Consider the following 144179-nt stretch of genomic DNA (forward strand, 5'->3'; position numbering starts at 1 on the left):
TATGTGTATTAAAGTTGGAGAATCTCTTTGTCTCCTAGTAAAAATGCTTAAGGGCTGAAAAACTAAAATAATGTATTTTGTTAGGGGAATGTTCCGTTGCATATCTTAACACCAAAACCATTTTTTCTCTGCCTCTCTCACTAATTCATTTAACAAATATCTCCTGAGTGTTTACTCTATATGAGGTGTTATACAAACATAAAGGGAAAGTTCTTGCCCTCCTGGAGCTCACACTTCACAGGGAAGTCAAAGCTCCTTCCTCTTTTCCTGCATCCTCCTTTCTCCCTCTGTGCCCTCCTTTTGCTCTTTACCTTCCCAACCTCCTCTCACTTCCTATTGTAATAATTCCTGACTAGGATCTCATTTCTGAAGTCGTTGGTTTAAGAGCAAAGCATTTTATTCATTTGAAATTCCAATTTCAGAATAGTGATTTAAAATGTTGGAAAAATTTGACTTGGCTCATTTCCAAGCAGCTTACATTATAATATCAGCATGACCCTAAAACCGTGTATAAAGAAGACTAAAGCACTCTGAACACTTTGTGGGGAATTCTCTATGAATACAGTACAGGTTAGTCATACACTTTAGTTTTAATTTTTTTCTAATTAAGTCTTTTCTCTAGGAAGATACAAGGTTGGAAAGCTGAGATACTGGAAAGCTGAGATACAATGAAGAGATTTTTTTTTCCTGAAATATTTAGCCAGCACATCTGCATGTATAATAAAACGTTTATTTTCTCATCGAGAAGGAAAGGAAAAATGTTAAATATCAACAGATTATTTTCATTCAAGAATCTTGTATGAAACACAGACAAACAGAAATCTAGTAAGTTAACTTTTTTTTTTATTAAAATAATGCCAGATGCAAAGCTAACTATTTTCTGGTGAGTAATGCAGGATGGAGTCTTTGCAATAAACAGCTGGACCACAAGTCATGGTGATGTGATGCTGCTCAGTTTCGCTGAGGCTTAGACGCCTGGCATTTTAACTTCGACTGTTTGAAAGTATTACACCTTTCTTTTTTCGCACTCTCTCACAGTTCTAAAAAGCTCTGAACTCATTTCATTCTTCTTTTCTTCCCTTGTCTTCTCTCTCTTCAAAGATATTTCATGATGATTCTGCTTTTCAAAATCAAGACTGCTTGAACTTTAGCTGAGAGTAATGAAATATCAATCTTTTGCACAATGGCAACTACATCCCTTTTCTGCTTTCTTGGGATAGTCAGAATAGCAACTGCCCAGAGTGAACAATGGGACTACTTCTCAGTTCTGAGGGATTGGCTGTTGCTGAACAGCAGTGCATAGAAATAATCCTTGGCAATCCCATGGGTGACATTTCTCATTCCTTATCACCCATGCTGCACACAGCCGGAACTTGATAAGACACCCAGAAAGAAGATAATGGCTGCTATCAAGCTGTCTAGGTAGAAATAATAATAATAATCTGTTTATGGAAGAGCAGCTGTCCTATTGTTTTGCATTTCATGAAATCTCAGAGTCAGAACCCTCTCTCCCATGCCAGCCCCATCCCCATTTCTCATGCCAATCCAATCACTTTGGGATTTTAATGATGGGCATTTTATTCCCTGATCTTTTGATACAATAGACAAGGATGCATGTAAATCTCCCATAATCATATCCAGTCACAGGATGTGCTTAAAAGACTAGAGAAGAGACATTGTATTGGAAGATTTGAAAGCTGGGAGGACTTTGTAATGAATATAGGCAAGACTGGTATTCCTTTTTAAAATATGCACAAAATCCAGAATTACTGCAAATGAATAGTTCAGTTGTCATTCCAGTCTGTAAGCTTAACCCCCCAGGGTTAAGGTAGGTAGGTCTCAATTTCTCAAAGTGAAGCCCCAAAGAATTGTGACACTGTGGTTGCCAACAAGGCGGGTCACAGCTATGTTCACTGCTTTTTATTTGTACTGAACAGAATAGCCAAAGGCTTAGGAGCAGCCTGGGAGTAATGTCATTGTTCTCCTTTCTTTTGAGCCAGATTGCTCTCCTGGCTAGGGAAATATGCGGTCACTTTATTTACCAGTGTTCAGATCACGCATTCCCTTCATCACTGTCACCTTCACAGAGGGCAGTCTGTGGATGTTACTTTCCTGTCTTTATCTGTCCACCTATCTCTGGAGAAAAAAATTAGGCAGCCATGCCCCTCAGGGTGAAACAAACAATTGAAAAGGAGCAAATATGTCAGTTTCTTTTTGCCTCCATTCAATACTCAACCACAGCCAAACTTACATTTTCGTTTCTAGAGAGGCTAGACACCTTCATTCCTAAAACAGTTATCCCACAAGGGTCCCACCATTGCAGAGAGCAGCAGGCCCGTGTTGTCTTTGTTTCTCTTTACTGAGGCTTCCTAGAAGTCATCACAACCTCCAATTTACCCGGGCTGAGCTCACTTTCTCCCTGTGACTCCTTTGAGTTAGGCATGGAAATAGCTAAAGGAGAACAAAGAGGAAAAATATATGGGCTTGGTCAGTGGAGAAACAGCCTTGAAGAACTTCCCACTAACTAGCTACAGATGTCTCCTTTGCACCTGAACAAGTCTACATCTTGTCCTACAAAACAAAGTCACACCCAGCTGAAGTCTCTCTCTCCCTCCCTCCCAATATACCTCCCTCCCTCTCTCTCTCTTTCTCCTCTGCAGCCCCTACCTTTCCTCTCTCTGCTGAGTGAATATCCCACACCCCAGAGGCATAGTTCGACCACGACTTGCCCTATGAGGCCTTCTTCTATCCTCTCCCACTTCTCCCACCCCATAAGAGAATGAGTTAATCATGGTATTTTGTATATAGCTATATTATAGCCTTTTATGTTCTGCATCATATGCCTTTCTCGCCAACCAGAATGAATTCCAATAAAGTAGGTAAATGCCTTTGTATCATGTTATTCATCTTTGGGAAGGCAATTTAACAAAGTGAATAAGGAATTGGGTTTTGCATCAGACAGATCTGAACGCGAATCCTAGCTCTGACATTAACTAGCTGCATGCCCTTGAGTTTTCTGGAACTCGATTTACTAATGTATAAAATGGGGCTATTTCATAAAGGTTTTTAGGTAACTGAAATATATGTATGTAAAGTATTTGGCATAATGTTGATATGCAATATGTTCATAATTAATGGTAGCTATTATTATAATTAATTATAATTAACTTGATATTATCAGCCTCTCATAATAAATTATCAATAAATACATATTGAAGGATATGGTAAAAGAACAAATGAAATACACATACTATATATACATATGCATATATACACATACTGTATATACATACACATGACAGTGCATATACATAATCATCCTTCCGTGACAAATTGCATTGCTCTCTGCTTCTCTGAGCTCTCAAAATGCAATCAGTGGACCTACAGAGGGTATATGAGAGAAGGGAAGAAACTGATCACAAAAGAGTTTGCAGGCAATGCTCTTTTAGTGGTTGTACTGTAAGCAATGACCTCATGAAGCACATAGGTTTCCCTCTTGCGTGCCAAATTTGCCACCCTCCTTCTGACACCTGGGCAAAAACAGAAAAACATCATCCAACCCTTGGATGATGATGTTGATAATGATGATGATGATGACGATGATAGCTAACATTTACTGACCAGCTTCTATGTGTCAGTCCCTCTCTACTCTCCCACAATAGCCATGGGTTAGGTAACATTGTTTTAATTTTACAAATAATGCAAATGTGACCTCAAGAAATTAAGAAATTATTTTAGTTTATTCTGAAAATGGGTAGATGTTTCAGGATCCAAACCACCACAAGAAGGTAGCAAGAGCTGGGTGCTTCTCATCCATGACCAGGCAGGCTAACAAAGGGAAAAGCAGAGGTGATCAGGTCTGTGTCCGCTTGCCGGAATGAATCATGGCAGAATTCAGGAAGCAAGGAGATGTGGCCTTTGACTTGCACTTCCTTCTCCCAGTAGTCGTTTTTTTTTGTTTTTTTTTGTTTTTTTTTTGCGCAAGTCATTATAAATCACCTGGTCTCACACCATGAAGGACTGTAAAGTCCTGGAAATGTCTGGATTCAGACTTGGCATTTTCCCTCCTAAGACACCAAAGGGGTTAATGTCTGGCCAGTAATCAAAGTCTGGCAGCTTCTACTCCACACATAATAGGCATTGTTGCTCCTCAGAGTTTGTCTGTTTTTTCTGGCAGGCGTTACTGTGTGGAACCAATTCTAAAACAGAAAAGGAAAGAGTCAATCTGCATTTTTTATGCACACATGCAACAAAACATAAGGCTGGTCATAGAACTGTTGTTTTGCTAGATTTCCAGGAAAGTTTTTGGCTTACTATTGAGAGATGACTTATTGACTTAAAATTCATCTATTTCTACCCCTAAAGGGAATTCATTTATGTATGTAAGTGAGACACACATAATATCCTAAGGTGCTGCCTTCTCTCAGATATGAAGCAACACATTACAACTGTATTAGCTGATAAGTGAACTGTGGCTGGCCCATCCATCTGCATAAAATCCATTTGTGTGACGTTATTAATGTGCATGCTCATCAACCTTCCCAGGTCACTTGCAGTCTCAGGATATGTTTGTCACTCCCACCTGATGGGCCCCCAGATGTTTCCATCTGAAGCCACGTGAATATGTCTTACTAAGTCACCAATACAACAAAATCCCATTACAAAACACCCACCTCTATTCCAGTGGAAAAGGCCAGGTTTTCTTTTTCTTAAATTTCCAATCTGTCACGAATCAACACTTTTGTATAAACCAAAATCATGCACTTAGATGTCAAAATAAAACACTTAAGATGTCAGCAGCATTCTTAAATTGTTATAAAAGTTTCTAAATAGTTACTCATAATTTCTGTACTCACCTTGTCATGAACCAGTAACAAGTGGTTTGCAGGTCAAACTCGTCCATGAACCACACTTTGCTAGACCACTTTCTAGATAAAAGTTTCCAAACTTTTTCTATCAAGGATGAGAGGGCAAATATTTTAGGATTTGCAAGGCATGACTCAATTCTGCTGTTGTAATATAAAAGCAGCCAGAGACAATAAGAAAATTAATGCACTGTGTTCAATAAAACTTTATTTATAAAAGTATACCACATGCCAGATTTGGCCCACCAGCTATAGTTCACCAACCCTTGGATGATGATGTTGATAATGATGATGATGTTGATAATGATGATGATGATGACGATGATAGCTAACATTTACTGACAAACTTCTATGTGTCAGTCCCTCTCTGTTCTCCCATTATAGCCCTGGGTAAGGAAACATTGTTTTAATTTTACTAATAATGAAAATGTGACATCAAGAAATTAAGAAATAATTTTAGTGTATTCTGAAAATAGGTGGATGTTTCAGGACCCAAACCACTGTCCATAGGCTCATACTATACCACACATATATAATGAGTGGGGCATCTTTTTCACAATTAATGAAAAAGTTTACAAATATTAGTATAATCTTGGTCATCTTCTTCCCTTTATCTCCCCACCCATCATCCACCTCAACAGTACTAAGGTCTTAGTGAACAATCATTTCAAAGAGTCTGTATATGGAGCCAGAGGCAGGCATGAATACAGTCTAAAACAAACACACTCATTCAAACATACATTTGTTCATTCAACAAATATGTGTTGGGTGCTTACTCTGTATCAGGCATGAATCCAAGCAATGGGGCTATAAAAGTGAACAAAACACACAAGAACCTGTCCTTAAAAAGCTTACATTCTAGTATGAGGAAGTAGACAATAAGCAAATAAATATATTATGTTGGGTGTTAGGAGTCAGGGTTCGAAGAAAAATAAAGCAGAGTAAATAAGAGAATAGAGAGTGACAAGGTGCTTCTTTTTAATCTAACTCTTTTAATATCTCTTCTTCACCAACTAAGATATGTACACTCCCAGCAGAGCTGTACTTTCAAGTGTATCTACTAGGTATAAGCACATATTTATAAGATGTTTTTGTACCTTATTTGTACCAGTTATTTTCACCATAATTGTATAGAAAAAGACACTGAGAAAGAAACTATTTCATTAATTCATGCTGCAAATATTTATTGAGCACCTATGTTGGGCCAGGTGATATTTTTAAAACAGGGAATCCAACAGTGAGCAAAATGGATACAGCTGCTTGCTCTCATGGACTTCTGTCATAGGCAGGAGAGTGGGAAAATGAACAAAAAACATAATAAACACACATTAGAAGGTGATATGTAAAATGGAGAAAAGAAACGCACAGCAAGATAAGGAGATCAGGAGTACAGAGGAGAAACGAACAGGTTATAATTTAAAATAGTTTAACAACTTTCCCTTGATCAGGTAGTATGCAACTAAAATAACCCCCATTTGAAAATCAAGCCCTGGTTTTTAGTTCACTCATTCCTACAGTCAGTGTGTCATCAACTAAAAGAAAACACAGGATGTTTTGTGTTGAATGTTCTATTTAAGTCCATAGAAAGAAATGTTATTCTTTCAAAGTCATTTTTGCCCTTCCCTTTCCCTTGCTTCAGAAAAAAATATTAGGGAGCTGGCAGCTGAAACAATGTAGGGATGGGAGAGGGGAAAGGAAGGAAAAACTAAAGGCCAACATTCACGCCGGGTGACTGTTTTAACAAGGATGTAGCTGTGGTCCAGCCCTCCTGGATCCCAGGACGACCTTGCTAAGAAGCCCACAAAAGCAGTGAGGACAGACAGTGAGCATTTTCCATTAAATGTGGCATTCACTTTTTTCAAAAAGTAATGAGATGTTAATATAGATTTGAATTTTACTCAGATTTAATCTGGGAACAGAGTATTTTTCTGCAAATGTGAAATTTTTCTAGGCTTTTAGGAATATGTCATCCGTATAAAGGCTAACTACTGTTTTACATATAAAACTGCCATTCTTCATTGGTTTTTCAGGAAAGAAAACATCTGATGATACAATGAAATATTATTGCAAAGATTTCTTACTTTCTTGTGAACATTAATGGTTTCTGAGGGTATTTTAAAAATCAAACTAAGAAGAATGCTTATAAGCTTAAGGCAAGGATTACGGAATTTCAGTTAATAAATCAAGAAAACAGACATAGCAAATCTATTTCTTGATAATGGTAATAATTTAAGAGATCTCAACAAATTCTTAAAAATATCATGTAGACTTAGTGCTAGAAATTCCAATAGCAGTAATTCTGCCTCAAATCAAAAGGCGTTCAAAGTTAAGACTGCATACCCAGAAAAAAATAGTTAGTAACTACCACACTCTGCTGCCAGCAATAACAATACTATTATCTCAGATGTATTGTGTTGACAGCTACTGTACATCAGGCATTTTTCTTAAATCCTTTTACAGACTGTAAAATAAATACTTCAGCAAACCCTTACCATAGCCATGTGAGAGCGATATTGTTCCCATTTAACAGATGACAACCTTGGTTTAGAAATGTGAAATAACTGCCCAAAGACATACAACAACTAATACTGAAATCTAATCCACATGTGTCTGATTCTGAAAGCAGCACCTTGGCCCATATTTTCTCCCTTCTTTTTTTTTTCCTCTGCATTACTTTTTCCCCATATAGTCTTCCAAAACTATGTGCTTATTTTACAATTTAAAAAAATTTGGAGAATATAATTTTTACATATTTACTACATCTACTTGATTCACCAATCAATGTATTCTGTAAACCTCAGGAAAGAAGTCCTCTGGGTTGTTACAGGGCGGGCTGGATCCTGGGAGTCACTATTATCTCTCTTGGTTAAATCAAGCTGTTTTCTACATGACTAGTTTATCTAACAATTCGTTGGTCAGACATCAGATAGGAACGCTCCCGCATCCTCAATCCACTTCCTACCCACCCCCCACACCTAGAATTCTCTAAAGGCCACTAAAAATAAAAAAGACAACATCAGAATTAGCATTTGGCGGAAATTAGGAGACTAGCAACAGAATTCCCTAAACCTCCTTTGTTCAAGTCTGACTTTCGTATTCCTTAGAGAAAACAAAGGCAAAACCCCTTAAAATTGTGTTTGGGGGATGGACCTTTCCTGCAAGCTTGATATTTTCCTTCTGTGCATATATTTGGATGTCTTAGCATGTGTTTATAACATATAATCCCATTATTAAATATACAGAATAATAAGAAAATATATTGGAAAGAGGGAAAACTATTTACTCAAAGGATTTTTTTACATTAAAATATAAATCTCTACTGCATTCTTTTGCAAAGTAAATTGCTAGGAACTGTGAGATACCCATTTTTCTTTCTAACTCAGACCCGACAGGCAGACTGGGAAACTAAGCAACCTATGGCAAAGGCAGAAGGAAGGTGTGCAATGAGGAAATTGGGTAGCCCAGCTGTTATTCTAATGGGCTCTCCTCAAAACCATTGGCCCAAAATGTCTTAAGTGGATTTCCATTTACAAAAATTAAATGTTCCCATTTTTAAACTCACATATATAACCTATAGAAAGATCTGCCTAGGTAGTAAACTTGAATATGTGTATCAATGAATGAGAACATTGGTCTATGGATGTCAAGTCTGGTATGTATCAGAAGCTCTTGGAGTGGTTTTTAACTTAGATAATTTGGGCACTACAGCTGAAAATTCTGATTTAGTGGATCTGGGAGGAATTCAGGCATGGGCATTTTAACAAGTCCTTCCCAATCCACCCATATCCAACCACCACGTACATACATACAAGTGATTCTGAAACACACCTAATTATAGGCTATTTAATGGAAAATGGTGGATAGTTCCTCTATGTTGAGGGAGACAAAGAAGATATTCCACAGCACAACTTGGAAGAAAGGAATCATTCCTGACTTGTCCAAGATGGTAACTAAATGTATATGCAATCTTTATAAGGAGAAACCGATGTCTACAGCTCCTTAACATAATGCATTTGGTTTATAAAGTGTATTTGATTTAAAATTTTAAAGGCTACTGAAATTCATCTCTTGAAACTGTCTCTCGCTTACATAACCTTAGCCCTGTTCTTACACTACCTAGCCCATTATCTTTATTTCTATTATTGTAGTTTCTGACATAATTTCAGATGAAGATCAATAGATGCTTCTAAGGGGAAAAATGAAAAACATTAGCTCTTCTCAATGCTCATTAAATTCATATGCAATATCAAATGCACTATCTTGGTCAGCTGGGGCTGCCATCACAAAATACCATAGACTGGGTGGCTTGAACAACAGACATTTATTTCTCAGGGTTCTTGAGGCTGAGAAATCCAAGATCAAGATACTGGCCAATTTGGTTTCTCAGTGAGGGCTCTCTTCCTATATTGTGGACAGTCATCTTCCCACTGTATCTTCACATAGTCGGAGGTCTGGAGGCAGGGCTCAGAGGGGAGGGGGGGAGAGAGAGAGAGAGAGAGAGAGAGAGAGAGAGAGAGAGAAAGAGAGAGCAAGCACTCTGATCTTTGTTTCCTCTTCTTACAAGGACACTAATTCCATCATGAGAGCTCCACCCTCAAGACTCCTAAATCTAATTACCTAAAGGCTGCATATCCAAATACCATTACCCTGGGAATTAGGGCTTCAACATATACATTTCAGAAGGATACAAACAGTCTATAACATGTACAAGGATAAACATTATATTCTTCAGAGAAGAGGCCATAAGCACCAGCCTATACATTGATATGCCAGGCCATTGTTCTCCCTCAAATGAATCATTCCCAGTGAGAATGTTAACTTATTTGGAAGAATGTGAATCAATCTTATTTTCAAAAGAAAGATGCCAATGTCAGTTTCCACTATATCAATAATCAAGTATTTGTAGAAACAGAATGCTAACAAAGAATAAAATTCAAAAATCCAGCATCCAAGTTATTAACTTGGTGACAGTTGCTTAGTTGGTGACATCAACTGTTCAAAGGGAAGCAGGGAAAAATGACTGAAGTTATTCAACCATCTCTGAAATCTGTAATTCTGTCTATGAATTAGCCACTCTACTTCATGCTTCATTGCATACTTTTTGGAGATAGGTAATCTTTCTGATTTAATTTATTTCTCTGAGTTTAGATACTCTTTAGAACATATTTTATGGAAGTACTATAAAGGCAAGTAAACTTAAAAGACGTTTCTATTTATACATGCCAAGGGTAGAACAGTTTTCTTCTCCCCCTATATTTCCATTAGCTAATACTTCAAAAAGTCTGTGAAATAGCATATATTCTGTCATTTTATTATCTGCTTGCTCCCCTCCAACCATCATGGGAAAGATTTTAAGTACAGACATGCTATCAGATCTCCACTCCTGGAAATAAGGAGTTTCTGCAGTGAATAGCAGTTACATTCTAATTATATTAATTCAGGCTGCAATTTCTTTGAAATATAAAGGACCTGCTGTCGGGGTGGTGTGGACAATGGAGGCTGAACATGTCAATGACATGACAAATTCCTCGAGCAGAGTGCCAGATGTATTGTTGCCCAGGATTCTTTTCTGAGAGCAAATTCAGTAAGCACTATCAGTGTCAACTCTGGAGTAAGGAATTGGTTCATTTGTTATCTTTCCAAGTTGCAGGTACATCTGCCAGAAGAGTCTGCCAACAGATGAATTGGTAATTAAAATCATTTCCGTGGTTCTAGGGAGTGATGCAGAAATTGTCTCGCTTTTATTTCTTTCTTTTCCTGTGCAGAGGAAAAAATACTTTGGTGAATATTGATATGAATTTACCATGGGCAGTACTAGAATTATGTGATTCATGAGTGCCTCACTATCCACATTCGTACATGATCACCTTTGCTGGGATTTTTTCATTTAAGCTTTTCTTATAGAATTTTAAATTTCCATTCTTTGCCAGTTCTGTATGTTAGAAGAGTACTTCATCTTATAAGTTCTTTGCAGATATAGCAATACCTAATACAGGTCAAATACACCTAATAATAGCACTCAATTTAAGAAAAGGTAATATTGTATCCCTTCCCTATTCTAGCTACTATGCCAAAATAAATAATAAATAATAATGTTGATAAATTAAAAATGTTGATAATTTAACTAAAATTAAAAATATATTAGAGAATACAAAGCAGGTGCTAGTGTAGTACCTGCTCATAGTAGTCACCTAACAAATATCATTTTGCCCTTCTTTTTTGTCCAGAAAGATACTGCTTTGCCATCTGCATATCGATACCACATCATCATCATCATCATCACAATAATGAAAACAAAATAAACTAACATTTATTGACCATTTCCTATGAGCAATCTAAGCATTTTATATGTATTCATTTATTTTATCCTTACAAAATTCTGCTTTGTATCCTTGTTGTACTATTGAGGAGGATCAGCCAAAGAGAAGTAACTTGCCCACACTGACACCACTAGGAAGTATCAGACCTAGAGATTTGACCCAAGCAGTCTGAATCTCAAGCACTCAAGCTTAACTACTTTCCAATAATGTCACACAAGACCATATAAATAAATTAACTACAATAATTTTCCCAAATTGTGCAATAGCCATTAATTAACTGACTTGTCTTTTAATACTCATTTGCTTACTCTTTTTTTCTTTACTTCCTCTTTTCTTTCTCCCCTTCCTTCTTGTTCTTTTGTGTGTGTGTGTGTATAAAGATATATATATATATAAAGATATATATATATGTAGAGAGAGAGAGAGCTGCTTCTCTTTTTTAGCAACAAAGCAAGGTTTTCTACCATCCTCAGAGACTCAGAGGAGTCTCTATGAGAACTACTAAATAGAAAATACCGTTCTAAAATTAAATTTTTAATTGTTTTATGGATTACTTTGTTTAAAACTAGACAACAAAGTAGATTTATAAACATTGGTGACCTATGAGTTTACCATCAAGTTATTAGGATATGTGTGTAAACATATATGGATATGTGTATGTATGTACAGACACATATATAGCTGTATATATACACACATATAATAGAGCATTGGAACACATCAAATATGTTTAAATATGTGAGTTCTTAGTGGTCTTAACAGAAACAACAACTAATGTTTATTTAGAGGAGAAAACCAACTCATTATTCTGCAAACTGGTAGATGAGGTAAAGAACAAAACATTGATCCTGGGTTTTGTTACTTTAGATACAAATAGGAAATGGGGAGGGGGAGAAGTTTCTCCTTACAGAAATACCCCAGAGAATAAATGAAGAATGAATCGTTAGTGGATACATGTTATTTTGTATTTGTCAAAACCTATGGAATGTATAACATCAAGCGTGAACCCAAAGAAAGGATGGACTTTGGGTGATAATAATGTATACACCCATCAATTGTAAACAGCTTACCACTCTAGTGAGGAATATCAATAATGAAGGAAGCTATGCATGGGTGGGAGCTGGGGGTATATGGGAATTTTGCATATTTTCCACTCAACTTTGCTGCAAACCTAAAACTGCTCTAAAAAATAAAGTCAATATTTTAAAATCATAAAATGAAGATATTACCACTTTGCAATAGTTACCAAATTGATTAATCCAGGCAAAAATCTTCAATTGTTGTTAACATTTCACACATACACATTTCCACTTATGGAAATATATGCCACTATTTGTGAAGTGGCCAAAACCATGGAAGCAGAATCTGATCTCTAGCCATCACTGTGAATTTACAAGAAGTACGTCGTACAAGATGATGAATATGTTTGAGAACACATTAGCGATGGAATCAAGAAAATTCAAATTATTAGAAAATCTTCAGTTAAAACAATCTCATTTCTCCAATGAGACCAAGAAAAAGGAAAAAAAGGGATCAAGAAAACAAAGCAGAGATGAAGATGGAGCCTAAGGTTAAAACAGACCCTAGAAATATATCAGATAATAATAAATTATGAACCTTGTTTATATCTGGATTTGGCTGTTAAAAAACTAGATGATAAGATAATTGGAGATATGTGTATACTGACTGCATATTTATTGATATTAGTAATTAATGTTTTTAGGTATAATAATGATATTTTGTTTTAAAGAATCCCTATCTCTTAGAGACCCAAACTGAAAGATATATAGATAAAAAGAAATTAATGCTTAGAGCTTTGCCTCAAAATAATGGGAAAAAGACCCAACTATATGCTGCATACAAGAAATTCATCTTATCTGTAAAGGGTTACACAGGTTGAAAGTGAACGAGTAGAAAAAGATATTGCAAGTAAATGGAAACCAAAAGGAAGCAGGAGCAGCTATACTTATATCAGACAAAATAGACTTCTAGTCAAAAGCTGTAAAAAGAGACAAGCAAGAATGTTACATAATAACAAAAGAATTAATTCAGCAAGACAATAAAACAATTGTAAATATATATGCACCCCACACTGGAGCACCCAGATATATAAAGCAAATATTATTAGACCTGAACAAAGAAATAAATCCCAATACAATAGTTGGGGACTTCAACAATTCACTTAGCATTGGGCAGATCATCTAGACAGAAAATCAACAAAAAACATCAGATTTAAACTGCGCCATAAATCAGATGGACCTGACAGACATTTACAAAACATATCATCCAACAGTTACAGAATACACATTCTTTTCATCAGTACATGGAATTCTCCTGTAGTGCCTATATATTAAGACTCAAAACAAGTCTCAAAAAATATTTTTTAAATTAAATTATACCAAGTATCTTATCTGACCATAACAGAATGCAACTAGAAATCAGTAACAAGAGGAACACTTGAAACTGTATGAATGCATGGAAATTAAACAACCTACTCTTAACTAATAGATGAAGGAAGAAATTAAAAATGAAATTAGAAAATTCCTTGAAACAAATGAAAATTGAAATACAACATCCCAAAACCTATGCAACACAGCAAAAGCAGTTTTAAGACAAGTTTATACAATAAATACCTACCTCAAAAAATTAGAAACATTTCAAATAAATAACCTAATGATGCATCTCAAGAAACTAGAAAAGCAAGAACAAGTCAAACCTAAAATTAGTAGAAGGAAATTATAAAGATCAGAACAGAAATTAATAAAATTGAGACTAAGAAAACACAATTTTAAAAATCAACCACAAAAAAAGTTGACTTTTCAAAAAGGTAAACAAAAGTCTCCCAACAACAACAACAACTCCAGGACCGGATGATTCCACTGCTGAATTCTACCAAAGTCTTACAGAAGAATTAATACCAATTCTCTCAAACTTTTCAAAAAAATTGATGCAAAGGGAGTTCTTTCTTACTCATTTCATGAGACCAGCATAACCCTGATACCAAAACCAAACAGGAACACATACACAAAAAGAAAATTACAAGCCAATATCCCTGATGAACAGAGACATAAAAATCTGCAACAAAATATGATAAACAGAATTCAACAATACATCAAAAAGATAATACACCATGATCAAATGGGATTAATCCCAGGGATGCAAGGATGGTTCAACATATGCAAATTAATAAAAATGATACATCCTATTAACAGAATGAAGGACAAAAACCATATGATCATTGCAATAGATGCAGAAAAAACATTTGAAAAAACTCAACACCCCTTCATAATAAAAACTCTCAATAATTAGGTATAGAAGGAAGGTACCTCCAAACAATAAAGACCACATGTGACCAACTCACAGCTAACATCAAATTGAGTGGGGAATAGCTGAAAGTAAGAACTGGAACAGGAAAAAGAGGCCCATTTTCATTACTCTTATGTGATATGGTACTGGAAATCCTAGCCAGAACAATTAGGGTAGAGAAAGAAATAAAGGGAATCCAAATAAGAAAGAAGAAATTCAAATTGTCCCTGTTTCCACAAGACATGATCTTACATATAGAAAAACCTAGACTCCACCAAAAAACTCTTAGAACTGATAAACAAATTCAGTAAAGTTACAGGATACAAAATCAATATGTGAAAATCAGTAGCATTTCTATACACAAACAATGAATTAGAAATCAAGAAGGCAATCCCATCTACAACAGCTACAAAATAAAATTAAATACTTATGAATAAATTTAACCAAGGAGGTAAAAAGTCTCTACAAGGAAAACTGCAACACACTAATGAAAGAAATTGAAGAGAATACAAACAAATTGAAAAACATCCCATGTTCACAGATGGGAAGAATTAATATTGTTGAAATGACCAAACTACCCAAAGCAATCTACACATTTAACACAATCCCTATCAAAATACCAATAACATTCTTCATGAAAACAGAAAAAACAATCCTAAATATTGTATGGAACCACACAAGACCTCAACCAAAACAATCGTAAGCAAAAAAAAAAAAAAAAAAAAAAAAACCTGGAGACACCAGACTTTAAAATATACAGTAGATTACAAAGCTGTAGTAAAAAAGCAACATGATAATCACATACGTAGACCAGTGGAGCAGAATAGGGAACCCAAAATTAATCCATATATCTACAGTCAACTGATTCCTGACAAAGGTGTCAAGGACATACACTGGAGAAAGGACAGTCACTTCCACAAATGGTGATGGAAAAACTAGGTACCCATATACAAGAGAATGAAATTAGACCCCCATATATCATCCTACACAAAAATCAACTCAAAATGGATCAAAGACTTAAATGTAAGACCTGAAATTATAAAACTACTAGAAGAAGACATAGGAGAAACACTTCAAGACATTGTTTTGGGAAAATAATTTTTTTTTTTTTTTTTTTTTTTTTTTTTTTTTGTAGAGACGAGGTTTCACCATGTTGCCCAAGCTGGCCTTGAACTCCTGGACTCAAGTGCTAAGATTACAGACATGAGCCGCTGTGCCCAGCCTGGAAACGATTTTATAAATAAGACCTCAAAAGCACACACAACAAAAGCAAAAACAAAATGAGATTATAACTAAAAAGCTTCTGCATAGCAAAGAAAATAATCAATAGAGTGAAAAGATAACCCCCAGAATAGTAGAAAATATTTGCAAACTACTCATCCAAAGGGTATTAATATCTAGAATATACAAGAATCTCAAACATCTCAACAGAAAATAAAAAATCTGATTTTAAAATGGACAAATGATCTGAACAGACATTTCTCAAAAGAAGACACACGAATGGCCAAAAAATGCATGAAAAAATACCCAACATCACTAACCACTAGGGAAATGCAAATCAAAACCACAATGAGGTATCATCTCGCCCCAATTAAGATGGTTGTTATCAAAAAGACAAAAAATAACAAATGCTGGTGAAGCTGCAAAACTAAGGAAACTCTTTTTTTTTTTTTTTTTTTGAGACGGAGTCTTGCTCTGTCGCCCAGGGTGGAGTGCAGGAAACTCTTATACACTGTTGGTGGGAATGTAAACTAGTACAGCCACTGTAGAGAAATGCATGAACTTTCCTCAAAAATCTACAAATAGAACTATCATTTGATCCAGCTATCCCCCTACTGGCAATCATACAAAGGAAAGAAAATCAGTGTATCCAAGAGACATCTGCACCCCCAGAAGCACTATTCTCAATAACGAAGATATGGAATCAATTTAAGTGTCTAACAACAGATGAATGGATGAAGAGAATGTGGTAGGCTGGGCTCAGTGGCTCAAGCCTATAATCCTAACACTTTGGGAGACTGAGGTGAAAGGATTACATTAGGCCAGGATTTCAAAACCAGCCTAGGCAGCATAGAAAGACCCCATCCGTACAGAAGAAAAAAAAAAAGCCAGTCATGATGGTCCAGTCTACTGTAGTCCCAGCTACTCAAGAGGCTGAGGAAGGAGGATTGCTTAAATCCAGGAGCTGGAGGCTTCAGAAAGCCATGATCATGCCACTGCACTCCAGCCTTGGTAACAGGGAAAGACCCTGTCTCAAAAAGTAAAAGAATAGAAAGGAAATGTGGTATATATACATAATGGAATACGATTCAGCCTTTAAAAACAATGAACTCTTTTCATTCATGGCAACATGGATGAAACTGGAAGACATTATTTTAAGTGAAATTAGCCAGGAACAGAAAGTTAAACACCACATGTTCTCACTCAAATGTGGAAGCTAAAAAAAGGCTGATCTCATAGAAGTGAAAAATAGAATAGAGGATGATAGAGGCTGGGAAGAGAAAGGGGAAGAAGGAGGATAGGGAGAAATTTGTATAGCTAAGTACTAAGTAGACAGCTAAGTAGACAGAATAAGTTCTAGTATTCTGTGGCACTGTCGGATGTCAGTTGCCAACAATAACATATTATATAGTTTAAACAGCTAGAAGAAAGGCACTGAAGGCTTCCAATGAAATGAAATGATAAATGTTTGAGATGATGAATGTGCTAATTACCCCGATAGGATCACTATATGTTATACATATCACAGCACCACTATGTACCCCATACATTATTATGTGTCAATTTTTGAAATATTTAAGTAAAAAGTAAAAATAAATAAAAAAATAATGGGGGGAGTAGATGGTGACTGACAAAATTGACCCTGAACAAGTGAAATAAGCATGGATGTTCATTTATTCATCTTCTCTTGTATATATTTGAAATCTTTTACAATAAAAGTTTATATGTAACTTGTAAATTTACTTAACCTGCCAAAGCCTGTTTGCTCATTTATTAAACAGAAATAACAATATCTACCGTAGAGATAATATCTCCTTATAGGTTTTTCTGAAATTTTAAATAGTATATTTAAATCACAAGACACACGGTGGCTGTTAGATAATTTGTGGGGACTCAGTTTGACCTACTTATTGCTGAATTGACTGGTCTGAAATGAGAGAGTTTTTGCACTATTCCTACAGCATAGCAATGCTGGGATGGTGGGCAAGGGACAAAGAGAACCTATGTCCACAGGAGTCACCCTTTCAGGCACCACAAAGATGCTGGTGGAAGATTTTGGATTTTTTGTTTTTAAAAAAGAAAAAAATGTTCAATCTGCAAATGAGTTACTATTTTTGGATTTGTGAACCCTGGAATATGCTAGTGCTGGTAGACACACTGGATTGGCTAAGTGTTTATCAGTCCCAGGCAACTCCAGGTCCAGGTAGAGAAGGTGCAAATATATCTTATCTTCCAAAGTCATTTACTCTGGCTCCACCCTCACTTCCACAGGCAGTTTTCTTTTATGAAATACCAAAAATATCAGATTATCTTCAAAACTAAATAATTCTAAACCTCCCAGTTTCCCCAACTCATTCCAATTCTCCCTGATTATTTTCTTTTTGCTTTGCATTCCTGTACTACTTAGCCTTACCCTAGTTCGCCAAAGACCAAAGTGTAAAGTAAAAAAATTAAAGAGTGAAGTACAGAGGCCCCAAGGCCAGAAAAGATTAGATTGCTCTCAGGCACAGTCTGGTCTCCAAGATGATAAGCCCTGAGTAGTTCTTCTGGTTAGTTTTTCAATGACTAGTTTTCTTGGCTCTCTGGATACTGCTGGAGACTTCAGTTTGTTAAGAGCTGAACCTGGACTTTCTCCAGTTCCTGCCTGCATGTCAATTCATCTTATTTCTAATAAAGCCAATTCTTATTTTTCTAACTTGTTTCCAGTTCTCAAATGTAACTCCAAAGAAAACAGAAAGTAATTAAAATGTCAACACTCTCCTGAAAAAGAACATAAACTCTCTTTGGATTTTCTTCCCACTGGAAATGTTACGTTTCTCCAAGGTGCCTGGCCCCCGTGTGTGGCAACCAGCTGTCACCTGCAGCAGAACCAACCCCTCAGGCAATGCACATAAATCCCCTCTGTTCATTACTCTTGTTTGCATTTCTTCTTCTCCCTTACCGTTTTCCAAACGGAGAGATCCTATCAATGAAGTATTTACGCCTGTCTCTTATAATAGACTAATATCTACGCCAATGTAATATATCCAAATTGTATGCAATATGAAATAAGCTCCAGCAGCAATAAGCTATTTAATCTAACGTGGAAAAAGCAATGTGGAGCCTAACAGCTTAATATTTAGTGCAGTGCAATAAATTAACTGAGAACCATTTTGAATAATAAGAGCTGATTATTCCTTCATTTGGATTGGTTTGGATGGATTATGACTCTCTTCAGAGTTAATCAGGTTTACATGAAACGACTTCTTTTTTAAATGTATTCCATTAAAGAATGAAATAAGGAAGAGCGAACATGTGCCACCATTTTGCGATTTGTGTTTTTGAGGTTAGTCTTTCAGAAGAAAATTCCCCGTTAACAGGCAAACATTGTGACCGTTGTCCCAGGAACTCTTTAATTGGAAAGAAGCCAATATTCGTCTCCCATCTCACCGTTTTTCTACTTTTCCCTGTAGATTCCTGCCATTCCCTTGACTCAATTTTTCAAAGCACTTTTAGTAAAACACTTGGTTTCTTCTTTCCAGTATCACTCCAACCGTGGCCTCTCTCCTCCCCACACCCAATTACTTAGCACTTTGGGGCACATATCAGACTGACCAGCACCACTGGTCAGTGAGTGAAGCAGCTCTATCTAGTGTTACAGCCAGACCTCCCACCAAAGGTCTCCAAAATGCATCAAGAAGTATTAAAACACATGTCAACAACAATGGCTGCAGCAAATCATCATAACTAGCATTTTAGAGAGCTGAGCATGATGCAAGCGCCTTAAAGAGGCATCTGATAGCAACCCCATAAGATAGACATCATCATCATCACCTCTATTTTACAAGTGGAAATTGTGTATGATCAAGATTAACTATCTTGCCAAATTTGCATGGCAAATGAGGGTTTGATTCTGAATAGCATAAAAATCTGTGTAACATGTTATATTATCTGCTGGGGGAAAATTAAAAAACATGTTAGCAAAATAGTGCCTCTCTGTGTCTGCATTACTGTCCAGGGAAAAACAATTCAAAGCGGGTGCCCTACATGCCGTGAGGCCAAACGTTCATAATCACTTAGATGAAGTTATGTGCACAGTACATAGGATACATGTAGGGTCTACCACCTCTGCCCTTTTTAGCGATTTGCATTCCTTTTCTGGATTTATAAACTGCTTGTGGTTAGGACATGTATTTTCTACATAATAGGACATGAGTGTGGTATAATGTCTGAGTCAGAAAATCCTAGGTTTTTGCGTTTTCTTGTTTGTTTGTTTGCTTTTGAGACAGGGCCTCACTCTGTCCCCCAGGCTGGAGTGCAGTGGTACAATCAGTTCACTGCAGCTTTGACATCCTGGGCTCAAGCAATCCTCCCACCTCAGCCTCCTGAGTAGCTGGGACTACGTGAATGCACCATCGCGCACAGATGGTTTTCTAATTTTTTCGTAGAGTCAAGATCTAACTATGTTGCCCAGGCTGGTCTCAAACTTCTGGGATCAAGTGATCCATCCGCCTCGGCCTCCCAAATTCCTGAGATTACAGGCATGGCCCGCTGCACCTGATTGAAAACTCCAGGTTTGAATTTTGGCTCTATTTACCACTAACTGTAGCAAGCTCTGGTTTGCTTAAAATAAAAGTAGGTAAATATACTTCACAGAGCTGTTAAAGAGAGTAAATGAAATAACATGAACACATAGCACAGGTGATAACATCAATAAACTCTAGTTCTCTCTCTCTCCATACTCATTCCTCCCCTAGTATCTAAGCATCAGTTCTCCACACATCGAAATATTCCATGAAAGTGTCAAGGACACTAAAGTGTGAATGAAAGCCCGACTGAAACTCTTTCTTTGCATCATTTTCTCCTAACAATATTGTCACATATTTACCCGTCCCACCAAAATGATATTTTTTAAAAATGATGTTAATTCTACAACTTTTAATCCTACAACAATTCATAAAATGAATGAAGGTAACTGTCATTCACATCTAATATCCCTTTTCTCTAACTTCTCCTTCTCTATTGCTTCATTTCTCTTCTCCAAGTTGTGACAGTAAGTGCCACTGATTATCTAAGGAAGCTTTGGATCAAGGTCAAGGACATCTAATTTTAAACTTTTATCTCCTCAGTCTTTTGACATGAAACTTTCCTTTCACTTTAGGAGAAAAAAAAAAAAGCTAAGAAGAACAGCAAAAGACAAATCTGAAGTCTTTCAAAACTTTAAGGAGAAATTCAAGAAGTCAAATTGTGATGTCATACACGCACAGGAAAAATTATATGGCAAATTTTATTTAACATTATTCATGGCTTCAAGTTTTAAAGATGCAAAAGGGGAAACATTATTCTTTGGAAATATTTATACACTGTTGGGTTCTGAACGATATGGTTCATAACAAAAGAATTATGGACAGTCTTCTTCAATGAATGACAAGTTGTTTCATCTTGGTTTATGACATCTTTTCCTTTAGAGAAATCGAACTGTTTATATTTTCTTTGAGTTAAAAGAAGAACATTATTTGATGGAATTTGAGTTGATAAAATGACAGCTCAGAGAGGTTAAGTAAAATATACAGAGTCACACAGCAAATTATTGTCCAAAATTTAAAATTTTTGAATTGAGAGTGGGAAAGCTTTAAAACAAACAAACAAACAAAAACAAACAAACAAACAAACAAAACAAGATAAATGCTGGGCAGAGCAGCTTACTTGAGAATTAAAATTTTGTTCTTGAGTCTCCCTCTCAATGCCCTGAAGGAATGCACAACCTAATTGAATGTGGGAGGCAGTGGGGGCATATATGAGATGAAACTGCCTAGAAATCTGGGAACAGGGGGAAAAGTGATGCTTAAGGTTGAGCCTTCCAGAATGAGTTGGACTTCCCAAGATCAACACTGTGAAGTAAGACTGGTGGATTGTGGAGGGGAAGGCATTCCAGGTAGATGGCAGGCTGTGCTTGGCACAAAAACATGGGTATAAACAGGTTATGTTGTGAACAACGAAGGGGCTAGAAGCTAGATCATGATTAGGTTTGCCTTTTGGAAAGATGAACATGACAAAAATAAAGGGTAGAGCTAAAATTTGCACTAAAGGGACCAGCTAAGGTGCTCTTATCATTGTCAAGGGTGTTGGCAGGGGTCGGGGGTCCACTCTGTAACACTTATTTAATTGAGTTGAGCAATCTGAATCACCCATCAAAGCTGGTCCTCATGCTGCACATCCTACTCTCCTCACATATAAATCACATTGCATCTCAGCAGATTACAAAGAATGTCATGTATCTCTGGGATGGCTCTAAATGACAAATCTGTTCAAGCCATGGTTGAAAAGAAAGAAAGCTGAGGACAGGATCCTGGAGGACATGGGTCAATAAATTGCTGAAAGAGCAGAGAAATCCATGAAGGCTCCCTGGAGGAAGGAAATCCCAGAGAGCTAAAAGGTGTAAGGAACCAGAGAAGCTAATCAGACACAGGGAAAGGAAGAACATGGGAGGGGGCCAAGTGAGAAAGGGCAGACCCACAGAACACAGCCTGTAAAAGCAGAGTTTCAGGGTCACTGATGGCTCCTGAGAGAACAATTTGCATGGAATAAGAGTACAGAGATCCTATATTACAAGTAAATTCAGTCAGGGGTAGAAATGGCTGGTATGGAGCATTTTTTTTTTTTTCTTTTTTGGAGAGGGAGTTTCACTCTTGTGGCCCAGGCTGGAATGCTATGGTGTGATCTCGGCTCACCGCAACCTCCACCTTCCAGGTTTAAACAATTCTTCTGCCTCAGCCTCCTGAGTAGCTAGGATTACAGGCATGCACCACCACACCCGGCTAATTTTTTGTATTTTTAGTGGAAACAGGGTTTCTCCATGTTGTTCAGCTGGTCTCGAACTCCCGACCTCAGGTGATGCACCCCCCCTCGGCCTCCCAAAGTGCTGGGATTACAGGCGTGAGCCACCGCGCCCGGCCTGGAGCATCTTTTTAAGAAGTTTAGCTATGACAGGAAGGAAAGAGAGTGGCTATAGCCAGAGGGACATGTGGAATGAAGGTGGGAACTTTTTTTATTTCTTTTTTTAAATGGTACAGAGCTTTGGGCAAGTTTAAAGATAGTAATAAAGCTAGAAAATGAATATAACCTGGGAATATTATGACCAGCAGAAACACAGATGTTAGAAATGAATGCTTTGGGTGGGGAAGGATACGGTTATCTGTGAGTTAAGAAAGGAGAATTTCATCAAAAGGAAGAAAGACAATCCTGGTTTCTGATGATCATATATAAAATGGCACAGTGGAAAGAACACTTTAGACTAGGAGTCCTCAGCCCCCAGTCCCAGTCCACGGCCTGTTAGGAACCAGGCCACACAGCAGGAGGTGAGCAGCAGGTGAGCACAGGAAGCTCCTTCTGTATTTACAGATGCTTTCAATTGCCGCATTACCGCCGGAGCGCCTCCTCCTATCACGTCAGTGGCAGCATTAGATTCTAATAGGAGTGTGAACCCTATTGTGAGCTGCGCATGCGAAGGGTCTAGGTTGCGCGCACCTTATGAGAATTTAACGCCGGATGATCTGCCATTGTTTCCCATCACCTCCAGATGGGACCGTCTAGTTGCAGGAAAGCAAGGTGTCAGGGCTCCCGCTGATTCTACATTATGGTGAGTTGTATAATTATTAATATTTCATTATATGTTACAATGTAATACTAATAGAAATAAAGTGCACAATAAATGTAGTGTGCTTGAATCATCCCAAAACCATCTCCCACCCCGGTCCATGGAAAAACTCCCATGAAATCGGTCCCTGATGCCGAAAAGTTTGGGGGCTGCTGCTTTAGACCCTAAGGAGTCACACACTTTCAAAGTCAAATCCCAGCCTTATCCCTAATTAGCAGCGTCCCCCTTGACCAACACTTGACCTCTCTAAAACTCAGTTTTTTCATCCACAAATAGTGATAAATACACCCACCTTAATGAATGATGTGAGGATTTCGGTGATTCCCTGCTGACATTTGCTGTTCTCTTCCCAGCTTTACTTTTCCCCGTAGCACTTGTAACTTTCTAACATACTCAGTATTTTAGTGATTTATCTTGGTTATTATCTATCTCTCGTAACAGAATGCAGACCAAACAAGAGTAAGAAACAAGATTTCCTATTTTGTTCACTGCTATATCCTCAGCATTACAGTGCCTAGCACCTAGTACGTTCTCAATTTTTTTTTGAAAAAAGTGAGATAAATAAATTAATGATTAGGATACTACATGTAGGATACTACATGATTAGGATGTTTAGCAACATCCCTGGCCTCTAACCACTAGAGGCCAATGGCACCCCACCCCCAGCCATGATGAGCAAAATTGTGCGCAGACATTGCCAGTTGCTCACGGAGGGACAGGATCATTCTGAATTGAGAGCCTCTGCAACACAGTAAGTGCTAAAGATGGTGGCTTTTAATATTATTATAATAGGGGAAGAAATGCAAAGTAAAGGAACATTTGATCATCAAATTCTCCTCCAACCTGCTTAATTTGAGGTGGAGAAAAATACTGCTGCTGTGATGGTGTTGACTTCACAGCAAACTGATATTTTACCAAGAAACATGTTTAGAAGAAAACAGCTCCATCAATTAAAAAAGTGCCATCTAAGCTTCTTGTGTGTTAGTCGAATGTGAGAGATTTTCTTTTTTTGTCACCTCTCTGAACAAACAATAACAGCAAAAGTAATCATCCCCATCCATACAGTCTTATAACATCAAAGCTAATAATGTACGGTAGATAACTCATGGGCCAACACTTTAAAAATAATAACATCTTAGCCTCTATATTCTAATTAATAAAGGATTATAAGCTGCCAGAAGACACAGCTGCGGGTTTCCTTTTTAGGATTATCTTTCCCTTCAAATTTTCTGTTTTTACCAGTCCATTCCTTTGCTTCAAAGAGAAACCATTATCTTGTATTAAAATGGCTAATATTGATCTTTCAGAAACATGAGGATCTCACAAAATGGAGACTCTTCCAAAAATTGCTTTTGGGAGCATGGAAAAAAATACCAGAAATGACTTGGCTCCAGCTTCTCCCCTCAAATATAGACACCACTAACTAGGGAGTAGTCATTTGATCAGCAGAGAGTTCATGGTTAGGACCACCATATGACTGGGTTTGTCTGAAACATTCCCAGTTCACGCCAGCTGTCCCAGTACACTAATTAATAGCAAGCCATTTTGTTCTCAAAAATGTCTGGATTTGGACAGTAAAATTATATGGTCACCTTTTTCAGAGTTCATCAGCATTTGACTGTCCCCACAAAAGAGAGGTGAGCAGAGAGGGATTTGGTGCCAACTGGCTTTGTGCTTTCCCGTCTCTGAACCTCGGGCACATCTCAGACTTTTCTCAGCACCCTATGGCAGGCCTAGCTACAAGCATAGTCCTTTCTGTAGCACAAGCTCAAAGGTAAACTATCTGTAAGTCAATAAATGAATCAGTCTTCCACATAGCTTGTTGATCAATATATCATTTCTCTTTCCACTTTCAAGAAAAGTGAAATGGAAATTAGGTTATCATGTGACAGAGTCTGGTTTGCCTTGGCCTTCCAGAAGGCATTGGGATTCAGAGAGGCAAGTAGTGTGAGATTTGCTTCTGGACGAGGGTGGCCTCTGATGGCTGGGCCTGCCGAAAAGGCCTTCCAGACTGCAAGGTGCTAGCCAGAAGAATCCCCTGATCAAAGCCTCCTTGCCCCCTAGCCTCATACTCCTCAGAGTAAAGTAGAGATGATATTTAAAGGCAGCCAACTGATCAAGAATATCTAGCCTTCTTATGAGGAAGATAAGCCTTTCTCTTTCAGGACCAAGAACACAACTCAGGAGATTGTACAAGAATCAGGAGTTAGCAACACAGCTATATGCCAGCTCAGATCAGGAGTCCAGGGGGCAGCAGCATGGTGGGGCTCTTATTCCAAAGCCAGGCTGAGGAGGACAGAGACCAAGAACTCTAAATAGCTAAAAGGTAACCTGAGATTGGACAATCCCTACTCCGTGAGTCCCACACCTTTCATGATTCAGCAGTCCCATCTGTAATATAGCTAATGTATTATTGATGATGATGATGATTTCATTGGGATTTAGCAGTCCCAAGTAATATAATGACATTCGCTACTATTTATCAAGCACCAAATGTGTGCATTATCTAATTTAATCGTTATAGTAACTTTGCAAGCAAAGTGCATGATACGTGGTTTTACCACATACAGGTAACACGGATAACAGGGTGCTAGAAATAGTTCATGCTCTATAAACAATAATAATAGCCACCATTATTGTATTACTCAATTGTCACCACGTGTCTCTTTAAATACCAGAATGAACCGCTTTTGGTTCTCTCGTTTCCTAGTCCATCTCATCTTAGTACCTTCACACATGTAGTTTCTTAGAACACACTCCAACCTCAAATTCCCATTTATTTACCCCTCGGCTCTCAGCACAGATATGATTTCTTGCAGGGAATCCTCCCTGAACTTCCAAATTGAAATGAGTGGCCCCTCCTAAAACCTTCACTCTCTATTGCCTGCTGTCAAAAGTCTCATTTTACTTCATTATAGTTGTTAGTTTATTTATCTGTAACTCCTCCTAAATTACAACCCCTTTGAAGTTAGGAACTGTGTCTCATTCCTTATTCCTCATTTTTCCCCTTCGTAATACACACACAACACCTGATACATAGCAGGTACTCAAGAAACATGCGTTGAATGATTACATGAATAAATGACCCATTTCACTCTGGTGGTGAGAACTGTGGAGGCGAATGGCAAGAACAATGACACCTGACAATTAAATAAGTACACACTTACTCAGAAGACATTCCCAGTAACAGAGAGCACACACTATTTCCATCGCCCTGTTATTTATGTTACCTGTATGTGGTGAAACCATGTACCGTGCACTTTGCCTGCAAAGTTACTATAGAGATTAAATTAGGTAATGCATGTATTTGGTGTTTAATAAATAGTAGTTAATATTTATTAGTTAATATTTATAGTTATTACATGACTTAAGCCTCACTACAACCCTGTGATGTAAGTATTGCTATCTGCCTTTTGCCATATGAGGAAACTGAGCCTCAGAGAGGCGAAAGTATTTCACAGAAAATGGCAAAGTCAAGATTCTAAATGATAACTGCCTGACTCGAACCCAAGCTCTTTCACTATAGCAGCCCGACTCGATGCAAAGTGAATGGAAGAATGAAAGAAGGCAGGAAGGTATAAAGGCAGGAAGGAAAAGTGGAAGGAAAGAGGGAGGGAGGAAATGAGGGAGGAATAAAAGGAAGGAGGAAATAAAACAGGAAGAAAGAAAGGAAGATTGTGATTTTTTTTTCATCTGTACCCTAATCCTTGCAAAATTCTTCAAACAAGTATCATTGTATTGATCTTCATATAGCATTCATGCTTCACCTGTTACAGGTATGATTTGCAAGGGAACATTATAAAGACAATTGACTGTGCACAGTGGCTTGAGCCTGTAATACCAGCAGTTTGGGAGGCCAAGGCAGGAGGATCACTTGAGCCCAGGAGTTCAAGACCAGCCTGGGCAACATAGTGAAACCCTGCCTCTACAAAAAATACACAAAAATTAGCCAGGTGTGGTGGCATGCATCTGTAGTCCCAGCTACCCAGGAGGCTGAGGTGGAAGAATCAACTGAGCTAGGGAGGTGAAGGCTGCAGTGAGCCGTGATCGCATCACTACACTCCAGCCTGGATGACAGAGACCCTGTCTCAAAAAATAAAAATAATCAAAACCTCCCATCTAAACGAGCTGCCACATCATTCAGCCATGATACCTCAGCTTGTAGCAACCACAGCTCTGTCCACACTGTCCCTTCTTGCCAGTATGGCCTCGGTTGGCACATCCAGCATCCATGAGTTTTGTCCTGATTGTGGCCTTGCTCTGGATTGTCGATGTGAGCCTTTGCGGAGGATGATGAGTCAGGATGCTTGATCAAGGACATCAACAAAATGAGGTTAAGGATCAATATGGAGAGTCATAATAGTTTGCAAGGAGGTGGTGAAGGAGGCATCCCAAATTGGCTGCTTGAGGCTGGTTTACAAACAACCTTTGTCTACAGACAGCAAATAGCAAAACTTCTGCAAAAACAGCTAAGAACGTGCTTCCTCATCAGTGGTATATTCCAGATAACAGAAAGCCTGCACATGACTCACACATGTTCTTTATGGAAATTTTCTTGGATGATTTCAAGATGATACATGTCATCAGGTGTAGAACCATTCCAGTCAGTCTACTCAACCAAATTTCCTTTCCTTTTTTATAATTCCAACTCTTATTTTAGATGCAGGGGTTATGTGTGCAGATTTGTTTCCTGGGAATATTATGTGATGCTGAGGTTTGGAGTACAATTGATCTCATCACCCAGGTAGTCAGCATAGTACCCAACAGGTAGTTTTTCAACTCCTGCCCACCTTCCTCCCCTCTCTTGTAGCCCCCGGTGTCCATTGTGGCCATCTTTATGTCCATAAGTACCTAATGTTTAGCTCTGACTTATAACTGAGAATACATGTTATTTGGTTTTCTGTTTCTGTGTTCATTAGTTCAGGATGACAGCCTCCAGCTGCGTCCATGTTGCTGCAAAGGGCATGATTTTGTTTCTTCTTTATGGCTGCATAGTATTCCATGGTATATATGTACCACAATTTCTTTTCAATTCACTGTTGATGGGCAGCTAGGTTGACTCCATGTCTTTGCTATTGTGAACAGTGCTGTGATCAACATATGGGTGCCTGTGTCTTTTGGGTACAACTATTTATTTTCATTTGGATATGCATCTAGTAATGGGATTACTGGGTTGAATGGCAGTTCTATTTTAAGTTCTTTGAGAAATCTCCAAACTGCTTTCCACAGTGGCGGAACTAATTTACATTCCCACTAACAGTGTGTAAGTACTCCCTTTTTCCCACAGCCTCGCCAGCATCTGCTGTTTTTTGATTTTTTAGTAATAGCCACTCTGACTGGTGTGAGATGGTGTCTCATTGTGGTTTTAATTTGCATTTCTCTGATAATGAGTGCTGTTGAGCATTTTTTCATGTCTGTTGGCCACTTATATGACATTTTTGAAAAGCGTCCATGTCTTTTGCCCATTTCGATAGGGTTATTTATTTTTTGCTTATTGAGTTATATAAATTCCTTATAGATTCTGGATATTACACTTTTGTCAGATATGTAGTTTACAAATATTTTCTCCCATTCGGTAGGTTGCCTGTTAACTCTGTTAATAGTTTATTTTGCTGTCCAAAAGTTAGTTTAATTAGGTCCGACTTGTCAATTTTTGTTTTTGTGGCAATTGCTTTTGAGGACTTAGTCATAAATTCTTCCCCAAGGCCCATATCCAGAATGTTGTTTCCTGGATTTTCTTCTGTAATTCTTTTTTTATTTTATGTATGTATGTATGTATGTATGTATGTATGTATGTATGTATTTATTATTATTATTTTTTGAGATGGAGTCTCACTCTGTCACCCAGGCTGGGGTGCACTGGTGCAATCTCGGCTCACTGCAAGCTCCGCTTCCTGGGTTCATGCCATTCTCCTCCCTCGGCCTCCTGAGTAGCTGGGACTACAGGCACATGCCACCACTCCTGGCTAATTTTTAGAGACAGTGTCTCACCCATGTTAGCCAGGATGGTCTCGATCTCCTGACCTCATGATCTGCCAGCCTCAGCCTCCCAAAGTGCTGGGATAACAGGTGTGAGTCACTGTGCCTGGCCTAGAATTCTTACAGTTTGAGGTCTTATATTTAAATCTTTAACCTACCTTCAGTTAATTTTTGTATATGGTAAAAGGTATGGGTCCAGTTTCATTGTTTTCCATATGACTAGCCAGGTATTCCAACACTATTTATTTCATAAGGAGTCCTTTCCCCATTGTTTGTTTTTGTCAACTATGTCAAAGATCAGATGGCTGTAGGTGTGTGGCTTTATTTCTATCAGTTTCATTGTTCTATGTGCCTATTTTTATTCCAGTAACATGCTGTTTGGGTTACTGTGGCTTTTAGCATAGTTTGAAGTCAGGTAATGTGATGCCTCCATTACCCCAGCTTTGCTTTGTTTTTGTTTTTGTTGTTTGTTTGTTTTGCCTAGGATTGCTTTGGCTTTTTGGTTCCATATGAATCAGAATAGTTTTTTCTAAGTCTGTGAAAAATTACATTGGTGGATGATAAGAATAGCACTGAATCTGTAAGTTACTTTAGGCAGTGTGGCTATCTTAATGACACTGGTCCTTCCAATCCATGAGCATGGAATGTTTTTTCATTTGTGTGTGTCATTTATAATTTCTTTCAACAGTATTTTATAGTTCTCCTTACGGAGATCTTGCACCTCCTTGGTTAGATGTATCCCTAAGCATATTTATAGCTATTGTAAATGGGATTGTGTTCTTGATTTGGCTCTCAGCCTGAAAGTTATTGGTGTTTAAAAATGCTACTGATTTTTGTACGTTGATTTTGTCTCCTAAAACTTTACTGTAGTTATTTTCCAGTTTCAGTAGCCCTTTAGCGGAGTCTTTGGGGTTCTTTAAGTATAGAGTCATATTGTCAGCAAAGAGAGTTTGACTTTTTCTTTGCCTATTTAGAAGCCTTTTATTTATTTCTCTTGCTTGATCACTCTGGATAGGACTTCTAGTACTATGTTGAATATGAATGGTGAGAGTGGGCGTCCTTATCTTGTTCCAGTTCTCAAGGGGAATGCTTCCAGCTTTTGCCCATCCAATATGAAGTGCACTGTGAGATTTTCATAAATGCCTCTTATTATTTTGAGGTATGTTCCTTTGATGCCTGGTTTCTTGAGAGTTTTTATCATGAAAGAATATTGGATTTTATCAAAGGCTGTCTCTTTACCTATTGAGATGATCATATGGTTTTGGTTTTTAATTCTGTTTATGTGGTAAATCGTGTTTAATGATTTGTATATGTCGAACCAACCTTGCATCCCAGCAATAAAGCCTACCTGATCATGGTCAATTAACTTTTTGGTGTGCAGTTGGATTCAGTTTGCTAGTATTTTGTAGAGGACTATTGTGTCTATGTTCATCAGGATATAGGCCTGTAGTTTTCTCTATGTGTTGCATCTTTGCCAGATTTTGTTACCAGGGTGATGCTGGCTTAGTAGAATGAGTTAGGAAGGAATCTCTCCTCCTTGATTTTTTTGGAATAGTTTCAGTGTAATTAGTACGCACTCTTCTTTGTACATCTGGTAGAATTTGTCTTGACTGTGGCTGGTCTGGGGCTTTTTGTTGGTTGGTAAGTGTTTTATTACTGATTCAATTTCAGAACTTGATATTGGTCTGTGCAAGGTCTTGATGTTTATCCTGATTCAATTTTGGGAGGTTGTATGTTTCCAGGAATTTACCCATTTCATCTAGATTTTCTATTTCCCTCTGAACTATCATGAACACCTTCTTCTTTTGTATTTCTGTGGGGGAGATTCAACCAAATGTCTTTCTTCATTGAGCACATACTAGATGCCATGCTCTATGCTAAGCTCTAGGGTTAAACTGTGAACTAAGCAGAAATAATCCCTGCTTCATGGGACCCATAGTCTGTTATGAAGATAGATAATCAAACAATTACAGAAATATATAGGTGAGTATAAACTGTTATATTCCTCTTGGAGAAAAAGTCAATTAAAAATCTTTATTATATAGTGTACTGATTCTGGTAAAGAGGTCTAATTGAAATTTTAGTTATAATAACCAAAAAGTTTCCAATAATCCCCAAGAAGATAAAGCTTGCTAGGTTGATGAAGGAAAAAATATTTCTAAATATAGGATGTGTCCTGTAAGACAGAATACTTTCTCATGCATTTCTTTCCAAGAAGAAAATGCGGTAACAAATCATTCTGACACTTATTGTTACTAAACAATATCTAGGATCAACAAAGTAAGAATACTTATTTCATTGAAGAGAATTATGAAACTTCAGGGCTGGGAAGGGGTTTTGAAATGGAATGTCATTCTCTTTCATTTTACAGATGAGGAAACCGAGATTCTGAGAAAGCAAATGACTTTCTTAGCATCAAACAAGTAGGAACGTGAGAGTTAGAAGGGGAACTCAAGTTTTATAATTCAGTGCTCTTTCCTCCAAACCAAGCTGAAATGAGACCCTTTACTCTTTTTCATGAGTACTAATTTACCAAAGAGGTAGTGATTTGCTTTTAAACTCTTTCTCTCTCTCACACACACAACAATAAAATAATATGCTTTAGGCAACATATTAACTATATAGTAATCTAGCCTTCCACTACAAGTGTTATATGGCAAACAAACAAACAAAAAAATCTGTTCTTCATTAATTGAACCTCTAGAAATGGCTTTTACACAAAGCACAGTTGATTACTTAAGTTACTTCACTGTGTACTTGTGGGAATGTTTGATTTTACCTAGAAAATAGTTTAGCTTTTAAACATAAATACCCAAGTTTAACAGACCAAAACTCTTTCAAGAACTCATGATAAATATTATATTACTGGGTTTGTTCTTTGGCAAGAAACATTTTTATCCAATTCATGTACTCTCCATACTGTGGTTATTAAAGATTTACTATAGCAACTTAATTTATTTTATATACTCAAATAGCATAAGCTCAGCTATAGTTGATTAAGAAAAAAAGAAAAGGAGAAAAATAAATTTTAAGTGTAAATTTCTTCAAAAGTAAAGCAGATATTTAATACGTATTATCCACATTCTAGAGCTGATAATATTTTTAGATGTCTTGAAATTTGGCATCAGCCTAACTTGAATCATCTGGCTTGAGGCAGGAACAGGAGTGACAGATGCAGAAAAACCTACTCCACCTACCAGTGATATACGCTTCTATGGTTGATGGCTAATGCTAGCCAGTTGTGGAATTTTAAGGGATTTAATTTTAAGGGATTTTTTTCCTAGGGCTAAGTTTTCTCATGTAAACAATAAAAAACATGGAATAACTTGCCTTGGAAATCTCTTGTGGCAACAGAATTCCCTGTGCCTTTTAGTTCTCACTTTTATTATTTGCCCCAAAATCTAGATAAGACTTAACATATGTTCCAAGGACAGAGACATCTGTCATGACCATAATATGCTCAGTAAAAGAGGCCCCAGCTAACATCTAAAAGTGCACATGAATCACACCTGTATCAGAACATGAGTCGCGATTAAGAGAAACATGGTCTAGCTGAGAACCCAAAAGTCAGATATACAGACTTCAAGTTGTTAAAGACATTAGATATGTAAATATTCCTTTTTATTTATTTTTTTACAAAATACTGTTGTCTATATAGTGATCAGTTTTCCTGAATTCACATGAGCAATGATATTGCAACTATGAATATGTTTCCTTATAGGGAGTGAAAGAAGAGTCATCATTCCTTCAATCTAAAAGGATTGCATGAATTCAGTAAACCATATTTTATGACATGCATTTATTACATACAATGCAATAATACTAACTCTACCCTTAACTCTAATATTGGAAATCCCTAAAATAAAATGTCATAAGTTAACTTATATTCTTAGGCTTTACATTTTAACTTCAGAGATGGAATTCATGGTGGAAGCAGTAATTGTTGACCATAAATGAGAACAATTTACCTGAATGAGTATGGAAACACCTCTTTTAAAATCATATACTTTATAGAAAACATAACTTTCTAATAAAGTGTTAATTTTTCTTTGTATTGATGAAAGTATTGAACAAGAAGTTTCATAATGCAGTTCCAGAAAATGGGGTGACTGCCAATTAAAACTGTGGGAAGAGAAAGTCTCCATCTCCCTGAAGGAACATACAGAGTCCTTTTAAGATAAGTACATTTAAAGAAAATTGTTATGCACAACACTAACTTCATTGTAGGTTTTTGGCTCTCTTTCATATGACTATGTCTTTGCAGATGCCTTTAGCACCAGTGGGGAATCTATACTGGAAATGCATTCTTCGCCACTTGGCAGAGTATTCACAGTAAACGAATATCAGACCTAGGATTTTGTTGTTGGATTTTTATCTGTGGCTGACTAAAAAGACAGACTTTTACCTACAGGTTGGATTATCCTAAACAAAAAGAAGAATAAACAGATTTTTTTTTTTTAAGGCAAGACCAAAGGAAGAAAGGAAGACCAAATCAAATTTTCGTTTGTAAACAAACAATAGCAGACAAGTTGGTTAGCAGGGACACTATGTTTAAATATGTGTGTGTGTGTGTTTGCATGTGGGGGGTATGTGTGTCTCAAAATAGGAGCAGAATGGCAAACTGAACACCTGTTCTTTCCCACTTCAGTTACTCTGATATGATCAAATAAATAAATGCATTCATAACAGCACTAGAAAACAAGGGTGGTATCAACATCAAAAATGTTGAGATATTTATAAAAGATATAGAGCAGATAGGATTGAATTCTTCGTAAAAAGAAGACCAGAAAAAAACACGTAGGAGAGAGAGAGTGCAGAGATGAGAGTGCTTATGGGAACTTCAGGCAGCTTTAGGAGGTCAAGGAGCAATTGTCATGGTGATTAACTGGGGCAGTGCATTTAGAGGGACTAGGCTGGTCAGTCAACCCCCCACCTCCTGACTAAGCTGAGCAAAAGAGAGCAGCAATTGCCTTCAGGCTAAAACAGATGTTCATGGGCTCTGAGACCAAAGAGATGGGACAATTCATTGTCACAGGTAGCTAGTGATACCCTTGAGACCAGCTGAAACCTCCTAGCAGAATGCCCTGTCCTGTTCCCACAATCACTGCAGATAACCTCCTGTAATCTGAATCAATTCCTACTAAAATATGAACAAGTTATTCAAATATGTACATTAACTAAACTAAGATTACAAGATAAAGAAAATGTGGGATATAAGAAAGCATGGTAAGAAAAAAAATAAAATATATTGTTAAGTTTATATCTTTTTTATTTAATTTCAGCTTTTATTTTAGATATGAGGACAGGAGCTACATGTGTTGGATGTGTACATATAAATGCTGATGAACTCTAACTGTAGTCAAAAACTAATTATAGTAGGGCATATTTTAAGGATTTAAAAGTAAATCTTCTGGTTAATCTTAATGGATTAAGTCTACATATTTACTTCATTTTATTTTAGAGTGCTACTAAAAACTTAAAAGTAAATTAAACTTGTACACAGGTATGAACACACATACAAAGAGGCATTTTAAACCAACAAAAGCTAAAAGAATGGGAAAGGAAATGATAGTAAATGAGGTGTGTAAAAAAAAAGAAAAGAAAAGAAAAAAGAAAAGAAAGAATAAAGAAAGCAGCTGGGTAAGTGGTAACTGATTTGCTGAATCTAAAAAGGCTAAATTTTATGCCTGAAGAGAGTCACGCCAACAGGAAGCAAGACAACTTGTGCAAAAGAAACCCAGAATGACTTAGGAATTGGAGGTTCTGAGTATCTCTGAAGGTGAGGGTAAAGGGTGAAACTGAAGAATGAACTCTTAGAAGGAAGTTTGACTACTGTAATCCCAGCACTTTGGGAGGCTGAAGTGGGTGGATCACTTGAACTCAGGAGTTTGAGAACAGAGTGGGCAACATGGCGAACGCCCGTCTCTACCAAAATACAAAAATTAGCCAGGCGTGGTGGCATGCGCTTGAGGTCCCAGCTACTAGGGAGGGCTGAGGTAGGAAGATCATTTGAGCCGGAAAGGTAGAGGTTGCAATGAGCCAAGATCTCACCACTGACTGTACTCCAGCCTGGGCAACAGAGCCAGATCCTGTCCGTGCCCCCCCCCCCACAAAAAAGAAGGAAGTCTGACTAAATAAAAAGCAATCAGACCCCCAAGTGTCCTCCCTTATTCCAATATCTAGGTGATTACCTCTAACTAAACTGAGAAGACAGAAAAGTAATGATTCTGGAGAAATTAAATATGAGAAGCTCTGAGCTCCAGGAACAGGAAGCGCAGCTAATAGATTAAATGAAATCCTACGGAAAGAGCTCCTGGTAGCCAGGCATGTTGGCTCATGCCTGTAATCCCAACACTTTGGGAGGCTGAGATGGGAAGATGTCTTGAGCCCAGGAGTTAGAGATGAGTCTGGGCAACATAGTGAGACCCCATCTCTACTAAAAATTTAAGAAAAAAAAAAATCAGCCAGTGTGATGGTGTGTACCTATAGTCTCAGCTACTTGGGAGGCTGAGGTGGGAGTATTGCTTGAGCCCAAAAGGTTGAGGCTGCAGTGAGCCATGTTCATACCACTGCATTCCAGCCTGGGCAACAATCCATGGACACATTAAAAAAAAAAAAAAAAAAAAAAAGCCTCCCAGACCCCACCAAATTTGACAGCGGGATTATTATTCCTATTTCATCCAAGACAGGAGACTAGAGAAGTTCTCTCTGAGGAAACCATCCTGTCTAAGAGACAGAACTGCTGTCGAGTTTGAATTCAGCCTGTACACACAGTCTTCTTGAATGACTTGTTTATGACCAGTGCATTCTGACAGTCCCGGTACCTCTCTGAATGAATGATACCTATGCCATATAATCCTTGGAGGCCCCCAGTAAATGACTTTCTACTGTTAGTTACTGGAAAACTCAGCAGTCAATAAGACTCAGCCTCATACACAGAGCATTTGATCAGCTACTTCCAGTATCATTCTTATTGTGAAGAGTCAACCAAAGATTACCAGATAGTAAAGGATGCCACCAACATGAAAAGCAAAGACATAAATAAATACGTAAATAAATGAATAAATAAATAAAATAACTTGGAGGGAAAAGAGGTAATTCAAAGGGCAGAAGAAAACTCTTAAAAAGTTACATTTTCAGGGAATGCTTATACACTATTGGTGGGAATGTAAATGAGTACAACCTTCATGGAAAACATTATAGCGATTTCTCAAAGAACTAAAAATAGTACTTTCATTTAGTCCAGCAATTTCACTATTGGGTATCTACCCGAAAGGAAAAAATCATTATATATAAAAAGATACCTACACTCATACGTTTATCATAGCACTATTCACAACAGCAAAATATGGAATCAACCTAAGTATCCACCAACGGAGGATTGAATAAAGTTATATGTATGTATACACACAGTCTTCTTGAATGACTTGTTTATGACCAGTGCTACTGGATATATATATATATATATATAAATGCATTTTTATATAAATATATAAACTATATATGTTTTCTATATATATGGCATGGAATACTACTCAGTCATAAAAAAGAATAAAATCATGTCTTTTGCAGCAACATGGATGGAACTGAAGGCCATTATCCTCAGTGAATAACTCAGAAAGTTACATACCGTATGTTCTCACTTATACGTGGGAGCTAAACAATGGGTACACATGGACATACAGAGGGAAATAATAGACATTGGAGACTCCAAACAGTGGGAGGGTAGGAGGGGCGAGGGTTGCAGAACTGCATGTTGGGTATGATGTTCACTATTCGGGTGATGGGTACACTGAAAGCCCAGACTTCACCACTATGCAGTCTATGCATGTGAGAAACTTGCACTTGTACTCCCTAAATATAAATCAATCGATAAATATTATAACCTCAGTGAAATAGAAAAAGATGTTATATCCACAAAACAAATCAAACAAGAATAAGATGTTATTTTTTTAAAGACCATGATAAATGTATAAAAGGGTTCTTTCTGACTGAACAGAATTTTTAAGTAGATAGAATTAGAAACATAAAGTTATAGAAATTGCCCAGAAATTAGATAGAAATAATAGAGATGGAAAGTACAACAAACGGGGGTAAAACACACACACACACACACACACACACACACACACACACAACTATAGGATTATACACAGGAGATCAGAAATCTGAATTATTGTTTCAGAAAAAATAAATTGAGAGTGAAAATATCAATAATATAAGAAAAGGTACCACATAAATGAAAGATTATACACATTAAAACTTTCAGAATGACAGCAAATATCTCAGAGTGACTTAAAGCAGTGCATTGAAGCATAGAGTTTTCTGGTAAAGAATTACGAATACGTACTGAACAAAGATAGTCATGAGCTCAACTGCCTTATGGTAAAATAATTAGCAATTGAGTCTTCCTGCAGTTGAGGATGTAATCAGTCATGAGACCACATCATGCCAATTTTCATGACCAGTTGAGTTAAGAAACTTCGTTTCTTTGTGGTTCATAGAAGTATTACTCCTAGATAAGAAGGCTACTATCTTTCGCTTTGACACTGGAGTCTCTTTTAGAACTCCAAACATCAAATGTTTCAGTCTGAAAGCTCCTAACTGTCCAAAAGGAGTTACCCACTAAGTGACTTGAATAACACCTAGAATTCATTTCTCTGTCTTTTCAATTTTCATCCCCAATGAGAATCTTCAATAATGCTAGAGAAATACCTTCAACAACAGTAGTGTGAATACTTGCAAACATTTACTGAGTACTTCCCACGGAGGCATGAAAATACATTGGAAAGCAGGCTCATCAGGTTACAGGGAGAGAGGAGCAAAGCAATTTATTTATTTAAAACTTTTTATATGAAAAATTTCAAACATATTTTGAAATTTCAAAATTCAAAAAAGAAAAAAGAATATAATAAACTCCATGTACTCTGCTTCAATAATTATCAATTCATGGTCAAACTTGTTTTATTTATACCCCCATCTAATTCCATTCCCCTCCACACCACTGGATTATTTTGAAGCAAAACCAAGCAATCACATCATTTCCTCTTTGTGTATATCTTCATATGTATATGTATACATGAAGATATACACGAATTTATATATGAAGATGAAATGAATATATATGAATGAATATGTATAAAGATGAATATATCTGATATAGATATATCAGAAATAAGAACTTTTCCTTAAATCTAAGCACAATTCATTATCGTAATTAGAAGTGATTAACAATAACTACACAATATTGCTAACTGTTCAATCATATGTGCGTGTGTGTGTGTGTGTATGTTTTGGTACCACTATAGGTTAAAACATAGTTGATTGTTTTAATTCTTGTAGTTATTATTTTATTGAGGCTCACATCATCTCATCTTTGCCTTGAAAAAGCCTTCCCTAGCTGCCTCCAGAGTATTTTAGACATAGCCCCAAAAGTCACTGCTAGCTCTCTTGCCCTTCAGTATGATAAATTATTCCAGGTTCACATTACACGATTCCTGCCCCAGATCTGTGATCAGTTCTCGCTCAAGGATCCCAGGTTCCTTTCAGTGCTCACAGTCCGAGCACTAGACTTTGAACCTAGTAAATGAACTCAAGGATATTCATTTTACCTACCTTGTCATTATTTCTAAGTCTTTTCGGTCAATAGAGCCAGGGAATTTATATTTTTACATTAAAATACATCACAATTTCAATTAATAATGACAATACAAAGACAAGAAGGTTTCTTTTTACAATATAATTTAAAGACTAGAAGGTTTCTTTTTGTCTTTGTTTTGTTTTCTGAGACAGGTTCTGGCCATCACCTAGGCTGGAGTGCAGTGGCCCAATTACAGCTCACTGCAACCTTGAAATCCTGGGCTCAAGAGATCTTTCTGCCTTGGCCTTCTGAGTAGCTGGAACTACAGGCATGTACTACCATGCCCAGCCATTAAAAAAAAAAAAAAAAAAAAAAATCTCTTTTGTAGAAATGGGGTCTTGCTGTGTTGCCTAGGCTAGTCCCAAACTCGTGGGCTCAAACAATCCTCCCACCTTAGCCTCCCAAAGTGTTGGGATTATAGGTGTGGGCCACTACAGGTGGCCGAGACTACAAGGTTTTTACTTAAACGTTTTTTCTCTTGAAACTGAATTACCTTTCTTCCATACCAAAAACCCTAGTTCCTGATACCAACATAATTTCACTTGCTTTATCCCATAATGCACACAACAGTCTCAAAAAGTACGAGAGAGAGAGAGTGAGAGTAGAGAAAGAGAGGGAGGGAGGGAGGGAGGAAGGGAAGGAAGGAAGGAAAGAAGGAAAGCAGGAAGGCAGGCAGGCAGATGAAAACAGTAACAACACTATCATCAATAATAACTTTAGAAAACAATTTAAAATTGACAATTCTTTTTCTTAGGCAATATCGACTTACTGTATCATTTGAAATAATTCCTCTATGTGAGTATGCCACTAATTTCAGACTCAGGTTCATTCACGTCATTTTGCTTTCGAATTTCAGAGACTGCTTTGTTTCAAGACGATTTTTTATGGCCGTGTTAAACATTTATATGTTTTTGAATTCCAAACAAAAACAAAATAGATTCAGACACATCTAGCTGTGAATCCTGTCCCCCACCACCCGGTTTCCACCGTCCTCCATAAATAATCTTTTCCTGCAATTGTTTTTAGCATAAGCAAATTTGTATTCAGATTCTTTGATAAGGTAGACACATTTTTTTCACCATGACTTTTTCTTACTTAGCAGTAAGCCCTAGGGATTATTCCATAAACTTATTGATTTTTTTTTTAAAGTGTGTTACTTACTAGACCAGGTGAAAAATGTTGTCTATAAAATGGGACAATTAGTAGGCAGCTGCTGGGAAAAAAGAAGATTTAATCCAAGTGTATTATTTTTAAAAATATGCAGATTGGGGCTTTATAGTAAACCTTCATAAAATGACTCACCAAATTCACAGCATCGAGCTGGGAAAAATTAGAGTAGGTGGCTTTGCTTCTTAGAGGCATACACAGTATACAATTTTACCATGCAAAATGCTTTTGCTACTACAATTTTCCTTTGCTTTGCCTTTTTGAAAAGTAATGTTCCTTCCTATTTTAGTAGTACCATTTGCATTCCTATTATTCACACTGAACTGTGATTTCCATTTTTATCTTCCCTTTTTCACTTGTTTTCATTCCAGCATTTCTCCTCTTGGTCTTTGCCTTTCCTTTATCTTGCCCTTAAATGGAGGCCTCGTGTGCTATGGGAAGAGTGCCATGAATTTTCTAACCATCAAGCCAGGCCTCATCCCAATTTAATGATATAAGTTCCCTTGAACCGTTGCCAGCAAAGCTAGGACATCCCACACACATTTGCTATGGAAACACCTTCATGACTAATGGTCTCTCAAATTAAGGCATCTTAAAATTGAAGCTGGAAATGGTATTCATTTTTTCAAAATCTATTCTGCAGTCAAGGAAAAATGTATAGCAGTTCTCTAAAAGTTATGAGTTGCCGTATTATTATACCCGGTTTCTCTGAGAGGCAGACTCCTACAAACCCAGTCTCAAGGTGTGTGCAAAATGAAAGCAAGACTTAGTTGATACTCCTCTGTGTCTTCAACTGAGCAGCCTCTGTTCTCCTCTGCTGTGTGTTTATGGGCTCAGGTCTTTGGATTGTGCCAAGTTCTTTACCTTAGAACAGAGGCAGAAACATTCAAGACCCTGCATGATTTGGATGCTGCCAAATCAGCAGATCACATCCCACCACTTTTCCCTCTCACACTGTCATAGTGAATTACACAGACTTCTCCAGGCCCACCAGGCCACTCTGTGCCTTTGTGCAAGCTATTGCCTCTGTCTGAGAAGACTGTGCTCATTTCCCAGGTGAATCTCTGTTTTATTCTTAAACACCTTGTTCAGGCATCACCTTCTCTAGGAAGTTCTCCTAGCACACCTTCTTCTCCCCAATGAGAGCTGACCCTTCTCTCTCTTCCATCATTTCTTATGTGTCCATGGATCTGTGACCATCTAGAGGGCAAAGATGATGTTTGTTTGTTCCCCACTATGTGGCACCATGCCTGATTAGTATTGGTTCTGCTCAACCATAAATGATGGTTAATTAAATGATGGAATGAGTCAACGGGCATGTGATGTGCTCTCTTAGGTGTAAAAGGGAGACTACGCTACCACCGACATACATATTGCATTGAAATATCTGATTTAGATTTCCTCTGTTTCACATCTCTGTTTGGAAGGAATGGGGTTCTAACATACATCTCTAATTGCTGACCATGATGATTACCATAAAAATGGTGAGCATTATGACCAGATGGAAATGAGATATTTTGATTAACTTGAATGAAGCAAAGTGGGCTTTGCCACTCTCTGTTCTTTTAACAACCCAGTCTTTAAAATCCGTGCAGACAAACATCCCAGGAATCCTTTTCATCTTATATTGAGCCTTCCAATATGATGCCTCAGTGCTCCTCACATTGGCTCAGCCTTGGCATATCCTTCTAATTGCCACCTTCCATTCTCCACCCACTGCTCCTAGTTGAAGACTGGCCTGCCCTGGAGTCGTGTCTGTACATCCTGATGGAGGCATGGCAAGAGTTGCTAATTTGATTGATTAATTTATCCAGCCCAATGAGGCAAGACAAGAGTAGTGACTCCCCGGTTAATTATAGCATGACTAACCTGTGTAAAATTATAGATGGCCAGGCCTTATTCTTCTGTGTTTCTTTTCAGTCGGTCTGTGTTTGACAAAGGATCTCACTATTCTTATTAAAGCATTTTCATTATTCCAATGCTAAGGCAAGTTTTGGAACTGCCCAATGAGAAGCAGAGTCACAGGACATACGTTATGTTCTCCAGCAAATGCCATCCAAAAACAGACACCACTGTTGTCCATCTGCTAGATGACAAAGCGGAGACTTTGCAACACAGCAGAGGAGGCAGAAGAGAAACATCTTCCTTTGCTGGTGACCAGCAGAAGTCATCCCTATTCCACTTATGTCTTTATAATCTCCAAATGCAATGGAATAATTTTGCATCAGCTTCCTGACCACAGAAATGAAACTTTTTTCCTTATTACATGTGTGTTTGTGATAGATGTGATTACTAAACACAGGTTTATTTGGAAGTTAACAAATCTATTGCACAAAAAGCCACTTCTTCAGCTCTTACTGAAGGGGCCGATGAGAAGTCAGAAATCCCGGTTCCTAAAAAGCTGGATGACTTTACTAATGCTGTCTTTTCTCAGTATCAGGCTTTATTACACGTTTTCCCAGAAACCACTCTTCCTTTCCTGACTCCATCAGAGCAGAGTTCAACAGAGTAGCTTTCTCCTATGCTAAACAAATGATTTTTTGAGACTTCTTTCCCACTCACTAAGCTTCCAGTAATATCTAAGTTTGCCAAATATCTCAAAGGAATTAAAGACCTAATTTAAGAGAAGATGGCAAGTGCATTCTCAAAGCAACCGGGAGTACTCATCCTTAACGGTAAGAGTGACAAAGGAGGAAGCAGCAGTGGCCCATTTCCTCAGCCTCACTGAGCAGCATCTATGAAAAATGAGCTCAGCTGTTAACAGCCTGGGAGGGACTGCTATCTACCACATCACAGTCAGTTGAGAAGAACAGGATGTTCTGAGTACAGCACACGAACCTCAAAGCTAGAGTCAAAAACCATATTTTCCAGGCAAGTGTTTACCTTTTTCTTCAATCTTCAAGAGAGAACGCTTCTGTTCTATGAAGGGTTAAGAAAACCCTGCCTGAGAAAGGAGAGTGCAAAACTGATAAACCTCTTTATTTTCATGTTATTAACGAAAAGAAAGCTCACTCTGGGTTGGTAACAACATACCACCAAAGTAGCCCTGGCACTCTTCCTATATTCTTTTGTTAAATTATTATACTTTAAGTTCTGGGATACCTGTGCAGAACGTGCAGGTTTGTTACATAGGTATACACGTGCCATGCTGGTTTGTTGCACCCATCAACCTGTCATCTACATTAGGTATTTCTCCTGATGCTCTCCCTCCCCTGGCACCCCCACCCACTGGCAGGCCTCAGTGTGTGATGTTCCCCTTCCTGTGTCCATGTGCTCTCATTGTTCAATTCTCACTTATGAGTGAGAACATGTGGAATTTGGTTTTCTGTTCCTGTGTTAGTTGGCTGAGAATGATGGTTTCCAGCTTCATCCATGTCCCTGCAAAGGACATGAACTCATCCTTTTTATGTTTACATAGTATTCCATGCTGTATATGTACCACATTTTCTTTATCCAGTCTATCATTGATGGACATTTGGGTTGGTTCCAAGTCTTTGCTATTGTGAATAGTGCTGCAATAAACATACATGTGCATGTGTCTTTATAGTAGAATGATTTATAATCCTTTGGGTATATACCCAGTAATCGGATTGCTGGATCAAATGGTATTTCTGGTTCTAGATCCTTGAGGAATCATCACACTGTCTTCCACAATGGTTGAACAGGCAACCTACAGAGTGGGAGAAAATTTTTGCAACCTATCCATCTGACAAAGAGCTAATATCCAAAATCTACAAGGAATTTAAACAAATTTACAAGAGAAAAACAACCCCACCAAAAAGCGGGCAAAGGATATGAACAGACACTTCTCCAAAGAGGACATTTATGCGGCCAACAAACCTATGAAAAAAAGCTCATTATCACTGATCATTAGAGAAATGTAAATCAAAACCACAATGAGACACCATGTCACACCAGTTAGAATGGTGATCATTAAAAAGTCAGGAAAAACAGATGCTGGAGAGGATGTGGAGAAATAGGAACACTTTTACACTGTCAGTGGGAGTGTACTTTAGTTCTTCCTTGATTCTTAAAGGAGCCATGCTTAATCTCCTGGTCTACTTGTTTACAGCTGAAGTGAGCCCCCAGGCAGTTATAGATTAAATTAATTTGCATCAGGTAAGTTGGTTTCCACCAAACTGAATGAAGACACAGAAGCTGGTTGGGATTCTTCCGTTAAACATTGTCTAGTCTCAGAAAGCAAAAAATAATAATAATGAAAGGAGGTACTAACAAGGAAATAAAGTAAGTTTAACGCCTAAAAGTGGCCATGCTTAGTAAATACTCATTTCTTGTCTTCAGTGAGTCTCTTTGTAAATTGCAGTTAAAAATGAAGTCTTGAGATGTACAATCCAGGAGCTGTCAGGCCTAATTTCCATCAGGTATCACTGCTTAGTTGATAGCTGGTTGAGCATGGAGTTTTAGAATCAGACATATCTGGTTGTCATCTGGATCTACTTCTACCCACCAAGGGATCTTAAGAAAGTGAATTAACCTTTCTGAACCTGTTTCCTTTTTTAAAATAACCATTATGATAATTAAATAAGAGAATGCATATAAAGGATGTATGTAAGGTTTGTCACTTAGGACATACTCAATAAGTGTTATTATTATTACTTAATCAGTATATTAATCAGGACTCAATTGACTGTAAGTAAAACTGATCTCAGTCAAACTACTTAAACAAAAGAGGAAAATTGTTGCCCCACATGATTGAAAACTTCAATGGCAAGTTGGGTTCAGGCACATATGGACCTGGGTGCTGAAATGAAGCCCCAGGTCTTGATGCTCACCCGACCCTTTTTCCCCCACCTTCTTCCATCTTGTGCCTCTGCTTTGCTGTTTTGCCTTCATTCTTCTGCAGCCTTTTTTCAGAACAATTCTACACTTATATTTTTCTACCTGAGAAATCTTGGCTCGCTCTCTATAACTCATTTATTGGATCATATGCCCATCCATCTCTGAACCAATCACTGTGGCAGAGAGGCAGAGAGGAAGAGAGAGAGGGAGAATTCAAACTGACCATGATTTGAGTCATGTGCTCAATCTGGAGCTGGAAGGTGATGCCAGTCACACTAAACCCACAGAATTGAAAAAGGGAGAAGGGAGTGACACGAAGAAGATGAGGGGGGCCTGTTACTCAAGAAAAAGAGCATGAATGCCAAGCAGGTATACTTGCAGTCCAAAACTTTTGTTTTCTTAAAGATACTTGCCAAGGAACAGATAAAATATAAACTTCACCTTTGAACTGAGAGAACAAGGCCTGCAAAGATGGAACAAGTTCTCCCTTCTAAGGTGAAAGAAATAGGAATATTGGATTCATAACCCCTTAAGATGTTGACTTGCCATAGGTACCACCAAAGGATGTTCCAAGAATAGAAATACTGTTATTCTTGATGTCAAGCTAAAGTCTACCTGTAGACTGGTCCTTTTTGGTCATCACGTATGGTTTGGGCATGTATTTGTTCTGATTCATTTTGAATCTTTTAAATTTGTTTTATCTGTATTTTATGTTGAAAAGATATCTATCAAACTGCTTTCTTTTTGTATGGCCCTAACCACATCTCACTCAGAAATAGTGTCCCTTCATCCTAATGTGACTTCTTCCTAGTGTTTCACCATGTGGTGAATGAAGCGGGGTGCTGGAAATGTCCCCAGATGTTCTAACATACTTGCCAAAGCTGATTACAGCATTTTTGTTTAATTAAAAGCAACTTATGTGACATATTTCTTTTCATAAAGGCAGTTTATGTTTAATTGTAGAAAAGTTAGAAGATACAAATAAGGGAAAACAAGGAGAAGAAGAAGGGAGAGAGGGAGACATGAATGAAGAAAGAGAAGAAGAAAGGAGGGAGGGAGGAAGGGAAAGAGAAAAAAAGATTTGCTGAGAAAACATATCACCCCCCGAGAGAAGCCATCATTAGCATCCCCATGTTCAGCCTTTCAAAGTCCTTTTTTTAAAATTATAGATGGTGGGGTTATTTTTACAGAAATGTGATTATACTCTCATACTCTTTTCTTTCTTTCTTTCTTTCTTTTTATTTATTTATTTATTTATTTATTTTTTTGAGGCATGGGGCAGGCTCTGTTTCTCAGGCTGGAGTACAGTGGCTTCCTGCAGCCTTGACCTTCTGGGCTCAAGCAGTCCTCTCACTTCAGCCTCCAGAGTATGTGGGACTACAGGTGCATGCCACCACACCTAGTTCTTTTCTTAAAATAGAGACAGAGTCTGCCCAGGCTGTTATCAAACTCCTGGACTCAAGTGATCCTCTCGCCTTGGCCAACCAAAGTGCTGGGATTACAGGTATGAACCACTGCCCCTGGCTGAATCATATTTTTATAACTTGCTTGTTCCACTACTCCATATATCCAAATTATTAAATATTATTTCTACTAAATTCTTAATACTAGGAGTTCTTAACTTTTGAGTGATAGACAAATTTCTGTTGAAATCTCTTTATATTACATGAAAATGTTGAGCATATGGAGATTTTTCTGGGGAGATGGTTCACAACTTATATTAAGCTCCCCAAGGGTGCCTACAATCAAAAATTTTTAAAGCCACTGTTTTACACCCTCATTTTAAATGGTAAAAATAGATAAACCTGGAAGAGAGAGATATAAACAGATACATATCATGATTTTTTTAACCAAATTCTTGTTACACATTTAATTCCATTCTACTTTTGAACTATTATAAACAATACGCAGTGAACTTAGCTTTTAAAGCTTTAACCACATAACTATTTCCCCGTGATACTGGCAGAAATGACATTGCTGGGAATTTTTTTCAGTGTGAAGTAACACAGATTGACAAATTGTCAGAGCACTTAACAAGTGACTTTTTACACCATAGAACCCACCTTGTTCAGATATCACAGCTAGAACTGCATCACGAGAGAGACCCTCCTGCACATACTGCGGGAAGGAGCAACATTTCCTGCATTTGTTTGGTTTTGTTACAGACTTGACGCCCTGCCTGCCACTTTGAGGCACAGTTGCAGCGCCTCTGTTTACATTTTTGGAGGACACGTGGACAAGCCCAGGCAAAGGCGAACAGCACACGGTACATCAATCACACAAGGAACATCTGGTGATTCCCTTGGGGGAAACAGAACGATTCTGAGAGTTGGGGCACTGCCAATGGGAAATTCACACAGATGAAAGCAACAGAATTCATGCTTGCAGTTTCAAGCGGGTGGAGGAAGGACGAGGAGAGTGGGTAAGCAGCAAGGTGAAATACAGGGTTCCCCGCCGAGTCTCACTTGTTATATATGAAAAGGTTTGAAATCAGTGTTTTAAAATGTCGGAAATGGAAGTTGTGAAAGCAAAACTATTCTTTGGTTTCAGATGTATTGTCATCTAGGGACCTTGTCAAGGAATTTGCTAGAATAGTTTTAGTGACCCAAAAATAAATATTGATTGGTTCTGTATGTATTTATAAAAGTATGCCTGGTCTGGGGGATCTGAGGCTACCGGATCATAAGAGAGTACAGTGAAACCAGAGTGCGCTAACCTGCACATCTTTAGGGACTAATAACATCTTCCAGGCTTGCCGTTTTTGATGTGCTGCCTGTGAAAAGCAGAGTTTTGGGTGTTTTTCAGCACCAAAGTCCCCTCAAAGCAGAAGAACAAAACCATCAAGATGTTACTGGTAATTCATAATCTGAAGCTGAGCGTATAAGTATTTGTCTTTTTTAATTGTGGATACATTGAATTTTGGCTCCCAAATGGTGTTCTTATGATTTCAGGTTTTCCCTCAGAGAAACTACTATACCAACAAGCCCTGTCAGAAGTCACCTCCAAATGCATGGAACACCAGGAATGACCCCTCCCTTCCTTCAGAGCTGATGTTTCCTTGGCAAGCACTTTTTCTCAGACTATCTTGCCGTCTAATTTCTATACCGCCTCAAGATGACACTTTGTCTAGCAAAAAGTGAGGCAAAGCTCTTTTGCAAAAGCCCCTCAAATTAATACACCTTACATATTTTCACTAATAACACTTTCCTTGGAAGCCCCATATGTGTAATTATGCTTTCACAGATGTAAACAACTAAAACACAAGAAGATTAAATGACCTCTCTGAGATGACATAGCAAATCATCCACCAAATGCATGATGTCTGACAACTTATGACACACAAATGCTTACACTGACAACTTGCCCTCATCCTTGTTTCTGTGCAGAAAAATAAGGGAAATCGTTTACTGGCCCAGAAGACCTCATGATGTTATGAAGATGGCAAATTCAATCAGATCCTCATTAACTAGATCAAAATGAGGCCTGACAGAGCCTTCATTAGATCTACAAAATCCTTCTCGTTTTAGCTCTGAGTCTCCTGACTTGTCCGTGTCATCATAAATTGGTTGTTTTGAAGTCAGAGAGGACAAAGTGCTTGCGATGATGGTCATCCTGTCTGACCTGTAAGGACAAGGTTCTATTAGAGAAAATAAAACAACAGTGCAGCAGTGGCAAGGCCTGGCCGAAGAAATAGATTTGCTAACCGGCAAGAAACAGACAAAAGAAAAACCCAGTTATTTAAAAATACTGACCAAAATAATAACAGCTACAAAGACATTGTCCCAATCCCATCATAGAAACCAATGTAAACTTCTCTTGTGAAGCTGAATTACAGGTCACTTAAGTTCTATTACATACATTTTACATTCCCAGTCAGAAAAATGGCATCCTCTATATCTGAAAAACATTCATCTAACCCCAGATGAGCAGTCTTCTTTTTCTTTTTTTTTTTTTACAATGGAATTAAATTCTGTCACTTTTTTCAGCAGTGGTGCCAGCGAGACCAGCCACTGAAATAAGCAGAGTCAATCGCCATTGAGTTAACGAGACTTGAGAGGGGCCAAAAAGCCGGCTTGCCAATGTGCCTGTGGATTCCACCTTAGAGTCACTCCAATGAATGGGGCACGGCATTTCCAAAATGCTCCTGTCACAAATGCTAATGCAGACCTAGCACAGTGCTCAGGCCATCACAGTCACTCAATGTTTATTGAATGAATAAAAGAATGATTGTTGCCTGTGAAGGATAATAAGTTGTGATTATATTGGTTAGATTCTATTCCAAAAATATGTAAGTATCTGGAACATATTAACTCATTTGCTCTCACTATCTGTGGTTATGAAATAGGTTCTCAGACTGGCCCTTTGCCAACAAGCTCAAGCCAGCTCTTAAAGAAATGGAACACTGGAAAGGAAAGCGTGGGACGGAGGCATGGAGATATGAAAGGAGCGACTGGGAAGATCCTGAGGTTTGGCAGAGAAAGAAGCAACTTGATAGGTTAGTTCATATCCTTGGCTTCCAGCACACTGTGGAAACCCGTACCATTCTCCCAGAGGCCTAGAGGAAGCATTTTACCATCCAAAGGAACTACTGATTAGTGGTTAAGCACACAAATTCAGGAGTTCAAATTCCTACTCTCCTCCTTCCTAGATGTATGACTCAGTGCAAAGTATTTAACTTCTGTCTGCCTTAGATATTGTTGCCCTGAAATGAGCATCAGAATAACTCTCTCCTTGGGCCTTGTGAGGAATAAGATAATACACATAAAGCCCCCAGAAGAGTGCTGGCCTGGCCTAGGAAGCACGCAGTTGATGCTAATTTTTATTCTTATCATTAATATCTCCACCTTATACTATCTCTAAGTAAGACAGTAGGGGTGGGCAATTTATCTCATACCATCACAACTTCTACAAATACATGATAGAGAAGTTGGCTAACTGCCTCAACAGCGGTTGCCTCCTGTTAGTATATGTATCTCTGCATGAAGGAGATAGATATGTGCATTTCACATTTATGCTCCTGCTATGGGTAAATTACTGGACCTTTCCTTGCCTCAGATGATGAACAGAAAAATTAGATAATAATAGTGTGTGCCTCATTGTATTGCTGAAGAAGAGAGTTATAAGATTTAGGCCAGGGGCAGTGGCTCACAACCTGTAATCCCAGCACTTTGGGAGGCTGAGGCAGGTGGATCGCTTGAGCTCAGGAGTTCGAGATCAGCCTGGGCAACATGATGAAACCCCATCTCCACTAAAAATACAAAAATTAGCCAAACATGATGATGCACACCTGTAGTCCCAGCTACTCCAGTGGCTGAGGCAAAAGAATCATTTGAACTCAGGGGGCAGAGGTTGCAGTGGGCCAAGATGACGCCACTGCACTCCAGCCTGTTCAAGAACGTGAGACTCCATCCAAAGAGACAGAGGGAGAGAAAGAGAGAGATGATTTAATTTCTAGATATAATCTAGAACAGTACCAAGTAAATAACAAGCATGGTCAATATTATTTCATATAGATGTGGGGGGTAGGGGTATAAGTGTGTGTTCCTCACAGTTTTTCTAAGGATGAGTACAATCTCGATAACCAATTTTCAATTTAAAAATCTGGGAACACATAGGTATTTACCCAAATCAGTTCTTTCACAGTATGGAGGATGGCTGCAACTGACATGATAAGGTGACAGAGACTTTGTTTCCTCAGCTTTGTATTCCCCCTGAACTTGTCTGAGTAAAAAATCCATGCCCAAATCCGGGCTCTGAGGCGAAACCAGTGTTTAATTCAGCAGCGGCGATTAAGGTCACCTAAAAAGATTATTGAAAGCATGATGCTAGCACTCATTAGAGAGGGCTAGAGTTGATCCCTGGGTTAGCAGTCCTCACTTTCTGTGCTGCCTTGGGCATCAGTCTAGAATCACACACTCTGCATTCAACCTCAATTCCCTCAGTGGCCCCTAAGGGAGAGACTAATCTGCCATTTACTTCCAACTCGGTGAAATGGAAGGGCTATTTCTAACTCTGGGAAAATGCATTGGTGGGAATGAGGCAATAAGCAGAGGAAACAAGTTTTGGGGGTTCTTTCCTCTGAATTTTAATGTCAGAGTTTCCTGTGTAAGCAAAGCTGGGATTCTTTTTTTCTCATTTAAGCCTACGCATCTACTGCACACAACTTTGAAACTCAGAAAGATTGTTCACAGCATAGTTCTGTAAAATAAATATACACATATAGATCCATAAGATTCTGGGGGTGGGCAATGTATTCCTTACCCTTCCAACTTCTACAGATACACAATAGATAAGTTGCGTATCTGCCTCAGCAGCTGTTGCCTATGCTTGGAATATGCGTGTCTGGATGAAAGAAAAAGACATGTGCATTTCACATAGAAACTCAGCATAGTCTCCAAGTTAGGGAAATGGCAGTGCTGTATAATAGCAATGAGCAGAGAAATGTCTGCTCATTGATATGTAAATGACAATAGCAGGCATTCCGCTGTGTTGAAGGAATCCCATGACTGGTTTGACCACAAGCAGGTTATTAAAGTGAAACAAGGCTATTTTGTCCATTATGAAAAGCACTGTCCTTTCCCAGTGAGTGGCACATTCAGGGCTATTTACATTTCAACAACCAACAATAAATCAATATAAATACTCCTTTAAATCCACTTTCTTTTTCGAAGAACAGTAGCTGTTCAAAATCATGCGGTTACACAAGAATCTGAATCAAGCAGAAATCATTAAAAATCCAACATTCAGTCAATTCTATATATATTAAATCATTCATAAGTAAAGTCTTTCAAAGCCCTGGAGTAGAGTTAAGAGAAATCTCATTGTGTAATGCTGGAAACTGAGGTTCAATTGTTATAGCCAGTAGCTATGTGTATTAAGTATTATTATGTAATCTATTTATTATTGTATTTACTATATGATAAAAATACTGTATGTGAGTACTTATTATTGAGATAGGCATATTTCATGTATTACATTATTTAATCTTCACCATGAACCTGGGAAGCAAATATCATTATAATCTGCACTTTAAAAATAAAGAAACTGAGGCTTGAAGTTCAGTAACTTGTCCCAAGCCAGAAACCCAGTATGTGGGAGGTCCAGGTTTCTTATCCAGGATTCTGATCTGCACTGCAGTGGTGCTCTTAACTGTCACCCACACCTCCTCTCCACAGAGATTCAATAATAGAAAGTGGATTTCAGCTAGTAAACTATATTGGGCGCTCAGGATAGTCTGCTTGAGTCAGACCAAAGACTAAAAAACTATAGTTCAGGTTGGGTGCAGTGGCTCACGCCTGTAATCCCAGAACTTTGAGAGACTGAGGCAGGCAGATTACTGGAGCCCAGGAGTTCAAGACCAGGCTGGGCAACATGGTGAAGCCCTGTCTCTACCAAAACAAAACCAAACAAAATAATGAAAAGCTATCGTTCAATCTATAGGCACATTTTTAACTTTCATTTACAAATCATTGTGAAAAATCAAGTTATCCATAATAAATTCTACCATTTATTCATTTTTGCATCCAACAAATATTTATTGAACAGTTGATAAGTGTGCAGTACATGCCAGAACCTGGGGTTAGAGCAGTGAACCAGACAGACATGGCCCCAACTCCACTTAATGTACAGTCTACTGGGGGAGAAAAACATTAAAAAATAATCATTCAATACAATTGTGGCAAGTATGTAGGAGAAAAAGGCCTCAAGGCAAGGAAAATCAATGAGAGAAAGACCAACTTAGTCTAAGAAAGTCAGAGAAAGTCACTATGAAAAAGTAATTTTTTTTTTGAGACAAACTCTCGCTCTGTCGCCCAGGCTGGAGCGCAGTGGCGTGATCTCTGCTCACTGCAAGCTCCGCCTTCCGGATTCATGCCATTCTCCTGCCTCAGCCTCCCTGGTAGCTGGGACTACAGGCGCCCACCACCATAGGCTTGGAGACTGGGTAAGAGTTAGCCAAATACAAGAAAGCAGAAGTATATCAGGATGCTGTAACAATGCAAATATGCTTTAAAAACACTAAAAGGTATTTATTGGTCGCTAAGAACAGTGTCAGATGCAGTTTGATCAAAGCTCTGGCTTTCTTTCTTAGAGACTCTAACTGTCCTTCCAAATTATATGTCGGTTTCAGTCCTTTGGTTTCTATCATGATATGTCTACCAATAACAACTAGAGCTTTTTTGTTCACATTCAGACAGATTTCCCTTTCTATGCTGATTAAACCACCCCCAAACCAATCCTTCTAACCAGTGGATTCCTAAACCAATCAATGTGGTAAGGAAAATGAAATTTGTATACTTTCATATCCTAGGGTGGATCCATTTCATCCAAACATATGGCTGCTAAGCATAGATGTGATATATATGGAAGAGGCAACCACACTTTCCATGTCAAAGAGAAAACTACTTTGGTCAAACAGAAAAACATGTGCAAAGAATCTTAGGTGCTCAGATTAAAAGTTTGAGTATCTAACATAAGGCCAGCGTGAAAAACAGAAAATAAAGAGAATGATGTGAGATAAGTTTGCATGGCCAGAGAGGGGTCAGATTATGCAGGAGCTTGAAGCCCACGTTAAAAATGTTGGACATTTATCTCAGGTTAATGGAGAGCTTTTGTTGTATGTTATGATGAAGTCTATATATTAAAAGCATTCCTATATAGAAGAAATGAATTATCAGAAATGCATATTATATATCTTATACATATATGTATATAAATAAACTATTTCTGAAAAATATACAATCAACTTGTAAATGTGGTTGCTTATAGGAAGAGGTCCCTGGGGAATAAAGGGCTGATTTAGTAGAGAGACCTACTTATCATTGTGCTCACTTTTGAATTTTATTTTTTTAACTATATTTATGCATTCTCAAAGTCACTATGAGAAAGTAATTTTTTTTTTTTTTTTGAGACGGAGTCTTGCTGTCTTGCCCAGGCTGGAGTGCAGTGGCATGATCTCAGCTCACTGCAACCTCCACCTCCAGGGTTCATGCCATTCTCCTGCCTCAGCCTCCCTAGTAGCTGGGACTACAGGCTAAAAAGTAGTAAATTGTTTGAAGTGATTATCCTGTCCACTGTATGGAGAGAAAAATTAGAGGTGGGAAAGAGTACAGGGAAGCCAGCTAGGAGGCTACTGCAGCTGGCCATGCAGGAGATGGCGGTGGCTGGGCTTTGTGTGGTGCAGAAATAGGATTTGAGCCCAGGTCACCTGAAGCTGAAGCTCCTGCCTTTCCCCACCACTATAGCTAACAAACCACGTATTTCTATGGAAGGCACACACGGGTGGAGCAGGAAATGACTACAGAGCCAGTTATTTCTGAGCATGAGATGCAATATGGCGAGGAGGCCTGAAAAAAGCCAGAGCCAAAGGAATGGTTATAACAGGATGATGGGAGCCTGGGGAAAGGGAGCAAATTTTCATTTGTGCAGAGGTGCAAACTTATTTGATTTACCTGAGCTACTGATATCCCCAGTTGTAACATTATGCAAATGTAACACCTCTAAAAATGAGACACTGCATCCAAATTGAACTCTTGAGAGTCAAGATTGTCAAATAGAATGAGAGCCTTGAAACCCCTTTAGCAGCCAGACCACACTGGGCAAGAAAATAAGAAGTTGCAGTCTCCTCTCGTTCTGCAGGCTCATGAGCTTCACTCAGTCTATGCTGGGTAAAGGTGAGCTGAATAGCATGCAATAAGCAGGCACTAGTAAGTAAGGAGAGGATTATCAACGAAATGAATAAATGTCAGGAGAAGTTTGAGTGATGACTATACAGAATTAACAAAATATAAAATACAAGGTTCTGGAAAATTCTAGCAATTGCATTAACTAGCTAACACAGGAGAAGAGCCGGTAACATACCATCTCCTTCAAGCTGAGGCGTACCTTTGTAGAATCACTGAGTGACCATTTGAGAAAATCCTAATTGTTTAAAATATGAGACTTGACCACCTTGATGGAGTATCAGGTAGGTATTCATATGTCCAGAAATCATATTTTTATACTATATTTGGAAGCCTGGGTATTTTTCTGTTTTATCTGTTGCCTTCCAAGGGCTATAGGAATGGAGACATTAGATAAAGTGGCGGGTCTCACCTTGAAGAGACAATGGAATGAATATAAGATAGAATTAGAAGGCAGAGAAGAGAAGACATGAATTCAAGACTTAGGAGAAAAAGCATAAGGGATAAGCAAGGACCAGTCACATGACAACTTCACCTAAATACTGCTCTCCCACTAGTAAGACTTTCCTGACTAATTTGGCCCCAGGATAATTACGCCATTCTGTATCCCATTCCTCCTGGGCCTGGCTACACCAATGGACAGAGTAATGTGACTAACAGATTGCATGACGACCTATTTCAATCACATGCTTATTTTTCCTTCCTCTGGGCTTTCTCTGTGATTCCCTCAACAGGGAACTCTATTTATGATGTTATTTCCATTTCACTAAGCTTAATTCTCCCTATCTACAATTCACCTCCTTTATAAGGTACTGTTCTTGTCTCTCAAACTGGATGCAATCACTCCTTTTGAACCTCTTATCATTTCATGATACTTTCCTTGTCTCATTTACAGGTACAGTGCAACTTAGTGGTAACAAGCATTTAGAGCTGGATAGGATCTGGCCCAATGTTCTCATTGAATAAATAAGGAACTTGAGTCCCAGAGCAGACAACCGAGTTGTCCTAAGCTACACAGTAGCATAGCTCGTACCAGGACACGTATCTCCTGATTCGGGGCTCCCTTGTCCTCTGATGGAAATGTTGGGGTTCTCTGCCACATTGTTCTGTGCAACCAGCCCCCTCATTTTTATTTCTATGAATAGAAACTGGGAAAGTGGGTTTAAACTTTTAATCAAACATCAGACATTTACTGCCTTTACTAGATGTGTGACTTTACCCTTTCTGCAACTCTATTTCTTCATCTGTATAATGGTGATAGTCATGTCATGTACTTCACAGTGTTATTGTGAGGAATAAATTGATATATATATAGAGAGAGATGCATATAGATATTTATCAGCTTGGGGCAGACCATAAGCTCTCTGTAGAAACTGGTTATTATGACTACTACAACTGTACATAATAGTTTTTGTTTGTTTATTTGTTTGTTTGTTTGTTTTTTGAGATGGAGTCTTGCTCTGTCACACAGGCTGGAGTACAGTGGCACAATTTTGGCTCACTGCAAGCTCTGCCTCCCAGGTTCATGCCATTCTCCTGCCTCAGCCTCCTGAGTAGCTGGGACTACAGGCACCCACCACCACGCCCAGCTAATTTTTTGTATTTTTAATAGAGACGGGGTTTCACCGTGTTAGCCAGGATGGTCTCTATCTCCTGACCTCGTGATCCGCCCGCCTCGGCCTCCCAAAGTGTTGGGATTACAGGCGTGAGCTACCGTGCCCGGCCAGTTATTGGTATATTTGTTGTATATCTTAATTAGATTATATATGCATTTTAAATTATCTGTCTAACTCAGTTTGTTGTACATAATATATTTATCTTCTATAGCTGTGCAGCAAATTACCCCCATCATTTTTCAGTTTAAAACAACAAACATTTATTATCTCACAGTTTCTATGAGTCAGAAAACTGGGCATGGTTTAGAGTTTCCGCAAAGACTGCAATCAGTGTGTCTACCTGGGCTGTGGTCATCTCAAGGCTCAACTAGGGAAGGATCCACTTCCGGGCTCACTCATGTAACTGTTGGCAGACTTCAGGTCCTTGCTGAATGTTGTCTGGAGACATCAGTTCTCTGCCATGTATGTCTCTCCTTAGCCACAACTAGCTGGCAGTTGGCTTTCCCCAGAACAAATGTTGAGAGAGAGAGAGAGAGAGAGAGAGAGAGAACAAATCAGAAGTTACAATCTTTTTGTAACCTAATCTCAGAAGTGAAAACCTATCACCTCTGCTATATTCTATTTGTTAGAAGTGAGTCATATCCAGCCTACTCCTGAGGGGGATTAAACAAGGATGTGAATCCCAGGAGGTGGTGGTCACTGGAGCCCATCTTAGAGGCTATCTTCCACACATAGCAAGAAATCGGTAAAAGGTAAAGTTATTAAACGTATTATCCTTACCAGACAGTCCTTATAATTCTGAAAGATCATGCATCTAATGGACTGAACCTGGGACCTGAACAAGTAAGTGATGTCTAAGAGAAACACTCATTTGTTTGTTTATTAAACATGGGGGTTTTTTGTTGTTTATTTGTTTTGTTTCGTTTTTGAGACAGGGTCTTGCTCTGTCACCCATGCTGGAGGGAAGTAGCTTGATCATGGCTTACTACAGCCTCAACCTCCTGAGCTCAAGCGATTCTTCTACTTCAGACTCCCAAGTAGCTGGGACTACAGGCGTGCACCACCACACCAGTTTAATTTTTGTATTTTTTGTAGAGACGAGGTTTCACCATGTTGTCTAGGCTGGTCTCAAACTCCTGAGCTCATGTGATCTACCCACCTCAGCCTTCCAAAGTGCTGGGATAACAGACATGAGCCACTACTCCTGGCCTTGATCCCCAATTTTATGTCAGACACTGTGTGGTGAGTTAGGGATGCTAAGAACTTTTTAAATGAACTTTTGAAAAATGAGTTCATTTAGAGCTGGTTAGGATTTGGCCCAATGTTCTCATTTAATAAATAAGGAAATTGAGTGTCAGAACAGACAAATAAGTTGTTCCAAGTCACAGCAGTACAATGGGTACCAGGATATATATCTCATGATTTGAGTCTCCCTCATCCTCTGACAGAAATGTAGGGGTTCTCTGTCACATTCTCCTGTGCAACCACTTCTCCCCATTTTCTTCTTCTCTTTTTTTTTTTTTCTTTTTGAGACAGAGTCTCATTCTGTCACCCAGACTGGAGAGCAGTGGCACAATCTCGGCTCACTACAACCTCCATCTCCTGGGTTCAAGTGATTCTCTGCCTCAGCCTCCTGAGTAGCTGGGACTACAGGCACCCACCACCACGCCCAGCTAATTTCTTTTGTTTTGTTTTGTATTTGTCAGTAGAGACAGAATCTCACTATGTTGGCCAGGCTGGTCTCAAACTCCTGACCTCAGGTGATCTGCCTGCCTCGGCCTGCCAAGGTGCTGGGATTACAGGCGTGAGCCACTGCACCCAGCCCCTATTTTCATTTCTATGAATTAAGTCACAGAGAAGGACTAAACCAATGGGACATCCATGCTTTTTAGATGCTTATGGTTTTATTAAATTAAGTTGTTAATATTAGGACACTCTTTAAATGAACACAAATTATCATCTCTGAAGTTCCTATATTACTAACATAGATTTTCACTGACTCATTTTTCCCAACTGTCTTGTTCCCTATACTGATATTTCATTTAAACTTTAAGACATCCTCTGACAGAAAAACTGAGTTAGACATAACCTATGTTAGACAACTTCGGACAGGGAAACAAATGCATTGTGCTGGAAACAGAAACACAACTTGCCCTTAAACCATCCAAGCTTCCATTCTCTTCGTTTGCTTGTCTACTGAGGCTGGTTTTTGTTGTTGTTGTTTCGGTTTGGTTTGGTTTTGACACAGAATTTTGCTTTGCTGCCCAGGCTGGAGTGCAGTGGCACGATCATAGCTCACTATAATGCCTGTAATCAAGCAATCCTCTGCCTCAACCTCCCAAGTAGCTGGGACTACAAGTGTGTGCCCCCATGCCCAGTTAATTATTATTATTATTATTATTATTATTATTATTATTATTATTTTTAGAGACTGGATCTTGCTATGTTGCCCAGGCTGGTCTCAAACTCCTATACTCAGGCAATACTTCTCTCTCAGTCTCCCAAAGTGCTGGGATTAAAGGCATGAGCCATTACATCTGGCCAGGCTGATATTTATTTGTTGTTTTGTTTTGCTTCCCTTCCACCAGAAAGCAATGTGTACATTGCGTACATGTATCAAATTCAACAATGCCACTTTCCCCTCCTAGAAGAAGAGAATAACCCTAACCCTATTCATGCCTGGGAACAGAATGTACTTCAAGAGGCAAATACAAGAATTTCATATGATATAAATAGACTCCATCAATTCAAGGAGAGGGTGTTAAAACTGAAACATTGACAGGTAATTATCAAAAGTACCTTAGAAAAGCAAGTTTCTGTGGACAATAGCTGCAATTTATTATTATTATTGTTGCTAGCCTCCCTGATGTTCTCCATTTATGATTCGAGTAATCTTGTCTCTTTTGATGAATCTACCTTTTGTTTTTCATTAAGGTGTCAATGCTTTAGACAAAAGGCCTGCTGAGTACAACAAAACCCAAAACCTGACAGAGGAAAAACAGACCTTTATATCTGTAAGCCCAAACACAATTGTCCCTGAGGGATGAAAATGTGTATGTAAGAAAACACATGTACACATACACACAGGCATGCACACACGCACATAAATTGTTCTTGACGGCCCTGGAGATTATGTTGGAAATCTTTTAGCCAGGTCAAAGTGGCATATTTCAGGAGCTGGCAGTTCTAGATCACGGAGAATGAAACCAGCAACCTTCTGTTCCTCCTAACATCTTTATGTCCACTTTGTGGGGATCCTGCTGAATCCCTAGACAGATCTGAAAGGAGAAAAAATATCTTTCTCCTTCAAAAATTTTCAAACCCCTCTAGAGATTCTAAGCTCCACATGGTCTGCCTCCAGCATTGTTTATTCCTAGGCATTCTGCTCCAATGCTGGGGCAGCTAACCTTTCAGAATTGTCTCAGTCCTGTAGGGTAAAGGGATGGGCGAAGCATTCATCAGTCAGAGTCTATAGAGGTATGAAATAGACACACCATATAAGCAACCGGCCCCAGCACTGGGTGTTTACGCAAGCATTTCCATAGGTTCTTCTTCAGAATCAACCTACTCCTGAGAGGCGTGGGTTTTTATCAGCCTAATATCCCAAGTCAGTGACAAAATCCTGGAGAGTTGTCAAGACTAATAACTTTTCACCATCATATTCTCAACAGGGAACGGGAAATGGAATTTTCCCAGTGCTCAAGGCTGAATGTCTGTAGAAAATTAAAAAATAATAACAATTCAAAAAAAAAACCTTTAAAAGTTTGAAGAAAAGAGCAATGTAAATTAAACTCCCTCCATTCCCAACATTGAAAAAGTTTATTCTATGTGTCCCAGAAAAAAAAAAAAAAAAAAAGAATCTTTTGGAAGAAAAGCTCAAATTTAAAAATATATCCAGAGCATTGATTTTCAGATAATTAGAAAATGCTATTTTCTAAGTATCTCAAATCAAAGGTATGTGTATTCTGTATTAAGATTTTGCTACCAAGCCATAAATAGCCATGGAATATAAAATATGCTGTCCATATTACTTGGCATTTGAAACCTAGCCAGTCCTAAGAGAAAATCTAAAAGCAAAAATAATTGTTTAAAAGAAGTTGTTTTTCCCTTTTGCAACCTCAACTCCCATTGCCTATGTACTCATTCAAGAAAAGAAAATATTGGCTGGGAACAGTGGCCCATGCTTACAATCCCAGCGACTCTGCAGGCTGCAGCAGGAAGACCCCATAAACCCAGGAGTTTGAGGCTGTAGAGTGCTATAATCATGCCTGTGACTAGCCACTCACTCCAGCCTGAGCAATATAGAGACTTTTGCCTGTTAAAAAAAAGAAAACATATTTTAAAGAGCAAAACTAGAAATTGCATCTATTGTAATATTCCAGCTTTGTTTCTTCAAAGGCTATTCATTCATTCATTCGTTAATTCACTCAGCAAGCAGTCACAGAGTTCTTTTTTGACTAAACGCTGTAATAGGAGAAAATACATAAGTTACACATAGCCCCTATTCAGAGGAGCTCAATTCTCAGTAAGAGTGGCACACATATAAACAAATAATTATGTTCTAAGTGCTACATAAGAACTGCAGATGCAGCATTATTGGAACCCAAAATGCTGAGTGGCTAACACCAGCAGACTTGAAAGTGTCTTTACAGAGGAGGTGATATTTTAGCTGAGTCTTAAAATACAAGTAAGGGTTGGCTAGGTAAGCAAGATGGAAGGAAGCTTCACACGTCTTAGACAGGATGACGGAATGGAGAGAAGAAGGTGGTAGGAGATAATGAAAAGTAGGGGCCAGCCTTCAACTGACACATACTTCCTGCTAAGGTGTTTGAACTTTACTCCACATGCAACAGAAAGCCATCAAGAACTCTTAAGGAGGAAAACTTTCATTTTCATTCAAATAATTCAGGTGGTATCACAGAGCAAAGATGAGAAGATCCAGCTATAATCAGTATTTCACATGGCTACCCAGAATGCCCCCAACCTAGACCAACCATAATTGCTGCACAAGCTGGATCTTGTCCATTACTACATCTCCCCTTTTTATAATCTTTTCCCTATTTGCCTTTATTTATTCCTGCTAATCGTCCATTCATTTATTCAACCATTTCATCATTCAACAAATATTTATTGAGCCTTTACTAAATGTAAGTAGGGGCTGGCAATCCAGTGGCACACAGCAGTCAGATGATCCTTTTGAAACATGAATATAATCTTATTATTTCCTTTCAATAGCTTCTAATCCTATTTAAAATAAAACCATGGAGGACAGTGTCTGGACCTTGGCAAAGCCGATAGTCTAGCAGGACAAACATTTGTTTAAATACAATTGCAATGCTGTGTAATGAACAAGAGGATGGGAAGCTATGGAAGGAAGGTGGTTACAGAGGCTTCCCTGAGGAAGTGATAGTTAGCCTGTGACTTTAAGGAAGAGTAAAATTGAGCCAAAATGCATGTGTCGGAAGTAGCAGGGGAAGAGGCAGACATTGCCCAGCAATTGGGAAATAACCAGAGGCAGGAGAAAACATGGCAACTTGGAGGAAGTGAAAGTGTCTTGCACGCCTGAAGAGTCAAACAAGCTAGAGAGATGGGCTGGAGTTCGAGCCTGTGGGGCTGTGTTAGCCATGTGCATTAGCCAAGTAGGCTGGGTTGTACTGCAGGAATGAAACCTTAAAGGTTGCTGACTCAACAAACACAAGTTTATTTCTCTGTCAAATAAACTCTAATGCAGGTCAGGTGATATTCTAGGGCAGTTCTTCTCCATGATGTAACTGAGACACCCAGGATCCCACGATGTTTTGATATTGCCATCTCAACATGTGGCTTTCAAGATCCCCACAGCAGGTGAAGACAATGTGTGGAAGTGACACACCACCTCTTACATGTGTAGGTTCAAAAGTAACACATTCATTTCATCCCTTGCTTGCCAGAAATAGCCACAAAGTCCCAGCTAACTACAAGAAAGGCAGGAAAATGTAGAGAGCACGAGGGGCCATTTGGAGATTGCCAATGTTTCTTCTAAGGCATGCAGGTCTTAGCAGGCTGTATCCTAAGTAATGGAGAACCACAAGCAGAAGACTAGCCGGGATCAAGTTCATGTTGTAGAGATTACCTGCTATGCTGTGGAGAATGAAATGGTCGGACAAAGAGAAACTAGTTAGGAGGTTTTTCAAAGGTTCAAGTAAGAAAAGATGGTGGCTTAGAATATGAAGGTGTCAGCATCCAGCTTAATGAACACCTTAATGCAGATATTTTTATAAAAATTCCTAACAAGGAATTAGTATAAATTGATACTTATAACAAAGAAGGATTTAAAGAATAATAACAATCACAGAATGTGTAAACTATTGTCTGAATTTTCCCAGTATTTTAAAGGAGTCTAAGTAGCTGAATTCTTCTCCCATTGGTTGAGAAGGAAGGGGTACTGAAGAGCAATGGTTTTGGGATCTGGGTCTATGGAATGGTGAAACAGAATAAAAAACACCTGGTGATATCTGATGGAGCAGCGGTCACCAATCTTTTTGGCACCAGGGACCTGTTTTATGGAAGATAATTTTCCCATAGACTGGGGGAGGGTTGGGGGAATGGTTCGGGGATGATTCAACCACAGTATATTTATTGTACATTTTATGTCTATTATTATTACATTGTAATATATAATGAAATATCAATAATTAAACAACTCACCATAATGTAGAATCAGTGGGAGCCCTGAGCTTGTTTTCCTTCAACTAGATGGTCCCATCTGAGGGTGATGGGAGACAGTGACAGATCATCAGGCATTAGATTCTCATAAGAAGTGTTCAACTGAGATCCCTCACATGCATAGTTCACAATAGTGTTCACCCTCCTATGGGAATCTAATGCTGCCACTGACCTGACAGGTGGCAGAGCTCAGGCGGTAATGTGAGCAATGAGGAACAGCTGTAAATACAATGAAGCTTCACTCACTCACCTGCCATTCACCTCCTGCTGTGTAGCCCAGTTTCTAACAGGCCGCAGACCAGTAACTGTCCATGGCCTGGTGGTTGAGGACCACTGTGATAGAGTATCTTGAAGTCAAGGCTAAAGCTGAGACCAAAGGAGTGTGCAGAGCTGATACTCAGATAAGAACCTGAGTAACAAATCAGAAAAAGGATAGGCTGGGTTCTGTGGCTTACACAGTACCTTAGGAGGCCCAGGCAGGAGGAGTGCTTGAGCCCAGAAGTTTGAGACCAGCTTTGGCAATGTAGTGAGACCCAGTCCCTACAAAAAATTTAAAAATTAGCTGCATGTAATAGCACAGACCTGTAGTCCCAGTTACTCAGGAGGCTGAAATGGGAGGGTCAGTTGAGACCGAGGAAGTTGAGACTGCAGTGAGCCAAGATTGCACCACTGCACTTCAGCCAGGGCAACAAAGTGAGACCCTGTCTCAAAGATAGATATATTTAAGAAAAAAAAAAAAGGATAAATAATTTTCTAGAACCAGGCAGCTGAGTCAGAAGCTAGAGTATGAAACCAGAGAGCAGAGGGATAGGCAAATAAGCACAGGAAAGTGAGTGAGGTCACAAAGTGGATATTCTGAACTGTTTTTACATGCTTTCAATAACCCAGAGACTTGTAGTTACAACTGCAAAAGAGATAAGGTTGGCATTAAACATGTTTCTGCACTCATTTAGCCATTAATCATCCCCCGTACTATGTGCAGGATAGAACTCCTATTTTCACATCCCTCCCACCAACTCTTCCCCATCTCAAGAAAATCATCTGCCGTCCACTCAAGTCCCCCAGCAAGGAGCCCTTCTTGATTCCTCTTTTCTCTCAGGTGCTGCATCTTCACATCCAATCCATAAGCATGTCCTTTGACTCTGCTCTGAAATACAGCCTGGTTTGTCATCATTTCCACTCTAGTCCAAGCCACATCATTACTTGTTTTGACTACAGTGATACCTTCTTAACTAGCCCCCATCTTCTGCTCCTCCCTCCTACAATATCTTCTCACCACAGCCGCAATGCTCCTTATAAAACATAAATGTAATCATATTACTTTGTTCTGATGGCTTCTAATCCCATTCAGAATAAGCCATGGCCTACCAATCCTTTAGGATGTGGCAGCTTCCTTCCTTTCCAATCACATCTCCAACTCTTTTCTTTATCTGTTACCCTCTCCAGGCATGCCAAGCTCATCTTCGAGTCATTGCACTATCCCCTCCCATCACTTGGAGTCTCTTCCTACTGATCTTTGCATGACTGTCTCTGTCTTGTCATATAGTCCTCACTGTTAATATCGACCCCTCAGACAGGCCATCCTTGAACATCCAACCTAAATAAGCCATTCATTACAAAAGAGTCAATCTATGTTGATGCCCTGTGTACACTTTTTATTTTTCGCATTTTTTTTCTTAGTTACCTTCATGGTGTCATTACCGTGTTTTTGTTATTTTGGTTGTTGTTGTTTGTTTTCTCCTGCTAGAACATACCCTCCAACGAAAGCAGCACCCAGCTAGGCATGTTGGCTCCTGCCTGTAACCTAGCACTTTGGGAGACCAAGTCAGATGTATCGCTTGAACTCAGAAGTTCAAGACCAGCTTGGGCAACATAGTGAATGAAACTCCATCTCCACAAAAAAGAGATATATATATCTATGAAAATTAGCCAGGCATGGTGGTGCATGCCTCTAGTCCCAGCTACTCAAGAGGCTGAGGTGGCAGGATTGTTTGAGCCCAGGAGGTTGAGGCTGCAGTGAGTCAAGATTGTGCCACTGCACTCCAGTGTGGGTGACAATGTGAGACCCTGTTTCCAAAAAAAAGAAAGAAAGAAAACAGCACCCTAACTTGCCTTGGTCATTGCTGTATATACACAGGGTGTAGAACAGTTCTTAATGCATGGTAAGCACTTTCTTCTAGTTTGTTAAATAAATAAACGAATGCAGAAATGAACAAATGAGTGAATTCCTCCCTCTTTCTCACGTCTATAATCTTTTCCTCTTCACTGTCTTCTTATCACCCCTCCCACCACCCAGCCTAAAACTTTGTTACATCATTCAAAATTTCTTACATCATTCAAAAATAAAAATTTCCTTTAATCCTCTCTAGCTTCTCTCCATCCTTTCTTCTTCCTTGTTTACATAAACTTTTTAAAAGCATACTCTACAATTAGAGTATGTTCTTCTCTAGCTTCTGGCCCTCCACCCTGTGGAAACTGTCCCAGTTGAGGAAACAAAAGGCCTCTTAAATGCCAAATCGAGTGGCCATTTTCAGCCCTTGCATTACTGTACCTCACTGTTGTATCAGATGGTGTCTCTTCTTCTTCCAATCTTGACCCGCTTACCAACTCTTCTTCCTATTTGTACCTCTCTGACTATTCCCTCTCGGTTCTCTTCTTAAAGCAACATCCTTGACTTCATCACACTATTTTCACGATTTCCCTTCCAGCCCTCTACCATTTGTTTATTGTCCTATGGCTCAGGTCACTTTGAATTCGTGGTTCATGGCCCTTCTCTCTTTACTCTCTCTTCCTACCTGATTTCCTCCTCTCTTAGGACTTCAAATGTCCCCTAAAATCAGATTTTTTTAAAAACTGTACCTCCTGTCTAGAACTCTTGCCCCAATCCGTATATGCTCGAATACCCCACAATCACTTCAAACTCAGCATATCCAACTCCGTAAGGTCTGAGTTATTACCCCCATTTTATAATAAGAAAACTGAGACTTAGCAGTTAGACATTTCACCTAAGAGCACTTAACTGGGGAACAGTAAAGCTGGAATTTAAATACAATTCTCCCAGTCACCAAAGCCCATTTTGTTCCACTATGTTACCTTGTCCTTGTGTTACAACAGTAGAAAGCTGACAATAGCCAAAATATCTTTCTAGAGAGTAGTTCCATGTATGATGAAATGCCAAAAGATGACATTTTACACTGCTTAATAGAAAGGATAATTTTGATGTATGTTTAATGGGAAAAATGCTCATGACATATATTGAAATTTTTTAAGCAAGACATAAAACTATGTATATTAAGATCCTAATCTGGTTCTTATGATTAGAATAAAGTCTGGAAAGAAAACAAAAAACACTAAATGTATCATTATGTGATATCATAATTATAGTTTAAATAATCCTCTTTTTCCCTCTACCAGCTCATTTCTGCTGTCTGCTAGTACCTCCAATTTCCTTTTAGAGAATCACTTCTTCCTCACTTATGGATCTTGATGATAATAATTGAGGTTCTTTGCTCCTTGTAAGCGAAGTTGGAAAGGATCTCTGGCAGTTCCTTATCCAGATCTTTTTGCTTATAAGCCAAAGAGCTTGCTGCATCCTAATATGAGCTAATAAGACTTTTTAGCTGAGCTACACTGGGACACACACACACAAATGATAGATTTCATTCAATCCTATTGCACCTGAACTAGGCAGTCAAGTTTTTACTACATTGATGGCTAGAGCTGCCCTTCTTTTTGTCCTATTTCTAAACTGATCCTCTGGTCTCCTGTTCATTCTGGATAGGAAACACTCTTATAACCTTTTAATATATTTTCTTTTTTGAGCTGGACACAGTGGTTCATGTCTGTAATCCTAACACTTTGGGAGGCTGAGGTGGGAGAATTGCTTGAGGCCAGGAGTTTGCGAACAGCCTGGTCAACACAGCGAGACTCCATGTCTACAAAAAAGAATTTGTTTTTTTAATTAGCCAGGTGTGGTGGCACACACCTGTAGTCAGTCCTAGCTATTCATGAGGCTGAGATGGGAGGATGGCTTGTGACCAGAAGTTCAAGGTTATAGGGAGCTGTGATGGTGCCACTGCACTGAGTGACAGAGCAAGACCATTTATCTAAAAAGTAAATACACAAATTTTCTTTTTTGACTATCTCTTATTGGTTTCTGTTACTTAGAGCCAAAGAACTCTAACTGATAGATGTCTTTATTTTCTACTTTTCTACAATAAACATATTTTGTCTTTATATTCAAAATAAAGAAATGAAAAATTAAAGATCCAGTCCTAAAATAGTAAAAGATATGGTCAGAAAAGCATGTGACTATAAGAAACCTGCATTAGATGTGTAGCTTAATCTCTACTAATCCATGACGGCCCCTGGTGAATCACCCCACTTCGTATTGTCATTCCACACTAACAGCAGATCAATGGCATTACTTCGTATACAGACAGGAGACATTTTGATTTGTGTTTCTAATAGGTTTGTTGCTAATAAGACCCTACCAAAGCAAGGCGTGGTTTATACTGGAAAGTAAATGCATTCATTTGGTCAGGTGATCCATTTGTTAAATGCTTTTTCCACTCAGTTCAGTGAGTATACAAAGCTCAGTGGTACCCAGTTTCTGTTCCTGAGAAATTCCTCACCGTATTTTGAAGCAAATGCACAGCAGATAAATTGCAATAAGACATGGTAAGTGCTATTACAGAGATATGAACATAAAGGCAGAAAGGAATGAACTGTCAGTTTAAAGATTCTAAATACAAGAAAGAAAATAACAAAAGCCTCAGCATTAACTGTTTTAACTAAAAAGTATGTTATAGCCAATAGTGAATACATGCTTATTTGCAAAAAGGAAGATCCATTTGATGAGAAAGCACGCGAAGTTTGCTATTATCCTTTCAGTGGCAAAACCGTATTAAAGGCTGTGACTTTCATATTTTTTTAAAAAGTGCACCTAACAAGTCAGAGATAAAACTTTAATTTTTAGTATTAAATCCCTTTAAAACATATTGTAATGACCTTGCCATCAACCTATTTTAATAAAAGAAAGTCACCATCAGCATCCCCTTCTAATCAACCTCTTTAGTATTTATTTGAACATTTCCAAAATCCAATCCCCATTTTCTTAGTACCAAGAGTACTGAAGTACTGAAGTCCCACTGAAGGACCCACCTAAATTCTGTCTCTTTACCAAGTGTTGGGTAAAATGGGTGGAGTTCTCCCAAATGTATCTTTACATCTTTCTATGCCTAGTATGGGTTTCTTTCTCACAAGACATGATCTGATACCTGCGTACACCGGAATATTGACAGAGGCAATGACTCACCATGTCACCACTTCCAGGTAACATGTTTACATTTAGACTGAAGCTTTCTAGAGAAAATGTCTTAACTGAAAGAAAGAATAATGACCCTGTTAGTGGAAGTGTTGGATATGATAGACCAAAAACAAAATAAAACATCAAAAAATCTAGACCCAGAGAGTGTAACTCAGTAATTCTGATGAGGGATCTTTGAAAAATAAATGCATCTATCTAAAAAATTGTAATATTCTCCTTTCTTAGAAGATACTAATATTGGGAAGGAAGTTTGGATATTTAAGGAATGACTAAATAAATAAACATTTCATCTTACCCCGAAATAACCAAATAAGTTCCAAACAAAAATCAAGCCCAGGAACATACACACAGAGATGCTGCAGGGACAGACCACATGTGAAGCTATTTATGTCTTATGACCTCTACTTTCCCTGTCTCTGCCCTTCCAAGGTCAACTCCAATACTCACAGGAGCAATTTAGAAATAATGACAGAGGATGAGCTTTTTTTTTTTTTTCTGAGTTAGTTTTTATTTTTTATTTTTTTTACTTTTTTTTTCTGTATTCCTTCTAAAAGAAAAAAAAAAAACAACAGGATACATGTGCACAACTTGCAAGTTTGTTACATAGGTATACACGTGCCATGGTGGTTTGCCGTACTTATTGACCCATCCTTTAAGTTCCCAACCCTCATCCTTCACCCCCAACAGACCCTGGTGTGTGTTGTTCGCCTCCCTGTGTCCATGTGTTCTCATCATTCAGCTCCTACTTACGAGTGAGAACATGCAGTATTTGGTTTTCTGTTCCTGTGTCGGTTTGCTAAGGAAGACAGCCTCCAGCTTTATCCATGTCCCTGCAAAGAACATGATCTCGTTCCTTTTTATGGCTGCATAGTATTCCATGATGTGTATGTACCACATTTTCTTTATCCAGTCTATCACTGACGGGCATTTGGGTTGGTTCCATGTCTTTGCTATTGTAAATAGTGCTGCAATAAACATATGTGTGCATGTGTCTTTAGAGTAGAATGATTTGTATTCTTTTGGGTATAAACCCAGTAATGGAATTGCTGGGTCAAATGGTATTTCTGGTTCTAGATCCTTGAGAAATCACCATACTGTCTTCCACAATGGTTGAACTAATTTACATTCCCATGAACAGTGTAAGTATTCCTATTTTTCCACAGCCTCACCAGCATCTATTGTTTCCTGACTTTTTAATAATCGCCATTCTGATTGGCAATGAGATGGTATCTCATTGTGGTTTTGATTTGGATTTCAAAATGATCAGTGATGTTGAGCTTTTTCTCATGATTTTTGGCCATGTAAATGTCTTCTTATGAGAAGTGTCCGTTCATATCCTTTGCCCACTTTTACATGGGGTGGATGGCCATACTACCTGAAGTAATTTATAAATTCAATGCTATTCCCATCAAACTACCATTGACATTCTTCACAGAATTAGAAAAAAACTATTTTAAATTTCATATGGAATTAGAGAAGACTCCATATAGCCAAGACAATCCTAAGCAAAAGAACAAAGTTGGAGGCATCATGCTACCTTACTTCAAACTATACTATAAGGATATAGTAACCAAAACAGCATGGTACTGGTACCAAAACAGACATATAGACCAATGGAGCAGAACAGGGACCTCAGAAATAACACCAAACATCTGCAACCATCTGATCTTCAACAAACCTGTCAAAAACAAGCAATGGGGAAAGAGTCTCCTATTCAGTAAATGGTGCTGGGAAAACTGGCTAGTCATATGCAGAAAACTGAAACTGGACCCCTTCCTTACACCTTATACAAAAATTAATTCAAGATGGATTAAAGACTTAAATGGATTTAGATTTGTCTAAGGTAGTGTCCTTAAATGTAAAACCCAAAATATAAAAACTCTAGAAGAAAACCTAGGCAATACCATTCAGGATGTAGGCATGGACAAAGACTTCATGACAAGAACACCAAAAGCAATTGAAACAAAAGCCAAAATTGACAAATGGGATCTAATTAAACTAAAGGGCTTCTGCACAGCAAAAGAAATTATCATCAGAGTAAACAGGCAACCTACAGAATGGGAGAAAATTTCTATAGACAAAAGTCTAATATCCAGAATTTATAAGGAACTTAAACATATTTACAAGAGGATGAGCTTTGGAATCAAACACAGCTGGGTTAATAAGTAGACTCTGCCACTTATTAATAGTATGATCTTGGGCAAGTTACTAAATCTCTCTGAACCTTAGTCTTTTGATCTGGAAAATGAAAAAATAATTTCTTTCTTGTAGGTCTCTATGAAATTTAAGTGCTGCCACATAAGCACCTCATCTGACACATTGAATGTGTTCAATGTTCAGTGGCTATCAGTACACATGGAGTCATGCTTTTGCTGGCAGTAGCAATACACCCAACCTTGCCCTTCCCCAAAAATGACATTTTTGTTCCATCTTTTCCTTTCCAAATCCGATAAGCAACAAACAATCAAACATGTCTGTGCTTTATTTGTTGATGCTCTGTAAACCAGCCAATCCAAACCTGAAAATGCCAGATGATGGCTTTGCATTACAAAGTACCTCTGCTGAAATGAAGATGCTTGCAGAGCTGACACTTGAATTTAAAGTAGTGTCAGTTGTGTCCCGCTGTTCTATCACATCACATGTTCCAGAATAACTGATGTCTACAGAATTATTCACACCAGGTATCGGTGGGCTCATAGGCTTCAAAGGAAGGTCAAAAAGAGCTGGCCTCCAGTCTCAGCACATGAACCCCTGGCCACTCTGTGTGGGCCCAGGAGAGTGGAGGTATATGTATGTGTGAGAGCCTAAAGAGGATTATGACTTCCTGTTTCTATATTCATCCTGTGTTCAGGCAGGAACTCTAAGTACAATTTTTTACTTATCAGCATTTTCAGAATTAGAAAATGAGAGGGCTGAGAAGGAACAGAGAAACCATAGTGTATGTAGCACTTCTCAAGGTATGTGGACTCTGCCTCCCATCGATGGAATCCCTAAAGATGGGATCAGTAACCTTTATTTATTTATTTATTGTATTTTTTTTTAGACAGAGTCTTACTTTGTCACCCAGGCTAGAGCTCACTGGCGCGATCTTGGCTCACTGCAAGCTCCACCTCCTGGGTTCAAGTGATCCTACTGCCTCAGCCTCCCTAGTAGCTGGGATTACAGGTGTATGCCACTATGCCTGGCTAATATTTGTATGTTTAGTAGAGACAGGGTTTCACCATGTTGGCCAGGCGGGTCTCAAACTACCGACCTCAAGTGATCCACCCACCTCAGCCTCCCAAAGTGCTGGGACTACAGTCGTGAGCCACCGTGCCTGGTTGTAAACTGCATTTTTTTAAACAAGTATCCCAGGAGATTCTAAAGCATGCTCAAGATTGGAAACCACCAAGCCAACCTGAGTGTTCCCATGTCACAGTGAGGATGTTAAAGCCTGAAGAAAATGAATGATTTATCTAAATCGGTGTCTTAACCTCAGTGCTATTGATAGTTTGGACTGTGTGATTCTTTAGGGTGGGGAGCCGTCTTGGGTACTGTAGGACGTTTAGCAGCATCCCTGGCTTCTACCAAGCAGATGACAATAGCAGCCCTTCAGGTGTGACAGCCTAGTGTTTTCAGAAATGGCCAAGCAAAATCGCCCCGGGTGAGAATCACTGTCTAAAGTCACAGGGAGCATCAGGAGTGGAGACATACCCGCGTACAGTGTCCTGATTCACAGCTCAGCCATATCCCTGCGTCTGCTGGCTCCTCTTCTCTTGCAGAGGGAAGCAAAATGAGAGGGAGGGGGACTCAGGTCATAAAGGTCACGGGGTGAGAACGTGGAAGTCAGAGCAAGTAACAGTGCTACTTTTCGGGGGGTGACCTGGAACATTTCACCTGGCTTTTTCGATGACTTGTGCTTTTAGTCATTCCTACTTCTACTTGTCCCCTGTTTAAACCTTGATCTTCCAGGAGAACTGGCAGGATTCGAATTGCCAACATCTTGGAAAGGCACGCAGAAAGGTGCCATATAAAATGTCTTCTAAACTGAGATTGAGTTAAAGATTCTGCTGTGTAGAAACCAAGAGTGTCCTATTCTAAATTTAGTGCCGTGCCGGAAGAGGAGGGTAGTGAGGAGCAATGCAAAAGGAATCAGGAAATGTGGTTTCTGGTCCCAGCTCTTTCCAAACTTTAGCAAATAACTTCAGCTTTCTGGTCTACAGCAGTTTCCCATCAAATGGAGGGATTAAAGTAGGCCCCTATATCCGTGCCTGGAAGCATCCTGTGTCCTCCACCCACGAGGCACTTAACACTGTCATCAAAAATCCAAACTCTACCTTTCTTCCAAAATCTAACTCTGGTCATGGTTCCTCAATTTTCTTTGGTGATTATGATAATGATGTTGTGGTTGCATAGGAGAAAGTCACTGTTCATTTAAAAAAAAAAAAAGCACTCTGAAGTATTTAGAAACAAAGTGTCATGGCGTCTGCAACTTATTTCCAAATGGTACCGAAAATTATAACATTTGTATCTTATATGTACAAATATATATATTTGTATAGTGAGAGGGACCCCAAATATACCAAGAGATTACTAAATGTTGAATCTCATTGAAGGGTATGTGGGTGTTCATTTGATGCTTTGTTCTCATTGTTCTGTATGTTTTAAATTTTTCAAAGTCAAACGTTGAAGAGAAAAACAGCTCCAGTTCTGTCTCCTCCAAAAAGCCTTTCCTGAATTAGCTGAAATAATTCCTCTGGATTCCCACGGCATGTATGTACTCTGTGTTTATCACTTTCTACTTTGTATTATAGTTATTGAAATACTCACATGGTGGGTCATAAAATAGCTAAGGTAATACTCAACTATGCAGAGAACATTTGTTCCAAAACTGTTCTTTATTTAGTCTACAACTTCTCTGTTCCTCCTCACAAGACCTGCTACCGACAGGAAAAATACCGAAATAAATTTTAGTCCAATCTTGTAATCTCAAATTGATCACATAATTTAAATAGTTACTTTAGGTAACTCAGACACATTTGGATAAAGGCCAGGCCCTACCTGTTTCTACTCCCATTTTTATCCCTAGGATGGCAGCTGGGTGCAAAAGAGAAACTGATGGGTCGGGAGATGTCATGGGAATAGGCCCCCAAGATCAACTTATGAAACTGGCTATTAATAGTATATCCTTTGCTCAGACCTTAACTCTACACACGGCAACAAGGTCCTTGAGGGACATCTTGGTATTATAAGAAAGAGTAGGAGGAAGTTTTATTTCTGTGTGCTCTGGATGGCCTGGACAGTACTTTATACTTATAGGTTCTTGATAAATATCAGCATCCATGGTCTTTTTGGTCTGTTTCTCCAATCTCCACAATGTGCCTTCTGCTCACATCACTCACTGAAATGTCATCATAAGTAAAAATAATAAGTTGACATTAGTAAAAACTAATTTTCTGAGTGCCTGCTATGTGCCAGGCTCTATGCCAGGCTTTTTACCTGTAATATTTAATTCCCACAATAAGTAGATGAGCTAGTACTATAACTAATTTATAATAAGGACAACCACTGGTCTCTGCATTGATGGATTATTGAATTATGCTTCCTTCGCACACTTGGCAGGCTGTATTTGAAACTCCCATTTTCCATGACCTCCCAATTTACTTATACAACCATACCTTTCTCCAGCCATATTGTTTCACTTTTGTCTCCTGTAAATGCTATGTTTTCTGACCATCTGTATTAGTCCGTGTTCACGCTGCTGAAAAAGACATACCCAAGACTGGGCAATTTACAAAATAAAGAGGTTTAACGTACTTGCTCTTCCACATGTCTGGGAAGGCCTCCCAATCATGGTGGAAGGTGAAAGGCACATCTCACATGGCAGCAGGCAAAATAAGAGAGGTTGTGCAGGGAAACTCCCCTTTATAAAACCATCAGATCTCATGAGGCTTATTTGCTATCACGAGAACAGCACAGGAAAGACCTGCCCCCATGATTAAATTACCTCCCACTGGGTACCTCCCACAACAGGTGAGATTTCAAGATGAGATTTGGATGGTGACATGGCCAAACCATATCACCACCCTACCTTTTTAAGTTACCTTTTGCATTCCCTTCAGCCTCCTTCATACTTCTTCAAAATCTGTCCTTTAAGAGCAAACTTCCATTCATTCAATCAACACACTTCTATTGAACACCTACTTTGTGCTTGCTACCCATTGTCCTAGGTCCTAGAAGGACAATGCTAAGAAAAAGAAATGCAGGCCCAATCTCTGCCCTGGTGGACTTTACAGTGTCTAGTAATTAAGTTTCAGTCTCGTCCCAGTTACTTTACTCTAACAAGAAAACAATCTCCCTGCTTGCACCTCCTTTCAAATATGCATGATATCTATTTCACCTATTGGACACTTATTAGGTACAGCTATGTCAAATTGGTCATCCTATTCAGGGATTCATTTATTAAGGGTAACAATAATAGTAATATCAGTAAATTCCATTAATTGAATGTCTCCCCTGTGCCAGGCACTCTACATATACTGTCTTTCGTTCTCACAATGACATTGCCTTGAAAGAGGTAATTTTTCTCTTTTTACTAATGAAGGCCTTGCAGTTCAGAGATGATAAGTAACCTGCCCAAGGCCACATAATTAGTAAACGACATTATCGGTGCAAGAACCCAGGTCCCCTGGCTCTGAAGGCTCTCTCCACAACACAGCAAGCAGTCAGATGTCTTTGTCGCATCATGCATTGAGGTAGTGAATAGTCAGTAAACAGTGAGGAAGGGTAATGTGAGGAAAAGACCATGGTTTTGGAAAAAAACAGACTGGCATTCAACTCCCAGCTATGCCACTTCCTGGTTATGTGACCTTGGACTAAACTTCTTTGTATTTTGTTATCCTCATTTTAAAATCACCACAGCAAAAATAAATAAATAAAGTCATGAATCTCATAGAGCTGCTGTGAGGATTAAATGAAATGATAAATATCTGGAAAAGCAGCAGGTATGTAACAGGCTTCCGGCCAATGCTTCTTCTCTTCTCCCTTTGTTGATGCAGATCAGTTTAAAGTTTGCCATCTGCCTTTTTGTTGCTCATATGAATTCCTAAGTTTGATACTAAGAAACACCTGCAGAAGGGTCTTTCAGGCACCTGCAACTATATTAAAGAGGCAGATATAGGAACTGAGAGATAAAGGCAGTACGGTTGAGAGGAGATGGAAAACCAATCTAGAAACCAGGCAATGGGAGGCTGTGTGGTTCCTTTTGTTAGGAAAGCTTTTCAAAGACAGGGTCCTTGAAGCTTTTGTGTATCAAAAGCATTTGAAATGCTTTCCTCGGGTGCACTTATATAGTATTGCTTCTGTGGCAAAGAAGGTATAGTCTTGTCAAAATGCTATTGATTTTCTCAGAAGGAATCTAGAGACTTCATTCACCAAAGAAGCCCTGCAAACAAGCCCTAAAGCCCACTCTTTTTTTCTATGAATTTGTCACCCACTCCAGAAAAGAACATGGCTAATTAACTAAAGTTCTACATTTATTCAATCTGTACTAGGTACTTTGATAGACCTTGTACATCTACCATTTCCTTAATCTTTAAAGAAAAAAAGCTTTTTGAGGTGGGAATTATAAGAAAGTTGACACTCAGAGAGGTTAAATATCTTGCACAAGATCACACTGTTAGAAATTGTTGGTGAGCTTTGAACTGACTTGTTTATTTATTCAACAAATATTTATTGAGTGACTACTATGTGCTAAGTCTGTCTGTTTCTAAAGCTAATGCTCTTTTCACTATCTAATTCTTCTGGTAAAATAAATAATATAACAGTATTCTCGTTCTTTCAGAACACAAAAGCAGTTTGGCCAGAACATGATATGCTCATGGCTCAGAGAAGATGATCAGGCAGATTGGCCTGGCCGGGCAAGTGTTCATATGTCTCAGCAGCACTCCACATGTATTCATTCATCTCAAAGCTGGATTTTTAAAAACGAATGGTCCACTGTAGTCAGAAGTGCCATTCTTGGGAAAGTATGACTACCTGTGTTTGACTACTTCTAAAATTGTATAACGAAGATACATTTCAGAACATGTATTTACTAGAAAGTTGAAAAGAGGTGAATATCAGTACGTGCAACTCACTAAAAGAGAAAATTATAATTGTAGTGCCTTACTTTTATATAGGTAATAGTTCTTTCCAGTGTACTATTTATAACATATATGATGCCATTTTAGCCCCATACCATTCTGTATGATCAGGAAGGGAATGGTTATCATGTCCATTTCTCACAAGAGGAAACTGAGGTTCAAGTTGTCAAAGTCATTAGTACTTTCCAAATGTCCACGTTCACATCATTATTTAATGGCAGAACCAGGATTTATCTTAGGATCTTTCTGCTCTTTCCAATGTACAATCTTCATTGGTCAGAATGAGCTACGTTGTATTGCAGTAACAGATGGCCTTCAGATCTCAGGAGCTCACTATAATAAAGGTTGATTTCTTGTTCATGTTCCTTGTCTGCTATGGGTTTGGTCTGCTTTGTGTTTAGTCCAGGACTTAGCTGACAGAACAGCCTCTATCTGGATCAGTGTCAGTCATGTGGCAGTGTGAAAAGTGCAACTGATGGACTTGGCGCTGGCTCCTAGGGCTTCTGATAGAAAGTAGCTTTCACCCTTAGTTCATTGGCCAAAGCAAGTCACAGAATTGCCCACATGCAATATGGCAGGGGTGTATCATCCTTTTACAGGGAAGGGCCCCAGATAGGCATAAAATTATTTCAGTTCTATCAGGGTAGTAATGTATAAAGTGGTTGTCAGCCTCCCTTCCTTGTAGCATAAAGTTATTCTTTAATAAATGCGGTACTGGAGAAGAAGTATTTTAGGTATAATGAGCCAAGCAGTCCTCTTAAATCACGTAAAAATTAAATAATTAAACAAATTCAATATTTAAAAATCAACAATTTTCAAATGTGACTGTTGAGCACTAAACCTTCTGCATTTGCAAAGAGAGCAACTTTCACTCTGGGAATAAACTTTCCGTTTCTGGCAAAAGAATTGGATAGCAACATTAAAGTTCTACTGTGAATGCGCGTCAGGGTGTCATATTTGAATGTGTAATGAGTAAACATTGGCAGAAACCCCCTTTGCCACGTGACTTCAAAACAAACACCAGTCAGTAGGGAACTACCCAGCTGTGCCCAGTAGAAAAAAATGTGCTCATATACTTTTCTTCCATGAGCAAAAAAAATCCCCCCCGAAATCACCTCCCCCCAGAATGTAGGGCACGAATGGGTTCTCACATGTGTTCAAGAACAAAACTCCACCTCTGGAAAGTCCTCCTGGCAAAGTCATTTAAACAAAGTGCAGAGGAAGACAGAAGTAGGACATGAAACAGAGTTCAGGCATTCACAGAATCTTGCCTTCCCTAAATAAATTCTCAGCTACAGGAAAAAAAAATAGTAAAATAAATAATATAACAGTATTCTCTGTCAGGTTGAGGAGCAGGGTTGCGGAGCGGGAGCATTTAGCAAGAGTTTAAAGTAGCTGATTTCTAATGTTGGCTACATTATAATGTCCCTTACAATCCTAAAATTCTATGATTCCAAAAGTTTATGTGATGAAGAAAAGCAAATCTGCATTCTTAAGTACACAAAAAAAAAAAAAAGAAAAAAGGCTACCTTTTATATACAATAAAATTTAACAGTGAACTGCAACCTCCCACCTCCAAAAAAAAAAAAAATGTCCTGGTGACTATAAAGTTGTCTTGGGCTAGGCAATCTGCATATAGAATTCTGTTCCTTAAAAATTTTTTGGCACTGAGTCAGAACTTGATTTGTAGAAATGATACCTCCCCAATACTTCTTTTAGAGCAGTGAGTGGGGGAGGTAGAATGAACTGAGTTAGAACTTTCCCTTAGACTTTCTGTAAAGGTCACCAAAGAGAAAATCCACAAAGAGTCACTGACCTTTAGTCACTTACGCGTATGAAATGTGTCGTCCTAGGATGAAGGAGAATCATTACTGAACATCACATTGCAGATTAAACAATTAAATTGTTGTGTCTTGCTTTTTTATTTCCATGACTTTAAATAGAATTCAGGTTGAAATGAACTGGATTGATCAGAGATGTTTCTAAATATGTCAGTTGTGCTTTTTTGATATGCATGGATGTAATTCTACTATTTTGCTGGCATAATTGCTAGCAAATCCCCATAACTGATATTCAAATTTTAGTACAGATATTAGTAAAATTGTGTCTCAGTTATCAAAATATCAAATTTCATTTGAGCAAAAGAAATGAGGGGAGATAATATGGATGTGTTAACTTATTCTTATCTTCTCTGATAAGCAACATGGTACCCTGCTGCTTTCTCTAGCTACTTACTACAGAAAGAGTACATGGCCATGAGATGCATGGAGTCTTTAGTATCTAACTGAACACAAAGAAACTTCTCCAATGGCTAGTCATATTAAGTGATACAAGAGATGCATCCACTGGAAAAGACTGTGGCTCACTTTGAGGGTGAGTATAATGTCACAGGATCAAAATATTTGAAAGAGAGAATTTGGAAGCTAAGGTTAATTTAGAATCTACAATTGCTCACAGTTTTCTTCCCCTCTACAACCAATTCAAGTCTCTCGTAGACTCCTGAATCAAAAAGCTGATAGAGCCCATAAGTAGTAGCAGAAGTCAGTGAAACTAGAGGATCAATAATTGTATATACACACACACACACACATATATATATGAATGTCTATATACACACACATATATATGAATGTGTATATACACACATTCCTGCATGTATGTGGAAGTGTATACACAGATATATATCTATACATATTTTTTTCTTTTTGAGACAGAGTCTCATTGTGTTGCCCAAGCTGGAGTTCAGTGGCATGATCTCGGCTCAATGCAAACTTTGACTCCCGGGTTCAAGCAATTCTCATGTCTCAGCCTTTCAGGTAGCTGGGAATACAGTCATGCGCCACCAGGTTCAGCTAATTTTTGTATTTTTAGTAGAGACGGGGTTTCACCATGTTGGCCACGCTGGTCTTGAACTCTTGGCCTCAAGTGATCCGCCTGCCTCAGCCTCCCAAAGTGCTGGCATTATAGGCATGAGCCGCCATGCCATGCCAGGACTATATGTATATATTGAAGATAAACACATACATATATGGAGATTATAGATATACACACATATATATCATATATATCCATGCATCCATACATATGGTGTGTATATGTATATATCTATATGTGTTTACTATATGCGCACATACACACACACCCCATATATATATTTCCACAAGTATGGTATGTATATCTCTAGATGTACATACCAGATATATATTTATATATATATTTATATATATCTGGTATGTACATCTAGAGATATACATGTATCATATGTGTATCCATATATGGTATATATAATCTCTTTATGTGTATCTATAATCTCCATATATGTATACGTTTATTCTCTATATATGTATAAATATATATACATTTATACATTTCCACATACATACATGTATGTGTGTATATATACATATATTGATATATGTATGTGCATATACAATTATTGATCCTCTATTTAGTTTCACTGACTTCTACTACTACTTATGGGCTCCACCAGCCATTTGATTCAGGAGTCTGAGAGATTTGAATCTTAATGGAGGGGAAGAAAGTTACGTGCAATTATAGATTCCAAATTAACCTTAGTTTCCTAATTCTCTTTTTCAAATATTTTGATCCTGTGACACCATACTCAACACCTTCTTCTCAAACTGAACCAGTCTTTTCCAGTGAAAGTATATTCCATATCCATACATACATGGATATACATATACACACACATATGGATATATCCATGTACATATACGGAAATTCACATACATGTATGAATACATATATACATACACATTTATATATGTATTTGATTGATTATGGCACAACTAGCTACTCAACTGATTTTTTAACAAATCCCAATTTATGCCACTTACAAAAATAAATGCCTTCTGGATTAAAGACAACCACAAAAAACACTTCAAGAAAATCTAGCATATCATATATACATATATGTATAATCTATAGGTGGGAAGAGGCTTTCTTGTCCAAATAGAGAAGATATAAAAGAAAAGACAGACTGGGGTGGGTGGAGGGCGGAGGGATAGCACTAGGAGATATATCTACGGTAAATGACAAGTTAATGGGTACAGCACACCAACATAGCACATGTGTACATACATAACAAACCTGCACGTTGTGCACATGTAACCTAGAACTTAAAATATAATAATATTAAAGAAAAGAAAAGACAGACTTACTTGATCATATAAGAATTTAAAACTTTTTTGTTAAAAGAAAGATTCCACAACAAGGTCAGTAGACTAATGATAGGTTTGGAAATATTTGTGACGTCAACAACAGTTGGGTTTTTTGTTTAGATTTGTTTTGTTTTACAAATTGACAAAAACAAAGACAATAAACAAATGGATAAAAAGAATAAAGAATTCAAGGCCGGGCGTGGTGGCTCACGCCTACAATCTCAGCACTTTGGTAGGCTGAGGCGGGCGGATCACGAGGTCAGGAGATGGAGACCATCCTGGCTAACATGGTGAAACCCCGTTTCTACTAAAAATACGAAAAAATTAGCCAGGCGTGTTGGCAGGAGCCTGTAGTCCCAGCTACTCGGGAGGTTGAGGCAGGAGAATGCTGTGAACCCGGGAGGCGGAGCTTGCAGTGAGCCGAGATCGCGCCACTGCACTCCAGCCTGGGCGACAAAGAGAGACTCCATCTCAAAAAAAAGGGAATTCAAATAGATTCAAATAGGAAATTTACATAGGGGCAATGAACAACAAGCAAATGAAAATATTCTCACATTAAATCATAGTCAGGGAAATGTAAATTAAAGTTACAATGATATATATTTTTTTATATCCATCAGACTGGGAAAAATTGAAATGATCAATAATCTCTATTAGTGGTAGGTATATGGAAAAACGGATGTTCATACAGGCTGAGAAAAATTTAACTGTAAAAACTATTTTGGAAAGCCATTTCGCAGCATACATTAAAAAAATTGAAGATACATGCGCCATTCAACCCTGCAATCTCTCTCCTTGGCAACTCTCCCAGACCAACATTACATAGAGCATGTGTAAAAGCGCACCTAATGTCAGTGCTTATAATAGCAAGAAAAGAAGAGGGGACAGGGATCAAAGTCAATGCCAATCAACAGGGAATGTCTGAATAGGTAACAGCTCATCCACACCATGGATTATTAGGCAGCAGTTCCAAGGAGTTAGACTCATTAGAGCTAAATATCCACTTACAAAAGATTTCTGTACAGTTAAGCTTTACATGAAAAATAGAGATGCAAAAAGTATACATTATGCAATGCTCATAAAACAAACAATACCAAAACTTCCCTTATACATGTGTGTAAGTGTAAAATGTGTATATATGATTATGTGAGCAAGGGGGACAATGTAAAAGTACATATCAAGTCACAAACAAGAGTTACATGGCAGAGAGGGGTGCAAAGGAGGAAAGAGAGGGAAGAGAAGCTAAGCAAAAGTTTTAAAATACTTATCTAAATAATATATAATTATACGTGTGAGATAACATGTATGCATTTATGCAAAAACTATATATATGCTTGTCTATATGAGAAATTAGAAAAAGATTGAAAAGCTAGTCTAAAAGCATGCTCAAATCATGACATTAAAATTAATAAAAAAATCTAACATTTGCAGAGCCCTTTCTATTGGCAGACACTGTTCTAAATATGTACCAACTCATTAATCCTCACAACAACCCTACAATGGGAATATTAATATCTTTGTTTGCAACAAGAGGAGAGTCCAGTTTACTTCTCTACAACTTTAGAATAGAACATTTCATTGCAATTGCAAAACTGTAATTAAATCAATCATTTTATTTGTTTCTTTGCTAATTTTGGTTTGTTTTCTTGGATGTCTGGATTTAGAAGACAGAATTTAACAGGATATCGTAAATAAAGAATTTAACAGGATACCATAAATATATCTAACCAACTAGCCAAGGTTGGTGAAAGTCATCTAAATCAAGGGCAACTGTCTTCACAAGTAGCCTCTTCCATCACTCATTTGTTCAACCAGGAATCACGGAACACCCTCTGCACAATTCTGGGCCCTGGGGATTTGTTGGTGGCTATGGCAGCCTCTGAATATTTGATGGCTTGGAAGGCTAACAACTCATGTTGCCCTAGTGCATTTTGACCTCTTATTCTGAAACTAGGTGAGAACAATTTTTGACAAAATTATGGGGCAGAATTCTAATCCTTCCTGGGACAGAGACAGCTTCCAACGACCCGGCAGCTTTGCCTAATCCAAACTCATGCATGGAAAATAACAGTGAAAGAGCCACAAAAGCAGCCTCGCTAGCTGCCTATGACTGGCACATAGCAAATAATTTCTTCATCACTAGTGTTTTAGAGAGAAGTTAGGGGTTGCTAGTTTTTCCTTCTATTTTCATATCTAATTTAAGTATTCTTTGACCTTCCTCCTTTATGAAGAGATGCGAAGCACCAGATCATCAACAATACAATGCTTTATGCTCAAACACCACGACTCCCCACTCCATTTCTCTCCATTCTCCTCCGATATCCACTTTGTGAGACCCCCTACTAAAGTCACTGTTAAAATAGAGATTGTGATTGGGTAAGGCTACAGAAAGTCAGTAACGAATTTATTAAGCAAGTAGATGCCAGGGCACTGGTCTACTGCTCTGAGTTTGGATCCTGATGAAGTCCTGAATCTGTAAATACACAAATGAAGAAAGCACTTCGATGTCTTGTAGCTCTGAGTGTCCAAGAGCCAAGATGTTCAATTGCACATGTGTGTTTTTGCAGGCTTCTGGCTTTTCCTTCTCTCTCTGAATCTGGCTGCCTCTCACACCACTTCTGGCAAGGTACACTCTGGGGAGGCCTGAACAAAGTTTCCATACAGTCACTCCCTTCGGTTAATCATTAGCAGCTCTGGTAAAAGTTGTTGGTGGGGCCGTTGGAAACAACAAACTGAAAAGATGTTTTTAGTTTAACCATGAAGTTCATTCGTCTGGGGATTTCAGGAATCCTGTCCAACATACACCAAGATAACATTGGGCAGAGGTAAGACAGTGAACTAAGAAATGATAGATAATCTCTTCTCTGTAACTAATTAGCTAGGTGACCCTGGTCAAAGCAGGGAAGGTAACTCACAAAGTGACAAGCTGGGAACTCTGTGTTCTCTCATTTAATCCTCATAAACACATATAACCTATGTATTTTTCTCTCCATTATACAAAAAGACTTAAATCCAAAATTCTCTAAACTTTGCATTAAACCAGCTTCATGCCATTTAATTTACCCAAGTCCCTGTGTCCTTACCTAAGGAAGCAAGGAGTTGGAATTAGTTGCTCTCTGAAAGGTCTTTCTAACTTTGTAAGCCTATGAATCATTTGACCTAGCAGGAAATAAACAATATTTCTCTAATAATTTCCACATAGTTTTTCTCTTCTTGGCCTTTATTTCCCAGTAAATTTGGGGGGCAAGTAGATAAAATTGTATTCTTCACATAAACATGATAAAATAGCTATTCACTCATTAGTTGTCTAATGACAACCCCTGAGGCTATTGCTTCACTCTTGTTTATATTGCTCAGTTCCGTCAGTTTAGAAGACATTAAAAAGCAGAACTGAGTTGGCTGTTTTACGTTGGTGGTGAACTTTGTGCCTCAACTGTGTTGCAACGCCCCAGTTTACTCAACTCCACCTGGCAATTCAGCTGTTTGAGATAAAGTAGATTTTCTTTTGGGGAAACCAGTAGCAGTTTATCTTGTTCTTGCTCTACTGTTGGCATACAGATGGTTGGGCATTTAATAGACAGTCATCTGCCAGTAGGAGATAATAATCACTTTTTAAATTAAAAACAAATGAAATATGAAGGGAGTTACTGCCATCGAAGAGGAATTAAAGCCAATGCTCAGGTAGTCTTGTCTAGAGTCAACGTAAGAACTTCTGTTGGAAAACTCCACTTTTCGGTATATGTATGAGTTTCTGCATGTGCATGCATGTGAGTGCTTTAGCATCTTGTGGATGTGTGCACGACAGGGGGTAGGGAAACTCTGGAAAAATAGCCAGTGAAGACCCAAAGCAACTCCTATTTTCTACACTCATAAGTACTGTAAGACTTGGATCAATTTCTTGTGCTTAAAATTGTGTTTTGTTTTGTTTATCTTTTCCACATCCCATATGCAGCCATTTTCTGGGAGAAAATTACACTGATAGCAAAAAATAATTTTTTAAAATTTATATAAGAAACAATGCAATGTAAGACATGTAGAAGAGAGCAGAGTATGCCTTGGTGGATTGATGAGAATGCTAAGCAAAGAAAGACATTCATGCTGCAATCTATACAACTAAGCAACCTGAAACCTCCTCCATTATTCAAGTTTGAATTCAGAAAGAAGACAATGGCCTTATTCAGCTCCAGTCAATCCTAGTGTTGTGCATTGAATTATTTTCCCCTAAAAGATGCTGACATGCTAACTCCCAATACCTGCAAATGTAACTTTACTTTGAAATAGGGTCTTTGCCAATGATCAGGTTAACATGGGGTCATTAAGGAGTGCCCTAATCCAATAGGACTGTGGACTGTGTCCTTATTAGAAGGGGAAATTTGCACACAGAAGAAGAAAAACACACACAGGGAGAATGCCATGTGGATATCAATGCAGAAATTGGGGTGATGCATCTAAAGCCAAAGAATCCCAAAGATTGACAGAAAATCCCCATGAGCTAGGAAAGAGATATGAAACAGATTCTCCCTTACAGGCTTCAGAAGGAACCAAATCTGCCAACACCTTGCTCTTGGACTTCTAGCCACCAGAACTGTGAGTCAATACATTTCTGTTGTTTAAGCCACCCAGTTTGTAGCACAGATGCCCCTCAACTTATGATGGGGTTATGTCACAATATTTTGAACTTATAAAGGATTTATCCGGATGTAGATACTTAATGTATCACTTTTGCACCATCATAAAGTTGAAAAATTGTAAGTGGAACCATAATGTGTTGGGAATTGTATTAATCCGTTTTCACACTGCTGATAAAGACATGCCCAAGACTGGGTAATTTATAAAGTAAAAGAAATTTAATGGACTCACAGTTCCACGTGGCTGGGGAGGCCTCACAATCATGGCAGATGGTGAAATGCACGTTTTACAAGGAGGCAGCAAGACAGAATCAGAACCAAGTGAAAGGGATTTTCCCTTCTAAAACCATGAGATCATGTGAGACTTATTCACTACCATGAGAATAATATGAGGGAAACTGCCCCCATGATTCAATTATCTCCCACGGGTCCCTCCCACAACATGTGGGAATTATGGAAGCTACAAATCAAGATGAGATTTGGGTGGGTGGAGACACAGCCAAACTATATCAAGAACCATATGTGCTTTGTTATAGCAGCCCTAGGAAACTAATGCACTTAGGTTTTCTCCCAGCCAGTTTCTACAACCACATGTCTTTCCTTTCTCATCTTTATTTGCACAGTGTCTCTAGAGAAGAGAGAAATACTCAAAAAGAGTTGGATCTTTTCTCCATTTTCTTTTCCTTCAATCTTGTCTTCTCTAATTTCCAGAGACTTTTTTTTTTAATTTCATTTTAGGTTCAGTGGTACATAATTGTGTATCATAGGGATTTGGTGAACAGTTTATTTCATCACCCAGGTAATAAGCATAGTACTCAATAAGCAGTTTTTTGGATCCTCACCCTTCTCCCACCCCCCACCCTCAAGTAGGTCCCAGTGGCTATTGCTTCATTCTTTTTATCCAGATGGACTCAATGTTTAGCTCCCACTTATAAGTGACAACATGTGGTATTTGGCTTTCTGTTCCTGCGTTAATTCACTTAGGATAATGGCCTCCAACTCCGTCTGTGTTGCTGCAAACGACATGATCTCATTCTTTTTTTGTTGTTTTTTTGTGGGACAGGGTCTCACTCTGTCACCCAGGCTGGAGTGCCATGGCATAATCTCAGCTTACAGCAACCCCTGCCTCCCAGGCTCAAGCAATTCTCCTGCCTCAGCCTCCCAAGCAGCTGAGACTACAGGCACCCACCACCATGCTCAGCTAATTTTTGTATTTTTTAGTAGAGATAGGGTTTCGCCATATTGGCCAGGCTGGTCTTGAACTCCTGACTTCAGGTGATCTGCCTGCCTTGGCCTCCCAAAGTGCTGGGATTACAGGCATTAGCCACCACGCCCAGCCTTAAAATAAAAGTCTCCACTAACTCATTCTATGAGGTCAGCATCATTCTGATACCAAAACCTGACAGAGACACAACATGAAAGAGATATATGTATAAGAAGCTCCTGAAATAAAAAAAAAAAAAAAAAAAAAGTGGCTGCCTGGTGCGGTAGCTCACACCTGTAATCCCAGTACTTGCGAGGCCAAGGAGGGCGGATCACGAAGTCAGGAAATCGAGACCATCCTGGCTAACACGGTGAAACCCTGTCTCTACTAAAAATAAAAAATAAAAAAATTAGCTGGGCATGCTGGTAGGTGCCTGTAGTCCCAACTACTCGGGAGGCTGAGGCAGGAGGATGGCATGAACCCAGGAGGAGGAGCTTGCAGTGAGCCGAGATTGCGCCACTGCACTCCAGCCTGGGGACAGAATGAGATTCCATCTAAAAAAAAAAAAAATATATATATATATATATAGTGGGTAATTCTACCCAAAGGCCAAGTAGAAAAGGAAAACAAAAAAAAAGAGAGAGAGCAGCTATTGAACTAACCTCAGAACTTGTCTCCCCAAAACGTTTGAGCAAAGAACCCTTGGGCCTGGATGGCCCAACAGTAAGAAGAGAATAGAAAAACTATTTACCTCTAAAGAGTCCTTCAGTTCAGATCTGATATCAAATAATCTAACTGAATTCAGATATTCTGCTTGCAATATATGCTTTAAGATAGTTGCACTGTTTTTAAGCAGCTGATTGGGCCATATATTTAGATGTTTGGTTTTCCAATTTTGTTACTGCTGTTTCTTCTTAGAGAATTATGGATGAATCCTGATACTTAGAATTAGGTTGGAGTTAGCTGTTGCCTAAAGGAGTAGCCGAAAGGACTGACATAGAGAAGATTCTTTCTCGTATTAATTTAGGAAGGAAGGTGGGTTCAAACAGCTGACAGGTGAACAGATGGCAGTGCATGCCGGGAGTTCCTGGCAAAAAATCAGTCACAGGAAGGGGAGGTTGAATGGAATGCTTTTGTGTCCAGGTTGCAGAAGAAACAGGAAGCTGAGACTAGATTTGGCAGCTTCTAATACAAAATTTATTAAAGTGAATTGAATTTTATTATAAACAAATGACAATTTATTTTTCATATCTCTGCTCAATTTCCTCAGAGACTTTTCTTGTAAGAGTTGAGCCTCTTAAGTCACTATTCTCAGAGAGTGGAAAATTCAAATATGACAATGGGGTTTAAACTGTCCATATCATTAAGCTTTGAAAAGATGGCCGGAATCTAAGAAAAAGATCCAAATATTGAGAAGATGTATTCCTTTCTTTCCATGATAAAAATCACAGAAAAAAAATATTGCATAGGCAGAGTGTTAATAAAAGATTAGGATCTTGATCTTTCAATGAGAAAACCCGAGCCTCTGGACAGTTCTAGAAAAAGCCACTGGAAGGTGTTGCTCTTTGTAATGAAGGGTTCTTCTGCCAGATAACGTGTGCTGTTGAAAGGCAAGTCTTTGCCGCATGGCTGGTCACTCTAAGCATGCCTCTGACAAGGACACTTTAGAGGTAGCCACTGTTTCTGAACCAAGCCAGTTTCAAATACTCTTCCTTGCCCAACAATGGACTATACTTCTTTTCTCACGTTGAGACCTGTCCCCAAAAGCTGTCTAATAAGCCTTATAGCAGATACCAAAGGCAATTCAAATTCACTTTGAATCATGCTTCAGGAATCAGCTGCAGCAGACGGTGGTGCAATGACACATGCAAATTGCAAATAGCTAAGATACTTTACTGAGGCTTTAAAACATCAGCTCTATTTTCAAGTCAAAGATAAATGTGTCTACTGCTTTTCTCTGGGGTCGTCAGGTTGCTGCACTCAAGGGGAAACTTCCACCATGTCTGTCCACTCCATATTTTTCATCCTTCTCCCTATCCAGCAGGATGCCTGGCAGGTTACTGGCACTGTGCTGGATATCAATGATATAATTTCCAGGGGCACAAGAAGGCCTTTTTAGTCCTTATAGAATAACATGGAAAGAAAATTCAACAAGTTATATGATGAAGTGTGATAACTATTTTGATAGAGGAAGTAGAATGTTGTGGGGATACAGAAAAATGTTTCTAATCTAGACAAGAAAAAAAAAAAAAAAGCAGAGAATGCTTCCAAAAGAGAAGCTTTCTAAACCAAATGAGTAGAAGAGAGCCAGGGAAGAAAGAAAAGAGCATGTGCAATTAGTCAACAAAATCATAGCCCATAACCTAACTATGATCGGCTCACAAATCAACCAATTGCTTCTATTAACGTCTTCCCCCAGATATCCACTGGGTTCACTCCTTAATTTCACTTGAGTCTTTACTCAAATGTCACCTTCTTACTGAGGTCTCTCCTCATCATCCTATGTAAATTACACTACACCCCCAACACTACCAATTTCTCTCCATGACATTCACCTAACTACATATTTTGACTGTTGTTTATTTTTTGTCTATTTTCTTTCATACAAATGTATGCTCCCTGAGAACAATTTTTTTTCTGTTATTTTCACTGCTGTATCTTAAACATCTAAGACAGTATTTGCGACATAACAGGCTCTTTGTAAATACATTTGGGCAGTCCATAAATACTTGCTGCCACTAACTGATGAAGGATCCAAAATGAATTTGTGGGACAGGGTATGCTAATGTTGATGATCTCCACCCAAATTTTCTGATGGTTGCCAGTCATGATCTCAGTAAGTAAGCCTTGGCAGAAGAAAATGATAATAATATTTAATGTTTATTGAGTGATCGTGGTATGCTAGACCCTGTTAATAGTCAAATACATCACTTCACAGTTTCCTCAAAATAACTTTACGAGGTAGGGACTATTATCATCTCCATTTTACAGATAAGGAAATGGAGACACAGAATGCTAAGCAACTTGCTCAAGGCCTCACACATAGTTAGTCACACCTCTGATAAGTCAGGAGCCGGGATTCAATCCCCATTAATGGATCCAGAAGACTAACAATCTCCAGAAACGGAATCCATTCTGTACTCTGACAACACCGGAGACTGATGCGAAAGATTAAATCTCTGCTGGTAAGAAGAACTACAAGAACTTTGATTCAACATTTTATGCAGGACTAGATAATTCTTTGTTGTAGGGAGACTATTCTGTGTGCTATCACATGGTTAGTGGCGTCTCTCTGGTCTTTACTCACTAGATGCCTCATGTCCCAAGTTGTGACTATCATAGGTGTCTTCAAACATTACCAATGTCTTCTTGGGTGGAAGGAGACAGGGGAGCAAAATCACCCCCAGTGGAGAATCAGTGGCTTAATGTACTCTAATAAAACTCATTATTGCACAGTGTGGCACTTTTTTCTAAGACCAGTGAAATTATGGTATCATTTCTCAAAGTTATTTACAGAAGTTCCTCAAATACTTTTATTCAGCATTTCCATGGGGACTTGTTTGCAGCTGCCCCTAAAGATGAGAATGTTCTAGAAGTGGGTAGAGACTTGAGAGGGGAGGTAAAATAGCAAAAATGACAAAAGAAGACACAAACTGTTTAATCACCTTCTTTTTTCTTAGGTTAGGACTATGCTGCCTAGGGCCCTTGTGTTTCCCTAGATTTGAAACATCAACTGACTGCAGGACCCTCTGGTCATATCAGAGCTTCTGCCATGGCTCCTAGAAGCCTTTGAAGCTGACAAAAAAAGGTTGGAAGCCACTCTCATCTGCACATACTATTTTTGCACATGATGTTCCCTCTGCCTGGAATGCTTCACTTCCACCTTCCCTTCATCACTTTCAATGATAACCCCCAGGTCTATTTCCTTGGTCAACGTTACCTTCAGAAACAATCATGTTTGTTCATTGACTTAACTGCTGAATGTCTGACTTCTTCACCACTCCCCAGTTACCACTAGACTGGAAGCTCAATGGAGTAGGGACCCATAACTCTATTAAAAACATGACTGATGCATAATGTATGTTCAATAAATATGTGTTTAAATTAATTCACTAATCCTAGACCCTACCTTATACTATTTAAGCTTTTTACATCTCTGAACCACAGACAAACATTCATGAAATGATCTTTATAGGGAAGGCATGACATGAGTCACTAGGAAGAGTCTTAAGAGTTGAGTCACTGAACATCATACTATTGTAAGCCCGAAGGGGTGGTTTGGTTTAGGCAGCCCAGTAACCATGGAAAAGACTCGCAGCCAAACTGTTGTCTATGCACCAAGATCTTCCTATCCTAGTGTGGGAACATTAGTCTCTATGTGACTCAGCAACTTTTTGCTCCTACTGTGCACTCCACCCTTGTTATTCCTTCTTGTAAAGAAGTCTTGGGACTTTGTCCAACTGACTGTGCTCACACTTCATTGTTTTGTCCTCTCTTCTTTCTCATTCAGGAGCTCTCTTGGGAATAGAAGATTTCATGTGGGCTGAAGAGAAACATAAATGTAATAGAAAAACAAAACTGGGAAAGGAAAAAAAATGTTTTTAAATGAAACTATGAAGTGACTATAGGTTGATTCATCAGTAGAAACATATGGAAACACTTATCTCAAAATTCAACAGTTATGAAACTTGAAACCTGCTTCAGTATTTTATTCAGTGGTATGTATTTGACCTTCAGGAATTCCGTGTTAACTTTCTGCTCAAAGACCAAGGAAACATCTAATTGATTGATCAAAAGATTCATAATTAGATCCATTTTTTCCTGAATCCATATTGGAGAAACAAGAAATAGATGACCTAAAAAAGAATCCTTGAGTGGATGTCTCAGCAGCCAGGAAAATTCCAAATAAAGTTTGCTTTGTGTCCAAGGGCTGAAATGAGATGAATATAATAGACCTGATAGCAGGGAGCAGGTTACTATTCTGACCTTGGTCTGCTCAGTCTGCTCCAAACATGGCCATCATTATACAGAAGGTCCAGTCACGTCAGGGAGGCAGAAACTAGACATTAACTTCAAGTTTTCTTTCCAGTTTTTATTTCTATTATGCCATTCTTCTCCTGGTATAATGACATAATAGCACATGAATGGACTTTACTTGGCAAACCAATGATTCTAAAAATTATTTTCAAAAGTTACACAGTAACCATAACCATAGTGGTCCATCATCAGGACAATACAATTTCAAGTCTCTTTGGCAACTCCATGGGGGGAGGGGGGATGAAGGAGTAATCACCTTGTTCTGCAGTTTCCTAGTCAGGCACCTAATATTCTCATTCCACTCAGTCTCTCTCTCTCTCTCTCTCTCTCTCTCTCTCTCTCTTTCTTTCTTCCCTCTCTCCTCTTTCTCTCTGATCAAATGAGTTATTATTGCCTCCTCTAAGGTCTTTAGATTCTTTTGCAATCAGAAAACAGACTTTGGAATCTCTGCTTCAATACCTTCAGCTGAATATTTAAAAAAAAAAAAAAAGCAAAGTAAAAATTGTCAGCCTATGTTTATAAAGCAAACTATCTGAGAAAATAATAGTTTACTGATATAGACAAAACAGCCTACATATAGTGGCTCTGATATTAAATATTTTTATAGTACACTCATATTTAAACATATATAGTCAACCAAAAGCCAAAGGTCTTATTAATTAAGCAAAAATCAGAAAGCATATTATTAAATTTTAGTGTAACAAACACCATAACACAGGAAGGTACCACAGGGATGAGATTTAGAGAACTAATTGGGCAAAGAGATCTAGAAATAAACATTTTTTTTTTTTTTTTGAGGTGGAATCTTGCTCTGTCACCCAGGCTGGAGTCCAGTGGCGCAATCTCGGCTCACTGCAGCCTCCACCTCTCAGGTTCAAGAGATTCTCCTGGCTCAGCCTCCCAAGTACCTGGGACTACAGGCATGCACCACCACACCTGGTTAATTTTTGTATTTTTAATAGAGACAGAATTTCACCATGTTGGCCAGGCTGGTCTCGAACTTCTGACCTCGCGATCCACCAGCCCCAGCCTCCCAAAGTGCTAGGATTACAGGCATAAGCCACAATGCCCGGAAGAAATAAACTTCTTATTTTATTTATTTATTTATTTGTATTATTAATTTTTTTTGAGACAGAGTCTTGCTCTGTTGCCCAGGCTGGAGTGCAGTGGCAGGATCTCAGCTCACTGCAAGCTCCGCCTCCCGGGTTCATGCCATTCTCCTGCCTCAGCCTCCTGAGTAACTGGGACCACAGGCCCCCGCCACCACCCCCAGCTAATTTTTTGTATTTTTAGTAGAGACGGGATTTCACTGAGTTAGCCAGGATGGTCTCAATCTCCTGATGTCGTGATCCACCCGCCTCGGCTTCCCAAAGTGCTGGGATTACAGGCATGAGCCACTACGCCTGGCCATAAACTTCTTTATGGAAAGAAAATTGAAAAGAGAATGTTGCCAAATAAAAAAATGTTTGCACCACACACTTGTTACAAACAGCAAAGATGTTATTCAAGACTATTGCAAAACAGGAGAGAGATTGAACTCAACTCCTAATTATAGCAAAAACAGCTGGAGATGTATACCCAATGAGGAGAATGAGGAGGTCAATGGATCAAAAATTGCTAAGGATGAGAGATTTCTTGCAGGACTTAGCAGAACTATTTGCAAAAATGGGGCTCAACAGGCCAAATCTGAAGCCTAAATGAGAAGTTTCAAAGGAGCCTTACTAAAGTTGGCACAGAAGAGAGTCTTTGTCAACGTGCAGGTGATGGATAGAAGCAGAAACTAAAAGCCACACTGTACTACACAAAGTTGGAGAAAACTCTCTTTGTGGTTTATTGAGTTTAGGGAGATAAAAAGCACCCTGGTGAAAGGGACCTGCCCACCACATACCCTGGGGCCTCCCAGAGTATTTGGAATGGAGCATGACATTCTAAGGACATCGGGAAGTGTTTACTGAGAAACCTGAGTGAAAGTATGTCTGAGTCACATGCGACAGCAATCATGAAGTCAGGAATTTATGGAACTCTTAGTTCATCCACTCAGCATTCACTCAGCAAGTATTTATCGAGAGCCCAAATGTATTTATGGAGAGCCTATTATGTTGCAAGCACTGTCTTAGGTGCTTAAGATACAGCAGTGAAAATAACAGAAAGAAAATTGTTCTCAGGGAGCACATATTCATATGGGAGGGAAGAGACAATTTAATAAAACAACAAATAAATAAAATAGGCAGTTAAATGAATGCCATGGAGAGAAATTGGTAGTGTGGGGGTGTAGTGTAATTTAAATAGGGTGGTGAGATCTCAGTAAGAAAGTGACATCTGAATAAAGACCTCAATGAAATTAAGGAGTGAACCCAGTGAATGCTGGGGGAAGAAGTTAATAGAAGCAGTTGGCTGATTTGTAACCAATCACTGAGTTAGGGTATGGGCTGTGACTAACTGCCCATCTTCCTTTCTTCCTTCCCTGGCTCTCTTCTACTCATCCGTCAGGGTTTGACTCAGAAAGCTTCTCCTTCGGAAGCATTCTCTGTTTTCTTCTTGTCTAGATTACAAACACTTTTCTGTATCCCCACAGCATTCGACTTCCTCTGTGAAAATAGTTATCACACTTCATCATATACATTTTCTTTCCATCTTACTCTATAAAGACTAAGAAAACCTTCTTGTGCCACTCAAAATTATATGTCTGATACCCAGCACAAAGCAGGAGGCAGAATTGTGTTGGCAATCAGACTATTTGGGATTCAAATAGTGGCTGTATCACTTTCTTAATACGTGCCTGTGGGCAAGTTACTTGGCCTTTCTGTGCCTCAGTTTCTTCATTTTTGACAATGGAGGAACAGATCTAGCAAGTGCCTGGCACAGAGTAGATGCTTGATATAGGAATCTAACAAGTGCTACTTCCTCCAGAAACATTTCAGTCCACAGGAAGCATGGCCTTCTGTGAAGGTCAAAGAAAGTGTGGCCCAGTGAAATGAACATGAATTTTAGATTCAGATAAAGCTGAGTCAGTTTGAATACTCATATCCAATATTTTATAAATATATAAATAGGTATAAACATCTTTATTTCATAAGTTTGTTGAAGATTAAAAAGAGACAACACACACAGGAGCCTAGCATACAGTAGGTACTCAACAGATGCCATCATCCTTACTAATATTTATCTATTATTATCCTTCATTTGCACTTCACTATCTGATATCTTATAAACATCTCTTGTATAGTCATTTAACTTTTCCTTAGGCCCAAACTCTGGCTTCCCCAGTAGAGTGTAAGTTATTTGGGGTAGAACTGTGTGTTTCACTTCTCAGAGATTCTGATAATGCCTTGCACAAGACCATTCCCAGAGTAGGCACTCGATATGAATTGAATGAATAATAAATAGGAGAAAGAGAGCGAGAAAGAGAGGGAGAGAGGTTTTGATAAGTCAAGGGTTATATGAAGAATAGACCTAGGAATGGTTCATGGAAATCAATGTAAATGACTCTTGCAAATGAGCAGATTGAAATATATTTAGAGCTCCCTTAAGGGAAAAAAATTTCATTTCCATTCCTAGGATAGATATTTATCTGTTCAGAATCCTTCGATATAGTCCTGCCCGAAGAAAGAGGTAACCTCTCAAATTCTTTCTTGACCTATTATACAAATTCTTTCTCTCTCTCTCCCTATTTCTGTGTGTGTATGAGTGTTTTTAAAATCAATGTATCAATAAATTTAGACGGAGAGAAGACAACAGCATTGTCTGAATGAGATGCATATTTTTCCACAGGATACAAATAAAATATTCCAAGAGATAGCACAGTTAGAGTTCAACGTATTACTAAGAAAAACTAGCTATACTTTTATTAGATGAAAGAATCTCACTGCAAATAAACCAATCTGCTATTTTAATACTAAACAGAAAAACTTTGAATTATGCAAAAAAATGCACAGCTTCTGATGATTATAAAATGCATTACTAAAGGCTATGATGCATCATTTATAGACTACTATTGGAAATCTGAGCTCTGAGAGATGATTAGTTTAAATAACTATAAGGGAAAGTGGCTTGGCATATGAGGAAAGATATCTATTTCACCAAATAAGCCCACCAAACTTGAGACAATGAATTAAATAATTTACCAATCTGCTCAACAAAAGCATAGGTAAAAAGAAAGATCTATGAATCCTTTTACCAATTACTTCTTAAGTATTTATTTATTTATTTTTAATTAATCTAATTTTGTCACTCTGCCTTCTGGGCTGAGTGCAGTGGTGTGATCATAGCTCACTGCAGCCTCAACCTCCTGGGTTCAAGCAATCCTGCCACCTCAGCCTCCTGAGTAGAGGGACTACAGGTACGTACCACCACACCCAGCTAATTTTTTATTTTTTATAGACGAGGTCTCACTATGTTGCCCAGGTTGGTCTCCAACTCCTGGACTCAAGCAATTCCCCTGCTTTGGCCTCCCAAAGTGCTGGGATTACAGGCATAAGCCACTGTGCCTGGCATCTCCTTAAATATTTAAATACAGTAATATCTCTCACTCTGAGAACCAAGGACTGTTGGAATATCCAGAGACATTGTTTCAGAGGTCATACGTTTTGTAAATTTTTTAAATTTTTTTGCATGTTAACAATATATATTTTTAAATCTTCTGCAGTTGTAACCATAAAACTGTATTAGTGTTCTATTACTGCTATAACAAAGTACCACAGACTTAGTGTGTTAAAACCACAAAATTTATTATCTTACAGTTCTGGAAGTCAGACACCAGACACAGATCTCACTAGACTAAAATCAAGGTGTCAACCAGCCTGGGCTTTTTCTGGAGGCTCTAGAGGGGAAACCACTTTCTTGCCTTTGCAGCTTCTAGACGCTAGCCGCATTCCTTGGCCTGCAGCCTTCTTTTGCCTTCTTCAAAGCCAGTGACGAAGCACATGTCTGACTCTGCTACCATTGTCACATCTCTTTCTCTGACCAAAGCCTGGAAAGATTCTCTAAGTATAAGAATTCAGATTATTAGATTGGGCCCACCTGAATAATCTCCCTGTTTCAAGATCCTTAAACATAACCGCATCTGCAAAGTTACATCTGCAATGTAAGGTAACATGTTTATAGATTAGAATATAGATGTCTTTGGGGAGCCATTATTGTGCAAAACACAAGAACTCTTTCCACTTACAATTGGAACAAAAAAACAGTTTCTTGGAATAATACTTTAGCTTTATAAATCAACATTTTTCCAACTGGAGTCAGTAGACATGCAATCTTGAATACCTATCATATTTTTAAAATGTTTCTTTATTTGAGGAACACAGACATTTAGTTTTTTCTATTAGTTCTAGACCTGTTGTCTAATCAGAGGTAATTTCCATAGGAAACAGTTAACTTTGTTCAGGTCTTTGTTCACCAAAGACCTCGTCTGATAGGGATGCCATCTTGCAAAGATATACTTTGGGTTCAAGAGGGTCTATGGTAAAGGGTACAGATAACATTATACACAATGTATTCTCATTTCTGGAAAACCAACTCGGTGATCATTTTTAACTCCAGTGTATCAGTATCATTATTACCTAGTAGAAAGAAGAGTCCATTAGACAACTGTTCATAGAATAACATAGGAGAAAGACTCTTACCAAGGGACTATGAGCCTGAAGGAACTCATTTTTCCTGCTCTGTTCTTTTGCTTCTTTATTATACAGAAGAAACAGAACATCTTTGCTCAATCAACATTAGAAACAGAAGCAGTTCGCCAAGTAGCAGCTGAAAGGTGTTATAAGCAGACAAGGAATAGTGGGGATTGAACTTCTGGGGAATCTCTGGAGTCCCTGATATTCTGAGTCCTTGTGAATTTTTCTTTTTTTCTTTTCTTTTTTTTTTTTTCTTTAAGATATAGGGTCTCCCTCTGTCATCCAGGCTGGAGTGCAGTGGCAAGACCACAGCTCACTGCAGCCTCGAGCTCCTGTACTCAAATGATCCTCCTGCCTCAGCCAAGTAGCTGCAACCACAGGTGTGTGCCACCACACCCAGCTAATTTTATTTTATTTTTTAATGTTTTGAGACACAGGGTCTTGCTTTGTTGCCCAGGCTGATCTTGAACACCTAACCTCAAACAATTCTCCCACCTCAGCGTCCCAAAATGCTGGGATTACAAGTATGAGCCACCACACCCAGCCTATGAATTTTTCTTAAGAGAAAACTTCTACTATTCATGGGATTCTCAAAAGTATATGACTCCCCAAAAAATTGAGAACCACTGTTCTCACATGAAAAAACAACAACAACAATAACAACAACAACAGCAACAACAACAAAAAACCAACTAACCCGAGAATTCTGAGAGATGTGATCAACCAATAAAGTGGAAAATGAGAATGATTGGCAGCGAAGAGGAGAGGGCAGAAGGCATATTTATATGTTCATATGAGTAAAAGTTCACAAAATCATTGTTTCAAGAATGACTATGAGCAGGCAAAGCTCACAGAGATTTTTTTCATCATCAGTCGTCTTTTTCCTTTCTATCACACTGCACAGCCCAGCACAGCCACTGGATCCTCACAGCAACATGGAACTTGGCTTTTGCTTTTGGTTCTTGACACCATTCGTTATTGTGTCTTCAAGTGTGGAGTCACTGCATTTGTAAAACATGAGGAGTGCAGATGTTCTAAAGACACATTTACACACACACGCACACACACACACACGCAGACAGACACATGGCCTGTTGTAAAAGGAGCTATTACTATTTACTCACATCTCTCCAAATGCATTCTTCCTATCAAATTAACCCAAAATAGAAAAAAGAAAATACCACTCTGAGATACTTTTTTACATCTCATTTTTAATGATTCAGTTTACCACCCCCAACAGCAGCAGTAGACCCAAAAAAGAAGACAGTGCATTACTGGCCAATGTAATGGAACTCTACCCCAGAAACAGAAGGGGTGTGAGACCAGTTTTCTGTAAATATTTACTCACATTAACCTATGTTTAATGTGTCAAATGCCAAATTCTACAACTGAGTCAACATATTCTGATCTCTCATTGTGTCTTTTTATCACTTTTTCTCACATAAATAGTTTGGGTTTCCAAAACTCTGACATTCCATTATAAATACAGCTCATTCATGTTTTGTTAAAACACTTCATGTTACTTCTTGGATTCCAATTACCCAACAGAAGGTGCATTGAATTTGCCTGGGAAACAGGGACAATGTCTGATTGTAAAAGTTTATGGCATTCCCTCTCTCCCCTCAGAGTATTTTAGACATATAAGAAAGTTAAACCCTGGGGGAAAATATAAACAAGCTGCTTGGAATATATACATAATTACATAATCTATTTGTAAAAATTGCTACCACCATCTTGCTAGGCAGTGCAAAAAGCAAACATCTATCCCTGCATAACTTACACAGCTATTCTTTTCTTCATCTCCACCAATGGCTGAATGGCCTAAATGATAACTACATCACATCATTTGGCATAAACATACCAAGATTCTAAACATAAAATTGTGAGATTGCATTCTGCTTTCATTAATAAGCAAGGCAGTAAATATTAGATAACATCAGTAGCTTCACAGAAAATGACAACATCAAAATTTCTAAGAATACCCCAGCAAAAATATATATTTAAACAATCTTTTTTGGTGATTGGAAAAGACATTTAATTCCTTAGAAAGCAAGAGACTTCATCATATATACATACACGTATACATATATATGCACACATATATATACACATACACACAAACACACCCACATGTATCTCACACTGGATCTCGCACCTGTAAGTACCTTATACATTCAACAAAATTGATTATATAATATGGGCCAGAGGAAAGAATTAAGGATTTAGACTCAAACGAACCCATAACCTGGATTAGAATTTTATATTTGCTACTCACCAGCTGTTTAATTTGGGACAAAAGATGTTACTTCTCTGAGTCTTGGTTGTTTTCCTCATGTATAAATGGGGGAAAAAATGCCTTCTCATAAGAGTGTCGAGAAGACTTGCTTGTACCTAGCATATGGTAAGCAATGGATAAATGAAAGCTGTTAGCATTAATCATGTAATTGATCAATTCATTCACCAGATGCTGAGATCCTACTCTTTCTCGCTGGTAGTGTGCCATCATGGAACCCTGAATATACTCTGATTCAATGCAATGGTGTATATTTCAGCTCACTTTTTTTTTCTATTGTTCAATTAAACTTATATATATCTATCATCTGCACATAGTATGTGTGTGTGTGTGTGTGTGTGTGTGTGTAGTTTGCTTGTTTGTTTACTTGTTTGTTTTTGAGACAAAGTTTCACTCCATCACCCAGGCTGGAGTGCAATGGCGCCATCTTAGATCACTGCAACCTCCACCTCCCAGGTTCAAACAATTCTCCTGCCTTAGTCTCCTGAGTACCTGGGATTACAAGCGTGCACCACACCTGGGTAATGTTTGTGTTTTTAGTAAAGTCGGGGTTTCACCATGTTGCCAGGCTGGTCTCGAGCTCCTGACCTCAAGTGATCTGCCCGCCTCAGCCTCTCAGAGTGTAGGATTACAGAGGTGAGCCACCGGGCCCAGCTTAATTTATATTATTTTAAAATTTATTTTATTTTGTTTAGAGACAGGCTGGACTGCAGTGGCATGACCATAGCTCGTTGTAACCTTGAACTCTTGGCCTCAAGCAATCCTCCCACCTTGAATCATGTGTGAGCCACCCCACCTGGCCTTAGTTTATATTCTGCACCCTCATTCTACCTGCTGAAGATGCCTGATTCAGGTATATCAATCTTTCCAACTTTTCTCTGATATTATTACATGATTTAGAGAGTAATAAAAGGAAAGATGTAAGCTCATGGTCTGGGGAAGGAGAAAAAAATAAATAAAAATTAAAAATAAATGATCTATATTTTAATATAATACGTACTACTGCAGTGTGATGATATTTTGAAATATTGGCACCATTTCTTATTTAGAGCCCCATTCTTTTGCCCTATTTTAGTATTATAGGGTTTTTGTTTTTGTTTTGGCAAGAGGGTATTATAGTAAAAAGCAGAGGAAAAGCTTTTGAGTTTCAAAAGCCTAGCCCCAAGGGAACTCAGAGACAACAAAATGGGGTTAGAGAGAGACTTCTATATGCCTCCTTCCACCCTACACCCATCTCACTCTCTACTAAGTAACACTTCTCAGAGTGTGGGGAGGAGAAAGAGTCAGAAGAAACCGAAGAACTTAGATGCAGCCGGGTCTGTAAGAAGGGTCCCTATGCAGGGGAAGGGGGAATGACATGAACCCCAAATAAAATGAAGAGCTCCCAGAATAGAAGAATGCAACCCCAGAAAAGAAATATCAGCATGCTGTATCTGGCGGAGAGTGGAGGCCGGGGATGGGGGCGCTCAGACAGCCTCATTGATTTAACAGAATGGCCTCTTGTTTCGGAGTGCAATCCAGAAAAGCGACAAGAGTCCTAGCACCCTGAACGTTCCCATTTTCCAACCTGCCTGGAAATATGCACTTTCATGTGCTCAGGAAGGGCACTAAAGTAGGGAGTTTGGCTGAATATGAAGGTCTTTCAAAGCTGAGAATAAGAGTGATGCTATATGGTGGCTCGCACCTGTAATCCCAGCACTTTGGGAGGCCAAGGCGGGCAGATCACGAGGTCAGGAGATCGAGACCATCCTGGCTAACATGGTGAAACTCCATCTCTACTAAAAATACAAAAAAAGTAAACGGGCGTGGCAGGCGCCTGTAGTCCCAGCTACTCGGGAGGCTGAGGCAGGAGATTGGCGTGAATCCGGGAGGCGGAGCTTGTAGTGAGCCGAGATTGGGCCACTGCACTCCAGCCTGGGTGACAGAGCAAGACTCAGTCTCAAAAAAACAAAAAAGAGTGATGCTATAGTCACCTGTCTGGACCAACAATCAAAACAAGAGAGAAGGCAGAGAATGGGCATCAAGTGGAGGCTAGCAAGAATAGGTGATGACTGAGAACACATTCCCTATCTCATTTGGGTCTGTATAAGCCCTTTAAGCTGCATGGGTTTAGACATAACCCCAGAGAAAAGATAGAAAAAAAATACCCTGATTTGTCTGAGCTTAGATAGCAAGAGGTAGAACGAGGGCTCTAACTGCAAATTCAATTGGGCAATAGAAAAAAATTATGAGCTGAATGTGTACCTATTGCAGTAAGGTCAAGGTGTGTCCAGGGTCACAGGATTCCACAGAGGAGATGTTGGAGGAATCAAAAAAGGGGGCTTAACTTTAAGATTGAAGGATGAAAAGGAGCTCTCTATGCAGGACCAGGAGTGCTCTGGAGAAAAGCTCTGTACAAAGGTGGGTGTGGTGAGTTTGAGGACTAGGAAGTAACTGGGTGTGCTTGGTCTTAGGAGACCAGATGCGGAGTGGGAGGAGGTGCAGCTGGAAAGGAAAACCTGGATTGGACCATGAAGACTATTATATTGAATGTCCTACTACCGTAGGGGGAACATTCTAGCAATTACGTATAGAGTGATTTAGGAGGGAGAGATGAGAGGCTTACACTAAAATTAGAGCTCACAAGTCCAATCTAGCTCAGACAGAAAATGAAAACAGAACAGATGAAAAGAGAAAGCAAATGAAAATCAAGCAAAAGAAGGCATTTAATACGTCTAGGAAGAATTAATATAAAAGAACAGGCAGAAAAGGATTTAAATGACATTTGCTTCACTTATGGAAGTCCTAGTTGTATGTCTAATTTTGATTTTATTTTTCAGAAATCTTATTAGAAAATATTTTATAAAAGATACCAAATTCTAAAACAATGAAATATCTACATTCCAGCTTGGTATTACTGGTTAGATAGATATCCCATTTCTGTACATTTTTAAAGAAAAGCTATGTGGCTAAGACACGAATGTGGTTAGTTTTGAAACAATGTTTACTTTTTCCATCAAAGGTCCATTTTCAATGAGATCTAGCTCACAAGGTAATGTTCTTTTAGGCAAGTACAAGATTTCTGAGAATTTCCTTCATTATTGCTGGATACATTTCTTGTTTTGTTAGGATTTTTCTTTTCTATTCTAGTTTAAAATTATTGCAATATACTCTTCTTGTTGCACTATAGTTAGGGGAGGTCATGTAATAAGAGGAATTCATGTTTCTAAAGAAGATGGTGAAACATGCAGAAAGATGGATCAGAGAAAAACATCTTGTTTGCTAATTTTAATTTCTTTCCATTTTTCCTAGTTACATATTGCAGCTTCTCAGGTGCCTTTTAGTTTCCTGCTGTGGTACATAGCAAAATTGCTGGAATATGAAAAGCGTTCCTTTGGACAGAGAAATAAATACTTAAAAAGCAAAGTTTAGTTCTTCAATGCCATAAAACAAAGTTTAATGCATTTCATGTGTACTGCTATGTCCAGATGCACAATCAGCAAGTTCTTTCTTGCATAAATGCTGGGTTTAAACATTATATATCTCTTAATCACTATGTTAATGCTAAATCAAAGTAGAGAGAAGTGATGAAATGGCCTGACTATCCTAATTCTAAGGCATACACATCTCAAGGAGTGTTTTCCCTAATGTTTTTCTTTATTATATTTTTTCTGTTATAAAAATAGTTTAATCATACAAAGTAAACTGGAAAAGAAAAAAACAATGGCACTTAAAAGACTAGAACAGAGAAAGGCTGCCCGAAGCCAGCAAAACTGGGGTGTAATTGATGAGAAGCATTACAACACACAGGAAAGAATATACTGTAGAGAATGAGGCTGGAACAACAGTAAAAGCATGGAAAAAAGAAAGTCAGAGGAATTAAAATAATCCTACACTAGTTGGGTACAGTGGCACACACCTATAATCTCAGCTACTCAGGAGGCTGAGGCTGAAGGATTGCTTGAGCTCAGGAGTTCAAAATCAGGATGGGTAACATAGCAAGACCCCATCTCAAAGAAAGAGAAAAATAAGAATAATCCAATTTGATATGCAGCAATGTTGCTATGTGCCCCATGTCCTGCAAACAAGGGCAAATGGGGGAAGAGTTCACATGCAGACCTGCTGGAGGCACATCATGGGGGTGTACTCACAGGAACAGCAAAGGTAGCAGGTAGTGTGGGATTCTCTTGCTCATCAGTTAGCAAATTGAAAAGACCAGATATCAGACTCCAGCAGAGAGACCACAACTCTTGCATGGGAGGCTTTTAAATTACATGATTAATACTGAACCGTCTCCTTACCTGAGCAGGGACCAGGAAAAAATAGCAATATGGAATAGAAGAACTGGGACTCTAAAGTGATCAGAAGCTGGGGCGCAAGCCTTGCAAGTGTCCTGTACGATGTAGCAGAGTAGAAGCAGCGTTCACTACATCTGTGTTCACGGACGGGGATGCACTCACCTCTCCCTGGAATGATGAGAACTGGGGTCTAAACCTTGGGAGATCAGTCTTGGACAATGATCCTGTTCCCAACTTTGTCCATGCTGATAAAGACCCCATTTTTTGGCAGACCATTTGGCTACACAAGATAGAGACTTCATTTCTCTGGTTTTCAATGGTGTTTCTAAGAGCCCACTCCAGAGAAGCTAAGCCTCCCCGTGGACTGGCCAAATGAGGTTTCTGCAAACTTATAGGTGGGTTCCTGAACAGGTCAAACTTTTCAAGATTGTGGCAACTTACAAAGTCCCTTTGAATAATCACCTCACTTCTCCTTCGACTTCTTCAATCTTGCCTCACGCTTTCTTTTTTTGTTTTGTTTTATTTTGTTTTGTTTCGTTTTTGAGACAGGGTCTCACTCTGTCACCCAGGGTGGAATGCAGTGGTGCGATCTTGGCTCACTACAACCTCCACCTCCCGGACTTCAGCGATTCTCCCACCTCAGCCTCCCAAGGACGCCACCGTGCCCAGCTACTTTTCGTACTTTTTTGTAGAGATGGGGTTTCACCATGTTGCCCAGGCTGGTGTCAGACTCCTGAACTCAAATGATCCACCCACCTCAGCCTCTCAAAGTGCTGGGATTACAGGCATGAACCACTGTGCCCCACCATTGCCTCACGCTTTCTGTTCTAAACTTTTAACAATCACAATCATAATGGGATGCAGTCATCTGAATTGATTAAGAGTGTATGATATTTCAATACAATCCATAAGTTCACAGAAAAAAAAAAAAAAAAAAAAGGAGTGTAGCATATCCTGTTGTGCTAGCTCTCATTAGCCAAGAACATATGGTATACAAAGAACATGGGGGCAAAATATATATTCAGTGTCCTGTACAACTATGTGTGTCTTGTACAACTATGACTAAAAGACTATTCTGGAGTCATGCTGTCCTTGAATGTAGTTACTGGCTATACCACTTAGCAGCTGTGTGAAAATAAGCAAGTTATTTGGTTTCTCTAAGCCTCAGTTTCCTCATCTGTAAAACAGGAAAAAGAACAGCATGGTCTCATTAGGTTGTTCACATGATTAGATGAATATAATGTATCTAACGCTCTGAGAACTGTGCCAGGCATACAGTTAGTGCTACTAGCTGTTATTCTTTTGTGAGTTGAGACAATCCCTATAAAACACTTACTGTTCTGCCGGACTCAATGTATATGATCATTAGATGTTGGCCATTACCACAATTATTAGCCAGCCACTTAACATGCCCTTCTCCTTGTTCAGCCAGCAAGGGGCAGGGCTGGCAGCAGCAGGCAGTGGACTCTTGCTGCAGTGGCCCTGCTGGTAAAGAGGGCTTCCACTGTTATCTAGCCGTCCTCCCCTGGAAGGCTGCCCTTGCTACTGCCCAACTCTGAAAAGGAAGGGGAATGATTTCCTAGGAAGACCTTCTAGAAACTCAAATGAGGAGCATCCTTCTCCACTTTCTTTCGCTAGTCTTCAAGAAACAGACACAAGGAAGGGCCAGGAGAGCTTGTCTGAAAGGCTCCGAACAGGCTGAGATCGCACAGCACAGTCCTCATAGGCACCTCAACGAACCATAAAACTTGCATTATTAAAATAGGCTTTGTTTTGAGAGCAGTTTTAGGATCACAGAGAAATTGAATGGAAAGTTTTCATAATCCCTCTGCCTCCACACATGCACAACTTCGCCACTGTCGACATCCCCCACCAAAGTGGCACGTTTGTTATAATGGATGAACCCACGTGACGCAGTATCACTCAAAGTCTATAGTTTACATTGGAGTTTACGTTAGGTGTGCTTTCTATGGGTTTTAACAAATATATGACATGTATCCACCTTTATAGCATCATACTGAGTTGTTTCACTGCCCAAGAAATCCTCTCTACTCTGTCTATTCATTCCTCCTTCCCACCTAACCTCTAGCAACCACTAATCTTTGGCTGTTGACGTTTCCATGGAATCACACAATATCTACCCTCTTCAGATTGGCCTCTTTCAGTTAGTAATATGCATCTAAGTCTTTTCTTCATGTTTTCATGACTTGGTAGTTCATTTGTTTTGTTTTTTTTTTTGTTTGCTTGTTTGCTTGTTTTTGAGACAGGGTCTCACTCTGTAGTCCAGCCTGGAGTGCAGTGGTGCAGTCTTGGCTTACTACCACTTCAACCTCCTGGGCTCAAGTGATCCTCCCACCTCAGCCTCCCTGTTATCTGGGACCACAGGTGCACACCACCGTGCCCAGATAATTTTTGCATTTTTGTAGAGATGGGGTTTCACCGTGTTGCCCAGCCTGGTCTCGAACTGCTGGACTCAAGCAATCCACCCGCCTTGGCCTCCCAAATTTTTGGGATTACAGGTGTGAGCCACTGCGCCCGGCCAACTTCATTTGTTTTTATCCCTGAATATTAGTTCGTTGTCTGGATATACCACAGTTTACTTTTTCATTCACCTACTGAAGGACATATTGGTTGCTTCCAAATTTTGGCAATTATGAATAAAGCTGCTATAAACACCCTTCTGCAGGTTTTTGTGTGGACATAAGTTTTCAATTCCATTAAGTAAGTCAAGGAGTGTGATAGCTGGATCATATGAACCATATGCTAAGAGGATATTTAGTTAGGTAAGAACTGCCAAGCTCTTCTAAAGTGACTGTACTATTTTGCATTCCTACTAGCAATGCATGAGAGTTGTTGTTGCTCCCCTTCTCACCAGTATTTGATGTTGTCAGTGTTTTAGATTCTATCTATTCTAATAGGTGTGTAGTGGTATGTCATTATTACTCTAATTTGGAATCCCCTAATTACATACGATGTTGAGCATATAATTATTTGTCATCTGTATATCTTCTTTGGCATGGCATCTGTTCAGGTCTTTTGCCTATTTCTTTCTTGCATTGTTTTCTTGTCTTTCTTTTTTTTTTTTTTTTTTTTGTTTGTTTGTTTCTTTTTTTTTAATTGTAGAGACAGGGTCTTGCTCTGTCACCCAGGCTGGAGGGTAATGGTGCATTTATATCTCACTGCAGCCTCAAATTCCTGGGCTCCAACAATCCTCAAGCCTCAGCCCAGTGACTAGCTGGGACTACAGGCATGCACCACCATGCCCGGGTAAGTTTATTTTTTCTTTGTTTGTTTGTTTTTGTAGAGATGGGTATGTTGTCCATCCTAACCTCAAGGGATCCTCAGCCTCCCAAAATGCTGGGATTACAGGTGTGAGTCACCCTGCCTGGCCTTTTTTCTTATTGTTAATTTTAAGAATTCTTTGTATATTTTGGATAGCAGTCCTTTATCAGATATTTATTTTTCATGCTGGATATGGTGGCTCACCCCTGTAATCGCAGCACTTCGGGAGGCTGAGGTAGGAGGATTGCTTGAGCCCAGGAGTTCAAGATTAGCCTGGGCAACAAAGCGAGGCACCCCACACCCCCACACCCCGGTCTCCACAAATAACAAGAAAAATTAGCCAGATGTGGTGGTGCATGCTTGTGGTCACAGCTACTCGGGAAGCTGAGGCAGGAGGATGACATGAGCCCATGAAGTCGAGGCTGCAGTGAGCTGTGATCATGCCTGGGTGACGGAGGGAGACCCTGTCTCCAAAAAAAAAAAAAAAAAAAAAAACCCACATATTTTGCAAATATTTTCTCCCAGTCTTCCCCTTCTCTTGATAACATTTACATTATAATATCTATTATAACTGTTTTTATTTTCTTTCTTTACAGCAAGTGTATTGCCATTGCTTTTGTGTCAGCCATGAAAAGAACACAAAGAGATGGCAGAAAGAGAGACTACAGTGGAAGAAACAACACACACTGCAGACACACCCAACTCAGAAAGGACAGAGTCACTCTCATTAGCTAAATGTGTACAGTCCAGTTTGCTGAGCCAGTGCTTATTGGGCTGAGCGCCTGTGATAACAGAGCATGGGAACAATATTGATCACAGTGTAGTATAAGAGATAATTAAGTATAATTTATTTAGGGAAATATTTCAGAGAAAAATACCATTCTGATGAGTCAAGCACATAAAATCCATGATAAAGAGAATGTTTTTGATGGGTATGGGAGGGAGTTTCAAGGGACCCTGGCTCCTCCTGGAGGGTGACAGCGTGGCCCTTCCAAGTTAAAACAAAAACTGCCTGGAGAAATGCAAGGGGTCTTTGTGGGGCCCTGAAGACTTCCTGAATCTGGATAAAAATGTATCTTTGTTTGGTTAAGAAGACAAGAGTGCAAAAATCCTGTAATCTGTCATAGAAGGAGGGTAGTCTGAGTCTGGCGTGGTCTTCTTGTACTGTGCTGAAGAACACAGACATTTTTGAGATATTATGCACAAAAGTGGGTTTCGGGTTACCTAAGTGCACTGTTCCTGACAAGTGAAATTGTACATGGAGGTATCTTAGGTGCTGCCCAAATCATGCAGGAAGCTTGAGGAAGATACCTTACTCTCTTATGCGGTGCCAAATATCAGACACACACATCTCCGAATTTCATATGAAGTGCTGAGCTCTGATATTAAATATAAAATATTAAACACATTTATAAAGGTCACTTGCTGTTGGAAGTAACCGCTTGAGGAGAGGCTAAGGCTCAAGACACTTCATGTGGGAGTGGCTATTTACTTCAGCCACTCTCCATCCAATCCACCACTAAGAAAGGGCTGCACGATCTTGAAAGTCCAAGAAATGAATCCCCAGAGCTGCCTTCTAACTTCGGGAGACCCTATGCTCACATTATTGTAATGTCACAGAGGCCAATACAAAAGAGTGAAGAGCCTCCACTCTCCCCTGCACACACAGAAGCTTTGCTACATGTGCTCCTGGAGCCGGCTTACAACTAAGTATCCCCACTGCGGGTGGCACATTGACCCAGCAGAGATCCTGAGGTGTACCCTTTTTCAGTCTCTCCTCCTACAGGTTATCAATCAGAGGAAACAGTAAATTAGAACCTTCTAAGATTGATCACACCAGCTTTTAAGAAACTTGCATTTTAATTCAATATAATCCACAGGTTCAGAAAAAAGAAAAAAAGAAGCTCGCCTTTTAAGCCTATACTCAATGCTGGCCCTTATGCCAAGTATCAACAGCCATAATAAAGGCCAAATACTCCATTTTGACTTCACTTCAACGGACTGTATTTGCCATTCTGATTTTTTACCTTTAATATATCTTTAAAAATACTCTGAAAAAATACACTGAGTCATAGCCCATAACTTAGAATGGAATCTTAAAAACGCTGAGTCTAACCTCTTCATTTTAGAGAAAAGTAAACTATATTCAATGGAGATGAAATGCTTTTCACAGGTTGTCTGTGATACATCTCACTCTTAGTTAAGCGAAGAGACATGATATGATACAGTCTTGCTGTTTTTGAGATCCAAAAATCCATTTACCCTTCTATTGGGCGTCAGTTTTCTCAAGGGAACCCTTGCCTCCCTTCACCCCACTCCTCTGTAAACTATGCACCAAAACGGACACATAGATAGATACCCTCTCAGTCTATGCCATTCTGGTATAGTAAGTGACACAAACATAAAACAATCAGCACATGGCATCTGCTCTGACCATAGTGATTGGTTCAGAAATGGGCAGTGACTCAATCAGAGTGAAAAAGAGAAAATGAGACTTTACTGGCAATGTTGAGACAAGGCCCTTCACTCTACCCACAGAGTTGAAGTACAAAGACGTAAGAGCCAGAGGTATTATAGCTATCCTACAGTCACAAAAGGTCAGCCTGCGTCAGAATGAAACAACACAGGGGAAAGCAAAGCAAAGGATGTTTTCTTAATCCTTTTATCAAGCCATGCCTGAAGCCAGCCTTGGGCCCTTGAGTTTTCAAATACAGTGAGTGAATAAATTCCTTTTCTAACCTAGTCTCAGAAGTTACCTTTGAACTTACTGTTCCTCTGCCTGGAACACCCTCCCTGCTAGATAACCACACAGTTAGCTCTACCCCTTCCTTCAGACCTTTATTTTAAATAAAACGCTTTTCAACAAAGCAGTTCCTGACTACCATATTTAAAATTGCAACCCTCACCTTTAACTTTTTTTTTTTTTTTAAGAGATGAGGTCTTGCTATGTTGCCCAGGCTAGTCTCAAACCACTGGACTAAAGTGATCCTCCCATCTAGGCCTTCCAAAGTGCTGGGATCACAGGCATGAGCCACCACTCCCAGCGTCATCTTAACATTGTCTATACTCCTTCATTTATTTTCCTCTGTAGCACTTATCAACATCCAATACTCTTTACATTTTGTTTTATTTTAATTTTTGAAACGGAGTCTTGCTCTGTTGCCCAGGCTGGAGTGCAGTGGCTCCGTCTCGGCTCACTGCAAGCTCTGCCTCCCAGGTTCACACCATTCTTCTGCCTCAGCCTCCCAAGTAGCTGGGACTACAGGCGCCTGCCATCATGCCCAGCTAATTTTTTGTATTTTTAGTAGTGATGGGGTTTCACCGTATTAGCCAGGATGGTCTCGATCTCCTGGCCTCATGGTCCACCTGCCTCGGCCTCCGAAAGTGCTGGGATTACAGGAGTGAGCCACCGCGCCCGGCCTACTCTTTACATTTTATTAACTTCCTTCATTGTCTCACACTAGAATGTCAGCTCAGTGAAGTCACATATCTTTGCAATGTTCATCGTTGTATTTCCAGTCTCTGGCAGAGCCCCTGGCACAGAATAGGCACTCAATGAAAACTGGTTGAGTTGAGTGGATGAATTAATTCACCACATCTATTTATCTATTATACTGTCCACAGTGATTTTCATTTTAGGAGACTTCCCTATTTTTTTTTTTTTTTTTTTTGAGACAAAGCCTCTCTCTGTCGCCCAGGCTGGAGTGCAGTGGTGCAATCTTGATTCACCACAACCTCCACCACGCAGGTTCAAGCAATTCTCCTGCCTCAGCCTCCCAAGTAGCTGGGACTACAGGCTTGCACCACCACACCCGGCTAATTTTTGTATTTTTAGTAGAGACAGGGTTTCGCCATTTTAGCCAGGCTGGTCTCGAGCTCCTGACCTCAAGTGATCCACCCATCTCAACCTCCCAATGTGCTGGGATTACAGGCGTGAGCCAGCATGCCCGGCCAAGATTTCCATTTTAAGCCTTTTGCTTAAAAGGCATCAGAGGCACAGAGAATGACCACAATAACAAACATGGAAAAGTTTTGAAAGTCCCAGAACCTGACAATAATCTCATTGTCTTTCTTTCTGATCTGTAGGTTCTGAGTGCCCACTAACAGGATTACCTGAAATCCGAAACACTGCAGCCTTTTCTTCTAAAGCATTGGAGTTTGCCTTTTTTCCTCTGCTGGCCCTTACCTTTAGGCAGAGAGGTATACTCCTACCTTCAGGAGGGAACAATTCAATCAAAGAAACAATTAAGTCAGCCTGAGCAACATAAGATGATCCCATCTCCACAAAAAATAAAAAGTTAAAAAAAATAGCTAGGCATGGTGATGCATCTGTCTTCCCAGCTACTCGGGGAGACTGAGGCAGGAGAATCACTTGAGCCCAGGAGCTCAAGGCTGCAGTGAGCTATGACGGTACCACTGCTGACGGAGATCCTGTCTGTAAAAAATATAAATAAAAAACAAATAAGAAACATACTAGGTACTGTTTTATCAAATTGAGTAATTTGCATCTCAGCACCTTTTCTAACTCTCAGAAGAATGATCTCTCTCAGGAGTTTTCTCACATTTTTCAATAGCAAGAAAGATAAATGAGCATATTTTCTGTTATTAAAACCTAACCCCAGCACCCTTCTAATGGCTAAGATAAGAAAATATCCATAATGCAGCCCTGCATGGGGCCATTACCATTAATATTAACCTCCTTGGCAGCTCTAGGATAGAGTATAACCACAGCTATTCTTGTTCCCTCCCATGTTCTTTCCTGTGACTTTAAATTAATACATAGGCCCCAGGAAATTCTCCAAACTCTCTGTGGCAGTCCAAAGCTAATGGTGCCATAACACTTTTGGAGCACTATTTTTTGAAATAGACCATCTATTAGTCCAAATGAAAAGTTGGCAAAACAAGGCTGAAGGACAACAAGGACAACTCATTTTGCATTGAGTAGAATAAAGAGCAATAAACCTGCAGTCCTTAGATTTCTGTTGGAAGGGTGTGGGGATGGAGAGAAGAATAAAAAGCCCTGCAGCCTTGGCAAAACTCATGCTTTACCTTTCCTTTGTGGGAGCAAATTTAAATAAACAAAGGCCAAATTTTTCCATGAGGACTTATGTTCCCAGATGGAGTACAGTTGACAGGATAAACACAGACTAGTTAATCATTATTTCCTGCCATTTCCTGGTTATCATGATGTGCTAGAATTTATTAACAAGATTATAAAGGTAGGTGTGCAAAAGAAAACCAAAGAAGAATGTAAGAAGATGATATTATCTTCTTACACCAGTACTAGAACCTGGATTTCTACTTATTGGTGTGGATTCCCACTGAATTCATCAGAGATTCCATTCCAGTCTCCCTAATTAAAACCCTCATGCATTTGTGCATTGACTAAGACCAAGGTACAGTCAGTCACAGGACACTGTTTCACATGGACTTCTGACTCAAACTTTCATGTCATTAGAAACATGACATAATACTTTTAACATTTGAAATTTAACCAAGATTTCAACTTTTACAAACCTTAATTATTCACTCTTATGGACAAAGCCTTGTGCTAGTGTTCATCCTTAAACACAAACCTGACCATTTTCCTGACTTAACTACTCTCTGGAGCTACCGCCTACTAGAGAAGAGGTTAAGCGTGATAGGATTGGAAAAAATCAAGAGATGAACTCAAAATGGGGGTCTCAGACAGTTTCTGAGAGGAGATGGGGTGAGGAGCATGGCCAGGGCTTTTAGAGTCACTGATGCATTCATTCATTGGGTATGTAGTGTGTACTGCTGAGCTAGGTAGAAGGAATACAATGTTGAACAAAGTGGTCCAGGTCTCTTTATCCACATGGTGGAGAGACAATCTTTAATCAAATGGTCTCTCAAACATGTGTATAATTAAGAACTGTGGACTATTTGGTATAGGAGCTGTGACAGTGAACTAGTATCTAACTGTATTAGTCTGTTCTCACGCTGCTATAAGCACATACCGAGACTGGGTAATTTATAAGGGAAATAAGTTTAATGGAACTCACAGTTCCACATGACTGGGAAGGTCTCACAATCATGGTGGAAGGTGAAGGAGGAGCAAAGGCACGTCTTACATGGCAGCAGGCAAGAGAGCATGTGCAGGGGACCTGCCCTTTATAAAACCATCGGATCTCATGAAGCTTATTCACTGTCATAAGAACAGCATGGGAAAACCCACCCATGTGATTCAATTACCTCCCACCAGGTCCCTCCCATGACATGCAGGGATTATGGGAGCTACTATTCCCATAATCCCAAGATGGGATTTGGCTGGGGACACAGCTAAACCATATCACTGACCTAGTCTAAAGGTAGGAAATGGGGAGTGACAGATCATGGAAAGCTTCCCTGAGAAGTGATCCTGGAGTGAGATCTAGAGAATGAGTGACCATTATGCAGCTAAGTACTGCTGGAAGAAAAACCAGGGAGGGCCCTGCTGGCCATGACTATGTTGGGAGAAGGCAGGGAGGAAATCAACTGAAAGGAGGTCTGTGTGGCTGAAGCCCAAAGAGACGGGACAAAGAACAGCAGCAAATAAACTGTGGGGTGTGTCTAGGGAATGACGGCACACAGTCCTGGCTGGAGAATAACATGCATGGCAGTATACAAATTAAACTGGAGATCATGATCTGGGTCTTGCACATTCTGGAAGAATAGGCAAATTAGGCTCAAGAATTTGAATAGCATTCTTCAGGCAACAAGAAATCATTATAGGCACATAGTGACAAGGTCAACCCTGTTTAAGGATGATTGTTCTAGAAGCAATATTGAAACAGACTTTGGCAAAGTGGGAGAGTAGGGAGAGCCCTGGAAGGAAAAGACAATAATTACAGGCAATTGTAATAGCCAAGTAAGAGAGAGCAAGATTCCAAACTAGGGCAGTGGGAACTGAAAGAAATGAACAGGTGTAGAGACACTGTAAAGAAGAATCAGCAAATGTGATGGTTGATTGGATATGGATGTGAAGGTGGTGGGGGATGTTGGGGGAGACAGAGAGAGAAGCTCACAAATGAATGAAAAGATTTGAGCCTGAACGTTATGAGGAGGAAGAGAAGGAAGACGAGGAGGAGGAGGAGGAGGAGGAGGAGGAGGCAGCGGCAGAGTTGGCCGCCAAAATCAGAGTTCAGGAATAAGAGGGCTTTAGGCGGACAAGGCAGGTGGATCACTTGAGCCCAGGAGTTTGAGACCAGCCTGGGCAACAGGGCAAAACCCCATCTTAATACAATGCAGCCATAAAAAAGGATGAGTTCATGTCCTTTGTAGGGACATGGATGAAGCTGGAAACCATCATTCTCAGCAAACTATCGCAAGGACAGAAAACCAAACACCACATATTCTCACTCATAGGTGGGAATTGAACAATGAGAACACCTGGACACAGGATGGGGAACATCACATACCAGGGCCTGTTGTGGGTTTGGGGGAAGGGGGAAGGATAGCATTAGGAGATATACCTAATGTAAATGAGGGGTTAATGGGTGCAGCACACCAACATGGCACATGTATACCTATGTAACAAACCTGCACGTTGTTCACATGTACCCTAGAACTTAAAGTATAATAAAAAATTAATAGAAAGAAAGAAAGAAAGAAAGAAAGAAAGAAAGAAAGAAAGAAAGAAAGAAAGAAAGAAAGAAAGAAAAGAAAGAAAGAAAGAAAGAAAAGAAAGAAAGAAATTTTAAAAAGGAGTCAGAGGCTTTGTGTCAGATCTGTTTCAGATATGCTGTTAATGGCATCTGGGGCAGCCAAATAGCTAATTCTGATTATCTAGCATCCTTCAAAAGTCATGCTTGGAAACATAGATATGCAGGTCAGTCAATCGACAATATTTACTGGGTAGCTACTATGTGCCAGGCATTTTTTAGCTTAATTTTACTTATGTTTATAGAAATGGGGTCTCACTCTGTCTGCCCAGGCTGGAGTGCAATGATGTGGTCATAGCTCACTGCAGCCTCAAACTCCTGGATTCAAGAAATTATCCCGCCTCAGCCTCCTGGATAGCTAGGACAACAGGCACTTGTCACTGTGTCCAGCCAGGCATTATTTTATACACTGATGATAGAATTAGAAATTAGACCACATTTCTGCCTTCATGGAGTATTTCTTGTATATAAAAGGTAGTTTAAAAAAATATATAAATAAAACCCATACGGAACAACAGTTATGTCGTTAATCCAAAAATGAGCCATAAACAAGAGATATATGAGCAAGACACCAGTTCAAAGAATTGGTCATTATATCATATCAAATTCACAAAATACAACTTTGTGAAGGTTAAGGCTCTCCCCTTAGGAGACACATTAGAATGCAAATTCAAATCACCAACTCTCATCAAAGAACCAAGTAGACTCTACAAGCTCCTTGTGAATTTCATCCGGGAATTTAGAGGACACAGCAAAGGACAGGATAAATAATAGATTCCTATTCTCTGGAAAAGAGAAAGCGGACATACCGAAATGCCACTAGCAAGGCCACTTAAACATCTTGGCCTTTCATCAACACTCAGAGTATGTAATGAATTTCAGAAATATAAATAAACCTTTGTCATTTTTACTTCCATATAGATGCCAAAATTATATCATATGGAGCAGCAGAAGTGCAAGGGCTTTCCTGCCTAATCATTTTTGAAAATGAACAGATAATGAGCAAAATATAATATACTACCTAAAATTACCTTCAGAAGGAATGAATAACAAAAGATCATAAAGCCTCAAAATAAAAACAGGATGTGAAAACAAAAATTAAATAATTTTGATTAATTTAAAAGCTAAACATCGAACGGGGAATACACAAACATCTGTATGTCTGTATCTATATATAAAATCAAGGCAAGAGGTTAAAATTTTAATGGTAGGAGACTAAAACTAAAATGCCTGATTCGCACAGCTTGCCAATGGTTTATTAAAAATCTGGTTTATTTAACTAACTGGTGCTAAAGTTTCACAGCAGAGTAAATGTGAGTGAACAGCCAACAAAATGTTGAAAAATAATTCAAATTGAGGAAAGAGGGAGCTTAGTCAACTGGTTATCAACACCACTTCATGTATTATTTATTTATCTATTTTTATTTTTTTGAGATGGAGTCTTGTTCTGTTGCCCAGGCTGGAGAACAGTGGCATGATCTCAGTTCACTGCAACCTCCGCCTCCGGGGTTTAAGTGATTCTCCTGCCTCAACCTCCTGAGTAGCTGAAATTACAGGTGCCCGCCACCACACCTGGCTAATTTTTGCATTTTTAGTGGAGACAGGATTTCGCCATGCTGGCCAGGGTGGTCTTGAACTCTTGACCTCAAGTGATCCACCCACCTTAGCCTCCCAAAGTGCTGGGATTACAGGCATGAGCCACCGTGCCCGGTCTCAACACTACTTTAAATCTATAATAATTAAAAGCAGTGCACATTAGGCAAGCAGAGCACAGAAATGAAGAGTACAGACATAGACCCAAGTATGGGAATTCAGTAAATGAAAAAGTTTCATTTCAATCCAGTTAAGAGAGAGTTTATTGAAGCCTACATAACTGGTATCAGAATAATGAGCAACTTATTTAGAAAAATAAAATATATTCTCCACAGAAAAGGAACATCTTGACCACGCTGATTTGGCCCCAAGACTTTTTTGCTCTAGTTTTATTAATACAATTTTTTTAAAATAATAATTTGCCAATGCTGATGAATTTTCCATGAGGATTTTTTGGAGGATTAAATCAATTTTATTTTTCCTTAATCAATTTGCCATATAGCATAATTAAAACATTTCTAATTATCACCATTTCCAATTTTTGTTTGTTTTTCTTTTTCCCCATTTCTATTTTTGTCTTATTAAAATAATTTTCATTAAGACCAAAATTTATTTTCATTTAAATCTTCTAATGGTTTGCAGCAAATTTTTTTTTTTTTTTTTTTTTTTGAACAAATCTTTCAGTTAAAACTTTTGCTGCTCTTGGGGAAAAACTAGTATTAGAAAAAAATAGATTTTTCATTGTTATAATCCTAGAGTAGAAAAAACCTTTCTATACATAACCCAAAGGGAGTTTTCTTCTACTACCATTGTTTCTATCAAGTCAAATATTACAGATAAAAATTTGTCAAACATATTTTATTCTTCTGGATGTAACTAGTTAATAACTTATTTTTACCATGTGCACTTGTAACTGTCAACTTTAGTTTGTGTTGATTACAAAATAGGTCAAAAATCCTATATCCGATTATTACCATACAGTTTATACACCAATAAATTCCAGGTGGATTAGAAATTGCACAATACAATAATCCCAAATAACAAAACATTCGGGACAAAATAAAAGCAGATTTTTTTCAAAATAATCTTGGAGTAGAAAAAGCCTTTCTATGCATAACCCAAAAAGCCAAAGACGTAAAGAAAGTTTAACGGCTTTACCCAGATCAGCTATCATACTAACATTTTCCAAATTTTCCATGGTGGGAAGTATTAGGGCTAAGCATCAGGGTTTCTTGCTGCAGGAGAGGGTGGAAGTAAGGGTCTGATTAATAACAGATGTAGGTGGGATGACTGGACATTCAAAGATCTTTGGAAATATATGTGAGATTGGGATTTTTAAATTATTTTCAAATATTTTATCATTACAAATGTAACAAATAATCACAATTAAAATTCAAAACAAACCAACAAGTTTAGCATAAAGTAAAAGTACTCATGACCCTCGAATCTACTTAGAGATAACTACTATTGACAATTCAGTAAGTACCTTTCCAGCTTTTTGGGTTTTCTGTTTTGTTGGGGTTTTTTTATTTGTTCAGCTTTTTTTGTTTGTTTGTTTTCTTTTTTTTTTTTTTTGAGACAAGAGTCTCGCTCTGTCACCCAAGCTGTAGTGGGGTGGCGTGATCTCGGCTCACTGCAAACTCCACCCCCTAGGTTCAAGGAGTTCTCCTGCCTCAGCCTCTCAAGTAGCTGGGATTGCAGTTATACACCACCATACACAGCTAATTTTTTGTATTTTTTATGAAGATGGGATTTCACCATGTTGGCCTGGCTGGTCTTTAACTCCTGACCTCAAGTGATCCACCCGCCTTAGCCTCCCAAAGTGCTGGGATTATAGGTGTGAGCCACCGCGCCCAACCATTGTTCAGCTTTTAACTTGTCCTTACATGCTGGACCACAAACCAGAAGTCCAGGTTTCTTTTAATGCAAATACAAAACACTCTTAGATACTTTCTCACATACACCTAATGTTTTTTAATAGGGTCTTATTAGACAGAATTGATCTATCTGGTTTCATTGATTGAAATACTATCTGCACATGTCTGGGCACTCTTCAATAAGAAAAGGAAAGAAGGAATGTAGACACTCATTAGAAAGTAGAGATTACTGCTACACCAGTACTTTTAGAGCCTTTTTTTAAGCTTTCTTCCTTCGATATAAAAGAAATACATGTTCCCTTAGAAGACACAGAAAAGTACAAAGAGAAAAACAGTCACCCACAATCCACTACACAGAGCCACTGCTGTTAACTTTTGATGAAGAAAGATTCCATACTTAATAGATGCAGAATAGCTGTGGCCAACAGTCTTGCAAAAGCTGGAGTTCAAAAAGAAGGTCCCATAACCATAAGATAAAGCGGAATCAGTAGAAAGTCATAGGACCACACTCGCAGTAACCTCTGACAAATAGGATGAAGAGGAAGTAAAAACGTGGTCAGCAATTCTTTTGAAAAATATGCTGTTGAAATTAACAAAGGCAGAGAGCTAAGGGCAGAAAACTGGGCACCTGCTTGGGGATGGACAGATTCATTTCTGTTGGCTCAGACAAGCTTGCAACCTTGGGCTGCAAACCCAACACTGTGGATTGGCAGAGGGAGTCTGGAATGTGAAAATATCATCATAAGAAATTTTATCACATCCCCTCTTTTCCCCTCAAATTTGAACTCAGGGTGCACAGACATCCTTGGAACATTTTAAACCTGAAGTATTTGTTTGAAGGCCAGCATAGGATTTGACTGTGGAGAGGCCAAGTACAGAAAGGAAACTTTAGAAAGAACTTCAAAAATTGGTTCCATTTTAAACTAAAAAGAGGGGAAAGTGTAGAGGAAATGGTAGAACTGACAACGTTTTTCAGACAAAGGTGATGGAAACCCTGGGATTATGGACAGCTTCTCATCCAGCTCAACTTATCCTCAGACTTTAGAAATGGGCAAAAAGGATGGTTTAAGCCAGGCAAAAAAAGCTCAAAGCAGGAATGGAAATGTTTCTGTAAAGGGCCAGCAAATATTTACTCTTCAGGCTGTGAAGCAATTCCTCATCTCGCCGCTGTTGCACAAAAGTGGCCGTAGAGAATGCACAGATGACTTGGGGTTCCAATAACGCTTTACCCCTGGACACTGATCTTTGCATTTCACAGAATTACCATATGCCACAAAATAGTCTTCTTTTGATGTTTTTTCTGTCATTTAAAAATATTAAAACTCTCCATAACTTTTGGCTGTACAAAAACAGGTGGCAGCTGGGCGCAGTGGCTCATGCCTGCAATCCCAGCACTTTGGAAGACCAAGGCAGAAGGATAGCTTGAGTCCAGGAGTTCTAGAGACCAGCCTGGGCAACAAAGTGAGACCCTGTCTCGACAGAACATCAAATATATTAGCTGAGTGTGGTGGCCCAGACCTGTAGTCCCAGCTACTCGGAAGGCTGAAGCAGGAGGATTGCTTGAGCCTGGGAAGTCAAGGCTGCAGCGAAGCCATGTTTACACCACTGCACTCCAACCTGGGTGACACAGGGAGACTCGAGCTCAAAAATAAAATAAAATTAAATTAAATTTAATTTAAATAAAATAAAATAAAATAGAAAAAAAAAAAAACAAAACAGGTGGCAAGCTGGATTTAGTTCACAGGCTGGCCTGTAATTTGCTGACCTCTTGTCTAAAAGCAGAGATCCTGACCCAGGTTTACATTTTAACATAGATAAGGGCAAACTGAAAACAGGGAAGCATTTTAAACACAGAATATTTCCGGTAAAATGTGGGAGAGGAGGGGTCTAGATGGTGAACACACTTTTAGTGCCAGCATTTCAGCTGGGATTAGAGTGGAGTTGTTGGGGGAGAGAGGTACAGGAGACAGGGAGACTCCCCAGAGGAGCTCATACCCAAGGTGTCTCTCCATGGAGTTGGCCCGTAGCAGCAAGGGAGAGAGGGGTGAGAAAACGCCTCCCTTTCCAATTATGCATGCTCTACTTTCCCAGTGAATCAGGCCAGTGAAAAGATCAGCAGCAGCAAAGTCAAATTCAATTCAGACTTTTCTTTTCTTTTTTTTTTTTTTTTTGCATAAGATGAGGCCCTACTTTATTCACAGTTCTTAGATCACCTCCACATCAGTAATTCCAGGAAGTCTTTGTTTACCTGTATGTACAAGGCTCTTATGCAAATTCTGGTAGCCAGCAAAATAAGCCTGAGCTTGGCCTTGATGGATTTATTTCTCATTTGCTGCAGGCACAAACCACTTCTATTGAAGGGAGAAAAATACCAGCCCCTCCACAGCCGCTTGCCCAGGAGTCCCGGGCCTGCCTGGCAACGAGCCTCTTTGCCCCTTCTCCAGCTCGGGCCTGACATTACCTAGCCATTGAATAGTCTGATGGGAAGGGTTCAATGCAGGGTTTGCACTTTCCCAGCCATTAGCCAGCTGCAACGCATTTCATTATCTTAGGAGTGTTTTGTACATCAAAGAGAGCCCCAAACAGTGTGATCAAGTGGAAGTAACAGTGCCTGGTCAACATTATAACTTGCAGCTTTTTTTTTTTTTTCATGGATATAATGCCATCTGGCACCCAGGAACAGCAAAGGCCAGTGATGGAAAAACCCCGCCACCCTGTTTTGCTTATTGGTGTAACAGTTAATCCTGATAAAGGACAATGCCACAGAGCAACTGCCCTGTTATTATCTTGTATGTCTATTGTCTTACCCAGGCCAAGCTGCCCTGAACCGGCAAAAGCAAAGGTTGCACATGGGAGTGCCTGGGGAAAAAATATCTAGGAGACCTGGGAAAAAGGACGTTTTGTCTTTTTGTTTGTTTAATTGTTTAGCATGTGCATATACAAGCACACACACATGCACACACACACACATACACACACATGGGAAGAGGAAGGGACTTAAAGGCTTATTCTTTCCAGACTTTCTGGGGAAACATTAAGTAGCTGGCTTTGAAATCTACTAACTAGAGGTCTCTCATAACATAACATCATATCTTCTCCTACATATCCCCTGCTTTCGATTATTTTGAAAACTCCTTTATCGTCTCAGATTTTAGATTACAGACCACCAAGCATCCCCCAAATAACAGACTTCTAAACTGGTTTCTGGTGGAAAATTTCTCACTGAAACCTTCAGTGCTTTTTTAAAATTAAAGAGAAAAAAATAATTCTGAAATGACAGGTAATAGAGATTCTGAATAAACTCATCTGTAGTGTTTTTTTGGGTAGTTTTCAAATGACAAATTAGGAAATAAAACACTATGAATACATTGTTTTTGTTTTGACAATCTTTAAAGCATAAAGGGACAAAAGCCAAATGGACAATCACCTCCCCTGTAAAAGGAGGACAAATGATTAGGTTTATGGTATTTTTCCCCACAGTTTCAAATGTCATCTCCTCAGTGCAGAGACTGTTTATAAACTACAGTGATTTTTTTTCTGCTCATTGCACAAACTCCTCCCCTCTTCCTATCTTCCTTACTAGCCCTCTCCTCCCCACTACCCACCCTCCTCTCTGCAGGAGGGAAAGACTGAAATGTTGAACAAGATACTTTCTGCTCTGGTGTAAATTCACGTCAAGGGATGATTTTGCAATTGCCATATGAGCAATTATGTAAGCTTTTCAAAAGCACAGAACATTTCTAGGGCAGTTGTCATCTACACACAGTTGTAACAAGCTAGATGGTTTTAAAAATAAGTAGATATCACCCAATAACCCACCTGTGGTCTGAAATTTTCCCAGAAAATCCAACTGAATCTCTCTTCTCCCACTGTTTTTCTCTTCACTGTCATAGATTGTAGTAGAATTATAACATGCGTAAGAAAAGGTACCAAGTTGCTATTTTAGGTTGGCATGGAAATTGAATTCAAAGAAATAAAGCCCCTAGCAGCCAGTATTAAGAACAAAGTTTTCCAATCTGAAGTATCCTCAAGACAATGACTGTTTTCTTCACTCCTTTCCCTGCCTAAGAATCAGTGAAAAACAGACAAAATAAGCCAGAATGGAGTGTAACTGAAATTTTTGGCAATGTGAGAAAAAAGAGTATATGATAGCCAGCATTCCAACACGTGGCAATCAGATATTAAAACTTGAATTATTCATTTAAAACATGCTTAATGCTCCACATTTTACAAAACGCTGTGAATCTCTTGCTATAGAAATAAACATTTACTGGAAGAAAAAGTCCACTGCAGATGAAGAAGCATTAAATCGAGAAGAAACATTAAATCAACTGCTCAAAGTAACCTAGTTAATGAAAGAGCATGAATTCGAATCCAGGATTGATTGATTGCTTGATTGATTGGTTGATTTATCTATCTATCTATCTATTGGGACAGGGTCTCATTCTGTCACCTAGGCTGTAGTGCAGTGGCGTGATCTAGGTTCACCACAGCCTCTGCCTCCCAGGCTCAAATGATTCTCCCACCTCCATCCCCCAAGTAGCTGGGACCACAGGTGCATACCACCATGCCTGGCTAAAAATGCTCAGCTAATTTTCGTACTTCTTGTAGAGACAGGGTTTCGCCATGTTGCCCAGGCTGATCTCAAACCCCTGAGCTCAAGCGATCAGCCCACCTCTGCTTCCCAAATTGCTGGGTTTACAGGCATAAGCCACTGCACCCTGTCCAGCCCTTTTAACTACTAATGTATATTACTCTTGTTATGGCATGCATTCACTTACTAAGCATTAGGTAACTGCCTACCATGGACCAGACACTGTGGTAAACATCTATAAATTTTACAAGTGTAAATAAGAAGAGATTCCTGTTCTCATGGAACTCACAATCTAAGAGTGGAGGCAGGCATTTCAACTAAGAATTACAACAGAGAGTGACAGGTACTAAAATAAAGGGGGCAGTATAGTGGTGGCAAAAAGAAAAAAATAGATCAGTTAGATCAGAAAAGGTCTTCACTCTTCCTGCTTTACATTAATGTTAAAATAATGGGCCACTATTGTGTTAAGTCAAATAAGCCTTTGCCCTCAAATTATCCTAGAAAAAAATCAATTACCTGTGGCATGTTTTAAATTCCACGTTAGGTCTAACTTAATCTGTTGAGTGCCTCCTCTGATTACTCTGGATTTGTTGGTGCATAATTTTAAAGTGGGGCTCTGTGGTTCCCCCATTCTCATTGTTCAAAAGAGATGTTCACTGCAGGATTTTTCTGACATGCTAAGTATTATAGCTGAAATTTGGAAAGGAGTGGGCACAAGGAGAGTAGTTTAGATGAGAAAATTACACATAATTCCTTTCCTCTCATTTTGGGAAAATCTTAGACTCACAGTTGCCAGGGATTAGAAAGAACTGTAAGCAAACCCCTGTCTTCTACAAGGGCTGTTTTTTTTTTGTTTGTTTTGTTTTTAATTTATTTTGCAATTTAAGTCCAAGTTTTTACTTTCTAAATTGACTATTCAGCCATCATTTCCCTTTGGAATTAATTCCAGTCTTGAGTTGTCCATTGACATCTTCCCGATAGTTGTTTCAGCATCTCAAATGTTCATTCTTTTTTTTACTCACAACCAGGTTAAGTGTTCCTAAGGGAAAGTTAGTGACTACTTGGACTTAGTACCTGGTTTGAGGCAAATGTGGTAAGTGGGAGAGAAATGATCAACAAATACTATGGTGCTTACTTTGAGCCTGACTTGATAGATACAGGAAACAAATGCCCGGACTGCTGGAAATTCAGTACATCTTCCAGAATTTGTAATTCAGCACCCACCAGTTTCCAACTAAGTAAAATCAACAATATAGAGTAATATTCTTATATGATAGACTTTGTCTTCTTTTCTCTCTAGTTTTAAAAAGGAAAACAAAACTCAAACTACAATCAGAGTTAGGCATAATAATTTCCTATAGATCTTCCCTATTTCTCTCTCTGTCTCTCACTCTCTGTGTGTGTAGGCATCTCTTTCATCTTTGTCTCTGTCTTTCTAGACTACAGTGTAAAACAAGAGAAAAGACAGGCATAAAAGAAAAATAAGAAGCAGTTGAGTCCTATTGTACATACAAAGAACATAAAATACTCTACCATTATTATTGGTATACTGTTTTTACTGGTTTATAAAATGTTTTCTGATATACATAATAATAACATCTGCCTCATAGAGGTATTGTGAGGACTAAATATGCAAGTGAAATTAAAAGATTCTACAATAGTTCCTGGCACATAAAAAGCTGTCAATAAGTGTTAAATGGTACTACTATTATTACTCATGCTAATTATTTTTATCACTGTTATTATTGTCATAGTTTGCTAACCATATACTGAAAACAGTTCAGCAAGTCCAAGTTCACATTTAGTTGATCATAACATACTTAATTTAAAAATGAAGGATTCTATCTCTAAACCCTAAATTACTATCAATACTTATTTCACTACTGTGGGAACATTCACACTGAATTTCTTCCACAAGCTAAAAAGTACAATCATACCTTAAGTATAACTTTATTTGAAAGCTGACTATGATAGATTTGCCTTTAGTTAGGAGTGGTAGTGAATGCCTGTAGTCTCAGCTACTGAAGAGGCTGAGGTGGGAGGATGGCTTGAACCTAGGAAGTCGAGGCTGCAGTGAGCCATGAAGACGCCACTGCACTGTAGCATGGGTGAGAGTGAGGCCCTGTCTCAAAAAAAAAAAAAAAAAAAAAAAAAAGAAAAAGAAAAAAAAAGGTTGGCCATTAAAATAATTCTGAATGATTCTAAATTCCCTAGAAAAATAGTCACAACTCAGGCCGGGCGCGGTGGCTCAAGCCTGTAATCCCAGCACTTTGGGAGGCCGAGACGGGCGGATCACGAGGTCAGGAGATCAAGACCATCCTGGCTAACACGGTGAAACCCCGTCTCTACTAAAAATACAAAAAATTAGCCGGGCGTGGTGGCGGCCGCCTGTAGTCCCAGCTACTCGGAGGCTGAGGCGGGAGAATGGCGTGAACCCGGGAGGCGGAGCTTGCAGTGAGCCGAGATCGCGCCACTGCACTCCAGCCTGGGAGACACAGCGAGACTCCGTCTCAAAAAAAAAAAAAAACAAAAAAAACAAACAAACAAACAAACAAAAAAAAAATAGTCACAATTCAATTCTGGTCTACTTCCCCAGCCTTCCTAAATGCTGCTTCCTATTCTGGACATTTGATGAACTAGACACAATGGACAATTTGTCACTCCCCAAGCACGTCTGTACTTTCACATCATTCTACCTCTGCATTCATGCTGTTCTTTAGCTCTACAGTATCCTCTCCTGAGTCTCCTTCTAAAGTTCAGCTCCTCTCCTATCCATTGTAAAGGCTTCCTCAGCTAGAAAATATCCTTCTCCCTCTTTTCTGCTTCCAAAGTTCATTCTTCATGCGATGTGCTGAGATATGTCCTTCTCCAATTTTGTTCTATCCCACTGCATGGGAATCCTTTATTCACAGGTCTGTGAGCTCCTTCAAGGGTACAACCTATGCCTTTCTGAAGAATATTCCCAGTGCTAACTATAGTACCTTAAAGACGCCGTTATTGTTTGCCGCAAATATATTTCAAGCAGGAAAGACTAGACCCATGACAAATTACTAAGCTCCTGGTTCATAATCATGAGTTGAAAATACAGCAAGGCTGTTTTAGATTGTTCATTTGGTGTCCTTAGGCTTACTGAATCAGCATTTAACATAAATAAAGCATTATCACTTGTAATAGTCATAATAATAATAAAAATAACTATTGAGCCAGCTACTTTCTCATATTTCAAGAATATTGACTTGATTTTTTTGTTTTTGATTTTGCTTTTTTTTTTTTTTTTTTGAAATGGAGTCTCGCTCTTGTTGCCCAGTCTGGAGTGCAATGGCATGATCTTGGCACACGCAACCTCCACCTCCCAGGTTCAAGCGATTCCCCTGGCTCAGCCTCCCAAGTAGCTGGGATTACAGGCATGCGCCACCGTGCCTGGCTAATTTTGTATATTTAGTAGAGACGGGGTTTCTCCATGTTGGCCAGGCTGGTCTCAAACTCCCGACCTCAGGTGATCCGCCAGCCTCAGTCTCCCAAAGTGCTGGGATTACAGGCATGAGCCACCGGGCCCAGCCATTAACTTGTTTAATCCTCACAACAACTCTATTAGTTATGTTCTTCTATTATTCCCATTTTATGGATAAAGAAACAAAGACACAGAGAGGTTAAGAGTTTCCACCCATGGAATACAGCCAGGAAGAACCGGGTGCACAATGAGAGGATAAAATTTGAACCCAGGTAAATCCCCAAAGCCAGAGCTCTTAATAATCACTACACTATTTGTGGTTGCTCAAGGAAAATACGGTGTTTTATTGAAGACTTTAACACTTACAGTAGATAAAGGAATAGAGTTGTTCTAATCATGTAAAAGCTGTTAATAGTGTTGACAATAACAAGTTTTAAATTCTGACTTTTCACTACCACTAAAGACAGATACACTAGACTCTCATTTATTAAATTCATGACCAAATCCAGGCTTTGTAGGTTTTCCCTAATCTGGATCCATCTTTCCAATGCTATGTCATCTCCCACTAATTTCTAGCACACGTGCTACACACTCACTGGCCCACTCACCCCCTATTGTGCCCCCAACCCTCAATAGAGAGCCAGGCTACCTCACAAGCATTACTTATACTGTGTTCCTGCTCTCCCTCTTCTCCTCCCCCCACTAACTATTTCTTTTTTTTTTTTTTTTTTTTTTTTTGAGACGGAGTCTAGCTCTGTTGCCCAGCCTGGAGTGCAGTGATCGGATCTCAGCTCACTGCAAGCTCTGCCTCCCGGGTTTACACCATTCTCCTGCCTCAGCCTCCCGAGTAGCTGGGACTACAGGCACCCGCCACCTCGCCCGGCTAGTTTTTTTGTACTTTTTTAGTAGAGACGGGGTTTCACTGTGTTAGTCAGGATGGTCTCGATCTCCTGACCTTGTGATCCACCCGTCTGGGGATCCCAAAGTGCTGGGATTACAGGCTTGAGCCACCGCGCCCGGCCCCCACTATTTCTTCTCCACTTTTCATAAACTTACTTTTAATAATACAGCCATCACAGGTTTTTTTGGTTAGTTTTTTAATGATATAATTTTCCATCTTTTTATATTCAGCCTCTTCACTATATGCTAGGTATTTTTCTTATAAACAACATACAGTTAGTTCTTGATTGTTTCTATTTTAATCTAGTCTGAGAGTATTGGTCTTTTGGTTGCATTCTTTAGCCCATTTACTTTAACATAATTATTATTAATGCATTTAGGTCTATGACTTTGCTATTTGCTTTTTATCTGTAATATCTGTGTATATTATTTTTTCTTTTTTTAATGATTCCATTTTTTACCTTCTATTAACTTGGTAGCTATACATTATTTTATTTTATTTTACTGTTACCTTAGAAATTATTACACTCATTTATTTTAGACACATGGCTTATTGAAGTCTAAAATAAATACCATAGAGCCAGTTCCATTAATATGCTAAACCACTTTTATATTACTTTGGTTTTTTTCTGAATTTCCTGTTCTGTTCTATTTATTTACTTTTGTACCAGTATTCCATTGTTTTTAATTACTATAGCTTTATATTATATTCTGTTTTATATATACAGTCAGCAAAGGCTTCTTTCTTTCACACAGACCCATGTTGCCTGGGCTTGTCTGTTTGGTTTTTCCTCGCTAGCTTAGCATGATTAGTTTTATCATATAGACTTTAAAACCTTTTGTCTTGACAGATAGATCTACCTCCCCAAAAAAGAAAATCATTGTGATTTTGATTAGGATTGCAATAATTTTAGAAACTAATTTAAGGAAAACACACATCTTTATAATATTGAGCTCTTTTAGCTAGAAACATCTTAGATCTCTCAGTTAAACTGCATATATTTTCATATAAATAGTGCAAGTTTCTTAATAAAATTTTCAGTATATTTTATGTCTAATAAATGAAATAGTTCCTTTAATTAAATTTTCTAATTGGTTATTTTTATATAAAAACTATTGACTTTTTTCCATTATTAATCTTGTAAAAACAATCTTACTTATTATTTCTGATATACTTTGTGAGTTGATCCATTTGGCTTTTGAAGATATAGAATTGTATGGTTATCCAGCAGTGAGAAATGTGCTAACTTCTTTACAATATTTATAGTACTTACTCTGTTCCTTTAAAATAATAGCACATTAACTTGAGTGGGAATGAGTCTGAAGCTTCAATTTTAGGCTTCAGCCTCAATTTACATAAACTAACCATTTATCGTAATACCGATCCCCTCACCAAAGTGATTGGTTCAAGGATAAGTAGCACAGACCCAGACTCAGTGTCGTATGGCATACCATCATAGTGATTTGTAGGGGAATTAGACATAAGATTCAAGAGCTTTCAAGGTTTTCAGAAGAGTAGCTCTTTCTTCTGCCGGACTGTAAGGTATAAACACATGAAAGGCCTGGAACCAAACCTCTGTGGCCATTTTGCTGCCATGAGAGAAGCTGCACAACACACCAGGAAATGAGAGCTGAAATAATAGAGACAAATCAAGTCACAACACACAAACCATGACAGAAACCAGATCTGTCTTAGAACTTTATAAAAGCAAACATATCTCACTTCATTTTTTAAACCCTTGTGCATCATTTGCAACCCAAATTATCCTAACAGATACACCAGTTTATTACTATATTCAAGAAACATGCCTAAAACCAAATGACAAAGAAAGTTTTCAAATAAAGGCACATGGAAAATTACACCACGTAAATATATGCAAACAGAAAGCAGAAATGTCAAAATCAAAATCAGATAAGAATTCAAGATCAAGATCATTAAGCAGGAAAAAGAGGCATATTATGAAATCTAAAAATATAATTCATGAATTCTTATAGACCAAAATCTACAGCAGTAAAATATATGAAACAAAACTGTAACAAAGATAGGTATAACCTTTATAAAAATCACAATCATGATGGGGAATTTTATATCAGGATTTATTTTTTTTACTTGTTTTAATTTTTTTTAAATTAAAACTTAATTCCTTTTATGGAGATGGGGTCTCACTATGTTGCCCAAGCTGGTCTTGAACTCCTGAGCTCAAGCAGTCCTCCCCTCTTGGCCTCCCAAAGTGCTAGGATTACAAGTGTGAGCCACTGCATTCAGCCTGGGAATTTTATATCAGAATTTAATAAGTCAAAAAGATAAAAATAAATAAGGATATAGAGAACATAAGTAATACAATGTAAAGAAAAAGGAAAAAAATTCTACTCTTTCTCATCAAATTTCCACCCACTGCCTCTTTCTCATACGAATTGTTGTTTCTCTTATCATTAAAAAAATGAAAAACTCTCCTAACTTCATCCCATTTTCAGCTACCATCTATTTCTCTGTATCTTTTTAGAGCAGAATTGTCTACACTCCCTACCCAAAATTCTTTCATTCTCACATGAACGAATTCCAAGCGGGCTGCTTCTGCCATCATTGGCAGAAACTGCTCTTGTCTCTATCACTAACAACCATATGTTGTACACCTGAGCACCTCTCCAGCCTTACCCTACTTGACCTATTAGCATCACTTAATACATTCATTGATCATCCCTCCTCTTGGAAACCCTTTCCCCACCTGACTTGCAGCATATAATTTGTTCAGGGATATATCCAAGATCCCTGTGACCTAAAATTTTCGTAGTTTGGGAGTGGAAAGCACATCTTAAGGAACATAAAAAACTATGTTTTTAAAATTAGGCTGAAAATTGTGTAATGAATATTTATTTAGAATGACAAAAGACATCTCAAAAATTATAAATTTCAAAAAGTTGGCAAAATCACAAACATCACAAAATCAGAAGATGCATTGCTGTTAGGCATTAATTCAGTGCCTAACACATCTTATTTAGTGCATTTTGTGACTACATCTTTGATTGTCTTTTGGTTTAACAACTATTTTGTTATAATAAGTTTCTACAGAGACAAAAGGAAAGTACGTCAGTGTGTCCTTTAGTAGGACTGATGAAAATTTGCTATTCCTGCTGCCTGAAGTGCTAGTTCCTCAATCTTAACTAAAAGGTCAATTTCTCAGATAGAGCTTCTCTGACCCAGCCTAAATTGGAAACCACCTATCAGTATTTTCTATTCCACCTCTGAGTATTCTCATTTGCTCTTCTGTCTACCTGCAACTCCCTTTCTCTAGATACCTTCACAACTCATTTTCTTACTTCCTTTAGGTCTTTACCCAAATGTCCATAAGACCCTCCCTGACGATCCCATTTAAAATTACAACTAATCACCTCTCCCTCCACAATATTACAACACTACCATCTTCCTGCCTGCTTAATTTTTCTCCGTAGTATTTGCCACCAGACAACATTCTGTTTTCAAAGATGTATTTTTATTTTTATTTATTGCATTACTATAAAGAAACGAAGATTAACTTTTGTTTGTTTATTGTCTATACACTTCCATGAAAATGTAAGCTCCATAAAAGAATAAGCAAACTCATTTGCCTGTTTTGTTTACTTCTATATCCTCTGCACTGAGAACAGTGCTTTGAACATTGTAGGCCCTCAACAACTTGTATTGAATTAATACATTTTTGTTTTATGCCCATCTTAATAAATTTTTAAAAGTAGAGATATTAATTAGCCATTATCTAGTAAAACAAGGTAAGAAAATGACCAAAAAGTTAAATACTTGAATGTTGAGAACTAGCCTTCTAAAAAACTAGTTTATCTTAAGATAAAATCAAAACCGAGGTTACAAATTATCTAGAAAATCTTCATACAAAGACTAATAGAATAGAATTTTTAAGTTGTATAAGAAGAAAATGATAAATGTTATTAAAAATGTTTAATTTATGAAGTATATAACTAGGGATACTTGAAAAGAACATAATAACTGAAAAAAATTAAGTTATTAGAAAAAAATTAATAAAGGTTGAAATTAATGAAGCAGCAAACAAAAATAATAGAAACATTAAATAAGTAAAGCTTAGATCCCTGAACTAAAAACAATGAAATAAACTCCTAGACATACTGATTTTTAGAATATGAAAAAATAGAGATGGAGAGAAAGAAAAAAAAATTACAACATTGAAATTGGAAAAAGAAATATAACTACAGATACAGAAGATAGTAAAATAATTATAAAATAATTTCTGAAGAAAATTAAGTGCACATTAATATCAATACATTTATAAGTGTAAAGGAATTGGATTTTTTTTAGAAAATATTAATAATCAAAGTTGACCTTAGAATAAAAAGAAAACATGAAGAAACCAAAGAAGAAATTGGAGCATCATGAAAGCCATAGACCAAGAAAGGCTCTAGACCCAGAAAGTGTCATTGCAGAATTCAATTTCACCTTCAAAATAGCAAATAAAAGTTCAGGGAGTATTTCCCTCTATCTCAGCTCTCACTATACAATTAAGAGCTGAATATATTCTGAAAATTTTAACGGATCCTTTGGTTTCTGAACTCTTGCTACGCACCATCCAAACCTCAAAAAATCAAATATGACCATATATTGCATTGTGGTACCTATCTGAACTTTTGCTTTCTGAACTCCAGCACCAAATAAATTTGAATGCAAGAAAATATTTGTAATTTCTATTTTATCCATTTTATTCAAAATACACTGGACTCCCAAAGGTGATTAGAAACTATTAAGATGATCTAGTAAGTTAACACAAGAATATCCAAACTTACTAATTTTTAAAAACACAAACAAGAAAAATAATTTACTTACAAATATAAGTGCTAATGTTCTAAATAAAATATCAACATATTGAATACATACAGGCATTAAAAGAGTAACATAACATGGTCAAGTAGAAATAGTTCAGAAAACTATAATTATTATAGCAAATTTTTAAAAAATATATCTTTAGATGCCAGAATATAGATACATTTTAAGTAAATATGTCACCAAAAATTCCAAATAAACATTCCAAATAAAATAAAAAATATTATCATGTCATTTATCTAAATATTCTTAATCTTATTTCTGTTTTTTATTCTTATACTTTTTTAAATAAATTTAAATACTAGGGGTCTCCAAAAAGTTCATGGAAAATGAGATTATGAAAAAAACCCCATGCATGGATTTCAAAATTTTGTTGCACCAAAATAAACTTGTACTAACTTGTTCTAACATGTCTGAACAGGATCTAGTTTGAGGCTAAAAAGGACAACATCAGTTTGAAAAAAGCCCCTATGAGAGTAACATGAATTCTGCTAAAATTGAAGTAAGACCAAACATCAAATTTATGGTGAAGCTTGGGTGGAAGAGTGGTGAAATCACTGATGCTTTACAAAAAGCTTATGAAAACAATGTCCCCCAAAGAAATCAGCAGTTTACAAATGGGTAATTCATTTTAAGAAGGCATGAGGCCAGGTATGATGGTGTGTGCCTGTAGTCCCACCTACTAAAGAGGCTGAGGTGGGAGGATTGCTTGTCCCAGAAGTTCAAGTCCAACCTGGGCAATATAGTGAAATTCTGTCTCAAAAAAAAAAAAAAAAAAAAAGGAGATGAGACAATGTTGACAATGAAACCCACAGCAGCAGACTATCCACATCAATTTGCCAGACAAAATTCATTTTGTTCATGCCCTAATTGAAGAGGACTGACGATTAACAGTAGAAAAAATACCCTACCCTACTGACATCTCAGTTGGTTCAGCTTACAACATTTTGACTGAAAATTTGAAGTCAAGCAACTTTCCATTCCAAGGATGCCAAAACATTTGTACCCAGATCAGCTACAGACAAAAGCAGAGTTTTCAGTGGAAATTTTGAACGCGTGGGATCAAGATTTTAAAGAATTTCTTCAAAGAATTGTAACAGGAGAGAAAACATTGCTCTACCAGTATGATCCTGAAGACAAAGCACAATCAAAGCAATGGCTACCAGAAAGTGGAAGTGGTCCCGTGAAAGTCAACGTGGACCAGTCAAAAGCAAAGGCATGGCAACAGTTTCTTTGGATGCTCAAGTCATTTAGCTTCACTCTCTGGAGGGCCAAAGAACAACAACATCTGCTTATTTTGAGACTGTTTTGAGAAAGTTAGCCAGAGCTTTAGCAGAAAAACATCCAGGAAATCTTCACTAGAGAGTACTTCTCCACCACGACAATGTTCCTGCTCGCTTGAGTCATCAAACATAGGCAATTTTGTGAGTTTTGATGAGATATCATTAGGCATCCACCTTACAGTCCTGATTTGGTTCCATTTGTTTGACTTCATTTTGTTTCCTAATCTTGAAAAATCTGTAAAGGGCACCCATTTATCTTCAGTTAACAAAGTAAAAAAAAAACTTCATTCACATGATTAAATTCCCAGGACCCTTGGTTCTCTAAGGCTGGACTAAATGGCTGGCATCATCATTTACAAAATCGTCTTGAGCTTGATGGAGCTTATGTTAAGAAGTAAAGTCTATTTTTTTTTTTTACTTTTATCTTTTAATTCCATTTTTCAAAAACTCTTGAAGTCTCCTCATATATTAAGTAACTTTTAATAAAAACAGCAACAAACATGTTATAAATGGTAAAATTTTAAAGCCAATGCCACTAAAATCAGAATCAAATCAGAAATTCTTCTTACCACTATTTTTTTTTCAAAATTATTTGGAGGATCTGAATAATTCAATAAAGTAAGAAAACTAAATAAACATTTTATATTAAAAGATAAATTATGTTTATTTGTAGGTTTCAGACTGTGTGCTTAGAAAACCCAGGAGATACAACCACAAAACTATTAAGACTAATAGGAAAACCTGGCAAAGTATCAATATGTGAGAAAAATATAGACAAACTAATCACTTTCTTTATATTAATATTATAGGTTTAGAAAAAGACATATACAATTATCTACTTTACAATAGGGATGTACTGTAAAAAGTATTTAGAAATATATTTAACAAGAAAAAACCTACAAAAATATGTTTTATGTAAATAAGACATGAATGAATGTAAAACTATGTTTTCCTAAATGAAACGACTTGATATTATTAAAATGTTAATCCTACCAAGTGAGACCATAAGTTAATACTACAATTAGAATTTCAAAAGCTTTTTGTTAAACATTGTCATATAAATTAAATATTTTATAATATAAAAATTTAAGATATAATAGAAGAAAATTTTTCTGAATAAAGGAAGTCCTGAACATAAGTTTTGAAAATGCTCATTAAGCCCCAGGAATAATTTAGTAGAGCTCACAATGTCATTTGCAAAGTATGAGAAATCCTGTTCTCCCACATCCTCACCAGCACAAAACAGAGACATAAATAACAATACCGTGAACATCCATCCTCCCACTACCTTACCTTGAAATAACAAAACATAACTGTGTATATTTTAGATTCCATTGTCCAACCTCCTGAAATAGCCACTTTCTTGAATCTGGAGTTTATTATTCTCAACCATTGCGTTATAGTCTCATGTTATACACATAGAAATGTTTACATGTTTTCAAACTTTACATAAAGGGTGAAAACCTGAAAACCTGCATTCCTTCTTCTGTCCTTTGCTTTGTTTTGTTTTGGATAACATTATGTTTATAAAATATTGATGCATTATTTAGCTCCAGCTCAGTTTAGTTTTTCATCTCCCGGTACACAAATCATTCCCAACTTGTCTCTCCACATCTGAGTTCCTAGTTAATTTCTTCTATTGCCTTGTATTTTTCCACTACCTTCTCTATGGTTTCTTCTCATGCCTACCCTCTTTACCTCTGATCTGTTTTCAGTGTTGATTCTGCTCCTTCTAAAGCAATTTTCATTTCAAAACTGTTTATATTTTCCCCTTCCATTTCTTAAGCATGCTAGCTCCCCTTTCCATTCACCATGACTTTAATTCCCTTGAGAGGACAAAGGAAATTTAGTCTATTTTTTTATTTCCTTAAATAATTCTCTTTTGAATATGTATTATTTGCCTTTCTTTTACACATCATTTTTTTCATTATATTTTTATTTATGAATTTCAGGGAAGTCCCATTTTTCCTACTTCTTATTCATCTTCTATTAGACACAATTTCATCTGGTCCTGATATTTGCCCAACAGCATTGGTGGATTACCATCACATTTGTTCAATGTTTACCTGATCCCCTTAAATTGCTGTTCCTTACAACTTATGCTGGAAAGCTGGACACTGAGTGGTTGCAATTTTTTTTTTCAGTCATTTGGGTAACTAAAGAAGGAAGAGTAACTAAAGTAGAGATAGGTGGTGAGTAGCTAAAGCTCAGGTATGGTTATGTTACGTATAGTCACCTTCCCAATTAATTTATGGATTCTCACCCCTGCCAATTCCATGAGGAAATAGTAGTCTTTCTTCTTTTCAAGGTGACAACTTAACTCTATAGAAAGCCAGGGCAGTGTGAGGTCTCTTGACTCAAAGACCTTTTGTTAGTAGTTATTAGAGTTCTTACTTATCTCCATTTAGTCAGCTTTTCTCAGGAGGTATTTGACTACTAGGTACTCCTAGCCCCACCCCTCTCCCAACCCAGTTTCCTTGTAGGCTGCTCTCTTTTTGAGAGCAAGGCAAATAAAAATGTGCCTGATTAAGTCTCTCTTCCCCTGCACCTCCCTTACTTTTGGATATGCAAGTGTACTTTTTGGGTGTACTTTTTGGGTATGCAAGAGTAAAGATATGGCCCTCCAGTCCTAATCTCTCTGAGAGTTCTTGAATAGACCGTAAAATACTATCATTTATTTCCCAGTAACTTCATCATTTGAAACAAGGCTAGATCTATGTGAACTCTGTGTCTTTGCTGAAATTACCATTGTTCAACTGAAAGATATTCCTCTTAATATGTAGTATGAGACTGTGGCTGTTCCCTAGTTGACGAAGCATCACTATAAACGTGGAATTTTCATGGACAATAGGGGAATTATGTGTTCTAATATGTATATGATTCATTTAGAAATCTTGTTTAATTTGCAGGGACAAGGCCTGAGAATACGCACCCCTAATAATCTCCCAGATTATGCCAATGTTACTGGCTGCAAATCACACATTAGTCAGGGTTCTCCAGAAAAACAGAACCAATAGAATATATCTATATATAGAGAGAGAGATTACATATAGATATAATGTACATACAATCTCTCTGTCTAGGAGAGAGATAGAGCTAGAGCTAGAGATAGAGATAGATATATGTTTTGGTTTTTTTTTAATTTTTTTTTTTTTTTGGTAGAGAGGGGGTTTCTCTATGTTGCCCAGGCTGGTTGCAAACTTCTGGCCTCAAGTGATCTTCCTGCCTTGGCCTCCGAAATTGTGTGAGCCACTGCACCCAGCCCATATATGTATAAAGAGAACTATTATAAAGAATTAGATTACCCAATGATAGAAGCTGAGAGAAGTCCCATGATCCAGTCCACAAGCTAGAGACCCAGAAAAGCTGGGGGTACAGTTTGAAGGCCTGAGAGGTAGAGAGGCAATGGTATAGATTCCAATCCGAGTATAAAAGTCTGAGAAACAGGAGCACCAAGGACAGGAGAAGATGGGTCCCAGCTCAGTCAGGCAAATCTAGAATTCGACGTTCCTCTGCCTTTTTGTTCTTTTCAGACCTCAACAGATGGGATGAGGGCCCAAAGAACAATGTGAGGTCTCCCTACACTGAGGAGGGCCATGTGCTTTACTCAGTCCACCAATTCAGATGGTAATCTCTTGCAGAAACAGTCTCACAGACACAGCCATAAATAATGTTTAACCAGCTATCTGGGCATCCCATGGCCCAGTTCAGGTTGACAAATTAAATTAACTACTATAGGCTGTCCTTATGCAGCATCCAAAGGATGGAAGAGCTAAATGGCTGGTCAAAAAATTAAAAATAATAGCTAATATTTATTAAATAGCTAATATTTATTAAATTGTTGACTACCTCCCAGCCACAACACTAAGTGCTCTCTGTGGATTATCTCATTTAATTTTCACAATGGTCCTGTAAGGTACATTACAGTCATGCATCACTTAATGACAGGAATCCATTCTGGGAAATGTATCAGTAGGTGATTTCTTGTTATGTGAACATCATAGAGTGTGCTTACACAAACCTAGATGGTATAGCCTACACTACACACCTAGGCTATATGGTATAGCCTGGTGCTCCAAGGCTACACACCTGTACAGCAGGTTGCTGTATTGAACACTATAGGCAATTGTCACACAATGGTAAGCATTTGCATCTGAACATATAAAAGTATAGAAAAGGTATAGTAAAAATACAGTATTATAATCTTCTTGGACAACCGTTGTATACACAGTTCATTGTTGGCCAAAACAACATTATGCAGCACATGACTATATTTCCATTTTATTAGAGGAAGAAATTGAGGCACAGGGAGATTGGGTAACTTGAGATTAAACATTTAGCAAGTGACAGAATTGAGCAATCAAACTTCAGAACCTCAACTTGAAACATCATTTCCTGATGCAAACATGAGGACATATTGCTCTACCATACAGAAAGCAGGGAGGTTGCCATGCTTGTATAGCAACTATTTTTTTTTTTTCTTATTTAAACTGAAGGGATGTTGGTTGGGAAAGACAGAATGGGAGCTTTCTCTAAATTTTAACACAGCATCATTGCTTCCTACAATGTCCAGGTTAGGAGAGAAGCGAATGGAGCTTTACTAAGGAAGAGAAAGAGATCAACACCAGCGAGAAAGATGAAAAAAAAAACAAAAACAAAAAAAACAAACCTAAGAGAATTCAGTGAGAAAAGGAAAAGCAGAACTTAGAGTCCTTACCCTTCAATTTAAGGAAGGAGAGTTATTGCCTAGCAGAATCTTGAAATAAAATTTCCTTAGAAAGCCCCAGAAAGTTTTGTGTGTATTGCAAGTCCAAAGGATAAGGAGAACTTCTATATGCTTTCTTCTTATTTCCGCCGGGCAAAATACTGCTCCATCAAGACAGCCCGCCATGAGGCTTTCCAATCAACCCTCGACTACTGCAACAGTTAGGGCTTTTTCCTCTGTGTTCCAAAGCACTTTCTGCATAACTCAGAATGCAAAATGTACTCATTCATTTGTTTATTTACATTTTTTCCTCACTAGACTTTTTTTTTTTTTTTTTTTTTTTTAGGACAAGGTCTTACTTATACACATAACTTGTGCTCTAGGTAAACTGGAATACACTATTCACTAAACACAGCCTTCACTTTACAGTCTTGACATCATTCCCTTTTCACTACTGGCATCCCTCAGCTCATCATGAGTTCTACTAAATGCCACTTTTACTACGAAGCCTTCCCCTGCTTCCTTCCCTAAGCTCATTTCGCCGTACCTATATCATAACATAACACACTGCCTTGTTATGCTTTGTAAATCTCTTTTCTGCATTAGATTATAGACTCCTATGACTAAGTCTTCATCACCTTTGAGTTCTCATTAGGGCTTACTTAGCTGTATCCTGCACAATGGCAGACATTCATAAAATCAGATATTGAATACCTATTTAAAAAGAAAGGAAAGGGGTCAGGCGTAGGGGTTCACACCTGTAATCTCAGCAATTTGGGAACCCATGGCAGAAGGATTGCTTGAGTTCAGGAGTTCAAGACCAGCCTGGGCAACTGTCTCTACCACAAATACAAAAAATTAGCCAGGGCATGGTGGCACACACTCATAGTCCCAGCTATTCAGGAGGCTGAGGCTGGAGGATTGCTTGAGCCTGGGAGGCAGAGGTTGCAGTGAGTGAAAATCGTGCCACTGCACTCCAGCCTGGGAGACAGAGTGAGACCTCATCTCAAAAAGAAAAAGAAGGAAGAAATAAAAAAGGGGTTAAAATAAATTTAAAAAAAAAAGGAAAGGAAAAGAGGTTTAGTTACAATGAATGTCCCTGGACTGGCTAACATAGGCTCACAACAGCTTAAAACAAAGTTTAAAAACCTCACAGGCTCCTTTAAGGAGATCTTCCAGATCCTTTCATACATAGAACCCTTCCATGTCCTGACTTCTTTTTCTATTGATCACATCCCTCAACAAGGAGCCATTTTTTCCAGTGTTCTTCAGAAAGTTATTATGCACATGTTTTAGGTATCAGAGAGAGGACACAGGAACCACATTTACCTTCAAACTAAAATCAAAATTAAAACAACCAGATTGAAAAAAAGAAGGAATTAAAAATTCAGAAAGGAATTTGAGAGACAAAAGTGTATTAAATTCAATTTTGTTTGAGAGAAAGCTCAGACTTTGCTTGTTGTTGGGGTGCCATACCTAGAGACTGAATAAATGCAGTGCTGATGATAGAGAATTACTGATTTATTCTCAAGCGTATTGTGTGGGCCAGGGGCATCTTAGAGAAGGCCAGGAAAAATGTGGTTATTTGCACTCTTCCATTACCGAATGAGGAGAGATCTTTTGCAGTTCCCTTCTTTTCCTTCAACTCCAAATGTAAGTGCTTTGATTTTCAACATATTCTCTATTTCTTTCTTGAGGCAACATGATTGGGGAGAGGGTGCTGTGTGCCATATATAACCAAGAAACCCATTACAATTAAAGAGGAAAGTGTGGATTCTATTTAAAAAGCAAAAACAAAGAATCATAGTAATTGTGAGCAAGACAAATTTATTTCTTCAGCCTTTGAAATAACTGTCAGCAAGAACTGACTAGTGGCTGAGTAGACAAAGTAGACATAAAATTGTATTAAAACTAAGGTTCTCAGTGCTCTTTTTACATTTCCTTTTTACTTACAATGGTTTATTCCATTCCTTGTCTTTTTTTTCATGAAGACAACACAGAAATCCAGATCTTAGGCTAGGGTCTGAGAACCCATCTTAACATCAACATGAAACACAACACAAAACAAAAACCAACAATACTTCTAATAACTTAAAATATTTAATAGAGTACATACTCAGAAATAAATCTCCCTTCTGCCTATTTGGAAAACTGGCACGGGCAGGCAAAATGAATTCACAACTTGCTGCCAGTTTGTTTTTTTTTTTTTACTAAACATCAATGTATATATTTTTTTTATAATAGAATGATGTTTTGATTATCACCATGGGACAAAAAGCCTTTAATTATTTCAATCAATCAAGTTCTTCCAGCCTAGACTCATTTATTCTTCTTCATACTCAACTTCCTAAATTTATGTTTATGAAAAAGAATTTTACCTTACCTCAGGCAACAGGATTTACAATGGAGAAAACACCAAACAAAATTCCATCTGCTCCCACCCCCCAAATCATCTTGTATTTATAGCCAAAGTTTTATATCGTGTGTATTCATTTTCCATTTCCCTCACTAAGTTGTCCCTGTCGAGAAGTTCTTAGCACCTGGCCCCTAAGAAATGACTGTTTCACATTTAGCATCTTTTAACTATTAATCACTACTCTCAGAGAAAAGCCCTGCAGCCACCAAAGTAACCAGCTCTGTAGTTCCCTGAGATCAGAGGAAAAGGGCGTTTGAGACACACACACACACACCTGTATGAGGTGGAGACAGAGAGAGAGAGGGCTGGGGAGAAGAGGAGGGAGGATGGAAGGAGAGGAGCAGAGGAATAGAGAGGAAAAGAATACTATTTTTTCTCAGTTAACAAAGTGGAGTTAAGGCCAGACGTGGTGGCTCACACCTGTAATCCCAGCACTTTGGGAGGCCGAGGCGAGTGGATGACTTGAGGCCAGGAGTTTGAGACCAGCCTGGCCAACATGGTGAAAACCCATCTCTACTAAAAATACAATAATTAGCTGGGGTGGTGGTGCACACCTGTAATCCCAGCTACTTGGGAGGCTGAGGCAAGAGAATCTCTGGAACCTGGGAGGCAGAAGTTGCAGTGAGCTGAGATCATGTCACTGCACTCCAGGTTGGGCAATACAGTAAGACCCGTCTCAAAAAAATAAAAAAATAAAAATAAAAATAAAAAAGTGGAGTTAAGAGGGCAATGAGGAGACATCTAAAAGGAAAATCAGAACCAACTTCAATACTCAAGACAGATATAAACCACAGATATAAAAGAAGCCTATGTGTAACTGACAGGGTATTGCGTGCTTCCTACAACTATCACAGTTTCATGGCTACTCCTGGAGACAGACATACCTGCACGTATTCGAGACCACAATACCATGATGGTCACAGCAACCAACACTTACTAAGGGCCTCATCCTACATCTATTACCCCATTCAGGATTCCAAATACCTTCTGAGGTGGCTATCCTTATCCAAAACCCTTAGGGCCAGTTGTATTTCTTGAAGTGAGCATTTTTTGGATTTTAGAAAGGCAATATGGAGCATGTTCCTATAGCATAAATCATCTCCCATGGGAGCTGGAATTCAAATGCATTAATCTTCCTGCAGTAAAATGTGTGGATAGACACTAAAGTAGGTTGAAGACCACGTTAAATAGCGTCACATTGGGGAACCTCAAGTTTTACTGCCAAAAATGTTTTTGCAACTCTAGATTTTTTTAAATGTGTTTTTAGAGTTTGAAATCTGGAGTTGAAGATCAAATATATTATCAACTCCATTTTAAAGGCAAAAGAACTGGGAGTCAGAAAGGATGAAGTGCTTTGCCTCTTGGCACCACTGCCAGTGTCTGAGCTGGGATCCAACCAGGAAATGTTTGATTCCAGAACCTGCGCCTAGAACTCCATTCTCCTGGCCCTCTGGCTCTCTCTCGGTGTCTAAGCAAACGCAGGGTTCTCTACAGTCTTTCTGCCTATCCTGAAGACTTAATCTGTCCTCTCTGTTCTTCATTATTTTATCTTTCTCTACAACCTTACCCTCAAAAAAAAAAAAAAAAAAAAAAAAAAAGACTGCAGAAAGAAAGACAAAACACTGTTTTTCCTTCCCTAAGAGCAGAGAGGGGCAACATCTGCTTTGGTCTCCTCAGACACAAAGAGAAGGGAAGGGAAAGGAGGAGAGGAGACAGAAGACTGCATGGAGGGAGGGGGGAGGGAGAAAGAAGGGGAGATGGGGGGATAAAAAGGAAAGGGGAAGTTGGGAGGGTAAGGAATAAAGGACCTGAGCCTGGATCCACAAATCACCAAAGCATTAAAAAATCCCAACAATTCGGCCGGGCATGGTGGCGGTGGCTCACACCTGTAATCCCAGCACTTTTGGAGGCGGAAGTTGGGAGGGTAAGGAATAAAGGACCTGAGCCTGGATCCACAAATCACCAAAGCATTAAAAAATCCCAACAATTTGGCCAGGCGCGGTGGGGGGTGGCTCACACCTGTAATCCCAGCACTTTTGGAGGCGGAGGTAGGTGGATCACAAGGTCAGGAGATCAAGGCCATCTTGGCTAACATGGTGAAACCCCATCTCTACTAAAAATACAAAAAATTAGCCGGGCGTGATGGCGCGCGTCTGTAGTCCCAGCCACTAGGGAGGCTGAAGCAGAAGAATTGCTTGAACCCGGGAGTTGGAAGTTGCAGTGAGCTGAGATGGTGCCACTGCACTCCAGCCTGGCAATAGAGCAAGACTCCGTCTCAAAAAAAATCCTAACAATTCAAGACATCGATGCTGTTTCAGTGTAAGTCTCTATTGTCCTCTCACACCTTCCCCAGAGATGCCTTCTTTAAGTGAATGTTTGCAGTAGAAAGATGAGACGAAGCTTCACATCTAGGTAGTAGGCAAAAAGGACAGTCCGAGGAGGCTGATAAAACGGTCACCAAACTGACCTAATCCAGCAGCTGCTGGATTGGGTCCAAGGCCAGAGGTCAGAAGAGAGGATGTGCCACCTGGGAAGGTGCAAAAACTTGAGAAAGACATTGGACTTTATCAGGCCAGAAGAATGGGGGTTGATCAGTGCAGCTCTGGAGGTATAGGGTGACCCTGGCTGAAATGGAGGTAACCTTTTGCATACATACACACAGAGCTCTCAGTACTATTACCTGTACCCTCCCATATTCTAATGTGCTTTCCCCAGGAAAAGAAAGGAGTAGTCACAATGAGTATACCTGGAATTACTTGTAAGCCTGAAATGTCCATGGGACTATGTGGTTTGTCAATGCTTTCACAAAGCCTGTCAAATCCAGAAAAGGGCAGAGACCCACCGTCTGTGTTTTTCATTTGAAATCCTAATGGTTAAACTTGAACTTGGTGGTCAAACTAACACCCCAAAAGATCAACCCCACATAAATCAGAGACCTGCGAGGGCACAGCAGATTCTTTATCAATCTTCCGGCCTTCAAATCGGGGCAGCTTGCCTGATCATGAGTGCTCTACAGTATTACATTCACAGATGGGTGTTTGATCTAGGTCTAAGGTCAAAGGTGGGATTTTGACATCACCCCTTCTTTCTGTAACCTGAGGCTCAACTTGCTATAATACTTCATCCTTTTTAAACGGTGTGTCATGTGGCACTTAACCACCAATGCACAGCTGAGGCCTTGTCAATCTGCCTCCCTTGTATATTTCATGTTCCTGACATGAAGAGAGCGCTCAATGCCAGTGAGGGCCCCTGCACACAGTAGGCACTCCCTAAATGTTGGTGATTTTAAAAGCTTATGAAAACTCTACCCTCTTGGCTCATAAGTTTTTTAGGTGCTTTAGTTTAAATTAAAAATTAAAAAAAAGGCTTTGCATGTCATGAACGCAAGGGTATTGTTTTCTAGTACATTGATAGATGGTAGTAAAAGAAGTATTTTTTTTTTCTCTTTGTAACTGTATAAAAATCAGTGGCCAGACATCAAAACAAACCACATCTTTTAGAAAACTAACCTAGGCCAGGCGCAGTGGCTCACGCCTGTAATCCTAGCACTTTGGGAGGCTGAGGCAGGCAGATTGCTTGAGACCAGGAGTTTGAGATCAGTCTGGGCAACACGGCAAAACCCTGTCTGTACTAAAAACACAAAAACTGAGGTGGGAGGATCACCTGAGCCTGGGGAGGTTGAGGCTGCAGTGAGCTGTGATTGCACCACTGCATTTGAGCCTGGGCGACAACGTGAGACTCCGTCTCAAGTAAAATAAAATAAACAGCCAACCTTGGACTGTGAGTCTTGCCAGAAGAAAAAATTTAAAAACTGAAAACAAATAAATAAATAAAAACCCATGACATTAAAAAAACCTATTCAGCACATTACTTTCAATAGACTAATTTAAGAAGGGCAAAGGCATACCCATATGACTCACAAATGTATGCAGAAATCTTCCTTTTGCACCAT

The 144179-nt window shown here is 38.7% G+C and overlaps 4 long non-coding RNA genes across 6 annotated transcripts; 3 read left to right on the top strand and 1 right to left on the bottom strand.

Moving 5' to 3' along the window:
* Positions 1-716: 716 nt before the first annotated feature.
* Positions 717-40087, bottom strand: LOC107000966 (uncharacterized). The gene is made up of 3 exons (XR_013400701.1): positions 39737-40087; positions 3294-10622; positions 717-2451 (listed from the first exon to the last, which is right to left on the bottom strand). It is a non-coding gene; the product is annotated as an uncharacterized LOC107000966 (long non-coding RNA).
* Positions 40088-46160: 6073 nt separating this feature from the next.
* LOC144332709 (uncharacterized) lies at positions 46161-49175 on the top strand. The gene is made up of 3 exons (XR_013400700.1): positions 46161-46438; positions 47100-47356; positions 47886-49175. It is a non-coding gene; the product is annotated as an uncharacterized LOC144332709 (long non-coding RNA).
* Positions 49176-62856: 13681 nt separating this feature from the next.
* Positions 62857-77324, top strand: LOC144332710 (uncharacterized). Its single transcript, XR_013400705.1, has 2 exons — positions 62857-73016; positions 76087-77324. It is a non-coding gene; the product is annotated as an uncharacterized LOC144332710 (long non-coding RNA).
* Positions 77325-83281: 5957 nt separating this feature from the next.
* Positions 83282-109712, top strand: LOC114670910 (uncharacterized). 3 transcript variants are annotated; one of them, XR_003720740.2, is made up of 4 exons: positions 83282-83393; positions 100041-100198; positions 106808-106889; positions 107501-109712. It is a non-coding gene; the product is annotated as an uncharacterized LOC114670910 (long non-coding RNA). The 3 variants fall into 3 exon arrangements; XR_013400703.1 differs by lacking the exons at positions 100041-100198; positions 106808-106889; positions 107501-109712 and adding exons at positions 85097-85155; positions 89392-89585; positions 90081-90855 and having other exon boundaries at positions 83286-83393; XR_013400702.1 differs by lacking the exons at positions 100041-100198; positions 106808-106889; positions 107501-109712 and adding exons at positions 89392-89585; positions 90081-90855 and having other exon boundaries at positions 83286-83393.
* Positions 109713-144179: the final 34467 nt, after the last annotated feature.

The sequence above is a fragment of the Macaca mulatta genome, chromosome 11 (assembly GCF_049350105.2).
Source record: "Macaca mulatta isolate MMU2019108-1 chromosome 11, T2T-MMU8v2.0, whole genome shotgun sequence".
Classification (NCBI taxonomy): Eukaryota; Metazoa; Chordata; class Mammalia; order Primates; family Cercopithecidae; genus Macaca; species Macaca mulatta.